General features: G+C 26.1%; 10 protein-coding genes and 1 long non-coding RNA gene across 17 annotated transcripts in view; 3 read left to right on the forward strand and 8 right to left on the reverse strand.

The window, feature by feature from the left end:
* Window positions 1–16,931: 16,931 nt before the first annotated feature.
* Window positions 16,932–20,146, reverse strand: LOC112591063 (translation machinery-associated protein 16). The gene is made up of 5 exons (XM_025334715.1): window positions 20,113–20,146; window positions 19,901–19,980; window positions 19,484–19,624; window positions 18,326–18,468; window positions 16,932–17,079 (listed from the first exon to the last, which is right to left on the reverse strand). The coding sequence occupies exons 1-5, from the start codon at window positions 20,113–20,115 to the stop codon at window positions 16,964–16,966; spliced, it is 483 nt and encodes a 160-aa protein (XP_025190500.1). The 5' UTR covers window positions 20,116–20,146; the 3' UTR covers window positions 16,932–16,963.
* A 14,399-nt stretch (window positions 20,147–34,545) lies between these two features.
* On the forward strand, window positions 34,546–48,367 carry LOC112591028 (serine protease nudel-like). 2 transcript variants are annotated; one of them, XM_025334655.1, is made up of 19 exons: window positions 34,546–34,676; window positions 34,741–34,899; window positions 35,124–37,238; window positions 37,346–37,549; window positions 37,660–37,823; window positions 38,626–38,759; window positions 38,838–39,230; window positions 39,347–39,630; window positions 39,704–39,979; window positions 40,089–40,605; window positions 41,077–41,369; window positions 41,477–41,651; window positions 43,018–43,251; window positions 43,328–43,685; window positions 44,204–44,369; window positions 44,744–44,923; window positions 45,790–46,045; window positions 46,184–46,291; window positions 47,975–48,260. In XM_025334655.1, the coding sequence occupies exons 2-19, from the start codon at window positions 34,749–34,751 to the stop codon at window positions 48,258–48,260; spliced, it is 6,294 nt and encodes a 2,097-aa protein (XP_025190440.1). In that variant the 5' UTR covers window positions 34,546–34,676; window positions 34,741–34,748. The 2 variants fall into 2 exon arrangements, with proteins under 2 accessions (XP_025190440.1, XP_025190441.1); XM_025334656.1 differs by lacking the exon at window positions 34,546–34,676 and having other exon boundaries at window positions 34,749–34,899; window positions 47,975–48,367.
* A 1,508-nt stretch (window positions 48,368–49,875) lies between these two features.
* Window positions 49,876–57,996, reverse strand: LOC112591039 (protein wings apart-like). 3 transcript variants are annotated; one of them, XM_025334687.1, is made up of 14 exons: window positions 57,621–57,996; window positions 57,336–57,467; window positions 56,453–56,663; window positions 55,106–56,358; window positions 52,862–52,989; window positions 52,676–52,796; window positions 52,142–52,606; window positions 51,844–52,066; window positions 51,645–51,757; window positions 51,469–51,568; window positions 51,219–51,401; window positions 50,350–50,438; window positions 50,191–50,292; window positions 49,876–50,097 (listed from the first exon to the last, which is right to left on the reverse strand). In XM_025334687.1, the coding sequence occupies exons 2-14, from the start codon at window positions 57,351–57,353 to the stop codon at window positions 49,993–49,995; spliced, it is 3,111 nt and encodes a 1,036-aa protein (XP_025190472.1). In that variant the 5' UTR covers window positions 57,354–57,467; window positions 57,621–57,996; the 3' UTR covers window positions 49,876–49,992. The 3 variants fall into 3 exon arrangements, with proteins under 3 accessions (XP_025190472.1, XP_025190470.1, XP_025190471.1); XM_025334685.1 differs by having other exon boundaries at window positions 49,993–50,097; window positions 56,438–56,663; XM_025334686.1 differs by lacking the exon at window positions 57,336–57,467 and having other exon boundaries at window positions 49,993–50,097; window positions 56,438–56,663.
* Window positions 57,997–61,682: 3,686 nt separating this feature from the next.
* On the reverse strand, window positions 61,683–64,051 carry LOC112591053 (SET domain-containing protein SmydA-8-like). The gene is made up of 7 exons (XM_025334706.1): window positions 63,688–64,051; window positions 63,207–63,634; window positions 62,868–63,122; window positions 62,644–62,797; window positions 62,368–62,520; window positions 62,139–62,307; window positions 61,683–62,069 (listed from the first exon to the last, which is right to left on the reverse strand). The coding sequence occupies exons 1-7, from the start codon at window positions 63,859–63,861 to the stop codon at window positions 61,798–61,800; spliced, it is 1,605 nt and encodes a 534-aa protein (XP_025190491.1). The 5' UTR covers window positions 63,862–64,051; the 3' UTR covers window positions 61,683–61,797.
* A 44-nt stretch (window positions 64,052–64,095) lies between these two features.
* LOC112591054 (thioredoxin domain-containing protein 15) lies at window positions 64,096–67,475 on the reverse strand. Its single transcript, XM_025334707.1, has 6 exons — window positions 67,250–67,475; window positions 67,041–67,186; window positions 66,714–66,974; window positions 65,951–66,153; window positions 65,730–65,860; window positions 64,096–64,390 (listed from the first exon to the last, which is right to left on the reverse strand). The coding sequence occupies exons 1-6, from the start codon at window positions 67,299–67,301 to the stop codon at window positions 64,167–64,169; spliced, it is 1,017 nt and encodes a 338-aa protein (XP_025190492.1). The 5' UTR covers window positions 67,302–67,475; the 3' UTR covers window positions 64,096–64,166.
* A 5,085-nt stretch (window positions 67,476–72,560) lies between these two features.
* LOC112591072 (serine/threonine-protein kinase N) lies at window positions 72,561–96,516 on the forward strand. Of its 3 annotated transcripts, none has more exons than XM_025334727.1 (19): window positions 72,561–73,130; window positions 78,515–78,941; window positions 81,607–81,719; window positions 81,793–81,988; window positions 83,659–83,813; window positions 88,745–89,004; window positions 89,065–89,210; window positions 89,274–89,361; window positions 89,666–89,831; window positions 91,402–91,624; window positions 91,686–91,948; window positions 92,037–92,207; window positions 94,794–94,994; window positions 95,080–95,259; window positions 95,329–95,480; window positions 95,546–95,765; window positions 95,839–95,946; window positions 96,021–96,161; window positions 96,226–96,516. In XM_025334727.1, the coding sequence occupies exons 1-19, from the start codon at window positions 73,113–73,115 to the stop codon at window positions 96,367–96,369; spliced, it is 3,372 nt and encodes a 1,123-aa protein (XP_025190512.1). In that variant the 5' UTR covers window positions 72,561–73,112; the 3' UTR covers window positions 96,370–96,516. The 3 variants fall into 3 exon arrangements, with proteins under 3 accessions (XP_025190512.1, XP_025190513.1, XP_025190514.1); XM_025334728.1 differs by having other exon boundaries at window positions 78,593–78,941; window positions 96,226–96,515; XM_025334729.1 differs by lacking the exon at window positions 92,037–92,207 and having other exon boundaries at window positions 72,562–73,130; window positions 96,226–96,515.
* Window positions 85,761–87,218, reverse strand: LOC112591073. The gene is made up of 2 exons (XM_025334731.1): window positions 86,729–87,218; window positions 85,761–86,660 (listed from the first exon to the last, which is right to left on the reverse strand). Exons 1-2 carry the CDS (start codon window positions 87,122–87,124, stop codon window positions 85,851–85,853), a joined length of 1,206 nt encoding a protein of 401 aa, XP_025190516.1. The 5' UTR covers window positions 87,125–87,218; the 3' UTR covers window positions 85,761–85,850.
* Window positions 96,517–99,401: 2,885 nt separating the features above from the next.
* On the reverse strand, window positions 99,402–102,660 carry LOC112591057. 2 transcript variants are annotated; one of them, XR_003114488.1, is made up of 3 exons: window positions 102,568–102,659; window positions 99,537–100,208; window positions 99,402–99,424 (listed from the first exon to the last, which is right to left on the reverse strand). It is a non-coding gene; the product is annotated as an uncharacterized LOC112591057 (long non-coding RNA). The 2 variants fall into 2 exon arrangements; XR_003114487.1 differs by lacking the exon at window positions 99,402–99,424 and having other exon boundaries at window positions 99,678–100,208; window positions 102,568–102,660.
* A 2,440-nt stretch (window positions 102,661–105,100) lies between these two features.
* Window positions 105,101–111,610, reverse strand: LOC112591040 (carboxypeptidase B-like). Its single transcript, XM_025334688.1, has 8 exons — window positions 110,904–111,610; window positions 108,836–109,092; window positions 108,655–108,763; window positions 108,085–108,246; window positions 107,514–107,718; window positions 107,263–107,449; window positions 106,074–106,257; window positions 105,101–105,400 (listed from the first exon to the last, which is right to left on the reverse strand). The coding sequence occupies exons 1-8, from the start codon at window positions 111,130–111,132 to the stop codon at window positions 105,195–105,197; spliced, it is 1,539 nt and encodes a 512-aa protein (XP_025190473.1). The 5' UTR covers window positions 111,133–111,610; the 3' UTR covers window positions 105,101–105,194.
* Window positions 111,611–121,880: 10,270 nt separating this feature from the next.
* LOC112591050 (MOXD1 homolog 1-like) overlaps window positions 121,881–144,179 on the reverse strand; it is a 23,782-nt gene continuing 1,483 nt past the window's right edge. The window contains exons 2-10 of the mRNA XM_025334701.1: window positions 136,541–136,696; window positions 129,699–129,875; window positions 129,525–129,608; window positions 127,772–128,057; window positions 126,190–126,470; window positions 125,588–125,713; window positions 124,273–124,457; window positions 123,638–123,965; window positions 121,881–122,470 (exon numbers count right to left, since the gene is read on the reverse strand). Coding sequence (XP_025190486.1) covers window positions 122,306–122,470; window positions 123,638–123,965; window positions 124,273–124,457; window positions 125,588–125,713; window positions 126,190–126,470; window positions 127,772–128,057; window positions 129,525–129,608; window positions 129,699–129,875; window positions 136,541–136,696 — 1,788 coding nt within the window. The 3' untranslated portion in view covers window positions 121,881–122,305. The remainder of the gene's footprint in view (window positions 122,471–123,637; window positions 123,966–124,272; window positions 124,458–125,587; window positions 125,714–126,189; window positions 126,471–127,771; window positions 128,058–129,524; window positions 129,609–129,698; window positions 129,876–136,540; window positions 136,697–144,179) is intronic.
* Window positions 135,586–136,251, forward strand: LOC112591051. The gene has a single exon (XM_025334702.1). It carries the CDS (start codon window positions 135,822–135,824, stop codon window positions 136,215–136,217), a length of 396 nt encoding a protein of 131 aa, XP_025190487.1. The 5' UTR covers window positions 135,586–135,821; the 3' UTR covers window positions 136,218–136,251.

Consider the following 144,179-nt stretch of genomic DNA (forward strand, 5'->3'; position numbering starts at 1 on the left):
ATTTGCGAATTATTATTATTTATATTTAATTATCAATCATACTTCAGTAATTTCCAATAAGTTTTATTAGTTATGTTTGTTTTCATAACTAATGTACATATTACATACGTAATAATGAAATTTATGCGTGGATTAATCTCAAGTTTCTTGTGATCCCAATATAATCATTTATAGTCATCAACAGCAAAATCTCTAACAAAACAAACAAAAAAATGCAAGTACAAACATACATAAAGCAATTCTAAAAACATAATCTAATTTTAAAAAACGTTATCTTAAACCTTAATCTGAATACAGATTGCAGAACTATTTCCATTTATGTCAGCCTATTTTCAGAGGGTTTAATGTTGAATTTGAATTCAATCTTTTCCAAACGCATGGGTTTTTATTTCACTTTAAACATTTTGATTTTTATATTAGCAGCAAACACAATATACAAAAACAATGAGTTCTTGAAACGATTTGTTTCTTAAACTGGTTCTTAAAAAATAATAAGGAAATATATAAAACCATCATATCATAATTTAAAGTTCTACTCTCAATATAAAGTATACATGAAGAAAATTGCAAAATATTATTTTAGATTATACAACTCTAAGTTTTATTTAAAGATACGTATTATAATTGTATTAAACATTTGTATTAAAATAATTTTTGAAGTTGATGAAAAAATATTTTGCATTCTAAATGATTAAGAGCCAAACATTACCAGAAAACGTACAGTCTCTTCATGGTACCTAAATATTCAACTAAACCCAGTATAATACCATAAATAAAATTTACGAGGTACTCTATTGTAAATCTAAACTAACTACAATGATATAACATATAAATAAGTTCAGTGTTTAGAAAATAATATCTTTATTATCAGTCGCTATATTTTATAAAAATAGTATTATTATTTATATTTATGGATAATAAATAAAAGTCTATTTTACTCCTATTTTATAGTTTATTAATTAATAGAAAAAATGAAGAATCTTAGGGTAGGTAAATAATTACAACTAAAACAATTTTTTAAGTTCGATATATCATTGTTTTAGAATTTCAATCATAATAATCATATTATATGATCTGTTCATAATAAAAAACATGACAATGACTTTCAAAAGAATTACACTATTGTTCATATTATTTTTCAAATATATCTAAATTTACTATGTTACTCACACATAATATATTATTCAAAAAAACTGTATTTAATAAATTTATTATATACTTTACATGCACAATGCTGTCTACATATATATACGCAAACACACATATTTACAAAGCAATAAGTTATTACAAAAGTAAATGTAAAAGAAAAAGTTACTTTTTTATACGGAATTTTATTATTACTATACTAATATACGTACTACATAATATGCACAACAGCAACGTTTGAATATTACTTAAAATTCAAATATTACATAAATGAATATTATATTTCAGTATTTCACTTTTAGATCAAATATTCATAATACATAGGCATAGATTCCATCGATTTTTTAACTATATAAAATATACCCCCTACAATTTTTTAATATCTATCAACTCCATTACCGCAAACAAAATAGTATAAAAACCAGCAGACCATTATACATTTTAAACTGTTTTAGATTCTTAGCGGAGCAATGAGCCGGTAATTTATAAGTGATATTAAAATAATGTATTAGTGTATACTGTTATTATTACTTTCATTTTTTTATTTTTTTTTATTTTTGACACCTTCTGGACCAGTTAAAATGTTACAATCACCAACTATATAAGTAAAAACTAGAAAATACCTAAACGTCCATTATAAATTATTCTTACAGCAATTAAAAATAACAAAATTTCTATTTTTTTAGACATTTAAAAATAAAGTTTCAACAAATTATTAAAAATTATTTTATACTTAAATATTTATTATATTTATATTTTTTATTATTTAGCTATGACTTTAAAATATGATAACTCCGAAAATTGTTTTTTTACGAAAAAAAAAATATTAGTGTAAAGCTACATTTATTTATTGCTATTATTTAAACTTTAACTAAAATATATATAAAAAGTAAAATTCAAACGATTTATCCTCAATAATATTTACTATATTGTTATATTTCAAAAAATATTCAATACACAACGAAATTTTCTAAATATTTAGATCAAGTCTAGCTGGTTATAAGTTGATTTCCAATAAGCCAAAAAGCTTAAACATTTAATACAAGATTTTAGATATGTCATAAGATTTTTTTCACAAAAATTTTTAAACATTGAAAATAAATACGCACATTTATTTTTCATTACTATTTTAAGCTAAAAAACCAAAAAAAAATTAAAATTTATTTTATAGTTAACATTTCGTAAAACATTTAATTGTAATAGTTAAAGTATTAAAATATAATTCAATATTCTTCATAAATCATAACTGTGTATTATCTATTTACAAATTTCTACTTAAACTTCAGTATTGACTTATAAGTTAATAACAATAAAATATTATATAATATTACATTAGTTTGGTATTACATAAAATATTTTTAAAAAAAATATTCCACCCTACCATTAGTTGCGTAAATGCTCATAGTAAAATTAATCAATTATTACTTTTTTTGTTTTGATTGAGGCTAACAAATCTTTACCACTCAAAAATAATTTTTGTTAGCATTTATTTATCATTGAATTCAAATTGAACACATCAATTGCAGTAACCTAAAAAATAACAAGGAATTTTATAGATAACCAACTATACAGAATACAGCAATGTGACTTTTCCAGTTTTTATTTTATTAAAATCTTACTTTTTTTAGTGTTATTAAAAATAAATTTGATATAAACTATTCAATGCTAACAAACTATTAACTTACGAAATAATATAATTATATCAGCATTTCGCATCAATATGATAAGAATATGAACTATATATTTTAAAAAATATAGTTAAATATAGTAAAAGAAGTGAGGAAGATATTATTTTTATTTATATAGTACAATTAGTTTAACTATTAGAGACAATATTCTACATTGGAATACGAAATAAAAAATGTATGCAGTTATTCAAAAAAGCAAAACTTAAATAATGATAAAAAATGATAAAAGTATTGTTTTTAAAAAGTATAAATAACGTAAAAAAATAATAAATGCATGTACTTGAATGAATCACCCCTGTACAGTGTACATTGTACATAGATAGATGAATAAAAATTTATTGATTTATTTCAATGTTCATCATTATTCTCATTTAGCAATGTTAGCGTATAATATTAATATATGAAGTACATTAAAAATATACCTTATTATGCATACACTCTACAAATTCACGAGGTTCTTATTAATTATCCAAAAATATTTTGATAATACTTACATGTAGTACGAGTATTTTATTCGAAAAGAATTTAATCAAAATTACGTCAACCAAAAATAACTATCTCATCTGAAAATAATTTATTTAAAAATATATCGACTAAATATTGTTTTGACTAATAGTATTTTAACTTATGAATATTTTTACAGAACTAGTTGGACTAGTCATCTACTTACTATTCAAACCCACAACGTGACATGTGCGCAAATACATATTTTAAATATATTATAGAGGTGTCGAATAAAATGCACCTATTTCTTATACACATGTATTCTTCATTCTTCTTATTATTTTGTGCAAAAAAAACGTAGTACCGTCGAAATTTATAAACGTTTATAGAAGAGCCACTAATATTTATGTGAAGATGTAGATAATAAATTATATATGTATATATATTTATAGTAAATTTACACTTATGTGTGCTCTAAAATATTTTTTTTTTTCATTCTCGCCATAGCCATAGGTATACGAAAGAAATTGTTTTCTTGTTGCGTTTTTGTGTAGTCCGATAAGACGATTTATAAGAACGACATAGGGAAGGAGAGAGCGCTATAATGCTGTTGAACCTGAAATGAAGGGAACTGACGATAGGGTGAGAATAATAGTAGTTTTGTGCGCACACGACCTACGCTACCGATATACTGCACATACGGCCTGCTGCGAGACAATGAGAAATGCGAAGTTCGAGAAAACGCCCGCATAAATCGTTTTTCTCTCTCTCTCATTTTCTCTTTCCTCTCGATTTTCTTATTTTCTGCACATAGAAAAACGTATTGTTGTATTAGAGAAATCGAATGTTTTATTACTGTTTTACACTATCAAAAAGGTTATGCCGTGCATTGTCGTTATTTCTATCATAAATATCAAAGATAATTTAAACGACACACTGCAGTAGTTATTATAAATATTCCTTATATCATAAGGACTGCCGATATTTCGTTTCATCTCAGTATCTAATAAAACCATTTTTGAATTTTTAACTTTCTAATACCTAATGAAAATAAGTTTAAAATGAATAAAAACAGACAACATACTTATATATACAGTCTGCCTATTTATCAATCATAATTTTATATTCAGTTAAACTAAAAAAATTAAATACTTTTAACACGACTACAAATAAACAATTTTTTAGAAGTAATTTAACAAACTAAGTTTTAGAACAAACAATGAAAACAAATTTAAGTTTTTATAACAAGTTTGTTTCGAACGATTTATTTAAATCAGTGCAGTTTCCCGCATAATATGTATACACCAATGCTTTTGCAAACAATACATGCGCGTATACATGTAAACTACAACAAAAATATTATTTTCAAAATCTTGAATAAGTAAAAATGGATACTTCTGGTGGTTTTTCAATGGTTTATATCAGAAGTATATTATGAAATTGGTCATGAAGTAATGTGATGCTTGGCCAACTCACAATCAATTTGGTGTCTGCAAAAAAAAAAGTTAAATACCTAAGAAAAAGAAAATTATTTTTGAGCAACATAACTATAGTATTTTACATATTTCAAAATATATTTGTTATATTATTGAAATCCTATCATTAAAATGTAAAAATATTTTTATTTTTATCTTTATTTTATTAAAAATTAATTCATGGAATCTAGGGTCATTGGACATAATATTAGATTAGAAATATTAATTAATGTTTATTATAGAAGTTTTTATCTTATAACTTTTTCAATTTATCTTAGATAAAAATAATGTTCTCTCTTGAATATTTAAAAATATAAATTACTTTAAGGTGAAATACATAAAATTAACATATCTAAAGAGAACGACACACTAGTATGTGTTATCTTCGTCTTAAGAAGTACAACATGGCAAATTTGTGTTCGAGAAAATCAGTTTTGTTTAGTTAGTTATTTATTATTTAAGTGACACCTTAAAATTAAAATCTTCTTACATTTATGTTGAATAATAGAAGTATTAAGAAAAAAATAAAAGAACATCTTAACCGATTTAAAAAAATACTTATAAGTTATAATTCATATTAGAAAACCCCGGCACTCATTAATTATTAAGATTATATTTATAAATTATAACCTATTAATTACAATTAGACCTATAAATTATAAGTGTTTATCAACCTACTGTCTGTATCATCTAAATAGCTATTAAAGTTTCAATCTTCGCATCCATTATAACAAAAAACTAGAAAAATGTATTTAAAAAATGTATTTCCCATAGTTCAACATTTTTGAACAACTGATTTATGAATTTGAAATTAAATTAGTTATGGGATTATTTATCAAACATGTTAAATTTAATTTAGTTTAGATGAAATTAACTTGCGTAGTAAACTGCCAGATAGTTAATTAAATTTGAAATTACAAATTAGTGTAAATTAAAAATTGCATTAAGTTGTAAAAGTTTGGTTAAGAAACTTTATTTTAAGACTATGCATGCAGTGGTTATGGATCATCAACAATAACATTACTTTTGATGACATAAAAAAATTAATAAATTTTATTTAAATATGAATACAATAATTGTAATTCTACAGATATTTTATTTTTCGCATGTAATAATATAACCACTAATCTACTTCTTGTGAGAAAATTGTTGATTCACAGCTAGAAAGTAAAGTATATAAAGTATTCAATTCAAAATAAAGTATATAATTCCATAAGCATTGTAAATGGAAAATAAATAATTAAACATCACTATAATAAATATATACTATACAAATTAATCATATTTTGCATATCATGCATAATTTATATTTCAATATTCAAACTAATATATTAAAAAACTCATATATTCTTTTGTAACGATTTTCTCGCAAGATATAGTTATTAATTGTCTTATTATCAAATATAATTTTGAAAGGCATTTCTTTTCGAATTTGACTCAAAACCGACCTTAAGACTTTAACTAATAAGTAGTAACATTTCACTCAAATCGTATCACTTTAAATATCAGTATATTTAGCTACTTTTAGTCAGTTTAATAATACTCTATAATAAACAAAATAACAATCTAAGAGTGTCATTGTAATAAATTAATTAATTAATAATGTTATACATACTATGGGTCTATGTGCAAGCCTTGCTTATAATTGTTTATTTATATTACGTACTTTAATATCTATACTTACAATAATATGTTACATATGTTATAATATTATTTAGTTAAAACTTTCTTGAATCTTAATAAACTTTAGGTGTGATAACTTTTGTCAAACTTTAATCAAAATAGGAGTTGCTAAAAATAAACAACGATGTAAATAATTATTTTTCAACTTAACATACCTAAAACATATTTTTCAACTACTCTCTTTATACGAATTTAAAATAATTATAATAAATTATTAGACTATTTAGATATTTGATTTGTGTACATTAATAAACAATAAGCATAATATATTCAAAAATAATTACTGATTTATAATCAGTGAATCCATCCTATATACATCACACCACGTCCTAACACTAATTAATTTAATAATAAAATATAAGTTTACGACCCATAAAAGGTCTATTAATTCTGGAGAAAAATGATTCTTCGTCTTATCTTGACCAAAAAAAAAAAAAATAAAAAAAAAAATGTTTAAATGAAAGAATCGTTTATATTTAATAGAGATTAATTAATTAAAATGTATAATTGAAGATCTTGAATAAAAATGTTTTTAAATAGCAAACAATTATAATTATATTTAACTTACAACTTCAATTACAACAATTTATATAATACAATACTATTAATAATTTATAATATTTTAATAAAAATATACAAAAGTACTATATAGTTTTAATATATCATACTGTGCCTAATGATTTATATACCATTTAATATAGACCCATCTCTATTTAATCTTGATTTATTTTTGTTACCCACATTACGGTTAATGAAAGAATAATAAAAGTTATGTCTTCAATGGTCATAAAAGAAAAAAAAATTGTCAATAATTATCGTCTTTACTTTGTTACCTTAATATTAGTAAGTAGCAAATAAAATCAACAATTATTTAAAATTCATTTAATAATTGTCTTTTAGGGTTAACCAATTTTACTAGTGATACAATCTATTTTTTTCAAAATTGAACCATATTTTTTCTATAGATTAAGTACTATAAATAGCTGTATTGTAACATATCGTAACATTACCTTTTATATTATTTTCTAATTGTCGAGTTATCATAGTATTTGTATAAGTAGCTATAAATAATACAAATTAAAAATGTTATAAATATTAAGTTTAATCATTTTTAAGGTCTATTAACCTTAAAATATATATTTTATTAATTTAAAAACAAGTATTATTTGAAAATATGTGTATTAATTACAAAATATAACGTTATGTAAGAATTTAAGATTGCATATGATATTAGAGTCATATTTAGTCTTAATGGATATGATTTTACTATGTAGCACAAATTATTATAAAGGCAAATATGAAATAGGTGCATACTATAAATCAGTGAATCATTATTGTGTACTAAAGATTTGCAAAATAGAAAAAAATAAATTTAAATTTAAAAAAAAAAATGTAGTGATTAGCTATTTACAAATATTTAATAAATTTGTTGTATGAATTATAATTTATTTATTGTCGGTTATTTTAATATTGCATGCCAGCAGCAAGCAAAGTCATTGGTCAAGTATGTAAAGCATTTCGATTAAAAAATATATATTATAATAATTATACGCATTTGAAACTGAATAGGAACGAAAGATAAATTTTGTTTACATAATATTTTAAATACAAGGTTAATATAATAAAGTAAATACATGTGTGTATGAGTATTAAATTAAATTTGTTTAGTTACTAAAAGTCTAAAAGCAAGGGTTTGTACCCAAATTATCCGAACCCTTTTACTCCTTATAAAACTTCTTAAAATTCGACCAACTGAATTATCTCGAGTAAATTTACATCAAAATTAACTAGAATATAAAAAAATGGTGAAAATCACTAAATATTCAATAAATTAATCTCGAAAAAATACAATGACACATCATTTAAATTGTGTATCTCTTGAATATAGTTCATGTTTCTAATTTGAGGCATAACCTAACCTAACCAATGAACAGGTATTAGGTAGGTATAATAAAATGTCTAAAGTGCGAGAATGATATTAAATGGGGAAACTAGATAGTATCGATGAAGACAAAAGTTATGAGATTCGAAATGCGGTTAAGTGGCAGGCGTCATAACTCTATTGAGTCATGATGCTATAGTACAAGGCTTGGAGAAAAGATGGCTGAATTGCACTCATTGCTTAAATTAGAATACCTAGTAGTCGATGTTTCTCGATTCAGAAAAAAGTAATGATCGAACTACATTCAGGTTCTTGAACGACTTTCAATCTAAATTTTCAAATGCTAATAAATACTGGTAAATGGCATTATAAATGATAAGGTGGTATAATTTATTAAAAATAAACGACGACAACTGATAATTAAAGGAAAGTATCGCCACTTTACTCACTCGCTATTGAAAATACCATAATTATTGACAGCGGTATAAGCATGGCCAAGACGATAATGAACCATAATACCACATAATACTATCTTGTACTATCTATATACTGTCTTAGTACAAAACGATTGCCACAGCAGTTTTATCCTCATCCATCTCCTCCGTTCGATTCTCGATCATCGTTTCGTGTTTGGGATTCTGAGCGAAGCGATTTTATAATGATATGTACCTATGGTTTTTATTATTTTATTTTTTTGTTTATAATAATATGACGACCGTCTCCATTCAAAATCATTTTTTATATGCAACGATTTATCATTGAACTCACATTTAATACTTCCATTAAAGTGACTTCCTCGATGACGGGTACACTGGACTCCGACTTAACAGCAAAGCGTTTGTCTACTATTTTAGTTTTTCACGCGGCTCGCAAGTTCGTATTTGTTAACGCATGTATTATGGCATGTGTTGGATTTGTGACTGCAAATGTCAACCTATTATCAATCGTTTTCACCGTACTAGAGTACGTATCAACATATCATCATAAATCATATCTTTTAATCACATCCAGCCCTACAACACTTATCTACCGCCATGTACCCTGAATAATACCAACAGGCGAGATAAAAATACGATGTAGGATGCACAAAATATCTTATATTATTCACATGATCCTTGTAAAAAAAGACAAGTTTTCTATTCTTTGACGACAATAAATTATTGCATATATATATATATATATATAACATTATATTAATAGGTATGCAGAATTAGTTTGGAAAATCTAGAGAAAACATTGATATAATAACCATACAACGCGCTGTTTGACTATTTTTTTTTTTTTTTTATAAAAGAATGTATTATTGTATTATGAAATATATCATAGATTCATTTTATGTGTATATTATAATGATGCATATGTCAGTTTTTCTCCAATGTTATAATTTAAACAAACAAGTGTGTCTACTTAACATGTTACTGCATCATTTAGTTAGTGGAGCATCCGACCCAAATATTCACAATACTCTGAAAATTGACGATAAAATATTATAATCTGGTATTATTATACTTTTTCTCTGTCTCACTGGCATGCACCCCAAATAACCCCAAAATGAATAGCATCAATAATTATTACCTAATAAATATTTTTATTTATCAAGTCATATGTGTTTCTACTTATACTCTCATATACATATTGTACTACATGATGCATTGATGCATATTATCTGTATTAGTATTTAGTATCATAAACTAAATACATAATCTGAAATATGATTTAGGTCACTTAAAATCATAACTCATAATGTCAAACCAAAAAATTTTCGAAATTGTATTTTGCTATTGTGTAGCCCATGCAATAAGATGTAATTCACTGGTAGTATGAAATATTATAATTTATTGTTATGTTCGCGAGTTCTGTTATAACAAGGGGAATGTTACAATACCGTTGCGTAATATTATTCGATCCAAACGAGTAACATTTATTCAAATAGTTTTTTTGTTGTTTTTTTTTTTTTTTTTTTTAATTAGCCGAATTGAATTCTACCTGATAGCAATATATCATTGTAAAGTTACATGTACAAGAGGTCACGTCATATTTTTAAAAATCTAAAATAACTACAATTCATCTAATATATGTATAAGAGTATAAGTACCGAATAAAACTTTCTCCGCCATAAGCGACGGTTAGTTTTATACATAAGAAAGAAAATTAATAATAAAAAAAATCATAACTTTTAGTTTCTGTGTAGTAAATGCGTCCCCCAAACGGAAACTCCGCGAAGCCGTCACCCTCGCCACGACCAAAATGTGGTAAGATTTTCGTAACCGAATAAATTTTAAATGTCCGCCTGAAATTCCATTTTTATTTAATTTTTTTATTTTCTCGTTGGATCACCGCCACCTAACTCGCTATGCCACACCAGTGTTCCCTTGAGAGGGTGACAATTTAATTAATAATTTATCGTTTACCGTTCATTTCGACGGCAGTTGGTGACAATAGCCTCGTACCCCGACACTGCACAGAGGTTAGCGCCCGGTACCTATGTAGGTTTAAACTGTTTAAAGTATATTCACTATTCAGTATACATATATATTATATATATATATATATATATAAAGTGCAGGCTCTCGTGCACGATATTGTTTTTTAATAAACGATCACGTGCGTACCTCACACTTCCGCCCATCTTCAGAATCGACTTTGCACGAGTACCAGATATGAAAATAGTATAAAATATTATATAATATTTCCCTTTTGCAATAATAATGAGGTGAATAAACGTATTCAATGGGGGTACTGGTAGTGATGGTAGTGGGGAAAGTTAAACGTTTACAAAACGAAAACGATCGGCGGCAAGAATGGTTGCGCGGCCGGATATTGGTCGTGGAAGTAGGTAGGTACCGCGTCGTGCCGATAATTAACTCAGTCCATACTAACTGCAAAGTAGAAAAGTGCTAGCGACACCTGCGGCACTATTGAAAATGCTGCTGTTGCAGATTTACGCGGTTAACACGCGTACCTACAACAAATCACGCTTCGGTGTGCTGGGCAGAGAGAACCGGGGGGTTGGTTAGGGGTGGGCGAGCGCGCCTGTTTATTAATTTCCCTTTCGTATATTTTCTTTTTCGACTATCTACCACCGTCGCTATACTGTTCCGCAATGGCCGGTTTCTTTGGTCACCGTCGCCACAATATATTATAATGATAATAAATTATTAATGCGTTTGTTAAAAGCCGATCGTAAATCACCGCACCGCACCGTGCAGCGACGGTCCCCGGACGAATAAAATACGTCGCGACGGACAACTGACGAGACACAAACATAGTAATAATAATAATGTTACAGACTCGCTGCGGTGTATTATCATAATATATTCTCATAGGTATACATGTATAATATATGTATTACTCTTGTATATGCGTATAATAACTAATAAGTCTGCAAGTCCACTAGCTGCTATTATACCCGCGATAACCCGCGCAATCGGTCAAAACCGCAGTGTGATTTATGAACTCGTTTAATGTTATTACAGCGAAGACCGTCGTCGCGCGCACTGTCCGAGATCACATCGTAAAACGTTATACCTGCGCGGTTGCTGCCTACGTATTATGTGTGTAATATAAATACGCGCGGCATATATATATATATTTATATATGTGTGTGTGTGTGTGTGTGTGTGTGTATAGCCGGTGTATTCATCTATCTACTAATGTTATATTATTATTATTTTATATTATTATTTTTATTATAATGTACAGTAAAACCTGTCTTGTACGAACCCTTGTTAGGGCGGAATCCTGTTCTGTGCGGAAATGTATTATGGACCCAGCAGATTTCTATGATTTAACACAGGATTAAACCCTTGATAAAACGGAACCTGTCTAATGAAAAACGGAAAGCTTTTTTTGATCCAGTAAATCATATATACCTTTAACAAACGGTAAAACATAATATCATAGAATAAACAAAAGTATACTTGATACCCACTTTTATTTTGTTATTAAACAATTCTTGAGGTCAGCAATATGAATACGTGTGCATAGATAACTACATTTTATCTTGAATCTATATCATCAGTGCTCATTATTGTCACACCGTACGTATAGTCGTAGTTTTCCTGTCTTTCGTATCGTCTTATACTTGTTCTCGCAATGTCTTCAAAGATTTGATGAAGTTTAAATGAAAAAATAAAAGTTATAGAAGAAATTTGTTAATTGTTAAAGAAAAAACTGGACAAAAACTTTACACGAATTTTAATCTGCTTACTTTATTTTATTATATTATTATTTAATTAATACCTACTAAATATTATGTTCTTCAAATTTTGGAATTGAAATTTATCATTATTTCGAAATATCTAATTTATAAATATCACGTAATTATTTACTAAAAATTAAAATTTATTGTAGCCTATGATATTTATTAATTTTCAGCATTTTAATTTGTATTATTGGTTGGAAAATGTTATAGCCTTAAATCTTAATCGTGCATAATATTGTAACTCTATAGTACGGAATTTTCCTTTTTATTCAGTTACATGGGAACCTGCTTAAAACGGAAATTTTTATTGATCCCGTGTAATTCCACACAGGACAGGTTTTACTGTATTAGTAATATATAAATGTATATAAAGCTGTAAGTGCATTTTTTGTGTTAAGTACCTAAACTCGGTAACTATCGGTTCAACATTGATAGGATTTTTTTTTTATGTGTCCCTTGTGATCACGCGAATGTCATAGGCATAAATTTAGTCTGACAAAGTTAGTAAATAATTATTCATTAATAATTAAAATAAACGTGTAAATTGTATACCTATAAGCGACGCGACATCCGGCGGGTTTCTAGCTACCTACAAGCTGTCCTTGTCTTTTTGTCCGTCAAATTATGTGTTTGATATATGCGTATACTCGTAGGTATCAATTGTTCCGAGAAATTTATCGTTAACGAGATTACAAAAAAATGGGCTTTAAAAATAATATAATAGAAACTAAAATGTTTACAGGCACTGATGTCGGTAACGTGCATTTATCCCGAGAATTCTCATGATTCCAACAGATCTGCCATTCAATTCAAACGTATACGGTACCCGGTAAAATTTTGTTTTGCGAATTTGCGATGACAATCAATAAAATACAAGAGCAATCTTTTAAATGCTTTGGCATACATTTACACAATAATTGTTTGGTTCATGGATATGTCGCCTTATCAAGGGTTGGTAAAAAAAAATGCACAGTCTTTTCAGTTATAATAGGTACTCACCAATAAGAAAACCACCAAGCAAACATAGTATACCCAGAAGTATTATCATAGCTTTTGTGAAAAAATTTTCTAAAAAAAAAATGTATTATTATTTTCCAAATACTAACTTCACGGGCGGAGGAAAATAAACTATAAAATAAATATTTAAAAGAATAGAACAAAAAACACAAATAAATGTTTAAAAAAATGAACTTAAATTTTAATTAAAAAATTAGTTAGATTAAATAGATATGGTACAACAATTTCTTTCATAACGGTAGACGGGCGAAACCCAGGTAATTCAGCTGGTTTGTATAATTAAATATACTATATACATACATATACGGCTTGTATATACCTATAGGTACCTAATACCCATATACCTATTTACACATAGGTAAGTGATCGGATACGTTCGGCCAGTGAGTCGGTGACGATCAGAATAGTCGAGACTCGTTGACGTGTATAGCAAACGCGACGTCTAAACCCTGCACATACAGTTATACAAACACGCTCAGTAAGTAGGGCATGTTTAGGTGTACCTACATCACAAACTGCATACGGCGGTGAAAAGTGTGCGGCGTGGATACCGCAGCAATGGTGCAAGACACTCCGTGCCACCGCCATGTCTTGGCCAAATTCTTGCTAAGGAGGTTTGTTATAAAAATCTACATATAGGTATTTATTTATACACACACACACACACATATATATATTATATATATCCTGCAGGCGTCTCCAACACGACGATCCCGCCGCTGCCGCACGCCGTAAAAATCGGTTGATTTCGAGTGTGTGTGCACAATATATATATGCCGTCATCATCATCATCGTCGTCGTCGTCGTCGTCGTCGTCGTTGTCGTGGGTAGACGGGTAAATGCATTGGGATAGATGGGTAGTTAAATTTTGTGTCACGTACACGCTCCCGAATGGTACGTGTCGACTAGTGTAGGTTTGTTGGGAGGAGGATAGAGTTGGAAAGAGAGCCGGCGTAGGTGAACGAAAAGGGGTCGGAGGGATTTCAACCGGGATGCGAGGGGGAGAAAAACGAGAAGGGAAATCGCGTACGTTTACCGAATTCTATAATAATAATAATGGCGTGTGTATATATATTTTTGTAATCCGACACGAGCGCAACGGACTAAAACAAAAACGATTTACTCCACGGGTGTACGACTCGCGGGGCACAGACTGTGCGACACAATATTTTAAAAAATATAGGTAAGCGCTTATATGTATATACAAAATGATTATAGTGATTACTATTATTATTGTTTCTGCGACAAAATTTTAATCTGCAATCGCGATCGAACAAAAATCGGATACAGGGAACGAAACGAAAATAGATTTACGCATCCGGAATCGGGGGATATTGCTTTGGATCCTGTTGGGCAAAAAATTTATATATTTTTTGAATGACATAATAATATAATACCAATAGATATGTATTATACGTGTACAAATGTATACAAAACTTTACAGCGCATCACTTATTATGCGTTGGGAGCCCGATGAGTTAAATGTATTTACCCAACTTCCGGTCAAAATGATTTAATAGCAAACATAGTATTAAACATATACTATTAAGTTTTATATTATAGTCCATACGTGATGTGTGATGTATATTTCGCATTATTATTTTTTTTTTTTTTTTTAATTACAACCATAGCAATAGGTTCTTGTTTGTTAACATTTTTTTTTACGAGTGAGAAGTTGATTTACATTCGATGCTCATCTCCTAAAAAATTCACGAGTTCAAAACAATTACACTTGAATTATTTTTAATTGTGGGTTCACGGTTACTAGTAATGTGAAAAATAGACATTAAGCAACTTTATATTTTTTTTTTTTTTAAAGAGAAAAATTAAATATTTTTTTAACACTACAAAAAAAAATATGATTATTTCAAATAAATTTTGATTTATTGAACAACCTTTAAATTTTAATCGATTTCAAAAATATCAAATCGAAATTTAATAAAAAAAAATAAAAAATACTAAGGAAATAATATGTATGACACAAGGAACTCAAATAATATACAAACAATATTCGTAAAGACGATTATTTATAAGGACTTAATCCAGATATGTTTTGACTCAACAATATGTGTTTTTTAAGAAAACTTTTCTTTTGTCTCTGTCATCTTCCTTTTAGTAAATAACAGCTTTTATTCTTATTTAATTAAAATAATAAAATAGTTTCTTACAATGAAAAGAAAGTAGGAAACATTTTTTTTATTCTTTAATAATGCTTTTGTTTCAACTACTAAAGTTTATACAAGAAATTACGATTTACTTTATTTCAATGTTTTTAAATATAGTCTCAAATAGTACAACCACCCTTATAAGCAAAGCTCGAAATCGAATTGAAGTGGTGTGCAGAGGGACGGAGTTTTTTTAATGGCATGTTCAAACTATTATTTTTTAATGGAATAGTAGACAGCATGATCTAATGTATATTAATCATATTAATTTTTCATCAAATATGGATTTAAATTGTTGTCAATAATACTGTAATTATAATTTTTTGAAAAATGTAATACATTTTATAATTTTTAATTTTTTTTTTACTGAGAAGTTTTAATTATTTATATAAAATTATTGTATTAAATGACAATTAATTGTAATATATAGGTGAAAATAAATTCATATAATTATTAACATTAATTAGGTGTATACAAAATATAAATGTAGAGATGATCAAGAAGTGTAGGCAAAACTGGTCTGTGTTTAATCATTTTGCATTTAGAATGCAGTTTTTACTTTTTAAACCATTGTATTAAGCTCTTCTAATTAATTTTTCCCAATTCGAACACTGCTTATAAGCTATAGTACCAAAACTAGTTCAATATTCAGTATTCATTTTTAGGGTATACAAATTAAAACAATAAAAATTATTCAAATATTTGTTTAAAAAATATTAAAAAAGTAATCAAAGAAAATTACTCCACCCCATCAAACCCACAAAATTTTTTAAAAAAATAGGGTGAAAAAGTTTCTACATTCTTCTTTTAGTTCTTATATTTTAAAATATTAGGTATTTATTTGTCATACTTGTTAAATAGTTAGGTGCCTATATTGATTATATATATTTTTAACACTATAAAAAAACAATTAACTTTTGTTAGTAGTTCATTGATACAAAATATGTCATTTCAAAGTAGAAAATAAAACAAAATAAAAACAGATGAAACTATACTGTATTTAATGTAAGAAACAACCCATGTGGCAACTGATTTTGATCGGTGACATCAGAAATAAAAATGTCCATAGCACTTAACTATATTTAATTCAAATCAAAGAAATAAACAAATACTAAGCTCAAGTGATCATTACATAATGTCACCTAAATTTTACCAAAAAGGAAAAATATTTTAGGAATAATAACAATGAACAACAATAGTAATATATAAAAATATATGGTAGTTACGTTTATAATTTAATATTTTTAACAATGATTTAGTTAAGTTTTATTTAAACAACGAAAACGAATTATTTTGATATTTGGTAAATACTTTATGTCGCCATCCCAGGTGCGCAAATACAGTAACTGACTGGCTTCAAGTATATTTGGCACTTCTAAGAAACAATTTAAACAAATTAAATAATTAGATAAATTAAAATATTATTATTACTATTATTATTATTAAAATTATGATTATACAAATATTTGATAATATACTAGTTTAGTAGCTAGACAATTTTTTCAAAACTAAAACATTTAAAAAAATATTTTAAATATTCATTATATCCATCAAATTATTGAAAAAGTTAATATCTTAAAATTAAAATTCACAATAAAATAATTATTTTAATAATTATTGATATACCTAAGAAAATTATTGTTTAAGATAAATACCTGGTTATTTATATTACCATAAGGATTATACTTGAACTAAATAATTTATACATTAATATTAAGGTTGATAGAGCCAACTATTTATTAAGAATCAAATGCTTATCCTGGGCAATAATATAATATATTATGTATTTATATATATTTTATAAAAATACATTAATTACATAAATACTAAAATAATTAATTACATTTTTCAAGGAATTTTGAAGATTAAATGAAGACTTAGACATTAAAATATGATTATATGTTCAACCTAATTATTAATCTTCAGGTGAAATTATAACTATTTAATTACTAAATATTTTTAAAAAGAGAAACAAATACAATCTCAGAAAAAAATTTGATTAGTCAATAAAATTAACTGAAACACATACAAGTTATTAAAAATATAACTGACTCATGAACTTAAAAATATATATTCTAAAAATAATTATAATTTTATTTGTTAAATATACAACCATTAAATCAATCCAAAATGAATGTCACACATCAAAAATGTTGTATATAATAAATAGATAAAAGTTCTGAAAATATTGGTGATTTTAAAGAGTTATTTTTATGCCATTATACATTTTCATACACATTTTATTAACTATACATAAAAGGTAAAGTTACCTATGATATAAAAAAAAATTACAGCCCCATCAGATAGCAGATATTTCTAGTAGTACAAGAAAACATTTATTTATAACATAAACTTGATATTGATAATAAAATCATAATATTCTTGTTCACTTAAATAAAGCATAAATTTGCAAATTTAGATTCTCATTAGTAGAATCCCATAGAAATATTTACTTTTTTATTTTGTTCCGTTATTATACTAATGATCACATTAAAAATATAATACAGTTTTTGCCACCAATATATTATTTTTCAATATTTATAATTCATTTATTTACTAATTTCAAGCATAAATACACATTCTATTCCAGAAAAAAAGATTCTAGTATTTTATATACTCACCAATGCCAGCTGTATTATATTCTTCTCTCTCTCGTTCTATTGTGTGTCTAATAACATCTTCTCGACTAGCAAATCGTCGATTGCCCTTATCTTTATGTCTTGCTTTAATTATACTGACTTCGTGGTCAAAACGACTAAGATATCTATAAAAAGAATTAAATTATTTAATATTGAAGTACTCATTAATAATAAAATATATTAATTTTTCTGTGTATAAATTAAAAATTCAAATTTTATTTTATATTTATTTTAAAAAGGGAGGAATAATAAACAATGATTACTAGTAACAATATTTTTTTTATAATTGTATAATTATTATCCAAAAATCAATCATTCATTTTTGTCAATATACATTGGAAATAGATTTTCAGAGCATTATTTATATTTACATTAATGCTATTACTTTAAGTATATACCATATTCATAAATTTTAAGAATATATTAAACAAATTTTTAAATTTAATAACCATTATTGAATAATTTTTAATATTATAAATTTGTGATTAATATTAATTACTATCCTGTAATATTTTTCTTGATTATAAATTAAAGTAATATATTATTATCAATAATTATTTAAATAAAAATCAAAATAGGTAAATACAATAGGACAGAAACCCAAAAATAATGGAAAAGTAAAATGTTAGCTATTAGAGCAGATTTTTTACTTCGCCATATCAAATTGAATAAAGTGGTCTATTCTAACACTAGTAGGTAAAATATTAACATATTTATTTTAAACTTTAAGTACATCAATAATTTCCTATTTATAAGACCATTGTTTTTTTTTAAATTTTAATAATAAATATTAAATTTTTTTTTAAATTGAATTAATTTGACCATTTTTTTGTGGTTATTCTTTATGTTTTATGAAACTGTTAAACAAATCAAAACACAGCATGTGTATAAACTAATATTCATATATTATTTTATTTTTAGGTAAACATTATTCTGATTTAAAATAAGGTAATATTATTGGTTAAATATTAAACATAGTTAAGTATGGTGATAAATAATTTATAAGAATTATTCATTTTTAACTGTATATTAACCGCTAACATAATTAAGCCATTTCAAAATATATGTACCTTAAATACTTTAAGACTAATTGCATTGCAAAAAATAAAATGCAAAATAGTATTAATAATAAATACATACTTCTCAATTAATAATGAGAGAGTATCCTGAGTGTATTGCTCAATTGTGTTATCAACATTATCTCTGAACCAAATTAATTTTTCACATAATATGCTTGGTTTTGCTAAGTTAATAAACTTCTTTTTATCCCGAAACGCTATCCTAAAACCACAATAAACATTTTAAAATTAAATATATATTTAAAAAAATTTTTTCTCAATAACCTATTAATAAAGTTATTCTTTAAATAATACTAGATAATGGATAAAAACACGTCTTTATAAGTTTTAAATTTTATGTAATACTATTATCAATGAATTATGTTATCACATATAATATAATAGAACATTACAATAGATGAAATTATTATTTATAAATTATAAGCATTATTCTAATATATAATTCGATTAACTATGAATTTAAAATGTTATATCTTACTTGTGTTTAGTTTTAATCAATTGCTTTGTTTTTCTACTGTTTGGGTGGTTGGCATTTAATACAGTGGTTTTTGGTTTACCCTAAAAAATACAATAATCAAGGTTTAATTAACTACACTTATAATAATAGTCAATACTAATAACATGAATTGCAAAGTACAGCATTATTGTGATGATATATTGTATCAAAATTCTATGTAAAATTTAATTTACCATGATTATTTGTAGAAATGTAAAATTGTTGTACTGTTTTAAACTTTATTAATAACAATATTAGATTAAAAATATGAATAATTCACTAAAAATTATTTTGACATTCACAATTATCTTAGTTGCAATTTACAATAACATAAGAATTTAAAATAAATGTTGTTTGTCTTGTACATCACACGTGATCTTACTTGTATCTGATAACGACCTTGTATTATCATGATAACGAGTGTCGAGTAAACCAGTATGATCACGAAAAAATAATAAAATGAGACGCTACAATAACAAAATAACCAAAAAGAACACTTTTTTGAGCACTCAAAACTGTTCAATTTGTTGGAACATCAGTGTATCCTTTAATTTATCAAAAATGTAAAATTATTTTGTTCAACAGGTATTGCAAATCTGTACCTACTCCATAAGAACCCGTGTTAAACTCAAAAAATGTCTTTTCTGGTTATTCTGTGCTACAACTACACTGACGGTAAAATCCATTTCGCTATAGCACAGTAGCATCGTGCTCATTAAAACAATGAATCGACTTATTGTCAAATTTAAAGTTAAGAAATAAGAATATTACCGAGTGAAATTCATAAGCTTTTTTTATATTTTTATTTGAAAATGAGTTATGATTGTTTTAAAAAGTATAAACAATTTAGATTTTCTTGCTATTTAATAATTATTATCTATTAATAATTGAAGATTTATGATTAACGATAAAAATAAACTTTTATTAGTTGGTAAACATCGAGGGCCCAATGATTGACATTCCCAACTTTCCTATAATTGCGCCTCGCCACCACAGAATTCACTGTAAATTATTTATATTAAAAAACCTACAACAGATTACAGGTTCTATCTGCCCATAGAACATAACAATATGTATCCCTCTCCCCCTTAAAAAAAAAATTCTTCTCATACCATCCACAACTTATAAGATAACTTGAGCAACTAAAATCTATAACCTAACTGAAGCCATGGACAGAAAATGGAAGGGACAAAAGCACTAAGGAGACAACCTCACCAAAAGTTTTAAATAGAGGACTTAGTCCCCTAACCTTTATAAATATAAAGTACTTAAGTACCTTAAAATACCAAATAATTTTTATGATTGTAAAATATAGCTTTAAATTAAAATGTGTTAAAAATAAATGTTGTACATACTGAAAATTCAATCGATGATTCTACAAATTTATTATCCGATAGCTTCCGGTTGATCTGCACAAGTCGTAGTCGTGCCGTTCCGATATCGATGAAAATACTTAATAGATTATAATTTATAAATATTATAAATAAATATAAATCAATTTAATCTATAACGTGTGTAGACGTGTAAAATGTGTATTTATTGGTCGTAAAGTTAAATATAAATATTGTGTCAATAACAACATTACATAAGTAGGTATTACAACTATTGCGTCAACAGAGCTGTGTGAAGTTGTCAAACCCGAGTAAATCTTATGTTTTCTCTAACAATAGGGTCCGACTTTAATGCTACTTAATCCATAATAACAAATAATTATTAATCTTTTCACGCACATTTTAATGGTAAATTTTATAAAACACGTCCGCAATTTAATAAATTTTTAAAAATTGTATTTTCGAATGTTCAAAACGATAAATATATATTTATTAAAATTAATAATTTTAACTAAAATAGGTAAGTATAAAAAAACCTTTAAAATGTAATATAATAAAAAAAAATCATTAATACATAAAACGCAATAGAAGAATAAAAAACAAAACATAGACATTTTTTTTAAAAGTATGCAACAATTATTCAAAATAATAAATGTACTAATATACTATGATTTATAGAATTTTTAGAAATTTTTAAAGATGTATATATACATACATTTTTGAACTTTGATCAGTAAATTATGTCAAACAAATTTTTGGAGGTCAACGAGAACTGCTTTCTTGTGTGAGCTCCTAAATAACTCTTTATAATTAGAAAGTAGGTATATAGATACACTAAACAAACTATTTAGACTAATTTTTTGATAATTTTTCCTAATACTTGAATAAATTCTAATAAAAGTTAATACTTTAAATGGTGTATAGATTCGATTTTCCTGTATTCGTGGAATATAAAACATTTTGAACAATATTTGATTTAAAAGTGTAAACAGAAAAATATATTAAATAATTTTTTAATTACTGTTAAATCAATACGTAGCTTTGTTTTGAATAAAAAAAAAAAAAAATGATTTTATACTAATAAATTATGTATGTATTATATTATATGATATTATACATTTTCACAAAAGTTTTTTAATAAACGTTGGTGGCCTTTTAACATATTTTTCAAATATAATTTATTTTTACGTAAGCATTTGTTTTTACTTTAACAGACTAGACATCACCGATGAATATAAATTGAATAAAAAACAAAACAATAAACTTATTTGTTTAATTTCGACCCTTATAAAGCAAATATATTTTAATAATGAAAAATTATAAAATATAGTTCCAAAGTTATAAAACCATTATAAATGCATGATTTAGTGCCTACATATAATTTATACGTAGATAAAATTAACGCACTTATACAACATAGAATTATAGATAAAAATTAATAATTATATATGATAGTGAATAGTGATAAAAAAAATTCAGTAAAAAATACTATATTATTGAAGAATTTAGTAATAACAGCCATCAAAATTTAACAGGTATTAAAATTACTCAAAATATATACTATACATATAATGAGCTTTTCAAGTTTGTAGTTCAGTTTTTTATAATATTAATATGACTATATATTAACTAATAAAGTATTTTGAAAATGTTGATTCCCCCAAATAAACACTAACAATAGCAAAAAATATTATTTTCAGTAAATACAGTAAAATGTAAAATTAATTTAATATATATTATTTACCATTGTTGGTGTCATTTTATGATAGTCAATACATTCCTTTATTTAAGCGTTCACTTACCAATATGACTGTCGTCGTCTTACATATTATATTGATTACATACGTTAATCATTCTATGATAATTGAGTCATCATAATTTGAGTCAAATATTAATTAACGTATACCTACTGTAGTATTATAGAGTATAAGTTACTACATTAGTTCCTCATCACATTATATGTACATAACTATACTGCTGCTTCATTGTAATTTGAAATATTATTTGTTAACAGAGAATAAATTGCAATATTACTCATAAATTGACAACTTCCTGCAATAATGTATTTAATATGTTTGAATATATGTAATAACTACCACTCGTCAGATTCAACATTCTGCGATACTATTAAAATAATAATTACATTTGCTTGAGATAAATTATTTCAAGTAGGTAGATATATGTATAGATATAGTAAGTATTGACATGATTGCATAAATAAATTTATACATACAGATAAATACCTATATAGGTAAATCTTACACTCTATAAACTAATATATTATTTTTAAATTTAATGTTTCTGTAGGCCATAGAATTTTGTGTTAATGTGATATTCATATGAATAAATTACACATGCTTTTGTAACACAGAAAATTCCGATAAAATTATGTAAAAATTATAATTAAATTATTATTTAAATTATTGTATAAATATATTACATTTTATATGATAAGTTAGATAAATGTTATGCATTGGTAATACTGGTAATGATGAATTGGATTGAGGTAGAAAGAAATACGATTATTTTATTTTTTACTGAGTACCTAGTACCTAATATAATATTAATAACAGGTGCACCTATCTATTACAATTAAAAATGTGATACGAAGCTGCGAAAGTTGGAGAAACACAGTTTATGATGCTGATATCCACCCTGCGAGATATAAAAACACTAATTTTAATATTATTTATTTGTAATAATAAATATTGTGTCTAGCTTTTAGCGAAAACGTCAACAAATATTTTGCTTGGCGAACAGGAACGTCGCGCAAATGTATGATTCATGTACACATTTTACACATTCATGGTCTGTTAACACGCCAACGTTATCGTATATATTATTTCGTATCGGAATGTGCTTTTTATCATTTCACGTGTCACAAAAACCGTGATGTTACCAACACGTTTCCATAAAAATTAAGCAAGATACGTGATTCCGTAGTCAGTACGTAGTACATACATAAAACAAATTATAAAGGTCCACTGTCCGACGGAGACCAAATAGGTCTAATAGAATATCCCGACCAGCTTGCTAAAAGCTATAGTCGTATAAATAACATGTAATATTTAGGGTCTTGATTTAAATGCCCTAAAATCTATCAACTAATGTTCTAAAAAATAACCAAAACTACCTTTCAAACACAATAATGCCCTTTAAAAATTGTTTAATAAGCTATGTAATCGTGCAAGTTAAAGAAAAACAATGGATTAACCTTTTAGTATTTTTAACACTTCTCTAAACTATCTAAACTAAAGTGAAATTAATACAAAAGCAAAATACTTTACTTAGACATACATAATAAATAAACTACAAGACCTACACTGGAAATAAATTCAATCGCAATTTATCTCCCCAGCCGACCAATTAGTTGTAATTTGTTTGAGTTCTGAGTGTAAGATACCACAGTATCCATCCAGTATAGTCACTGGGAATATATAAATACATTATCACATTTATATAGAAGGATAGAAATTTGATACGGATAAAAATATTTAAATACTATTAAACCAAATGTTATGAAAACAGAATTTCAGAATATACTATTTTTAATTTCCTAATTTATATTAAAAGCTAAAAAGTTTTTATATGGGTAATATATATATTCAAGTATATATTTGTATTAAAAATTAATTAAATTACATTAAAATGATAAAATAAAAATAAATGGTTTAAAAATAGAAAAACATCGATAAATGTAAAAAACAATTTTCATCCTTGAAGTACTTACCTGTTACACGAAACAAATAATATAATTGGAATGCATTGTTTTAGAGAAATATGTTAAATAAGTGTAGAAATACGACATACAAATACAATATATCCTATACATTTATGTAGAAAATTAAATTCTTGCCTAAATACATTAATTTAAAATTCCTTAACAACAATAATATTACTTGCAAATAACCTAGTTTGACGTTTAAATTTTTAAAGAAATGTTAAGGCCACAGTTTTTTAAATAATTAACTAATTAAAAATGAACATAAATAAATAACAATGTTGATTATGGTTTCTATTATTTTTTTAAAAATCACATTCATTATATTTTCTTATTCTGCATTGGCACGGATTATAAGTTATAATTTATAACGTATAAGTATTAAATAAAAAACAATTTTAATGCAGATTATTAACTAAGTAAAGTTCCTTTTTTCTATTAAACTTGCAACTGCAATTAGTTTTAAAAAAAGTAAAATAACTTTGAACCTTAAACTTAAATTTTGAAAATATCTACATATATTAATTTACCTTAAAAGTTAAAAAAAAAATAACTAACTTACTCGGCCTTGACAATTTTATTTTATTTTATACATAAATACGAGACAAGCACTATAAAAAAACAATGGAATAATTGTGAACAGTTAATTAACATACAAACAAATTAAAGTGAAAAAAGGGGATGTATTTGGTGTAATGCTATAGACGAATGATTAGAGAATTTTTAAAAAGTAACATAGGCGAGTATAGAACAAGGCATGTGAATGGGCACAGCAACAATTATAATAAAATTGTTAATACCCTCTAGTGCAGCGGTCGCTAACTTTTTGGACCTCACGGACCACTAAATCCACGACTCTAAATTCTACGGACCACTTATACTCATAAGTTTTAAATACCAAATTAAAAAAAAATTAAATTAACGCATATTTTATAAATTATCAATACATGGTTTTTTTATTTATAACAAAATTTAAGTTAGCTTAATTATTATTGATTACAATAAAAAAAAAAAATTAAAATAAAGACTGGGTTCGAATCATTAATGTTCTTCTAATGCATTGCGATAACGATATTAGGTTTATTAATTTTATAATATATAATAATAATGACAATATTATTACTTGTTTACTTTTATTTGTTGTAAGTAAATTAAACCTACAGACTACATACAACGACATTTTACAATAATTTTGTATATTATGATTATTATACACAACTTTACAAATAATTTTCAAATTTTTCTGTGGACCACTAAACTTTTACCGTGGACGACCGGTTGGCGACCTCTGCTCTAATGGCTTGCACCTCACCTTCAATTTTTATATAATATTTATCTACATTCAACATAACAATAACGTTACCTACTTAATATGAAACATAATTATGGTGGCATATAATTAATTAAATTAGTTTACTAAAAGAACCGTATACCTAAGAAAATCATTATAAAGTAGTAATATCGACATCATATTATTAAATGAAATCATCAAATCCAAATGTTTTAAACAATTTATAAATATTACATAATCGAACAATATTAATTATTGTATCCTTCTCAATTATATTGGTAACAATAATTTAAATTCTTGTTAAAGCTATATTTACTGTTATTGCGTTTGACATAAATAATTAAATAAATAAATTTTAAAAATAGTTCCTCAAGTTTCAAGTGATAATGAATTACATTTTTTTTTTTTTTTTTTTTAAATACCTTTTTAATTTTTAAATCCTTTAATTGTAATGTAAGTTTTATTTCAAAAACTACTTTAACAGTAGTTTTCTATTTATTTATCAAACATAAATTTACATATTATAGTTCAACTAATATACTTAATCTTATACAGTGCCAGCCCAAGACACGGGCGAACCGGGCGGTTGCCCGGGGTGCCTCCAGAATAGGGGTGCCAGATACACAATTGAAGGTGTTCAAAAACTTGTAGAAACTCATAATTTTTTTTTAAGTCGACGAAATAATGAACTAATATAAATATATTAATATAATCATATATATTACAATAATATTACCACACACCGTGACGACAATTTTGAGACACAATGGCTTATTTAATCATCGTCAGTCGTCACTACTGCCGTACCAATTTATCTAACGCCGACGGTTAGGTATGAATGTACGCGTTCGTCATGTAATATATCATGAAATGCATTTTCGTTATTATGGAAAAACTATTCAAAATTAAATTATTTGTATAATAATTTTAAACTTACCAAAACAATATACTAGATCGAGTTCAAAAATATTATGCTGGATTGCACTCAAGACATTAATCACGTTAAACAGTTTTCTTTGATTTAAAATTTTTTTGATATAGATAAGAAATTTACATTAAAGAAAATGTTATAATGTTTAAACTAATAAATGACTTGTCTGGTGAAGGAATTTTTGAGACTATATAATAATGTATAATTATTAACTAGAATTAAGTAACAGTAGATGTCAGGGATACAACAATGTGGCGAATATGTAGAGTAAAAATAAAGGCGTACAAGCAAGAATATTATGAGTCAATTTTCGAGCTTTTTTTATGCCATGTGGTTGTCATTTACTGAGCTTAGTAGTTGAAGATAGTGGTTTTTGCTCTATCGAATCAAAAAACTTCTTTGGAATTATTCAACGAATATACGTGTTGTTCTCTGCATCTGCGGGTCATTGGTATATTTTAAAAAAACACATCAAATCTTTATCCGTTTAGCCATAATGTAAGGCCTCGATGGGAATGTTGAATAGATTGTATTAATGCGGTTAAAAATGAAATCTCACAAATAATAGATGCACTGAAAGAATTAACTGAATTACTAACAGTGTGTTATAATAATATAATCATCTACAATAATAAATTGTCTAAAACAATAAAAATGTTATTTAAGCTACATTTTTAAGGGCGCTTTTAAAAACTTGCCCGGGGCGCAATAATAACTCGGGCTGGCACTATATATATATATAAATTTTAGTTTCCTATTTTTTAATATATACCTACATATTCAACAGATAAATTATTTAAACATGTCCTCTACATTTTTATATCTAGTTTTAAACTAGTTACAAATTAAAAAAAATATTATTTAGTATAACTATTTTTTGTATTTACTATTTACAACATATCTATTCTAAAAATTCTATTTCAAATTATTAAATGAAATATTTTTATAATTTAAGTTTTTATAATTTAAATTGTTTGTTGCGTTATATTTTTTAACTAAACTTCAAAGTTATGAAAATAATAATCTTGTTCTCTTTGATATTATATTTTACTACAATTTCTTTGAATTATTTATGAAACATACATATTTATAAAATTTTCTCTTAAATATTTATATATATATATATATATATATATATACATATTTACATATTTCATATGTGTGTACAATGCATTTTGTCACGTTAACATAATTTATAGTACCATGTTGAGAATACTTATTTTATTTTTATAACTTTATTAAAAAAAAAAAAAACATTTAATATTTAATAACTAGAATAGGCTTATATTATTTACGTGAGTCTAAATTAAATATAATATTCAGTATTCAACTTATAAAGTTCGTTTATATAATTATTTTAAAATTTTAACGAAAACTTAACATATAGATAGTTGAGATTTAGAACAGGAGTGGCACGTGGCACAGTGTATTCACTGAAATGTGATCCACAAAGGTCGCCTATTCTATTAAATGACACGCAGCCATCATTCCAAGAAGTAAACGATAGGTCCAATTTCATATATACTAGCACCCACTCTACGGAAAGCGCATAAATTCATAACTCATGCAGAAATTAGAGAAAGATAGCAATATTTTAAATCAACTAAAACTTATAAATATGACATAAATAACAAAAACAGTTCTAAAATTATATGTATTTTAATAAAATTATTCTTAAAAATTCAAAACATATTATGTATCGGAGAGATTAAGTTCAGAGCAATTTAAAAAAATACATGATAAATATAATTATTATTATTATTAAATAAAACACTAACAAAAATTTCGTAAGATATAAGAGTATAGCGTATTTAGTAGCTGGTATCCATTCACATTATTAATGTATTTACGTAGTTGTCAATGTCTCGATGATGACTAAACATTAAACTCATATTATTATTTATTGCTGTATAAGGAAAATAGTTAAGAATGCAATTTGATCGCACAAAATAAGTAATTAACAATTTTATTACAGTCATCAACAATTTAAAGAATGTTTTTCGGTATGACAAAAAATTACTTTAAAAATTACTATGATTAAACTAATAAAAATACTTTTATATTTGTTTAATGTTTATCCTACAAAGTTTAATTGCATATTTTTTCAATATTATTTATTTTTATCATAATTTAATAAATTAAATAAAACTAATAATAATATAATATACAAAAAAGGTAATGGTTAATGACAAAATTACCTAAAAATAAAAATTAATTCATTAAAGAATGAATCCAGTAAAATGTATAATTAACTAACAATCAATACGAAATTAACTATATTCTATAATCTATAGTCTATCTATATTATGCACGTTACTTAAAAAATATTGGATCACTTACATTTATCTTTGTATTTGGATTGAAATTTGGAAGTGTTCAAAAAGGCCTGTGTAGTGTATATTGTGCAGCGAATTAAGAAGTAGCTAAAGATAATTACGTACTGAAAACTTTAGTTCCTTAAAATTGTGTTGACCTTATTAAATGGATGCAATAAATAATAATTATTCTATTAAAGAATTAGAATTCTAATTTTCACTTAAATTCCTTATAAATTTCTCATTTTTAAATTCTGAGTGGATTGTACCTAACGATATCGGTTTACAATGATATGCTCAACATATTTAAATACTGTAGAAAATCAATCTTAAATACAATAAATAACAGAAAATTGTCTGTCACAGATAACGGTCACCCTTAGGCCTTAATACAATTGTTTATGACAATGACAAAATAAAGGCAAACCGTATCTTACTGTTACGTATTAAGAAATCAACATGTTAAATTATCATATCAACAATCAATTTTTCAAATATTTAGAGTAATCTTATTCTATTTATAAGCATTTTAAATGTTGGTGTTCTATCTATATCAATACTAATAAAAAAAATTGTTTTTATCAAAATGCTTAATTGATAATAAGATTTTTAATAATTTATTTTATTATAGAAATGTAAAATATCAAAAATACATAGTAACAATTTATTTTTAAGCATTTAAATTTTAAAATTCAAATTTTGAAGAAAATAAACATATCATAATAATAACATTACGTAAGTAAAAGTAATTAAAAAAATCTAAATTTAATTTTTCTTCTATAATTAAACTTAAATTTTAAAAATAAATATTTACAAATAATATAATAGGGACTTAAAATGTTTTGTTTTTTTTGGCAAAAATTAGTTCATCATACTACCAGCTAATAGACAGTAATATAAATAAATTATAAAATACTCTTAGACGTAGAGATTTTCTCTGTTCTGAATCGTTTTTCTTTATCGTGGTTTACATAGTTTCATGAATTCATATTACAGCGATAATAAAATTAATTACAGAATAAGCAATGATGGTATATATTTGAAAGTTGAAACTTATGTTACACAACACCGCGACTTCACCGCTTTTTTTATTTTTTTGATTCTTTGTTGATATTCGATGCAACAACGAATGTATTATTTTTACCTCATAAAAATATAGAAGTATGAGATATTAATATTATATTTGTATAAATAATAGAACAATAGTAAAATAACACTTTAACTTTTAATATATTATGTAAGCACTAAGCATCAATACATTAATTTAATTTATGTAGTTTTAGTAGATTTTATTTAAAGTTTATTGTCAAATCGGTGAACTGCATCGATGATGATAAAATAACAATTAACACTTGTCGTCAGTTTCTCTAGATTCCCAAGAAGGGGCTATTATATTTTACATATTTTTTAGCTCACAGTGAATCCAATCATAAATATTCCATAATAAGCTTTCTAAAACATGATTAATAAATGTACTTATTTAGTAAACAATTTCATAAAGATAAAATTAAAATTTGATTGATTAAATTGTTGTAACCAATTAAGATATTGTATTCTAAACTATTAATTTTTTAAATATATTATTTTTACTTTTTTTGTACAAAGTATTTATTAAATGATACATTTATACCAGTCACCTTTGGTGCAAATATTTGATTTCCAGCAAAATTTAAATTGCATTAAAGTGAAAAAATAAAAAGTACAAATTTCATATTTTTAAAACAAATATAAATAATGTTGTAATGTTTTGGTAATTATACTTAACACTCATAAAATTGAATAACTTAGTAGGATGGAGTGTGGACCTAACGATCCTCTAGCAGCACCATTGATGTATACTGTGTATTTAATATTTCTATCAAAATTGAAAATTTAATACCTAACTATGGCCTTGTATGTGTCACCATTACAAAACAATTTCTACTTCACAAACATTCATTTTAAAATAAACAAAACTAAAAATAAAGTAATAAAGCCATAAAGGTACGAATATTTTAATGCTCAAAATATGAATAACTGTTATTACTATTATTTTTTTTTTTTTGTTAGGTTAAGATATTAACATTTTAAAGAATAGTTGGAACAAAAAAAAAACCTAAAACAATAAATCATGCTTATGAAGTACGAAGAAAGTCTAAGTAGAATATTATATAGTTTATATTATAGAAACAATAATATATATTTAATTAAATCTAATAAATAATTTTATTTCTCAGTAGAATTTTATTTATTTAAATAAACCTGCTTGATACAACAGTAAATAACAAATATTTATAACTTCTAAGTTCACAGCTAGAAAATATTAGTTATTATTTAATAAAATTGTAAAAATATAGAACAATGTGCTAACTGTTTTACATTTTATATAGGTACATCATGGTTCCAATGTTTTTATATAAATGATAAATTATATTTCCGATTAATCAAATTCTTGTTATTTTTTCGAAGACTGTATTTACGTATAGTTATAACAATATTGTGATTAAAAAATTTTCTGAGATATAGTCCGGATAGAAAATATAAATTTTTTTAATTATTTATTTTATTATAAATTTTTTTTTTTGAAACATATATAACATTTTTTTGATATTTGAGTGATTTGTCTTGATTTAATTATTGCAAAATATGTAATCCTAAATTTATTAAGAAAGAAAGATAATTTTTCTGTATATAATATTAATATAATAGTATTTCTAAAATAATACCCATCACCCATGAGCTATGGCTATAACTCGAACATAAAAAAAAGAATATTCTTCATTGATAAAAATTACATTTTTATGTTCTTGTCAGGTATAAATATATTAATAAACGTTTAATATAAATTCCTAATACTTTTATAGATTGGAAAAAATTATAAATATTATTCAATATCAATTTATAACATAAAAATAAATGTTCACACAATCATAAGTAGTTCATTGAATTGACTAAGAAAATAAATTAATAAAATTTAAGAATTAAAAAAAATAATAAAATTATTAAAACTAAAGTATTTTTTTAGTTTTTTTTTTTTTTTTAATTTTCTTCTAGTATACTTGTATTGTTGCAAAAATAACTAATTTCAACATTTATTCTTGGATTGAGATAAGCACGTCACCCACTGTTAGAGCAAATTATCTAAATCAGCTATATGAGATAACTCAAATAATTTAAGAGCAAGCTTAAAAACCTATTAAACGATTTAAATTTAACTATTATTACTAAAATATATGCTTATACTACTCCGTATATTATTATGTTTTACAATATTTTAATAATAAATACAAATCTGTTAGTATTATCTGATGGAATGAAGCTAAATAAAAATGATTAATCGCTTAAATTTTGAAAATTTGATCTTTTTTCATTTCCGGACATTGAATGTAATTTTATAAATTGATTATTCATTGAAATTCTTTCAATGTTGCGTCTCGCGTCTATAAACTATTAGAAATATGATAATTAACTAATTATTTACATTAAATTATTTTATTTAGATAAATACCTATGTTTTTTTAAATATATAAATTAAAAAATATATTTTTAATTAAACTCACCTTCAATTGTAGAAAATATAATAAAACTATTTAAATTAATTAAATAAAAAATGCATTTATGTATTGTGTACATAATTTATTCATTTAGTTATTTTATTAAAAGTATTTTTATTGAAGATAAGTATAACATTATTCGTGTATATTGTTTATACTTATTTCAAATAGTAAAAAATTGAATAACAAATGTTTAAATGCTGATTATTACAATTTACCCAATGTGTGTCACTCATATAAATATATATAATATATATAATATACCTATCATGCACTACTTTTTGTACATATATAAGTAATAAATTAACATTAATAACAAGTTATTAAATAATATATTATGTACTACAGTAATAACCTATACATACATATAACGATGCATATTGCTGGCTTAGTGCGCACTCATAAAACATGTGTATGGCTTTAAGCTAAATTATGTTTTTTTAATTCTAGAATAAAAATTTATGAGGAACCTTAGATTACATTTTCAAGTTTTTTGATTTAAAAAAACGTATCAGCATAAGTCAAAATCAAAATTAAAAAATTAAAATTTTATATTATCTATAAATAACTTAAATAGAATCAAAGTATTTTTTTTTTCACGTCCAAGAATAGTTTACGTTAAATTATATTTACATTATTATTAGTTTATTTTACTTAATTCGATAAATAGGTTAAACCAGTTATTATACCCAGGTTAAAAGTTTAAAATCTCACAAGTATTCGACTCTATTTTTGTCTGTGTAGGTATGGATTTAATTTGTTGCTTTACGCAGATAAATTAACATTATACATTGTATATTTAGGATGCAAGTACATACAAATAAATTATTATTATAAACCAAAAAAAAAATCAAATGTACTATATTATAGTTATGATATTAATAAACTATATGTATTGATTGTATTGGTATCCACTAGTCACTACCACTACCCAGAGCTCAGAAGTATGTTAAACTTTTTTACACTATATATAATAATGTATATAAAACCATAAAAAATATGTTGTATGATGTGTTAGTTAATAAAACTAAAATATTTTTAAAATTTTAAAATTAAATTAATACCAAAATAATTGAATACAAATATTATATTATTGTTAGTAAGTATTGGAATATACTTACTTATTAACCAAAAAACAGTTTTTTTTTTTTTTTGGAGGAATTTCTTTAGCAATGTACTATAATATGCAAATTGTTATTATCCAGTTTTCAAAACACCCAACTACAGTAATCGTGCACAATTTATGCAATGCAAAGCATTTTAATACAAATCCAGGCGTCAATGAATGAAGCAATATTTCTATTAACATGATACCTATATGTATTGTTCTTTTTTTATGATTTTTTTTTTTTTTTATAATACGTTACTAACAAGTGTCGGTTCAGCACATAACTGCCCTCAGTCGTCTTTTATACGTATTCACTAAACAACTATCATCGTGAAATGTGCAAAGTTCTATAACAAATATATTTTAATTTCTTAATTTATTTTTTTATAAAATTATTTAAAATATATAATATGAGAAATTGATTTTATTAAATACATCTGATAGTTTATGGAGTACTGAAATGTTAATTTTTATGCGTTGTACTTGAAGAAAACCTACATCAACCACAGTCATTCAACAATATTACAGGTAAGAAATATAAAAAATGCAAATATTTTAGGTGTAATTTATTATAGTTCTTTCGTTCACATAGGTATAGGAATGTCCAGTACCAATTCTACTAAATTAAATTTGCTGTACAAAAAAAATATGCCATTTTGGAAAAGAAAATGCTTTATTTTATCAGTTTTAATTTCTACTGCTTTAATCGGTTTATCAATATTTTTCGTGGTAAACGATATTTTTAATCAAGGTACGTCCTATATTTACTTTAACATATTATTTATCAGTTGCATAAACAATCAATAACCATTTAATGAATCAATAGTGAACTTATAGTTCCTTAAACATAATTTAATGGCCCTTGGTAGTTGGTCCATTACGTTTTATTAAACCTTTTTATTAATTAATTTTTCATGCAACTTCACTAATATATAAAATTTTGACACATTATCAATGAGGATTTCAATATTTCAGGTAGGATTTTAAATACAAATATTAATTTAAATGACACATCACCATCACCACTCAACGTGAGTTCTAACAAAATACCCAATATAGGCCAACTAAAAATTAGACATTATCGGACGGTTTTAGATGATGTTCATGAACAAGAAATATCCGTCTCATGTGAATTAAATAATAGAATAATAAAACTTAAGAATGAAATAGAAAGACTTTACAATAGTTTAACTCGGTTAGATACTCAATTTAATAGAGAAAAACGGGGTCTGTATGAAACAACTACGATTGTTGATTGTGTACAAATGAAAGGAAAATTTAATAAAATCTACGAGGACTTAAATCGAATATCTAAAGCATTATCAATGATTGATAACAATGGAATATGCCGTTGTAAATGTCCACTAGACACTATCACGATGGTCGACACCACAACTGAAGTTACACGTTCAACAGAAATACCATTTGATAAAGTAACATTCGCGTCAGGAAATTTAAATGAACATACACCTAGTACAATTGAAAAAATAAAAGAATCAAAAAAAATTACAATTCCTAATAACAAACCTCAAAGTGTTACTAATCAGTTTAGAAGTATTTCTGATCACGAAATCATTACTACGACTTCAGCCGGAGAAAATGAATTTACTACTGCATTATTATCAACACTCGAAGATACCACTATTCAGAGAGACAACATTGGAACTGTCGATACAAAAGGAGACCTGTCACCGGAAATGTCCAATATGGTAACTAATTCTATAAAACTTAAGGATAATGATCAAATAACTATTGAACCACAAATATTATATCATACTGAAATTATAACCAACAATTATGTAAACTTACAAACACATATTACTTCTGATATGCCAACCAGTTCAACAGATATTATGGATTTAAACGAAACTGTTCAAACAACAGAGTTAAATAATGACAGATTATCTACTGCACAACAGAAAGAGTTGAATAGAGAAGTTATTTTAAAAATTACAACTGAAAATGAAAATATTTCTGAGTCAACTACAGAAATATTGGAATCAGAAAATAATCATAATAATACTTATATTACAGAAACAACTCCGGAATCGATATTTGAAAATGAAAATACTTCGAAGTTGACTATAAGTAGATCAGAACCTGATAACAATTATGATGTCGCTTATAATACAGAAACAACTTCGGAATCTACATCTGAAAATGAAAATATTTTAGGATCGACTACAGAAATATTAAAACTTGACAATAATTATAGTAAAACATATACTACAGAAACAACTTCAAAATCGACATATGAAAATGAAAACTTTTCAGTTTTGACTATAGAAATATCAGAACTTGACAACAGTTATAGCAAAACATATGTTACAGAAACAACTTCAGAATCGATATCAAAAATTGAAAATACTTTCGACTCAATTACAGAAACACCAAAACCTAACGATAATAATTATAATAATTATAATAACACTAATGTTACGGAAAGAACAGTTGACTTGATATTTGATAACGAAAAAATTACGGAAATGTCAACTTCCAATAAAAATGACGAAAATATAGTTGTAAAAGAAAGAACTTCATCAGAAGACCGTGAAAATCATGACGATAAACAAAAGAACGAACAAAATACTAATCATTCAACAATTATAGGTAACACTAACGTAGAAAACTTAAACCATTCAAATCTCAGCAACAAAGGCGACGACAAAAGTACTTTGCAGCAGCTTGAAGTGATACAGCAACAAGTACTACCGAAATCGTATCCAATATGCTTTTATCCAGTACCGTGTTCGCCAAATTTAGTGAATTACCAACAAAATAAACAAGATATGAATAAAAATACAATACAGTATTCGGCACAGTCGCTGAACACATATAAAAAAAAACCGCCTGTTGCCACGGTGATTCAAAACGATTATCCAGTTTTGTTAATTTGTCGAACGGACGTAGTTTGTTCGGTCGCCGATTTTGCGGGGCAATCTAACAGGTTGCACTGTATGTATTCTGTGAACGTAAACAAAAATAATGAATATACTTCGAACCAAACTATAAAAAACAACGATAACAGAACGAAAAACGCATCCGTGACGAGGGCCAAAAGCGCAAGAAACAATGACGACATTTTAACAGGTAATAAAATAAATATGATTCCACTTGACATCGTATAATATTGCGTAACGTAATATTATAATATTTTTAATATATTCAAATTAATCGAATTCGTTTTTGATTCGCAGGTAATCTCGAATGTCCGTCGAATACGTTTCCATGTGTAGACAATTCCGGATGTGTAGACACCGAAAACTGGTGCGACGGACGAATACATTGCAATGACGCGAGTGATGAAAGCCAATGTAATTGCAAACAGCGAATAGACAAAGATAAATTATGTGACGGATATTATGACTGCCCGAGCGGTGAAGACGAATTGGGTTGTTTCGGTATGGCACATAGCACTGATTCCTAACAACTAATATTGCTGTCGATAAATCATTTGTCCAAAAATATAAATATTGAATACACATAATATGTGTATATTTATTATGTTTAGGTTGCAATAACGAAACGTTTAGTTGTGGCGATTGGGATATTGTTTCACAGCGTTCCAGCTGTTTCGAAAGACAAAACCGTTGTGATTATATTAAAAATTGCCCTAACGGCCGCGATGAAGAAGAATGCACTTTACTATCTAGACATCTCGAAAATCCTAATCAAGTGAGTTTCGATAACAATTTTTTTTTTTTATTAGACTACGTAATATTATTTTGCAAAATTTTTGCAATTGTAATTTGTTTTATTTTTTCATATTAATATTTCTACCCCTGTCTTAATTAACTGTTATTTTAAAACTAACTATATCAGGATAAAAATTAGATGTAAAATATTTTATAATAATTCAATATTATAATAATTATAATATAAATATATAATTATTTATATTATAATAATTATTATGTGGCTTGGCGTGGCGCGTTGGCTGCTTCCAGTTGCGGAATGCCACTGGGAGTAAGTAACGGCCACAGCTACTAGCTCTCGGATGGGTGACCATTCGGGATCATAGTGGTTAAAAACCTTGCCACACATACACGTGTTTGCTATCAACCGTATCAATCGTAAAAAATACAACCTACCGAACCAACCTTACTTAAAAAAACCCAATGGCCTTAGTAGCCGCGGGTCAACTAAATAAAAAAAAAAAAAAAAATAATTATTATTATAGATATGAATTTAAAAAAAAAAATTGATTAATTTTTAATCAGTATGAAAGTAAGATATAAATATCATATAATTATAAAAAGATTTATAGTACCTACCTAAAATAATATGTTATTAGTTGTAAAAAATGTCTGATAATAGAAAAAATAATAAATAAATAAACAAAAATTATAGATATTTCAAATAATTTCTTATATTATATGTAAATTATTTACCTTAAAAACTGCCTAATAAAATTTAATATTATTAACAAAAATATACACATTTATATATTATTAACTTTGTTTTTTATACATATTAGATATTTTTCATCTCATACTCGTCCGGTTACCTGCACCATAACTGGAAAGGAAATTGGTACCCGATGTGTGGTAACGATAACATTGATACATGGGCGGAAAAAGCGTGTACGGTTGAATCTGGAGAAATGTCGAAGTAAACTACCTTTATGATACGCTGCTCTATTGTAATAGAATTCATATTTTAAACAAAAATCTTTGATTTTGTAACTAGGCCAAATAAAATACAGTTTATAAATGAGCTGACTACTTATGACGGTCCGTATATCAATATCGATAAAAATAATCAAATTATACTATCAAACGAATGCAAGCAGCAAGGGATCTTTGTCGAATGTGAACAAGAAATTTGTGGCATACGTTCTGATCTTAAATTCAACAAAAATATTGATCCTGATAGATTGAGAAGAAGCTCGTATTTAGAGTCATCGAATAACATCACCTCGCGCTTTACAAGGTCAAAAGATCCGAGAGTAGTTGGAGGCGTCGCCAGCAACCCTGGCGCATGGCCGTGGCTCATTGCACTTTACCAAGACGGCATATTTCATTGTGGTGGTGTCATATTAAATGATCAATGGGTGTTGACTGCTGCGCACTGCGTTAATCAGTAAGGACAAAACGTTATACCTACGCGATTATTATTATTGTATTATTATTTAAATTAATATCTTTCTTTTGATTATTCAAATTAATGTTATATAATTTGTTATAATTTGTATTTAGGTACAATAAACATTTTTATGAAGTACAAGCCGGAATTTTGCGAAGATTTTCGTTCTCACCAATGGAACAATCGAGAATAGTAACACACGCAATAATCCACACTCAATATAGTAGATCAACCATGGAAAACGATTTGGCCGTATTACGATTGGATCGCGGTCTAGAATTTAACCGTTGGGTTCGCCCAGTGTGTTTGCCTGATAATAAATTGAATTGGATTCCATTCCCGGGAACAATGTGTACAGCTGTTGGTTGGGGAGCTACGGTCGAACATGGACCAGATCGTAAGCGAAAAAAGCTAAAACACTAAAAGAATAATGTAAAACGGTTGACTGTAATTTCGATTTTTATTTTTAGCGGACAACATGCGAGAAGTAGAAGTGCCGATTTTAGCCGAGTGTACGCATAAATCTGATATAGAGGGTAAAGAAATTTGTGCCGGATATTTGAGTGGTGGTCACGATACTTGCCAAGGAGATAGTGGAGGTCCGCTACTTTGCAGAGAGCCCAACAATCTGAATAAATGGTATGTGGCTGGCATAGTTAGCCACGGTGAAGGATGCGCAAGACCTATGGAACCCGGAGTATACACTAGAGTCGCATTGTATATGGATTGGATTATTAAAGCTACTGGTAAGTTAAAAATAAATTAGATCGTGTTTAATTTTTGTATCATTTTTATAGATTTTTATTCAATACTCAATACTTACTTTTACCTGTTCAATTGATTATTTTGTTTCAGAAGAGTTCAATTTGCCACTAGACCGTCCATTACAATATTGTCCAGGAATTCGATGTAATACCGGAAAACAATGTATTCCAACAAAACGTCAATGTGATAAGTATGTGGATTGTATGAATGCGGAAGACGAACAAAATTGTGATTACACAGGTTCTCAGTATCATGTAAATTTGTATCGGTCAAGAAATACTGATCGTAGCAATTTGAAGTACAGTAAATTAAAAAGTGCTGGACAGCCATCGCGAGATTTTAATACGAATTTCACGGTCACCAATTCCAAACGAACACCAACAACGGTAGCATTTGTAGGAACGATCTCAACACCATTACCAAAATATGACGTCAACACTACTTCCCAGGACAGAGACCTCGTTAAAATCGAAAATAGAACCACCGATGCGGTTATCGAAGGAAAAATTAATAGTAATAATATAACGAGACTAAATGATACGGTTTTCAACGCCTTAAGACAACTTTTCGACAACCAGTTTACCGAAGAAACGTTCAGTTGTAAAAGGTAAAATATGAAAAACGAAACCAAAAATAATCGGTTCTTAAATTAAAAACTGTATCGCGACACAATATATGGAATCGGAAACACTAAAAAAAAAAAAATACATTATTAATTTATTCGTCAAAAATAATATTTAAAACAAAAAATATGTTATTACAGAAAACTCTTGATAAATGTTATTAACAATAATTATTTATGAAGATTTTAATTTTTTTTTTTTTTTTATTATTATTATTATCCAATAAATTGATCAAATAATGAATCATACGTAAAATATAAATTATAATCTATAAGTACCTAGTACCTACACAATAACGACGATCTGTAGAGACCGCAACGTTCAAAATTAAATCGAATACCAAAACTAGTTTTATCTGAAAGAAGCACCAAGCCTTGGGCATCAAGACAATACTCGAATACAATCATTGCGTGTATGATACCTATTAAAGTTGATTCAATGACGTATCTTTTCAGAATATCTCAAGTGGTGTTGTCCAACCACCGCTGCGACGGCACGGTGGACTGCGAGGACGGGACTGACGAAGAGTCCTGCGACTGCAAAACGAGACTGGCGAACATGTACAATTCGTCGGCTATCTGCGACGGGGTTGTAGACTGTCACGACGGTGCGGACGAGGCCGGTTGCGTTACGCCCAAGTGCAAAACTGACGAGACTACTTGCGGCTGGCCGATAAAATGCATCAAAAGAAAAGCGTGGTGCAATGGGCACGTCGACTGCATCGACGGCAGTGACGAGAAACACTGCGGTAACTATAATCGAGTTGGAAAAATGTCAAACGCCCCCAAATACCTGCGATTAATGTGACCGCTTACCATAATATTAGGTATTATTGTCTATCTGTTTTATTTTCAGTGGCGATCACGAACGGCACTACAGCCGTCACATCGGACGCAACCGGACGACCGACGTTACGACGATCTGGCATGGTGGCAGTGAACCGCAACGGTGTCTGGAGGGTGAGGTGCATGCACGATAATGATGTGGTTGCCAAGATCGCACACGAAACGTGTTTAAGCCTAGGCTACTCGTACGTACTATATATTATTGTGTTCACCGTTAAATCTTAAATATAACAAAACGGTTAGGCTGGGCTGGGAACCGAACCGAAAATAACCAAAATGATACTCATTGATAAAATTTAAATTTTATCAAAACCGTTATTTAATTATTTATAGATCAAACCCAATATATTGAGATTTTTTTTTTTTGTTTGTATACGAGTTTTCTTTAGTTTTAATAAATCCTAGGTACCTAACTACCTATTTTATTTAGCATAAAACCGGTCATTCCTCGTAAGTATTTTATTTAAGTATGTACTTAATATATATACCTACATAATACATATGTATACAAATTTAATTTTACATAATATACTACAGATATAATTTAAATTACAAGTGTAAATTGTTATATAAGTAGGTACTCGTATAAATTATTAATATTTTCATTTAAAATAAAAAGTAGGCATATGGGTTACTACTCTGCTAGTCACTGTAATGGGTGTGTTAAATTTAAATTCAATGATATATCATTTTATACGAAAAAAAATTCTGAATGGACACAGTCTGCCAGCCTATATCACTGAGTATATTTCTTATGATATAGTTTTTAATAAAGTTATAAAATTTAATTATTTTACTTTTATTATTATGTTAAGTTAATTAATTTTTTTTTTTTTATTGGGTAAATAATACCTTACTGTAAATACCGTAAAACAGTATGAATATAGTCATTCGTCGTAGCATACATAAATAAATAATATCTTAAAACTAATCTACATATTTTAAAAAAATATATAATATTCATAAAAATTCTATGTCCCCACAATTAAATACCTTAAAAAAAATAATATAAAATGTTGATATTTTTTTATTGAAAAATGAATAACTTATGAGTTACGAAAATTGAATTTTAATTATTTTTACTTATTCATCAATTATCAATTTATAATCGTCTCTATGAATAAAAAACTAAGAAAATTTAAAATTAATTGTTTATAAATTGCTCAAAAAAGACTTACCATATATATACACATACACAAAGAAAACCACATATCAATGTAAAGTCAATACATTAATCGCTTTACTCATAATATAAAAGAATGAGTAGTATAGTATTTCAATTTTAAATTCATTGAAATAGTTATTTCTGGTAATGAATTTACGAACCGTAATTGAAATCGATTATCTTGTTTTAAGTCAGAACCTATAAAATCACTACAAAGTTACAGTTCCATTTAAATGCGAATACAATAATAAAATAACCACGGTTCTGATGTAGGCCTAAAAAATAAATGTGTTGGTTTACTACGTACTTACCCAAAACATTTTTATTATTGCGTTGAACTCGATTTAGTTTTAATGCCCATTATTTGGTATTGTTGTTATCCTCAGGCATTCAGAATACTACGACAAGAAAATGTCGTGGAATAGTGCTCTACCCTTGAAAACGAACAAGTTGAAACTCACCGACATATGTCAAGGACTCTACGTGGTGTGTAGTGGCCGGAAGACGGTAGATGAGAAACGGTACTATTGGCACGTCGACATCTTAGTGGACGGTACGCTCGTTCAGTCCGGAGTGTTACTAAAGGACTCGTGGGTGCTTGTCAAAAGGACCGGTTTAAAGTGCGCACACGACAAACATCCGATAGACATCAGTTCCAAAATTACATCTTTTATTTTTGTTTTTTTTTTTTTCAAGATTACACAAGTCGTACGTAACGGCAGTGTTGGGTGGTAGCACGTACTCGATCATCCGGATCAAGTCACCATACGAACAGATCATAAGAGTCGATGGGATCAGAAAAGTTCCAGGCACAGATTTCGATTTGCTTCATTTGGCTAGTTCGGTAACTTTAAGCAGAGGTGTAACGCCGCTGGACGTGCTGCCCTTTCAACCGTCGCCCCAGCCGAACGGTACATGCTACGCGATCGGCTACATGAACGACCGGCGCAACAATAATAAAACTGAAGTTGCGTTCCTTCGTCCGGATACAGGACTATGCGACGACCCTAACACTTTATGCTTTACTGTGTCACAAATACCCCGATCGTGTTCAGTAAGTGTATACAACTTTCTATAAACCGTAATTGAGTTGTGAGACTGTGACTGTATGAGTACCTACGTAAATAAATAACATATTATACTGTAAAAGTGTAAAAGACAGAGGTATTGAGATCGCAAAAGGTTTTTAAGATACTTTAGTACCTTATTATTAGTTCTTATCTTTTTACTGTTAGAAAGAATACGATATATATATATAAATCAATAAATGAAGTAAAAAAGCTAAAATTACTGAATAGCAAAAAATATTTGATAAGTGCAAATTAAATTTGAATATTTTAATTACAAACCTAAATTCCCTTAGGATTTGTAGATTATTGTGTATACAAAAAGGTTAAATTAATTGATCAAATTACTACATATTATATTAGGTATTGTTATTTGTTATATAAAGGTATAGGTACACTGTAGATACCTACTGCGGCAAAATATATGCACATGTACATATTATTAAGGTCATTGAATGACGGATTTCCGTATTAACTAATCTATAAGTATTCTACGTGATTTCAGAATGGAAAAAATATATCTCACGTGACCGCGGTCATCTGTCAGTCAAATTTCGGTTTGTTTCTGGCCGCACCGTCAATTCAGTTCGACATGAACCTATGCGATCGTAACGCGCGAGTCCGGTTACCAATGGCTGAAGACCTAATGAACGAAATCGCCATCATTACTGGTAAATTATACAAAAAATTTAAATAGGATTTTTCAATTTACAAATGAATGAAACAGTACTATGCATATTATAAACCATAAAGGAATACATTTACTTAAGTATGCATAGTTATATATTTAGGGTGTAGCTGAGAGAATTCAGTAATTTTACAGTGAAATTAAACATTTATACTAAATAAATACGCCAAATCATCAATATAATATACACTTATGATCATAAATTATATTGGTAGATAATTTTAAATTTGTGACCTAATTAACACGAGACGAACTTAACTTGATACCCACCATTTTTGTCACACGGCATTTGAAAAACCCTATATGATATGATACATGCTCGTTATTGTTGTGTTATACATTTTTCATGTTCTGTAGATGAAAGCATAAAACCAACACCCATCCCCTTTTGTGGAGGAAAACGCTGTGAACTCGGCGATTGCGTTCCGTGGGAAAGAGTGTGTGACGGTGTGCCGGATTGTCGTGACGAACAAGACGAAACGATTAAAATGTGCGAAGAACGTTCTGAGAAATGCAAGACCAACGACACTCTATGCAGTAATTTATTATATTTTACATAGATTATAGTAATTATACAATATTTAATTAAGGATCCAATACAATGAGGTGATGGGAAAATGCACTTATTGAAATTTTCCTTACTTGATTTTGTCTTATTTTATTAATTTGGTAATCAATAATTAGTTAGTTAAGTAGCTTATCGTTTTATAATTCTATTAAAAATAAAATTCCATCATAATTAATATTATAATGTAATGACACCTGGCGTCTCACTGATGATTTTCAGTAATAACCACGTTACGCAAATCTACTACAGCTTACTTTTTTACTGCTTTTAAAGCAATATTATTAACATAAGAAATTTACTGTGAACATATAAAATAATAAACATTTTAAAAGATGCCAACAACATTTTTTTTATATTAATTAATAAAAAGTTACAAGTTTAATTTTAGTATTTGACAACTGTAAATGTTTAAAAACTAGATTTTTGACAGAAACAATAAGGAATAATACGGATATTGGGATATATATACAAATTAAAAGTAGGTAGGTAGGTAGGTATATTAAAAACTATTTCCATGAACACTTAGAATATTTTCGGAACGTTATACCACACGATTTTATTTCGACTCCCAGTTTAAAAAATGTGTGGTTTTTAGATTCTCAAGTACCTACTCAATGATTTATTACAGAAAAACTAACTAGTTTAGCGAAAAATATATTAATATTCAATTACTATACTGATAATTATTTATGTATAATTATTATGGCAGTTGCTAATGACACTTCTTAAACACAAAAATACCTACTAAATGTATATTGGTATACTTACCTAAATAAGAATACTTACACTGTATTGCAACAATTTACAATTTATAAAACACATATATTCCATATAGTATGCAACGTGGGCAGCTTTCGTTGCAACAACGACAAATGTGTGGAGAAAACTGCATTTTGCGATGGAATCGACAACTGTGGTGACGGAACCGATGAACCAAAGACATGCCAGAAAAACACGTGCGTGGACTATCTAAAGCTCACGGCCCCGGAAAGATTATGTGACGGACGTTGGGATTGTTTAGACAAGACGGACGAAGAGTTCGCGAACTGTCCCGGTTACTGTAATAGAACGAACGTTTATCATTGTCAAGCGTAAGTTTTACAAAACATAAAAGCATAAAATAAGCGTATTAGTGTACAAGTAACACGCTTTTACTTTTATGTATATAATTGTATACATAAATAATTTAACGAAAAATAATGTTTTATATGCATTTCGTCTGCCTGTAGATCGGACAAATGTATATCATCGGAACTAGTGTGCGACGGTGAAGAAGATTGTCCCGAATCCGACGACGAAGCAGAATGCATTGGATTAATCACTTCAGCTGGAAAAAGGTATGACACGCCCGTTATCGTTGCTATATATTCATTATTATCACGTCGTAAATTATTTAAAAAAATATATTACATTTCACCCTCGTTTTTATAACAACAAATCTTTGAAATCTCGTAAAAAACATTAAAAATATGACAAACTTTAAAAATTATAACTATGATATTATTAAAAGATAATTTATACGAAATATAAAACCTGGTGCAGACTAGTATACGAACGGTCTACATTGAATAAAAGCCGTAAAGTAAATTATGTCTCCGTCTAAACTCAGCTTAATATATTATAATACAATTTTTAACAGACTACGTAGTGGATATAATCAAATTCTATACATTTTTAACTCAATACGATTAACTCCGATTCTTCCAGTTAACATCTAACTTAGTTGTCTTAACCTGTATCACCATATAATGAAATGTATACAGGTTAAAACGGATTTTTATTTTGGAAATTTATGACTTTTCAACTTCTACGAAAGTTGTGTAAATTTGTGCCATTAGTGTAGTAATATTTAATAAAAAAAAAAAATAAAAATGATTATTTCACTTTAGGGGCATTTACGCCTTACAGTCCCGCCATGGTTTTTTATGATTAAACAAAACTAGTCACTGGATATTTAGATAAAATGAAGTCTATCGTCTTTATGAAAAGTGCACAACTCAATAAAATAATTGTTAACGTAAATTCATGAAAAATATTTATAGAAGTACTTTTCAAAATACAGCTTTGCACTAAAAAATGAAATAAAAACCCTCATTACCTAAATATTTCAAACTATGCCTCCACTATTTAACTTGATTTAAACACTGATATTTGCATACAACAAACATTTCATACAGACGTGGTAGAGATGTTTAAAAATTAATAATAATTATTATAACAATATGTAATACATTTAAAGATGATAATAATGTGTTAGGTACCTATTTGCTGGAAAAATCAGAATCGTCTAATTTTTTTTTTTTTTTAATTCGCTTAATATAGAATTTTGATTTGCTAACTTCAAAAATACCTAGATTTGTTATAATTTACTTATTATTTAATAACTACCTGTGCTTGTTTAGAGACGATCAGACAAAGTAGATAGACTGCTTGAACTTGGCCCGCACCTTCTTAAAAAAAACACTACAGCTCCGAAAAAAATGGTTTGCCAACTTCTGCAATAAATTTGCTAATATTTACTAAATTTTGGTATTGGTTTTTTGAGTATCGTATTAAGTTGGTGGGTTAAGTTCATGGACGTATAATTCCTATACTTATTACTTACCAAACTATGCTGCAGGAACATGTATCTGTTTTTTCTTTAATCTGGGGGGTCAAGTACCACTGTAAATACGTCACTACTTTTGCTGCCATATCATTAACATACCTACGTCTACTCGTATAGGTAGGTACTTCCCTATCGCAGTAAATACTAAATACTAGTTAATGTTAAATTATTATACGTTAGCCACTACCCACCCTGTGCCTGTCACGCCTCTAAATTGATACAAAAACACGGAACCTGCCACCTGCAGCTACAATTAACGTGGAAGTGTTGGTCTTTCGACGCATTCACTAATTGTTTATAGTTCACATTGTGTTGTTATCGTACGTGATACACCTACGACAGCCACTGCAGTGATACCTATAAATGACTATATTCCAATATATGTTTAATTTTACGTGTTTTGTATGTGCAGAAACGAAGGCGTGTTAGCGGTAAGGTCGTACGGGCACTGGCACGAGCAGTGCATAACTGAAGACTACACAAATGTCGATTACCATTCGCTGTGCAGAGGACTGGGATTCAGGCATGCGGTGGGCATAAAAAAGGCCGACGGCACCGGTGTGGACTTCGAGAACTTCATGATCGTTCAGTTGAACGCAGTCACGGACGTCACCATCCGGTCAGCGACCAAAAACATCTTACAGCGGCGGACGGACCACGCGTGCACCGCCACGTACGTGGTGTGTTCTAGCAGCTAATTGGACGTGATCACGACGTTACAGCTCAGCTGCGACGATAATTAATATACATTATATTTTAATATTAATGCATTGTTATATTATAATCTAAGATTTATATATATATTATACATATTATTTATATGGTGCCTATTAATGTAGGAATTCTAAATTTATAGATCTAACATCATACATTTATTTATTTAAGAAACATCATGAAATTAAATACTATAGATGTTTGAAACTTAGAACAAAACGTTGCACAAGAGTGCTGAACGCAAACACGTTTATTAAGTACCTATAATATATTATGGACATAGCGTGTTATCTAATCAAAATAATAAATAAAACATGTTTTATTCAAATGTGAAACAAATTTTTTACAATTTTCTCAATACTATGCTGCTCGGCATAGCTTTACTCTACTGGTTTTAATGTTGATAAAGGTACATAAAAATATAATATATTAAGCAATAGACTGTGACTTTCCCACGTTATTAGTATATAGATTTATCAGCATAGTTAATAGTTATATCCTACGATCTGTACCGATAATAGTAAGAAATATGAAACACAACATTTAAATATGGGAAAAATAGAAAGAAAAGTAGATTATTATTAATTTATTTTTAGTTTAACTTTTGAATTCTGTTTAATTTACTGGATTAACTCAATATAAATATGAATGTAAATATTTAAATGTGTAAAAAACAATGAATTTATATTTTAAATGTTGGAAATTTGCGTGTAGGTTTGTGGAATTGCCATCCGGCCAGTTTCAGAAGAATAAGACATTTGACAACCGGTGGTATCAAGTAGGACAATTCAAAATAATACATATTACTTGGATACCTATGATAATTATATTAAAATATATTTTTAAAAGTTAACATTAAAATTATGTTTATAAAATGTAAAATCTATAAATAACCAATAGTTCAATAAAATTATTTGATTTTAAGGTTTGTATAATATTTTAAAATCTAAAAGATTATCAAGATTTAAATTCTTCAGTAGAATAACACACATAATTTGATGATTACAAATAATCACATTTTTAGTTTTAAGCAGAGCTTAAATAAAACATATTTCATATATCTTTTAATGAATAAATTCTATTTATTATAATATTTTGATTTTTCAAAATGTTAAGACTTAGTATACTTAACCAGTGACTGAATACAAAATATTAAAAATCTCAGTTTTAATCGTTTCAATGGGTTTAATATATTAATTTATAACAAATTAGAAAAGACTATTTATTTAGTAAATACCAATTTTTATAATATTAAACATAAAATTATTAAATAATAATTACAATAAAATAAACAATAAGATCATGAAAATACATGATTTATTGTTTTATATTATGAATTTAATAATAAATTTAAAAAGGCATTATTTTATCCTATGGTATTATAACACTAAACTCATGAACCAAACATAAAAATTAATTAAGAACACAACTTATAAAATGTACTTAGATTTAACAGACGGATTAAATTTGTTTTCATTGAGACAATTTAAAATTATAAAACACAAAAATGTCGCGACATAAAAGAAGTCGTGAAGAATAGGAAAAGGATTGTATTACTCTGTTATTATTTCAACAAAGACATAATACTTTACAGTCAAATAAATTACAAAATCAATACATTTATATGCAAATAAAAGGATAAATATCATAAGTAAAAATATTAAAACATCAAATTATACTATTCTTGGTCCTAGAGAGCATAACCAATATACATAGTTATGCTGAAGTGCCAGGTAGACCAGAAGCTTCGGCTTGTAGTTTTTCACATTTTGTCAAATGTTTTATAATCATTTCAACAGATTTTATTCCTCTGGTGCCAGGCTAAATTATAATAACATAATAGATCAATAAACTGGATTGTATTTTAAGTATATTTAAACATGAATTTAGTATGAATTGTAGTTTTAAACTTACAGCAGCAGTAAGTTTCATGAAATTTAAATATTTATCCAAAACTGCCAACATTGCTGTAAATCGACCATCTGGTAACTGTTTACCAACAAATTCTAGATATTCCTATAAAAAAATTTACATTGTTATTTTATTATAATACTTAAAAGTTTAATTAATTACCTTATCATCCATTGTAATATAACCAAGTAAAATTGCAATATATGATGCTATCATTGTGTGTTGCATATTTTGGCCTGCTTTTTCAACGACTATAAATTAAATAAGTAATTTAAAAATTATAATTCTCTATATTATCATCAAAAGATTACTTAAAGTTCTTATTAATTAATAACCTTAACTTAACATAATCTTAAAATACAAAAGAATCAATGAACACTGTATAAATAGTTTCACTAATATAAGTCACTCGATTTAAACAAGTATTATAGTAATTATGAAGTTTTGATATATGCTTTGAACTTAAATAATAAAATATAACATTTTATTATGTATGAATCAACTAAAATATAATGTATAGGTCAATTTATTTTGATACATAAATTATTCAATACATTAATCTCATGAATAAATCTAAAAATCAATATTTTTATTTAAATATCACTACTAAAAACATGTCATGAAAAAGTTAGAAAAATTAGATTGTACAAGCTTTCTTACCTACTGAAATATTTAAGGTACTTACATTGAAACTATACTAGAATCATTCGAAAAATACAAGATAATTCATTGAAGTACCTACAACCATTATTTCAAAAAGTATTGACTTAATTAAACATATATTTTTTTCTTTAATTTGATGTCATTGCAAAATAATATTCTTAAAAAAAAAAAAGTTTTATTTTTACAATTTTTTTAAAAAAATTATTATTTATTTAAATAACAAAAGACATTACTTTAAATAGGAAAACTTAAAGAATATTTTTATACTAGATACATAACAATCAAATTTCTGCCAAATAAATTCATTAAATACAAGTTATATATATATTGCTCAGATAACTTGGACAAATAATTTATATTATACTTACGTAATGCAATTGTCTCCTCAATATATTGAGTATGTGCTTTTAATGGAGCGTCTTTAGCTGGTTTTTCTGTCTGTTTGTTTTCACCATCCAATATTTCATCAGTCTTTTTTTCCTCAGTCTTTGCCAATTCTTCTTGTTGGAAGAACATTTTCACTAGTGCTTCAATTGCAAATGATTTCTTTGCTATAAACATAATTTCAACGTGTTAAAATATGTGTTACAATAGATTATTTTCAATGATTTAACTTACAGTCATGAAGAATATCACTAGTATCAGGAGCTTTAGCTTCTGCTATAAGTTTTCTATTCTCTACATTGATCTCAACCAGATTAATCAATAATGTTAAGGTCTAAAAAAAAAATCATATTCAAAAATTCATAATGAAATTACAATTGAATTATAATTTACTATGTTTTTATAATTACCAAAAACATTATGTCAAACTTTTCATCATGAGGAACATATTCTGGGACTTTGAGAAAAATATGTAAAGTTGTATCAATAACTCCATCTTTTTGTCCAATTTTTGAGCCATGGGCTAATAAGTAATATAATATTAATATACAAAAATTTTTTTGAAACTTACAAAAATATATACTTTATATTATTTATATTAACACTTACTTATTTGATTAGAGTCATGTGACAAATTTATAAGCACTTTCAAATTGGCTGTAAGACACTCTCTTAATACTGCACCTATTGAGTCTTTGTCATTTTCATCATAACTTGGATATAATGGTATCTCATAATCACACACTTTAAACATTCTAATTAATGTATCAATCAAAATTCCATTTTCAAAATCTAATAAATACACATTATTTTCTTCATTTTGAATTGTTACCTAAATTATGAAATAAAATAATAAATAAACAATTTATAGAATAAAAATTACTTATCTATAATTAACTTGACTTACATTTTCAAGTATCCTCAAACAACGGTCCACTTTTTTAATACGATCGATTAATGTTGGGGACCACACATTAGTCATTGAGTCAACATGATCACAACATTGTACAACTGTACGTACAATGTGATCGAGACCTCCAAGTTGTCGCATTTCTTCTTTAAACCACTCACCAGCTCGAGCACTTGTAAGACTTAATAGTGTTTCCATAGCCAACTGTCCTACAGTGATATTATCTGTATTTAAATATTTAGCAGCTCCTTGAGATTTAATTTCTGAACATAACTGTATAACTCGTTCACGTGTTTTTTGTAATTGATGATCAGTTAAGCCACAATCATCAAGGGCTTGATCATGACTTGTATCATTTTCCAATAAGTTTAACATAAGTTCAAGACAATCACGGTCTAAATCCATATTCAGACGATCTTGACTTAGAACAAACATAACTGTAGCTGTACACATTCCTAAGCTCTAGAAAATAATAACACATATAGTTACTTGAAATTATTAAACTAAATAAGTAATATTAAGTATAAATACTTGATCTTTGGTAGCATCTTGCAATGCACGAAATATTTTAGCAACTGTTCCATGTGCTTTAACATGCATCCTAAAAGCTGGGGTCATACATTTAGTAGCCAATGTTATTGCAGACAGACATCTAGAATTATAAATCAAATCATTTAATGAAAACAATTTAATAATTATTACTAATTATTAGTATACCTAGTTCCAATTGGGTTGTTTGGTTGTAAAGCATCTAAAATATACTCAACATCATCATTAAACTCTTGAAATTCCCCAGACTCTTGAATCTGATGAGCTTTTTTAACATTTCTCACCACAGTATAAAACTAGAAAAAATAATGTAATTTAATGCTTTAAAATAAACATATAAATTTCATATTTTAGATAGTACAATAAAATTAATTTATTTTTTTTTAATTTTATCAACATACTAATATAATCTTAGATTCATATACAAATGCTAACAATTTTATTAAAAACATTAAAGATTAGTTTATTAAAAATCCAAGTTAATAAATTCAGATTTAAATATATGCCTGCATTAGTAATTTAAAATTTAAATTCTAATAAATTTTATTAAGTATTTAGTCCTTACCTTAGATTATAAGTTTAAATGAAATTATTATGTAAATAATTTAGCAAATATTATTAAAATATATATTTTTTTAAATGTATGTCATATAATTAATATTTATATTAAGAGCATAGTATATTTACAATTAACTAGTAGTTATTATATTATTTTTTGGAGTCAAGTAAATGATTCTCAAATTCAATCTTAGAAAAATAAATTAATGGATAGTAATTTATTTTTAAAATTCCTAGGTTTATTAATAACGAATATGTTTAATATGAAATTAATTTATTACTATTAAAATATAATTTTGTATTATTATCCTTTTATACATATATAAATATATTATTAATCTCTCTCATAGGTATACAACACACGTTTTAAGACAAATGTAAATATAAATGTATCTATTTTCTATTAGCATTTTGATATAAAAAGCTCTATTTCAATTGAATCAAGAATAATACTTTAAAATTTATATTAATAATTTCAAAAATGTAAATACACTAATTTGTTTATGAAACATACAGTACTGGTTTATTATCTCCCCGCTATCCATTCTAATAAATACTTCTAGAAACTGGGTTTCGGCAGTTGTATTATAAATTTTTTAAATTAAGTTTTGAAATGATAACAAACAATACTTGAATAATGATAAACAAAAATATACTATGATGCTTAATCAGTATATCAATTTGAATTTTAAACAACCCATATTATGAAAGAAACACATATGGTAGGTATCTAATAGTAATATTATATTTTTTCCATCAAATTATTAGATTATTTAAATGAAGTATTAATTATTAAGGATAGTGAGGAGATAACAAACCTGAGTGGCAGGGCTATAAAGTTTTCAATCACCTTGGGCGGGGCTATAACAAATCAGTACCAAATATTTCATACAATTCAATGTATAATTAATTAAAATATATACAATATATAAATTATATTGTAGTTTTAATATCTTTAAAGTTATCACATAACTAAAGTAAAACTCCCTATCAAAAACTACATTTATAAGAGGGTTAAAATCCATTTTATAGCTATTATTTTATTTTAACTGTATATTATGTATTTTATATGCTAACTAAATGAATTATGTATATCTATAGAATTTACTAAATATTAAAACGTAGAATGCATAATATAATTGAAGTTGGATCAATATTTAAAGTATGCTTTTTTGTGCCACATAGAACATATAAAAAAAAGTGTACTGAATAAATAAAATAATAAATAACTTAAGAGTAATTAAAAAAATTAACTCATAATTTTAACTACGCTTTTAACTTTTTAGTATAATTTTTATTAATTATTATAGTATTATAATTCAACTTTAAGTATGCATTTTATTTGGTAAATATTGATGAGTAATATTTACCAATTATTTTTGGTAACTAAAAATTGTGTAATATTTTAAATTAAATGTATCAACAAAATTATTTTTAATGATTTCAATGTAGTTGATTTACATAATTTTAAATCATCAAAAATTATACTTTTCTAAGTTTTTACTTTAATGAACTATGACAAACATTTTTAATTTCACATGGATAGTTCTGAGCACTAAATACTTTAGTGAATTAAAATTCAATGCGTGAATGTAGCTTAAGTTTTAACTAATAAGCTACTTATTTAAAATTTGATTTCTTTGTATCAATATATTATGCTTCAGAATATGAAATTAAAAATGTATGTTGTCATTCAAAAATGTAAAAACTTAAAGTAATACTTATGATAAATAATAGTAAAATATAGTTCTATAATCACATTATTTAAAACAAAATATGCTGCATAATATTAAGTTAATGAAAAAATAAGTGTGTTCTATATATTAAAAAAATCATATTATATAAAAACCTTACCCCTTTTTCTTTTTTGTCACATTTAACACTTGTAACTGAATCAAAATCATCATCAAATACATCGGTTGATTTTGTGATTCTTAGTAAAGGTTTTTGTTCAAAACTATTACTAGGACTTGTATTTGGAATTGATTCTTCTTTTTTTTCTTCGTCAATCTTTTTTTCTTTATCAACCCATGAATGTTTATAAAGAAACATACCTTTCTTATTTCTTTCATTTCTAGATTTAAAAATACTTTTCTTTGCTGGTATAAATGTTTCTGGTGGGTCTACTACCATTTTTTCAATAATGTCTTCATCATCAACCTTGGTTGGTTCAGTTTCTATAAAAACTCCTCGATGTTTTGAAGAAGGAATTTCTGATTGGACCTTAACATCTTCTTCTTTTTCCTCTACTTTCTTGCTAGGAGGTTCCTTATCAGGGTTAAAGTGTACTTCAAGCTGTTTGAGTAAATCATCAGTTGCATCAGGTTTCTCCTCTTCATTATCTACTGGAATATCCATTTTAGGACTAGATACAGAATCATCACTACCCTCTAATACAGCCAACAACTTATTGCGGTCATTTTCTAATTGTTCTATTTTTGATTTATCAAAATCCATATTATTTGTTTCTTTCTCATTTATTTCATATTTCAATTCATCATCATGCTGATTAATAACAGTATGTTTAGATATATTAATTTTTAAAGTGGGAACTGTAAATTTAGCCCTATCTTGACGTCTTTTCTTAGGAATATCAATAATTGTTGGAGATTCTTCAGTTTCTGGCTCAGTATATGTAGTTTGAGGGTTTCGTCTTCGAAGACTTCTTGTAGTTATGGTAGGAGTAATTTGGTCATTACTTTCTGGGACTTCAATGGCTTGTAAAGGTTTTTGAATAGAATTAGGCTCATTCACTAATTGTGATTTACCCTTAAATATACGAAGAACAATAGGAGGTTTGCTTGGGTCTTTGGTGGGTGTCAATGATGTAAATGACAATTCTTTTGTTTCTGGTATTCGGTCTTCTTTTTCAGGAGAAGATTCTGGAGTTTTTTGAATAATAGTTCTAGTTTTTTTAGTCACTTCTGATCCACCATATTTTCTCTCAGATCTATTAGAATCAGCATTACGGCTTTTAAAAAACTTTTTAGGTCTTGTAGCAGTCACAGTAGGTTCTGGTACAGCAATTTTAGGTGCAGGACTAGCTTCTTGATGTTGCCTTTTCTTTCCTACACTAAATCGAGATCCTGATGTTTCTTCAGTTTTTCCTAAAAAAATAAATAAATACTATTTTATTTGAAATGCTTATTATTGTTATTTATAAGAATAATAAATTAATAGCATTACCTGTATTTGTATTACCTGTGACAAAATTAGTACTTCTAATTGAAGTAAAGGAAGTAACACCCCATTTGCCAACAGTACCTGAAGATTTAGCCGCCGTGGGCCTATTAGTGTTTTCACACAGTAACTTATCAAAATTTATGGCTGTTTGAACAACACTATTTGGATTATTGGAGTACTTTGCGCGGCCATATGACTTCATGTAAGATCTAGGACCTTTTGTAGCACTCTAATACAAAAATTAATAATAAACTAGATATGATTAAAATCAAAAATAAGCAAGTATATTATATAAATAATAAAGATAATAGGAACATTAGAAACAGATAAATTTCTGATATTAAAAATGTTTTATATTGATTTAGGTAGTTTGAAACCAAAATTTATATAAAACCTGAAATACATTGCATATGTGCATATTATTATACATAATATATGGAAAATTAGTTAGGTATGATGACATTTTTATTTATTGAAGTTAATTGAAGACTGAAATACAGTTACTAAGTAGTAAAGTTATAAGCATAAATGCATAATGTACTTAAAATAGGTTAATCTTTAATTAAATCAAAGTTTAAATAACATGTAAAGTAATCTTTTTAATATTGTTCTGATAAAAATTAAGTTCTGGTGTAATATAGTATGAATCATCAGACTATTAAAATATAATTCCAATAAATATACAATATATTTGTCACCAGATCACTTACATTAAAAAAGTATAATAGATAAACTTAATTATTAATAACTAAATACAAATAAATGATAAAAAATATTAAACATATATACATATATATAATATTATTGACATTTTTAAACTAGGTATACTTTGTACATAAGTGCAATCTTTAAGTATAGATAATATAAAATTCAAGCATTACTTAAAAATATTGAAAAATACCGTTTCTATCGGTCCCATTGAGAAGATGTAAAATTGTTATGATAATTTTTGTAAAAACCCAATAGCACCCATCACTATAGATGACCAATTTCGATTAATTTTTGAATTAAATTTGTTTGATAATGAAATATTCTGGAACAGTACAAAACCAGTCACTTGACCGCCTGACAGTTAATATTTAAGGGATATACTTTAATAGTATTGATATATTATAACAACTGAAAGGTATTTAAGAAAATAGTTTATAAATCATAATATTTTGTTATGCAATAATAATCATTATACCTGCATGTTAAGCGTCGTAGGCGTAATCAACTACTGAAATACTGAATGCATCTGACCAACTTCAACCGTTTTTTATTTCAACGCACGGGGACCAACGACATCATAATATATGAAATTGGCATCAGTCGCATTTCACAGGACTTGGAGAATTTCAACCAAACAACGGAACTAGAAAATTAACATCGAAACTTCAAAAAGATAAGTGTACTAAGATACTGTACGTCTGCACAGGTATAGACTCAACGGAGTGGGTGATCTTGTATGTATTAAATAATAATAAAAAAAATATGTATATTGTAAACAAAACACACTCATACGCACGTACGCATTTACACACTAACGAACGCTACAAATACACATACGGCACACAGGACACAAGCGATGGACGGCATGAAAATAAAAAAAAAAATTACAAAATACAACAATGCGCACGCGCAATGGTTTAGAGTCGATAGTAGTATCGATTAATTTCATGTTCCATGGACCTATGTGATCTTTCCATGATTTTTTTTTTTTTAATAAAATCTGCATTTAAAAAAATATATTTTGTAGTAAAGGTATTTTAATTTTTAAGTTCTCAGAGTTGGAGACCTTGTTAATTTTTTGAACGCTGACTTAATCATATTATAGATTTGTAATTTGTATATTTTTTATCATGTATTTCTTAATTTTTGTGTTATTTGTTAACTTAGTCTGTAAACTAATATAGCTAAAAAAAAAAAAAAAATACCGTGATGAATTCAGATTGTATAATTTAATAAATATTTAATCTTAAATTTATACTAGATATCTGTATTACCCATCGTTATCCTGAATTAAATGATACAAAGATGATCGTTCATCTGAACTCTGAAGCGAATATTAATAAGTTAGATACTTTATTTTCTTATACGTAGGTACCTAACTTAATGCAAACAAAAATAAACGAATATATCGTTATGATTTTAATATTATTTATAACGAATAAGCCATCTTATAAAAATTAATTCAATCTATTAACTAAATCAGTGTTTCCCAACCGGTGCACCGCGGCCCACTGGTGTGCCGTGAGGCCTCTATAAGCGTACCTTAAAATTTCACCGTAAAATTTCAATAATTGATTAAAATATTTTTAAAACAATTTGGCAGGCGACAAGAAGGTGTGCTTGTTAACCATTAGACCACGAAGGAAGCTCATAAAATCATAAATCATAATAAAAGGAAAACAGTCCCAAATATCTCATAAAGTTTGGGTTTTTTATAAAATTATAATGTAGATTATTTTTCCATTTCAATAAATGAAATATTTATGATAATAAAATTGTAGTAATATTTTTTTTCCTGTCCTAAATAAACACACCATTTAAAATTGTTTACTAGTAATATACTGATATACAACTACTTTAGTATTAATAATTAATGTGAAGAAAGTCTATACTATAAAAAAAATATGTATACATTGTATACATATGACATACCATATTATATATGAGATAAAGTCAGTGACAAGTGTGCCGCGGCTGAATATGGGTTGAGATTAGTGTACAGCGGGGGAAAAAGGTTAGGAAACGCTGATCTAAATTTCCCTGAATAGTTGAATCATTAAAATTTAAAATCAGTCAGGTGTTTTTTTAATCTATAATAATAAATTGTGATAAGCCTCAACCTTATAATTTAGCTTTTTTACAAATATAATAGCTGTAATCTTTGGCTTTTATTCTAATTAGAACCTATTAATAGATACTTATATAGTTATTCTGCACAACCAACATCCTAAATATTGTGATGTGTGCAAAATTTGATGTCAATTATTCAAAAACTATTGATTTACAACTTGCAAATAAATATAACTTGACTAACAGTAACTACTTATCTTTATTAGTCGACTACTATATTATTATGAAATTTATGAATGATCTATTAATCATTATTTTTTTACTTCAGTTGAAATATTTTCAATTTTTTTTGTTATAATCAATCTAGTAATTTTTAGTATAAAATCCTCAATTATGTACACTTTAACTCTTATATAATATATAGTAGTTATATTTACCTAAAAATACCTACCTATAAAAAAAAAGCTACATATTTATATATGTTACTCAATTTCACATTTATATAAAATAACTATTAATTTAAATTATCCAAACTATGATAGGTATTAGGTACTATATCGAAAGGCGAAAATGCCGAAAATTATGTACAAACATAATAACTATTATCTATTATCTGTAGTCTGTAATCAATAGCAATTCTAAATGTAAACAAATTTTTGTTTTGTTTTTCGTGAGATGAAACAAAATCTGCATGCAATCTATCCCATAGTGACCTGTATGAATTGTAAATTTTAATACAAAGCTACAAATCATCCCGAATCCAAGCAAATAGCAATCTTATGATATAACTGTTAGGTACCTATTGAAAACGATCCAGTGGGTTTTAAATCTATAACGGACAAATAAATACTTATATTTTTTTACGTATTATAGTTATTAGTGTTATTGCATAGAAATAGATAGGTATATGTAAAATAATAATTAATAACTAATATAAATGTCGGGTATTGGATATCTATACAAGAATTATTATAGGTAATAATTTATTTTTGTTATTTAAAAATATCTATCGTAGAAATAATAGTGGAAAATTGAGTTCTAAGATCAAGGGTTTATCAGCAAGACAGCGACTTCGTTAGTCATCGTTATGGTAACGAATTGACTCTTGTGTAGTATTTACTAATATTTGAATCGATTAATTATTATATATTTTAAGAACTCTTTATTTGGAATAGAGATATTTAGGGATACCTATTTAATGGTTTTAATTGGGGAGGGAGGATTATCCCTATATTTCTTAATGAGATACGGGAAAATAAAGTTGGTTCAAAGAGTGTTGAAATTAAACTAAAGAGAGTCGAAAGATATTTTATAAATTTAGCTTTAAGAACCAGAGGCTATTAATAATAGGTACCTACTTGATTGAAAAACTAATTGTTGATAAGGTAACATGATTATGCTTCTTTGAAAGCGACCATATCTTGGGTCTCGGTATAAAACATTTTCTGTGACCATTACTATTATTTTGAGATTGAGATGAAAGCTTCATTAGTCCATTCACAAATCAAAATAGTTTAGTTGCAACGTTGCAAGGTTAGGAAGTTGCTTGTAATAAATGCATCGTGGCTCTATTTTTATGATTCAATTTCAATGTAATGTCCACTTTCACCGCTGTGACTACATGTTGGCTGACAGTGGTCAATAGAAAAATTTCGATGTATACTGTATAGGTAGCTATTAGTTATATTGCTGGAGGGGAGATATTATATGCTAGGCGGTACCTTATAAAGTCATAAAGCATATGCATATGAATATATGATAAATAGACAATAATATCAAATTGTAGTATGAACTTTTCGTAGTTAAAATTTAAGTTTTCTATGTGCGTAAGAGGTAATGTTTCTGTTGCTTATAGAAATTCTAATATATTAATTACATTTCAAAGCAATTAAAACGATTTTATTTTAAGCTAGACGTATTTTTATTTTTTTTTATTTAACATAGGTTAATAGATGTTATATAAGTAGGTACATGGATGTTTTCACAGAGGAAGTAGGTTTAACCATAAAATATCAAATTATAGTGTATTTATACTTATATTCATTTCTTAAATATGAATAGAAGATAATTATCTATAAAAAAATTGTTTAAAACATCTTCAACCTTTTCATTGAAAATGTCTTAGCTCACCTCTAATCAGGCATGCATGAACTAATAACTATACCAAGTGATTAGTACACATTATTTATTTAAAATTCTTATAATTTTTAGTTTGTAGTTCAGTTCAGTAGTTTAAAAGCACAATGTTTAAAATTATACTTACTATGTTATACATGATTATTAGATACCTAATTGCTGAAATAATTAAACAAATACAATTACTACAGTTGAACTATTTTTATTTTTTATTTGGTAATCAATATAATTAGTTAAAGATGAATTATAAAATATAACAATAAATTATTATACATGTTTATCATATTATGTAAGTAATAATATGTTATAACTTATAACACTTTTACCTAAAAACTAGTAGGTAATAATACTTAACTACAATTGTTAATTGACTTTGTTACTAGAATCTATTTATAGTTCTTTATAAATATAAGATAATCATATAATTAATTTTAAATTTTATACTATTAATCAGTAATGCTACTAGATTTGTAAGTTTGCAGTAACTTAAAACCTGAAGATCCTTCTGGTTCATTTTTAAGAATATCTAATGCTTTAGATAATAATACTTTAGCTTCATCGTGCATTCCTTTACTTTCAGCTTTATTTTCTGATATTCTTGTAGCTGATTCTAACAAGGCCAAATGAAGTTCATATAATATCACTGAAGTATAAATGTTCAATCTTGTATACAGTGGATCAATGATATTAAGTACAAAAAACATATTTCTGCATAGTTCTACAAAATTATATTAATAACATTAATATATTAAATATTGAAATAATAATTTTCTTTTAGTGTCCATACCGGATTTTCTTTTCAATAAATCATCAGTTAACATTGAATGTTTGTAACCCATTGAATGACCATACAGCTGTATCAATGTATGTTTTACATTAAAACATAAATAGTGATTTGAATGAACACGTTTTTCTAATTTTGAAAGAGCATTTTCTAGGGAATTTATACTTGGGTTCTAAAATAATATAATAATATAATTTTTGTTCTTACTAACAATTAACTCAATATTATATACTTGAAGAACTTTATCAACAATGTGATTTAATTCTATTAAGATTGCATCAATTTTATCTGATGAAACAGTTGTCGGACACCTATCACACTCCCATTTACTATTATCATCTAAAGGATGTATTGGAGTGAGATTTCCTTTACAAAAATCTTTTGCCTATAAAATACTCAAATTTATTAATCATTGTATTAACCCTTAAACATAATATAATATATTTACTATATATTTGAAGTTATATATATTTATTAAACCATATTGAAAGTAAGACATAGAACTTACATTACATACAATAGTACTAAGATGAGTACCCAGTTCTGTAGCATCGGCACATCTTTTACATTTACACTCAAAATATTTTGTTGACATAAGGTGAGCTCTTCTTTCTCGGGTTCCCCATAAAGCATTTGTGTACATAGTATTTATATGTTCACCTCTATTATTAATTAATATTCATAAATATTTCACTATTTTAGTTATTTAATTTTTAATTTAAATGTTTTTACTTGACAATTTTACGAGCAGCATAAACATAAATACGTCCATTTTTATCAAATGATATGCTAGTATTTGGTAAACAGTTGTGTTCTAATTTGCTTACTGTAGGATATATACCAGTTAACTCCAATCCAGCAACTTGAACATCTAAAGAATTTACATCTAAAATACCACATATTTTGTGTATAAGATCGGACGAAGCTTCAAATTCTTCTCCACTTAAATAATTATTTCTTAAATAATTATACACTGAATTAATCTCCCTAAAATAATATCAATATTTAATTAATGTTATTATGAAAGTTATAATTTTTGAAAACTTAGTACTTAATTTCTATAATACTTACTCATAAATTTCTGATTCTGGTCCTCTATATTCCATATGACTCGTTAATTCCATTAGACGATTCCATTTGTTTTTATCTGTGATTTGCAATAATAGACACTTTAAAGGAGTTAAAGCATCATACATATAATCATTATTTTTGGCGATTTTTTCAGCTCCTTTTACTAATACTTTACATTCATCTTCATGAATGTTTGGGTTAATTGAAGGCATACATCCTGTACCACAAATAGGCCACAAACATTTTTCACACAAAGATTCAACAGTAGAACTTGATCTTTTTAAATTTTGTAAACATTTAATGCATATTGGTTCTGAAGTTGGAAACTTAGGACCTATAACTAATGGTTCTTCTTGAATTATAATTTCAGATTGATTAATAGTACGTTTGGCAATCAGATGACGACCTAATATAGAATCTATTTGTAACTAAAAAAATAAATAATAACTATTGTGTTTAAATAATAATGATTTTTAATTACCTCATAAGATACACATTCATTTTTATGTTGTTTCCAATGAGCTTTTTGGTGTTTCTTTGAACAATACACAACCAATGTGCATGCTGCACATTTACTAGTAGCATTAACACCACAAATTGCACAATGACTATTAATTTCTAAATCTTTAGAATTAATTTGATCACACTTCGCCATGTTAGATGTTAACACTTAATACTATTTTATATGAAATGTGTAACAAATGTAATATCCCCTACCCAGCATTAAAGTACTATTATCTATTTTTGAAAATACTATAAATATCCTGATATCAAATGGTTCCCAAACTAGATAAATGACACTTAAAAATAAAAATTGATGTAATAAATAGTACCATTTAATTTTAAATAACTTAAAATTATTTACATACATATTATTATTACTAAAAAATAAAAATAACGAGAAATTAATTAAAAAAATAATAAAACAATAACACAGTAAAAAAAAATATTTACATTAACTTAATCTGTATGTTCATGTTGTGCTTCAGCTTCACGCCATATATTCTTTATGTCTTCAACAAATGTACTCCAAAATTGCATAGTCCTAACATAAACTAGCATCCAGAATATAATTACAAACCATGCTAACCAGAGAGAATAATCATAATCACGGTTCCCAAATCCAGGAACAGGTTTTACAAAGTCTGTCACAGAAATTTCCACTTTTTCATTTGGAGTGAGATCTATACAAAAAATAATCAAAACATATTTTAAAACAATTTTTTTAAGATAAAAATATAAAAAATACAACAAAATAAAATCATCAATTATATAAGTAATATATAAATATTTTATACGTGATACACATTTTAATTAAAATATTAAGTTGTATATTATGCATTTGTGTTAATAGTTTAAAAATTAAAATTTTTTTTTTCAATATAATTTGTGAAATATTATTATTATTAACATTAGAATAAATTATTTAGATGCATATTTTTAATAATAGCTTATAGATAATACATTAAACAAAAATAAACTATTCAGCTATACATAATTTTTGACTCACAGAACTTCATATGTTTAAAACCTATAGGTAAGTAATATATATATAAATAGTTTAAGTTAACTTAACCAAATTTAACAAAATTATATTAAAACTATTTCAAAAAAAAAAATTAAACTGAGTACCTAACTAAGTAGCTGAATACGTTAATATTAATACAATCATTAAAAATTATAAAAGAAAATATCTTTTAAGCTCAAAATAACATACAAAACCAAAACTATTTTTATTCTAAAATAAGATAATTTTAACAAAACTAAAAAATTTTGAAAATATAATATAGATTAATTAGATCATAATTTGACTTATAAATTTAATAATTGTATACACTATTAATACAATATTTATCATAATATAGATTATAGGATGAATAATAAAAAAATTATGATTGCCTACAATACTATAATTAAATATTATTAGCCATTATCCTTAATGTCTATTAAACTAGTATACCTTTTACAGTTCAAATTTGAATTTTCCTACTTCATAGTTATAATTTGATTATATTTTTATCATGTTTTTAAATTATATACATCAGTGTTCTAACACTTGACTTTTCTCCTTTATTTTCTTGTTATTTGATACCTATTTGAACCATAATTTTTGAAAAAATATGCTTTTGATTTAAATAATAATTGAGAATCATAGTAAAAATAGTATATTATTAGAGCCCCTATGTTATTTTAAAGTTTTAGAACAAAATGTGGATGATTAGATTATGTATTAATCAGAAACCATTTATTATTTTTCTTTTTTTAATATATGTATTAACTTTTAGATTTTTAATTTATCAAACCTTATAATCAAAATAATTTAAAAAAAATTAATTTAAAAAACAAAAACATTTTAGGATAATTTATTCTACTTATTAGAGCCTTTTTTTCCTAATTCTGTTTAAAGATATTAAATATTTATCATTTAACATAAACTTTTATAAAATATTTTATTTATTATTAATTATTATATTAACAAAAACTAAATATTTAAAAATAATAAATAAAAATTTTCATGCATACCTGTATGTCTAATAACAAACTTAGTAAACTCATAAAGTGAATAATCAGAACCATTGTACTTAGCAATAGGTTTTCCATTATGGAATAAAACTAATGATGGCACTCCAGTTATACCATACATTGTGTTAAATCTAAAATGAAAGAAAAAAATGTGTAAAAATTAACATTTGATATTTGATTTAAATAATATTAAATACTAATATTTTTATTAAATTATATACCTTTGTTCAGATATAGCATTAAAAGCTACCATTTTAATTTGAGGAAATATTCTTGGAAGTACATTGAAGTGAGGTGCAGCTAGAGTGCTGAATTGACATGATCTAGCATAAAATAACACTAATGAACAAACACCAGATTCACGACGACTATTTACTTCAGGATCAGATTTTAAGATATATCCAAGTCGTGATGAATTAACAACCTAAAGAAAAACTAAATAATTTATTCTGCCATTTTTAAATATATTAATGAATATTTAAAAAATTATTTACCCACATTTTTTATACTTAAATTATTATTATTGACTTAGTAACTAAGTTATATCTAATAGGTAATTTCTAATCAAAACATTAAATAACACTTTTACAGTTGTAATTTTAAAAATAGATAGTAAAAATAAGGATAATCTCTTAAAAAATAAAAAAAGTAGACATGATCATAATGCACCCTTAGAAAAATAAAGATACATGATTTTTCTTTTCTTTTCTAGTAAAAATATTCAATAATATCTAAAAAAAAAAATTGAATTTGAATTGAATGTTTAAATTCTAATTTAGATTTTGAATATTTTTAATTTGTAAAGGCATTTTTTTCTAAGAAAAATTTTAAGTAGACAAATAATATATTAAGAATTCCTATCCCCTCACCCGAAAAAAAAAATAAATACAATTTTTGCTACATGTATTTATGAAATATTTACCAACAATATTTTATGATGTTTGTGTATATTTTAATAATAGTATTAAATTTACAAAATATTACCTCAACTGAAATTTCTGTTTGATTTAAAGGTACGACTGTAGTACAATTTACAATCCTTGAATTATTAGCTGTTGTAACATTGGCTAATGGTTCATTAATGGATGGTTGACTGGTATTTGTATTGTCAGTAACAATTTCAGCATATATAACTGATGATAAAAACGTACTTAATTTAAATTCTTTTCCACCATTACTAGCAGTGCTTGTAGTTAAATATGCTTGCATAGTTGGCAAGTAATTATGTTCTTGTTCCATTTTTTTCTAAATAATTTATTTGTAAAATTAAATGATAGTTTTTATTTTAAATCTTGAAAATAAAAATCTTACCTGAAAGCTTTTTATAGCATTACTTATAGTTAGGATATCGGTAAAATCAGTTACTTGTGGTACAGTTGTAAAATTTTTTGGAGAATCTGGTTGTTCCAACGGTCCAAATTTACTATCATCAATATGTACATTTTCTTCCAATTCAGCTTTAAAATAATTTTAAATATTTATTAAACATAACATGATTACATCAAATAATTTTATCTTACCAAATATCAGTCCACAACCGGTTAAAAATAACACAATACATGGAAAGTACATTGTTTTAGCTTTTTAAAATAATATGACACACACAATGAGCTATGAACATGAACTAAAATTAAAGTTATTGAAAAATATTATTATTTTTTTAGAATTACATCAGTTGACTAACTAAAATAACCAATCAGCTCGAAAATTAAATTGTATAATTTAATAATTTAAAACATTATTATTAATGTTTAATTTTATAATAAACATATGGAGTATAATTTAATATTATGAAACTACTGTACTATTGTAGTTTACTGTTTTATTCGGTTATTAATTATTCCTGTTTCTTGAAATCTATTTATCATTTTGCTTGATAAGTGATAAGTGTTTCATCATAAACACAGATGTCTATAGGAACTTGTATAATATTTGTGATTAGAAACTACGACTGTAGTTAATAAAATACAAAAAATCTATGAACTTTATTGCCAAATTAGTTAATACTAAGTAGTAACCACTTTTTAGTTTTTAGACATCGATAAGTGTATTCTCATTTTTCACCAAATGCATTATAGATCATAGATAATAATATAATAAATTAAAAATGTCTTTCATCATTATCCAAATGAAAAAAAAAAAAAACGTAACAAATTATTATGACTGGCTGGACGCAAAATAATTTTTCTCATAGATGGAGTTATTTCGTATACCATCATCGATTAATACCACGATAAAAGATATACCAAAAATCATGGTTACTGCCTGTCTTCTTACAAGTTAAACATATTTTGTGGGAGTCTTTTTTATACTATTAATTATTATTTAATATTTATTTTTAATAATAACTTATTATATTAATATTTAAAATTAATTTTGAAGTTTTGTTAGTGAATAATTTTTCTCAAGTTATTCATATGGTGTAAAATATACATATAATTTTGTAACATAAGTACTTATTGTTTTAATATAACAGATTGTAAATATTTAAAAAAAAAAAAAAAAAGATGAATTAATTTAATTTTTTATAATTTAAGCATGAGTAATATACAATGATTTATTTGGTTAGAAATCTATTTTTGTATGCCCTATTGTTTACATACCTAATTAATGTTTAGTACATTTCTTTAAATATATCGCTATATTTAATAAACTTACTTTAAATTTTAAAGTTAAAAATACTATATTTTACTTATTATATACAATTATAAGAAAAGGCATATCTCTAAAAGCTTAAAAGCTATTGTAGAAGACGAGTTCACACACTGACACGTAATCGTGTTTATTGTATTCCTTACATGTATTATAATTTATAATCATCGAATTATTAAATTCTATACTTTCAAGTTTCAACTTATTTATTTGTTCACTACCAAGTATCAAATAATTGTTTTTATTACACTATTACCTTGTAGTCGTATTCTCGTCAAGTCTGATTGACTATAAAATCAGGCTTAATATTTTTTTATAAAGTTTCTTTTTTAATCAATATGAATACTATGAATGGAAAACCGAAACAGTATGAATTTAAATAGTGCTGAGTTTTACAAATGAGCTAAAGTAAAATATATAAAAAAAAAAAAACGAACTAATTATTCCAAAAGACACCTAAAATTCAAAATTACAAAAAAAGTGTAAAACTATCATAAAATAATTATACATTTATATTTTAAAAAAATAATAAAACAATTGTATAAATTAGTATACGTAAATAATAAAAAATAATTAAATAATAATATATTGTACCTATTATTTAATTAATAATGAAAAATATAAAGCCGCGATTCATACCTACACCATATTTATACTAAGCTTTTTAAAACTAGTTGTAATAAACCTAATTTATAATATTCAAGATGACCATTTTATTTCAAACACTTTTTCCTTATTGTCTATTTTATACAAAGAATGGAACAACTATTACAACATAAATTGACACATTTGCAATAACTTATATTCTATCCTACTTCTTAGAATGACTTTTTATAAAACAAATATTATAGGAATTTTAATGGTATTATTATTTACATAATTAATTTTTGTATGATGGTTACAAAGGTTGTATAGGGTGAATATTAAAATTTATCCCTAGACGAAAATTCGGCATTAACCATATTTTATTGTAAACACTAAATAAGTTATTACATACAGTGACAAACAACAATGATAATTGATAAGTATTTAAATAATTCTAAAGTTTCTATAATATTTATAATAACTATAAATGCATAGTTGTAATTTTGTATCTGTGGCTCCAAAGGCATTAATTGGGCATAGTGAGACTTATCTTTCATTCCAAAAAAAACTTTTGAGGCGACCCCTCCTGAATTTTTTCCAACTTATACATTAAGTAAATTAACATAATTTATATTAGGTAAATAATATTTTTAGTCCCCCCTCCCAAGAACATTTTATTTATCCATATTTACGTCAATGATAAAAAGGTTCTGTCAACAAATGCCCACGTTGGATATTGAAGTGTAGGCAGTTTAGTCACTACAAAATGTTGATTCTCTGTCATGTTATAATATATCTACTACACTCATTAATAAACTTTAAATTCTTTCAGCAGATATAGCAATATATATTATTTATTAATATATATATAATTAACCAATAGCGTCACTAGAATTTTTTTAATGGAGGTATTTGTTAGTTTCGTATATAATTGTGGGGATTCCCCCAAATTATTTTCTATGGTTATTTGTCCAAAGGGAGTGACTAGACATTAAACATCCCCATTGGTTGAGCCATTGTAATTAGATAACTACCTATTTAGCTATAAAGGAAGGTAGCTAAAAAAATGTCAAAAATTTTTAAATTTAAAAATCATTTCATCATACAAGAAATACTACTTGTATTTAAAATTATACTATATTAAAAGTCAAATAAAATATTAAATATTAATTGGTACATCATAAAACTAAAACCAAAATATTTGTCATCTTCTTCTAACTCAAGAAACTATACATGTCATAATGTTCATTGTTATTATTTTAGAGATTTTTAAAATCATTAAATCATTTATCATAAAATTATGTGAGCAATTATTACAACTTGTCACTCTTGACTCATTATTATAGGTAACGTACCAATAAGTTTCCTTGGTATGCTTTATTATTATATAACATAACAAGTGTTCGGTAGGTAGTGTTAATACACATCATATGCGGAAATAGTAGTGTATAAACAACAATAATAATACAAACATTTTTATAAATATATTAATATAATGAACTTTATCACTCGTACTTTGGGCACGCCATTGCTGCGCTATGTTTAACGTGAATGCGGGCGAACGGGCGAAAAACAAATAATATGAAATAATAGCTTGTATTTCGTCGTGTCGCCCGCGTTAGAACAGCACGAATAGAATAGCAATAATTGCCCGCTTGCCTTGGACACGACGTAAAGGCTTGTCGCCTTTGTCATTAAACATCTTGTTATTTGAGTTATACATTATTAATAAATTTGAAAATGTTTTTATTTATCGAATTAAAATAGGTAATCATTAAAATTACGCCTATCGTGGTCTCATATAAAACTAGAACAAAAACTGAACAGTTGTGTATTTACTATTTATGTAATATTATGTTAAATTATTATATAGCCGCATAGGCGTAATTTGGGGAGAAGGGGTTAGAGAGGGGCAATAGTATCATTTTACCCTCCTTTAAAAGTTATAATTCTATTTCTATTTTATCATAGAAAAATAAGACAGCATATAATACATTGTATAAGAATGGATAATAGATTATTTTATCGTTTTGAGTGCGTTATATTAAGAGAGATAGACAAGGTATCATTGATCAAATAATTGACAAATTTGAAGAAGGTGCATCCATTCGTGGTCGTCGACTTGTGAGTTGTGTTAAAATAAATTAGTATGTAATACATATAATTTTTAATAATTTTGTTGAGTTTTATATCTTTTAAACAGCTTTAAAATGTAAAAAAAAAAATGTTGAGTTACTAAGTATTATTTATTTATTTAATAATGTATTTTTAGTTTTACTACTGCCTGCCCCCTCCCCTCCTAAATTGATTCCAAGTTACGCCACTGATTATAGGTATCTAGATACGATATCGATAATTAATTAATTATGAATCAAAATTAAAATAATCATCGAGTAACGAATAAAACGGTACTACACCACTGTTACGACTAAGTAAATACATTTACCATAATATTAACACGTTTTTTATACAATAAAATTTACTTAGTCACGGCCATCGAGTACCTAGGTACTGGAGATCCGCCGACAACGGTTAATTGATTGTCTATAGTGATATTTAATATTAATATTTGACCATGTATTTTATATGGACGACTAGGTACGTGACAGTAACGCAGAATAAGACACTTATGTCTAATGTATCGTGTACATAATATGTAATAAATTTAATAACTTTTTTAATTTATTATTATTATATGTATTTACCATATTGTGTTACAGTGTTAACAATTTATTCGGTTTTTTAATTATTGTTAATACAAAATAAAAATATCTACTAAATTTACTGTCTTAGGGCTGTTATCGAGCTTGGGTATTATGATCGTTGTGTATACAATTAAATAAATAAAAATATAGTTTTACATTTTGTATAACACGTAGGTATATAGACATGTTGTATTACGTAATTTGATAGTACCTATGTAAAATCTGATCACAGGACGAATAATTTAATTACTTATTAGTTATCTACGTAGGTAATTACTATAAATTATAGTAGTGAGTATTGACTTAATCCTTATAAAAACGTAGTAGAGTTGTGTATCCAGTGGCCAGTACTCGCACACAGAATGGATTCAAACATTTAAATTTAATCTAATTACGTGGTACTATACACTAATGTCTAATACCTATATTTCTGCAATGGTAACTGTTGGTTTTTTTTTTTTAATAAAATGCAGACAGATTATAGTACATTAGAACAGCATTAACGCGTCGTACAGCCGTGCTATAGTTATAGTATAATACCCATCATAAACCTGCCATGGCAGCAGTACAACATGTCAACACGTACAAACTACAAAGGACTAAGGAGTCAAAGGACGTAGATTATAGACAGCAGCTTATAGCTTATAAAGTCATAAGTTTTAACTGTCATTACTGTTATTAGTATGTTGTCTCTGTGCCAACCCGTGATCGTACACTCGTAAGTCGTAATGATAATACCATAATATTATTATAATCATTAGTATTGTGTGCGTGCCGAGGACTATTGAAGCCGAGCGATGTGGCGACACTGGGACCCACCGCGATTGCGCATCAGCACCGCTCTCGCTCCGACTAAGCGGCGGCAAGCGCCTAGCCCGAGCGAGTACGGACCGCGGGCCGCGTCGACGCCGACGGAGAGTCGTGTCGAGTGGAGCGTTTGCGCGTAGTGCGTACCGAGTAGTGAGTACTGATACGGATTACTGAGTAGTCGTCGGGTCCGACTCATTAATCAAATTCCAACGGTCCTCGAGTTTCGTGTGTGCCCTACGCGCGTGCGTGCGTATGTTATTATTGTTTTCCCCTCCAGTCACCGCCAGTGCCACGGGAAGGAAAAATAAAAATGGTGTTCGTGTGTCGTCGGATTGCGCGCAACTAGAGGAGCCGTAGCCGCAAAACGATATGATTTTCCGCGTTCCTCCGCCACCGCCGGTAGTCGTTTTTGTTTGCCCGTCGCCGTAGTTCCGTCGCCGTCGCGCGGTTCCGTGTCTGTGTGTGATTGTGCGCGAGCGTCGAGCTTTTACGTTCGTTCTCCCAACCGGTTGGCGGCTGGTGTGTGGTGTGATGGTCGCTCGTTGTCGCCCGAACGCGCCGTCGTCGTCGCCGTCGCCGTAGGAGTAGCAGCTGTCCGTGTTTGTCGGCGTTCGTCAGGTCGGCGGTTGAAATGGCCGAGTACTATCAGGTAAGTTCATTCACCTGTGGCCCGACACCCCGCACCGCGCCGTCGATGCGCGCTCAAACAGTGTGAATTCTGCCCCTCGGACGTCGGTCCGATGGTGTTTTTCGTCCTGTCCGCGCGACGCCGGCCGAACGTAAACGTAACTCGTGCCGTCCGTCGCTCGGTGACCACCAAAATCACCCTTACGACCGACGTCATCACCCGAGTGGCGTTCCTTTTGGCTTTGGACGCGCGCAATATATTTATTTACTCTGGCACGCTGCGTTTCGTCCCCCCAAGGTTGTGCGGCGAGAAGCGGGTATTTTTGAGCCCGAGTTTTCCGCCCGCACCTGTGGCGGCGACACGACGACGCACTAGCGCTCGCATGGTTTTGTAAATAATAATACTATAAATTATTGTTTACTCGTCTATGGCTGTTGCCTGTAGTTTTTGTTATCGTTGTCTTACGTCTAGGCGTACCTACCCCGCATTCGATTTATATCGATAGTATCTTCTCTTTTAGCATGAAATTGTTCTCGCTACTATGCCCATAGTATTGGGTTAGCGTATTATGATAGTTGTGTCTGAAATTATTCTGTCATCAATATATAATATTCCTCTATTATGATCAATTTTTATTGATTTCAGTATATTTCTCGTGTAACATTATTGTGGCTAAAGACGTTATTTCTAAATTTGAATCTGGGAGCAAACATTTTAAAGCCTCCTCCCCTTATCTAGTCAAATATCCGAAATATCTTAAGTGTTAGCTCGTTTTCTGAAACTATATCATACACTTTTTAAAATTATTTCTCATTCTACTAAATACATTGTGTTATGAAGACTAAAAATCAAAGAAAATGATATAGTAATGGGTACATAACATCTTATTTTGAGTAAAATTGCTATAGAATTTACCATTTGATAATGTGTTTCTATTATTTGCTATTTGTAAAATATGCATAAGCACTTCAAAGTTTTTATTAGACGCTAAATTCGCAGTTAGTAATTGTAAGTAGGTAATACTCCATATATTTAAACACTGAATTGGTAACATATTATTCATACTCGTTGTTACAGGCTTATAAAATTAAAAATAAATTAAACTGTTTTATATCATTAAAATAAATTTAAAATAGTATATTAGGAAAAATATATTTAAAACACCTTAGCATCTAGATTTTGGTGCACATCATAGCAATCTGGGCGATTAGATTATTATAATATACTGCATGTAATGGGTCATGAAGATTTTTTTCATTGCATTGGTGTGCGTTCAGCGTTATAATTTGTTAAGTTCCATATAGGTACTAGTGGATCAAAGTAATTAGAGTTATGCATATAAATGTGTATCCAATATTTTGGTGATTTCACTTTTTTACTTGTAAACATTTAAGTACATACCTACTTATATTTTTAGTAAAAAAAAATTGATTAATTAGTACCTATCTTATATTTAAAAACATATTAAAATATATCAGATTTACCTAGGCAGACATTTGTGAAGAACTAAAATCAAATTTGCCTGTATCTAGTTAATCTATGACAAAAGTACTTGATCCTAGAACTAACACAGTACCTATAATAAACTGATATTATATTCAATAACCCTATATTGTTATAATATTGTTTAAAAATATTCTTTAAAAAGCAAAGAAATTTATAATTAATAAGTTAAGTCACTAAATGTCATTGAATTTAACATGTTTGAAATAAATACTGATATATTTAAACTTTGAATCATTTTTCTTTGAAAATTACATAATTCTTCCCTCGATTTGTGTATGATATGTACACAATATGTATTTCGAAGGATACCTATTTATATATATTCACACTAGGCATATTATTTTGAATAATTAAATAATGCTCACAGAGATTTAACAGACATCCACTTGTCCTCCATGTGGCTACTAGTGTTTCAAGTGTTTCATGTATTATGTCTTAAACATTTAAATTTTTATATTTTTTTACAATAAAATATTTCATAATTATGTTCTTATCAAAATATTATTGCATAGTAGGTACTTGATTTATTTACATTTGGGCTGTCAAAAGCTAATATATGATATGTTGATATATATCTACCTGTTTAATCTGAAAACTGTTATTAAGTTGTAAATCAATTTATTGAATTGCTCAACTATTGAGGTATCTCTTGCTAACTGTAACAACATATAAATTAAAATTATAGTTTTTAGTAAGTGTATAGATAGGTAAGCTGAAGTTTATGTTAAAATTTTAGTGCAGATATTAGAATGATGTCAGACTTAATCTAACCTAAATTTTTGTTTTTACCTATGTACTTGATTAGATTAAGTTGATTCATATTGGTTTTTAGGAAAGTACTATACTGTATATAGTAGGATATATCTATAGATTACAACTCTTGAGCAAAATAAGTAGGTTCTTTCCTAAATTTGAAAAAAAACGAACAGTAGAACAGTAAGTTTTTCTTTTCAACAATTTTAAAAGAAAGATAACTGAAATTGATATTTTTAAGAGATATTTTGAACTTTTGGTTTAGATTTAGACATTTGATGTTATTAAATAGCATTATTTTATGCCTATCCTAGGCTACTAGATCTTGTGGTTTATTTTAGAATAACCATTTAAAGTGATAGTATAAAAAAGTTTAAATCAATTTCAATAAGATAATAGAATGTGTTCATAATTCATACTCACTTGATGACAATTGACACTGGAATCATTCAATCATGTAATGATCTTATAATATTAGAATGAAACATTCATTGATATTAATTAATTTATTTTCAGTTTAAGTAGGTACCTATATATTTTATATACTTTATATTTAACATTAATAATTATAGAAACATAAATTTTTTTTAGCTGGGTTTCATAAATAATTTTAATTTTTCTAGTTAAAATTTTTTGGTTTTAAGCTCCACATTTATGTTACCTAGCTATAGCCTTATGTTTATATTTAAGGTAGTGTTATAAGTAAATACTACTTGGTCGGTAATTAAACAAAACAATCATGAAAGGTTCAACTTTTTGCCCATTAATTTAAAGTGTTAAATGCCTATAGTTTATAATAGTGAATTATTGGTATATATATTTAATTATAAATAAATTATTACTGTCAAAAAAAAAAAAAAAAAACTCAAAATAATGTATAAATTTTGCATGACTAATAAACTTTAATTAAATGTAGTGGTAAACTTTAAGCATACCTAATATTTTCTAGTTATCTACTTGTTAAATTAAATTAAATTAAAATAAGCAGATACTTTAACACTATGACAATAAATGTAATATGTCAAAGGTACTTTTTAATATTTTGGTAGAAAAAAAGTACCTATTATGAATTTATTGTGATTCATTCAGGTTTATTTTAAAATCCAAAAATTTTATATATTTATTATTAATATTTAAAAAAATATGAATAAAAAGTTTGAGTTAACAATTTAAATTAAATGTTTGGTATTTATTATAAGCTTTTATGAAATAGATTTCTATAACTAATTGACAATTTGAAGGTAGGTAGTTATCCATAATAATTTATAATGATGTATGAATGATTAATTACTTTCTGATAAGGTATAAGTTTTTTTTTAATATCTTGGCCATGTGTATGTACAGAGTACTTCTGTAGTTAACATACATATTATTTTATTTACATATTTTTAAATTTTAGTTTACAGTATAAACTTATTTTGTTTTTTATTTTATAATTATTTAATTTATTAAGTTGTTTACTGCTTTAAATAGGTACTGTAAGTAACTTAAAAAAAATAATAGGTTCTAGTATTTCTGAAATAATAGATTTATCAGTTACTACTTGTCATATTAATTAAAAATAACTAATAGAAAATAATACCTTTACTATGTAAAGAAATAATATTACAAAATATTAAATGTATAAATTTGATCCCAAAGTTGACAAACATAATGGTTTATTGCTAATTGTAATAGCCAATTATTATATAACTGTATAACTGTATGACATGATATGTAGCATGATACTTTGTTTAATTATACTATTTTATTTTAATTATACCAATACAAGACTATACAAATAAATTATTTCATTTCATAAACATGAAATTATTAAATATTTATCAGTATTAATCTACTTAATTGTCATTGTATCATTCCCTTAAACAAGTAATAACTACAGTATCTATGACTTATTATGAAACATTATTTTAGTAGAGAATAGGCAAATAATGAAAATTGGTTTTTAAAAACTAATGGTTTGGTAAAAATAGAAAATTTGTCAAAAAACTTTTAATAGTATGTTATAATTTTTACACAAAATGATATATCTAGTCCAATCCTATTTGTATCTATCTATTTAAGTGGGTATTAATGTATAAACTATAATACTCACCTAATTATTTTCTTATTGATATACAATTATGTATATTGTATTATTGCAATGTCTTCTGCTTAATTTAATCACTTTGTAATTTAATAGATTGAAAAGAGGACACAAACCAAATCATATATTTCTGTTGTTAATTGATTTTTAATTGATTTTGCTAGTTAATTGGTGAAAAGATCATAGACTAAAGTTAATTATTTCGTATTAAAAAATATATGTAAAAGTTATAAAACTAAATTGTTTTTATTGTTTATTATGAAAATATTATAGTTGTAGATAGAGTCTTAAGTATTTAATCTTTTCTTAAATAATTTGAGTATTTTATTTATATTTTTTATATTAATTAATATAATATTGAAGATTTGGATAATTTTTAATTAAGTATAATACTTAAATATGAAAAATAAAAATGAATTCAGAGAGTTAATAGTTAAATATTTTAAATTGTTATCTAAAAATAAAATGTTCAATGTCATTAAGAACATATGTAGCCATGTAGGTATCTACATGACCTTAATAATCTATAAAGTCATATTTTTATTTTCAATTTGATAAATCACTGTATTTAAAAAATAATTTATACCTATTTCTCTAACATTAGAGAAAAGTCATCCTCTTTTAAGTATCATTCAGAATAATTTTACATAATTAATAAATTTTATTTCAAATATTCTAGTAGTTTTTTTTTAAAAATGTATCTTTCTGCATAATCAATTAGGATAATAATTCCTAGTAATTTAATATCTAAATTTTATAGATAATGTTAACATTTAATTAAAATAATTTTATCAAATATATCATTGTGATGTATTATCATTTATCACATTTTGCCAACTTTTATTTTCATTAAAAATTTAGATACCTATTTTATTGGAAAGATGACATTTTGTTGTAGAATTGCTATAAATTAATGACTTAAAAATTGAATGGAAGTTAATATTCTACAATTCACATTATTTTTAACTACATTAAAACTATTAATTTATATTAATATATAATTTAATTTATAAATTATTTTTAAAACTGAAATTATAATAAATAATTTGTATTGTTTTAGGGTGAATATATATACAATCCTGTTTTATATGAATTGGGTTTTAAGTATGGTTTGGTAACAACAAATACTGATGGTACAGGACACGATCCATCTGCCATTGATGCATTAACTCCTGCACGATTAGATGAGCTGAAGGAAACTATTAGGCGTGAGATTCGACGAGAGCTTAAAATCAAAGAAGGAGCTGAAAAGTTGCGTGAAGTTGTGACAGATCGAAAGTCATTATCAGATGTTACGGATATTGTTAAAAAATCCAATACTAAGCTTGCGGAACTGCAGGCAGAACTGCAAGAACTTGAATCCCATATCATTCTCAGCCATGGAGCAACAGGACAACAATCATGTTCTGGTGCTTCAAATAATATGTTTTCTTCTGGAGTTCACAAGACATCTGGAGTCAATGGATCGGCAGATCGACCTATTTCAAGTAATTAAAAACCTAAAATATGTATATTTATCAACAATTTTTTAAAATTAAAATCCAAGTCATAAACAAATTACTCTTCAAAGTTTATTTTTATACTATAAATTGAAAATAAAAAATTCGATAAAACCAATGGGTATTAGATTGATCATCTTTTTGAATAGGATTATGTAATTGTACATAATCATTTTCAATTTTTACACATTGTTTCATTACATAATTTATCGTACTACAAAATTTCAAATTTAATGTTAAATTTTTAAATATTATCTGAAAAAAATTTTTTATTAAAATTAACAAAAAAGTTCAGTATTTTAATTTAAATTCAATTTTATTACACAGTTATATTGTGCAAAAATGATTTTAAATATGACTAGTTTATAAAAATACTAGATATATAATAGTCAAATGTTTGGAAATTTTTTTTGATTTTTGTTGGTAGTTTTTTCTAAAATTATTCTTTGTGTCTAAAGTGTAATAATATAATAAGTAATATCTAATAAATAAATCTAATCATTAATAGAAATAGAGTTGTCGTGATCAACAAGTTCTTAAATATCTTTTAATCAACAAATTAGTAGATACTTTTTAAATTTAAATAAAATTTTGTTGATGTTTAAAGTTGTATGAATAATTATTTAAAAATCATAAAATGCATGATACAATTATGGTTGGTAAATAGTAGGTATTGTTATTAAAATAATGAGATAACTAGTTTTTTATTAATAGATAATAAAAAAAATCATACTAAAATATAACCTCATTACACATAGATATTTTATAGTGCTTTTAAATTTATTTTTATAATGAATTTTCAAACAAATAAGAGAACTACAAATTACAAGCATATAAAAAATGTATACACTTTTTTAAGCTACTACTTGTATTAAAGTTTTTAATTTAAATATTAATATTTAATATGTATGGTAAAATTTGTGAATGTTGGTGAAACAATACTTAATATAGTTATTTCAACTCTCATTAGAAGAAAAATAATAATAAAAACTAAAAGTAAATACATAAGTATTGTTCTGATAATATTGATAAAATTAAACCTATGATACAGAGTGTTATGTCATTTAATACTTTTATATTTACATATATAATATATGAAATTAAATAAAAGATATTATGTTAACAAATCCAGTAATTAAATTATTCTTAGTATTTAATATTCTAACAGATAAGTTAGTATAGCAATTTATGATTATGCTTAATATAAGTTAGTACTATTATATTAATATTTAATTTTGTGTTTTAACTACAATTACACATTGTTAAATATTTTTATATTTAAAAAATAATAAGAAGTTATTGATAAGCAATTTGTAAAGAAGTTTATTAATATTGAATACATTAAATTCCTTGTATGTAAAGTCAATAATTATAGAACTAGGCAATTTAAAATTATACATACTAGATTTAATAATTTCATGATTATTCTCACTTGGCTTAACTAAATTTCATAACTCATAAATTGTTTTCTGCAACTTAATCTAATATGAAATTACTGATTGTTTAAATAATATAATAAATGTATAAATTTTAGCTGATATTTTTTTAAATGTAACATAGCTTAAAATTTTAAATTTAGTATAATTCACCAAATATTTATCTGTTATTTTTGTCTAATTAGGCAAGTCATGACATATTTATATTTTTATTTAATACTTTTACATTGGTCAAAAACTAATTACCTATTGTTATTTTGTTGAACTTTAACGAACAAAGTTACATAAGTAGTTTATGAGAAAATAAAATCTACATCATTATAAATAATAGTAATATTTTACATTGTTGTAAGATCTTGGTTTTTTCTTACCAATTTTTATTTATGTAAACGGGTGATTCATATGCTTTGTTATGTACTTGAATATAATTTTTGTATGTTTCAAAATTATTTTAGTGTTTAAATTATGAAATGAAAAAAGAAGCATTCAGTTATATTAATTTTACACATAAGTTAACTCTATTAAATTAATTATTACTAAAGTAAACGGTAATTTGTTTTTTTAGTGGTACTCTACCTCTATTTGAAAACAATGTATATAAATTTTAAATAATAGACAAGGCACAATAAGGTATAAACAAATGTAGAGCAGAAGTGATCTCAGATCATAAAACTATTTTAGATAAATTTGTTTTATAGTTAGTTGTGTTCTGAGAATTTAGAAAAGTTATTGTTAATATTTTAATGCATCATTAAAATAACACATTCATTCACCTAATTATCTAGTTTCAACTGTATTCAAAATAAAAATTAATGGTATCCTTCAAAAAGAAACATTTTTCCAGTTTATTTATGATCACTAGTATCAATTTTAAATACTCAAATAATAATATAACTAATGTTCTCCATTAATTAAATACCATATATTTATTTAGTGTTAATAGTTGATTTTAGTTCAAATAAAATAAAAAACAGTTAGGTATGAAGTACAAAATGTAAGAAAAATATGTTATGAAGGTAATAATTTCCATTGAAAATTCTTTTAAAAATACTCGTTATTAGTTTATAACATGTACTCCATATTTTGTTGAGTTTTACATATGAAAAACATGTATTCAAATTATGTGTAATGAGTATACGAGTTACTAGTAAATACTTGACTGTGTTGTTTTTGTTATTATTAAAATTATGAAAAATATTTAATAATTATATTTTTAGGTTCTATGCCTATACAATTTGTTGGTCAATCGCCTAACCAAGTTCAAGAATCTAATTTTGTGAGTGACCTCAGATTAGTACAATTAGAAAAGCAACTTAATATAGAACTAAAGGTAAATTATTTAAGCCAATCATTTAATTAAATTACTTGTGCAATTAAGTATTGGATTTTGTATTTTTTTTCAGGTCAAACAAGGAGCTGAAAATATGATTCAAAGTCTAAGTAATGGTCATTCACGAGATAAAAAGTTATTAGCTGATGCCCAACAAATGTTATCAGACTCTAAATTAAAAATTGAATACTTAAGAATGGCTATTTTGAAAGGAAAGCAGACTAAACAACAAAAAGAAGAAATGAAATTCAATAGTGAAAACAAACATGGTTAGAAAAATTATAATTATCATAAGAATGGTGTATATTTTTAAGGGAATTGTGTAGGTCTTTATAAATAACTCATGAAAATATATTCTTTTAAATAAATCAAAATTATTTATTATTTGGAAAAAGAAAATCTTAAAACTGATTAAAAATGACATTTAATTGTGATGTACTAGAAAATAGTTTTTTCAAATTTTAAAATAAAATATATGAATGCAATGAGACTACATTAAAAAAAAGTTATTTTCGTCTATTGTTCTTGACAATTTCAATAATGTTCTTTTATACGTTATTTAAACTTACTGATTTTTGAGTTATTATGATTATAAAATAATAAGTTTAAACTCAATCATCTAAAAGAAATTTAAAGAGTATTTTGCTTTGTAAAATAGTTTTTATTTATTTAATAATAGTTAGAATTCTGTTGAAGACTTCGTTCTAGAATGTCACTTTTGAAAAATCTAGAAACTCGTTTTGTTTTATAGTAGATATAAATTAATCATTCTATTTTCATGTAAAAAAAAAAAAAAACATATATTAAATTGGTCTATATTTTTAAGGATATTTTATTGCATATTAATATTGCTATTAGTAAATTATTTATTTTATTGGTTACGAACTAAGTTGAACTAATTTTTGCCAAAAACAAATCATATATGTTTTAATGTTATTTCATATAGTTATGTAACTGTTAATAACTATTTTAAGTTAATACTAACAAACCCATATGAATAGGTTTGTGTTATAAAAATAGTTTAAAATTTATCTAAATATTTAAGAAAAATGCTTTATACAAAATAAATAATAATATATATGGTTGCAAAAAGTTTAATCCTTACAAATAATATTTTTGACCTCAACAAAATAACTAAAATCATTATTTCCATTTAAATATCTAAATTCTGCATTTATATTTTTTATGAAAATTTTAGGGTTCTGTTAGAACTTCTTACATGCAACTTTACATTAATTTTTCAATTCTTTTGTATTAAAATTCTTAATTTTAATAATAGTTGAATTAACCCAAAAAATTATTTAAATTTTTTTTTAATTTTGATGTAAATGTTATCAAAATTTGAACTTCAGTCAATTATATAAAATTTATGTGATAGCTTACTTTTAATAAAATTTTTAAAAATTAAAATTTTGATAAATTTTACATTCAATTTTTAAACATTTGATGTTAAAATAAAAAAAAAATTATAATTTTTAAATTTCATAATGAATTCTGTAAAAAATTGTTTTTAAATGATTTTAAAGAATTTTGTATATATATTTTTTTTATTTTAATCATTGTAATATTATCTTAGTAGGAACCTAATAAATTTTTAAGATTTTTATTTACAAATAAAAGTGTTATCATAAGATAATTAAAAATTTTATGAATCAATAACTAGCACAAAAAGAGTTAAAACATTTTGTTTATTATGTTAGTATGATAAAAATTTCAATCCTATAGGTATTCATTTTTGTATAAATTACTTGAAATACATGATTTTAATTCTGCTTAGCCTCAAATTTTTAATTTTCCCTTTTATTTTAAAAAGTTCTAGGACTCTTACTTTTGAAGTCCCTCCCACCCCCTCCCAAAAAACCCACTAAATTAGTGTATGCATTGATGACTGTATTTAATGTTCAATTTAAAGATTTTTTTTATTGTATTTAAATTTTAGAGAAGTCTGAGTCACATTTAGAAACACCATTAGAAGAACGTATAACAGAGTTACGGCATCGATTAAGAATTGAAGCGGCAGTAGTAGAAGGTGCCAAAAATGTTATTAGAACATTACAAAGTTCCAAAATTGCAGAAAAAAAACCTCTTCAAGAAGTAAGCATTTTAAAATTATATATAAAAAAAAAATTAAATAATTTATAGTTTATATTTTTATAACTGATAAATAACTTAACATATACATACATACATGTAATAATTACTGTTTAAAAATATTTAAATGATATAAAGGCTAAATTTATCTACTTAATAGGACGCCTCACCTATGTATATTACCAATGTACAACATAGCACAATGTTTAGTATTTCAAATTTTGTATAGTAATCTTTAATAGTCTAGTGCAGTGGTTCTCAACCTTTTTATGTTCTCAGCGTATTTTTTTTAATTATACAGTTTGATGGAATACTACAGCAATAATAAAAAGTTAACAAAAAAGGCATTTTTATTTTAATTATTAATATATTATATAATTAAAAATTAATACCTAATAACACTGCATATGTACCATGGTTACGGTACACCTGCAATCAGTTCGCAACACACAAGTATATTGCAGAATACCGAGTGAGAAACACTGGTCTAGTGAATTGACCTGTTATTAAATTTTAAGGTAAGTAAATTATCTATGTTTTCTCTTGGGTTTTTTTACAATATTTTAATTGTTAAGCAAGAATCTTTGAATTGTAATATTTTATATCTTATAGTAATTTGTTTTAAAATTTAAATATTGAATAAAACCCATAAGAAAACATAGATAGTTTACTTACCTTAAAGTTTGATTCACTTTAACATCAAGTTTAATTACTCAAAATTGGAACTGCTGAATGCAAATTTCTTATGTGTATATTTGTTCTAAGATAAAGATACTTATCCAGGTGTAGCGTCTTCTTATCATTTTTTTTTGGGATAAATCATTATGATGATTATTATTATAATTTGTATTGAGTTTATTGTCAGAATTTAAGTTAACTTCAATTATATTTAACTTATAACTACTGATATAATTCTTTATTATGTGTATAGTTACTTAGTAATTCTAAAATTTGTTATTGACTATAACTCTATTAAACAATAAATTAAAATCATTCAAATAAGTAGTACTATTAAGAGTAGTCATTTTATTTTTGAATTAATATTATGAATTCATCATCCTAACATGACTGAAGAATTAAAATTAATTATTAAATGTGTTTAATTATCCATATAATTTAATAGCATTTATAATGATTATGATGTATTGCACATATGATATTGAGTGTATTTGCATAACAAATAAACACTAATAATATTAATAATAATAATTTTAAAAAAAAAAAACAGAAAAATGATTATTTCTACTTAATTTTTAATTGTTCTATGACCAACACAATATTATATTATAAGAGTATAGAATTTCCTTTAAATATTTTGTATAAATTATTAATATATTTTATTTGAGATAAATAATTGCGTTAACAAAACAAATAAATAAATGATATTAGTAATTTTATTTTTTTATGACTTGTCAATGAATCATAATTTTTTGTATAAAGTGATCCATTGATTGTCAAACAAGATATGGTTGGTATTATTTATTAATACATCAACTATACATAGTAAGATCAAATTTATAAATAAATTTATTAAATTAAACATATACATTTAAGATTTATTTTATTTTATAACATTTAGTTATTTATTAATATTTATAAAAATATTAATAACTGTTAATAATATTTAAATGCAAAAAATATATTAATCTCTATTTTAAATACATATATATTATGATTTTTAACTTTTGTTGCTACTTTATTAGTATCATCAATGATTATTATTTAGTATTTTTTTAATGATTAAAAGCATATTTTTTTATAATAATTTCAAATAATTATTCATAAAGTATATCTAGATATATATAAATATATTTTCTGGATTAAAATTTTTGGCTGTAAAAAAGAAATTAAAATATAACCTTGGTTATTTTTCAGATTAATATGTAATTATTTCTATTTATTTGGATTGAATCCAATATTTTTACATTTTTTTTTTCTTGTTATCTTAAAATTAAATAAATTACATCATGCAAAATATTTTATAAAATAGTACAATTTATATAGTGTTTGAATTACATGATATGTCTTTATATTAATAAATTACAGACATTTTCTAAACAATGTTAATATCTCTGATTGATCAGTTTCACTACCAATAGAATATGATCTATGCCTGATATTATAGTACCTACGACAGTTAAAACATGAACAATCTGGGTTCTTGGAAGGTCCAACATGATGATCTTGTTTTACCGGTGATCGCATAGGCCCAAACTTTGATGCCATTTTAGCAACTTGAGTCATAACAAATGTAGAATTTGATGGCTGTCTATACATGGGTGATTGTGAACAGTCACTAAAGCTGCCCATGTCGTCATTTATATTTTTTACTTTAGACCATGGGCGTCTTGCTATAGTTTGATTTTTCTGAGAACCAATGCTATTGAAACTCCATGCAGTCTCAGAGCATTCATCATCTGAACTACTGCTTGTTATGTCCTCATAATTTTTTGATTTGTATTTTCGTTGTAAATTTTCGGATTCAAAACTACTATTTTCTAAGGTAGTTGAATCCATAAATGAAGATAAACCACAACTAGATGACTCATAAAAAGAAGAATCTGATATTGTATTTATAGAACTTATTGCTGATGAACAAGGACTTCTTTGTAACATACTTTGATTTGACATTGTTGATTGACTTCGAGCTTTATGATATTTTTTTGATATTTTTTTGCATTTAATTTTGACATCTGATAAATTAAGTAATGTGTCTGTAGATTTAGATGTTAAAGTATTATCTGAATCTGAAGATTCTGTGCAATAAACATCAATATGCACAGTTCTGGCATGACGTTTTTTATGTTTATCTAATTCATATTTACGATTTTTTATAAAAACGGTATTTTCCTTAAACAAAAAAAAACAAAAAAAACTAATTAGTAATGTTTATTATTATTAGTAAACAACTAAAATACCTTTGTTAAGACAATTGAAGTAGAAGGAGAAGTTTGACAGGACACATCCATAGTTTCTAGATGTTTTTTTGGTGGTACATTGGTGCAAAAATGTGCTGTATAACTTTGTGCTCTTCTAGTTGACATAGGGCTTCTTATACCACAACATACTTCACATTGAGGTATTGTATTTAAAGGACAATCACATGTTGATCCACGAGATGAACTGCCTAGACCAGAATCTGCCCTTTGAGGTGGCTGAGCGGTAAACACAATATTACCTCGTTGAAATCCATAAAATGGTTGTTGAGACAATGGTAGATTTTTATTGGGTTGTTGTGTTAATTTTAAATGTGCGTGTATAGACCAATCATGCATTAAACCAGGATTATTATCATTGTTCATATTTTTCTCCATTTTATAAATCACTATTAAATTTGTTACTTATGAATATCATTAGTGTACATCCATCCGAAAACTAAGTTGTAGTAAATGCTGGCCACTTGGATGAGTCAAAAGTATCCTAATTCTCAGCTGAGAACTGTAGTTTTGGCATTGCATCAAACATACTGTTCAAAGCATGCTATTGTTGTTAAAGAGAGGGAACTAGTATTTCTTTCCAAAGGTCATAAAAATGACAAATTCACCCACATACTGCATTCCATAACTAGAACACAATTTAAAATAAGTTAAAAATATTAATTGTTCTATATCTGATAGTAATTATCTATCTATGTATTGATATAAAATTTATTTGATAATTAAAATAAAAACAAATAATGTGTGGGTCTTCTAAAACTCTAAATGTTATAAAATATCTTTAAGAATGTTTCATATTGTTGTGTAAATTGGTGAAAATTAATTAAAAAGATATATTTAATTACATGTTATGTATTAAAATTAAAATAAAATAAATATATGGTATTCATAATCAAAATTATATAAATGATCTTAGTAGTAGTGTATCCAGAAAAGTAATGGCTTTAAGCCAACTGAAGTGTGCTAAAAAGATGCAGTTTCTATTTCCAGAAAGTGTAATGTAACACAACTTGACAAAACATTTTTTTTTTTTTTGTACTTTATAAATATTATGATTTAATTAATTAGTTCAGTACTTCACTATCAAGGTTTAATATCATATTACATTGTATTATGTATACATAAATAGCGTTTACTTTATTCAGAGTTTAATTTGGATAGTAAACAAATTATTAATGCACCTATGCATTAATATTTTTTGGCTATGTTTATTGTTTATATATTTTGCTAAATTATTTTAACAAAACATATAACTATTTATTCTAACTATGTGTTTGACTGATCCGTCTATTGCAAGTTTCGGAGATAGGAGATTTGTCGTTTGACATAAGGAACCCATGAGTTATCCTGGTGTGTCCAATTCTTAGGTGATTTATGGTTGTTTCGTCTTTTCGGTTTAGGTTAGGGTTTTCCCATCTGAATATTGTGCTCTTGATCTAGTTTAATTTAGTGGTTTGGCTTTTCCATATGATTTGCTATTTTTTTTTTTTAATATTGGTTTTTGTGGTGTTTAAAATATTAAAAGTTATTGTTATAAAAAATGTTTTATATTACAATGAATAATATGTATTTATAAAATATATACTTCAATACATGAACGTTTTATGGTATATATTACAATTAAATTTTTTGTGTATATAGTTAAAAAAAAGTTAATTCAAGAAAGAAAATTTTATCTTTTTAAATATAAAATGTTTGCTATATACTAATCAGTAGTTATCCAAATTCATAAATTAAATAACTGCAAAGAAGTATAAAAAAATAAAAAAATTTTAATTGTGTTCCACTCAGAGTTGTTATTTAAGATGGTAATGATGCAATGACATTTTATTATTACATTCCATCTTAATAAACATTAAAAATATCTATATTTGTACTTTTTTATTATTAGGTTTTAATTTTATTAAGAAGATCATATTTTTATGAATTAATAAACTATTGTTAAAATTTTATTTTAATGATTTATTTTATAAAAACGTTATTTTTTTTTTTTATTAGGCACAAGCCAATCTTTCAGAATCTAGTTGTAAATTGGATCTTTTACGGCAATCGCTTGAACGCCGTCGTCAAGAGCTTCCGCCTAATTCAACAACAGCTATCCAATTAGTACGAGAATTACAAAATGCTCAAGCTGCTAGTCCAACTCCAAATCATGCGTATGTTAGTTTACAGCCATTCCTAAAAGCAGAAAGAAATGTGATACCAGAAAAAGCTACTGTTTCTAGGTGTGCTGCGGTTACTGGTAAACTTGAAGTTAGGTTAGTATCTTAATTAACTTTAAAAATGGTAACATATTACTTTATTAAAAATGGTTATAGGTTAATGGGATGTCAGGATTTGCTTGAAGAAGTTCCAGGTAGATCAAGACGAGAAAAAGACAATCCTGGAGATTTGAGATCTTTTGTAAAAGGGGTGACGGGGCGTAGTTCTAGTAAATCATACAATATTAAAGACGAAATTAGTAGTAAGTAATAAAATAAATATTTATATTTAATTTAGTAATTAATAAACTTTTTTACATTTGTAGATGAAATCATGGCTGTTATTAAACTAGATAATCAAACAGTTGGTCAAACTAGCTGGAGACCATGTTCTCAACAAGCATGGGACCAAAGGTAATTTAGTTATTTTATATTGAGTAATTTTTATAATTTAATATATATTAAGATTGGTAAAAAAAAACTTTTTAAATGTATATTTTTAAATATTAATTCAATAAGTAGTTCATTTACATATTTTTATATTTTTATTAAAAGTAGTTAAAATCTTGAAACATTGAAAATAGTTTTATTTTATTACTATTTACTACTGATTATAAAAATTACAATCTAAAGATCACACAATGAGTTGCTTATTGTATGCATTTAAGTTATAATCTTCAACAATAAATTAAATTAAATTGTTTTTAATTGGTAATAGATTTTCTATTGACTTGGATAAATCTCGAGAGCTAGAAATTGGTATTTATTGGAGAGATTGGCGATCATTGTGTGCCATTAAATTTCTTCGATTAGAAGAATTTATTGATGATATTCGACATGGTATGGCTTTGCAATTGGAACCACAAGGACTTCTTTTTGCCGAGGTAATTTGAATGAATACATAGTTATTACTTATTATAATTTACTATTTAGTAATACTTGGTATGTTATAGTATAGATTAATATATAAGTAATTTACATACCTTTTGTTTTATTTATTAACAGTTATCGTTTTATTTTATTTCATAAATATGTTGAATGGTAGTGCAGTAGTATTAAGTTGTTTTAATATAATGGTATGTGGAAGTTAGCACTTAAAGTGATAAGTTATTTTTATAACAAAATACAATATTAATTTGAACACATTTTTCATTTTCTTCAATAATAGATTGTTTATTTTATAATTTGCCATTTTTCATTGTCAAAACTATAATAATTTTTAGTTTGATCTAGAATTTGAATTTTTGACTATGACTATTATGTTATATATCATTGAAGTTAATATGATCAATGTAAAAAAAAAGTAATCAAACAATTATTACCAATTATTTATTGTTATAGTTGTTATAGTAATGTTTTTGATTTAATTATGTACGTATATTTTTTTCTTAACATATAATATGTTATTTGTTATATATTTTGTTATTAACTTTTAATTTTATTTTTCAAACATATGACATATTTTGTCTTATACTAACCACTATAATCTTACTTATAAATAAATGGAATTTTTTTCATATAAATTATTAAAAAAAAAAATTCTATAATTTTTTTTTGCGCTTGGAAGTTAAAGGAGTTGCATATATTTCTATTTGTTTTTGATTTATAGAAGATTATTCTAATAATCCATTCTGTACTATAAATTTAAAATTCATAATTCACTATAACGATTTATTATGTTTTTTTTTTCTTACCAGATTTCTGCCAAATTTCATTAATATACTTATTTTTAATAAAACATTATATTTTTAAACTAATATACTATTATGTGACTAATAAATTTTAAATTATAATTTTTTTTTGCATATTTTATCAATTTTAATTTCTATAATTTCATGCCTTAGTGAATGTTATATAAATATATTATTTTGGGAACAATTATTGATAAGTTGAATGGTCTGCCAATTTTTCTGATAACAACTATACCTTTTAAATATAGCCACACCTGTAATTATTACATATTTATCTATATTGCCAAATCATACATCTAAATACGATATCTAAAGTCAAAACTGATAAATTGTATTTAATAATTGATTTATGGAACACAAAACATATGACAATATGATAACAATTTGTACCTGTTTATTTAATATTTAGCAGCTATGTTGTGTATTTTATTTTGCATATATCTAAGTCAATCTATCTATTCTATACATTTATTCTTTGGTTTTCAAAAATAACTAAAAAAATCCAAAATATCCAATGAGAGAACATAAATAATGTATTTACAGTTTGACTATAAGTCAATTCAAGTCGATATTTAAGCTAACACAAGATTAGAAACTGCTAAACGTACGTTTTAGTATTTTAATTATTAACACTAAGACAGACACAACATATATGAGCTTGATATCCTATTAATATACTTTTATGTTATATATAAATTCAATTGCCATATCTCATTAATAGTTATACTGATATCCAAAATTTAACAATTTATTTATATTTTAGATTAAATTTTTAAATCCTATGATATCACGTCAACCTCGTTTACGAAGACAACGTAAAATATTTAAGCAGCAAGCTAAAAACTTCCCTAGAGCTAATCAAATGAACATCAATATAGCTGCTTGGAGTCGACTTCTTAAAAGATCATCACCTTCAATTCAAAATTCACCATTAGTTCCTGTACAGCAACACTCAAGATCGCATTCACATTCAGATAGCTCCACAGGTTTATAAACATGTAATAGTTTTTGTTGTATAACTTATTTCAATGTGATAACATGATTTAGATGGAGGTGATACAAGACTTGAAGAAAAATGTACTCCTGGTGAAACACCTGAACCAATTAACACTTGTGGATTGGCTGCTGCTCGGCCATTAGGTTTAGGGGTTGCAGTTCTACCACCACTGCCTCCCACTATCACTGAACAGCGAAATATATCTACGGGATCTCCCACATTCCTACCGTCAACAGTTATAGCTGCAAATAAGAGGATACCAGCAGTACCTACTGTACCACCTCCAAGGCCACCACGACAATTAGATCAAGAGGTAAGTGTTACATTCTTGCTTAAAATGTTAGCTATGAAGCTTTTTGAACATCAATGCACCAGGGGGGTAACTTGTATGATATGTATAGCTGCAGAATGCGTTGAAGGAATTTGACTTTTTACATGACGACGAGCAACAGACATTACCACCAGTTCATAGGAGACATGTAATGACAATGTCTGTGAGCATAGAAAGTGTTGGAAGTTCAACTTTGGGAACACCGCAGCCGTCTCCTCTTATAGAGTTTCCCCAGGACGAGGTACATACTCTTCCTACACCACTGTGCTAGGCTTATCTAACACGCGTGCGCCTAACTGGTATATCATCCATTTCTTACTGATCTTGTGCATGATTGATTTGGAGTATATTTTTTATCTTTTTTTATTATTAAATTAAATGATAACATATATTTTTTAAATTTGCTTTTATTTAGCTAAAAATTAGTTTAAAGATGACTTGATTGTGTACAAAGTATAACATAACTTTTAGTGAGGAATAACCTTAAATTATAATTTATTAATTGCTTTAATCTTCTTAAAGTTAGTAAAATAAGTTGAGTCTCAAATACATTTTTGGGATGTTTAATTAGTTGCTGAAAAAAATGAATATTTTTAAAACTACTAAAATACTTAAATAATATTACTTATTACAATATATTAGTAGATAATAAGTAATTGTTTTTCCAAAAATATATTTAACTATTGATTAAAAATGTTTAACTGGAGTTTTGCTTAACATTTAAATTGCAAATTCCAAAAGTTGCATGTTGAGAGTATAGTTTTAGCGATATATGAACTTAATTCATTGAATTTTGTGAGTCGAAAAGAAATTTATGTATGAGCTACTTTACAGTGACATATAAGAGTTTTAAAAGAAGTTTTAATATTCTTCAAGTCTCAAGGAATTTATTGATATAAATATTATTTAAATTGATCTAGTTGTCATTAAAATAAAACGTTAGTAATTTGTGTTTGTTACGATAACATATTTTTATTAGTTTGCATAAAATTACTTTTCCTATACATTTTTTGAAAGGGTGTACATCAAAAATTATCATTTTTATTTGATTAATAATATACAGTTTTTGCTTTCTTCAACTATGATTATAAATTTAATTTAATGAATTATTATTTTTTTTTTTTCATATCTTGAAAATATTTGAACAATTTTAAAAATATCTATCTATACATTCATTTTGTGAAATGTTATTTATATTTGTGTCATTAGTACATTATTTACTATATGAATACTTTTCTTGAAGTGGATGTTGCATACTTTTTTTTTTAATTTTTGAATTATCAAAGTAGTCCAGTTATTATTTTATTTTATTTTATTTTAATATATTTAACAGTTATCATTTCACATTTATGTATATTATATCGGTTTATTTAAATTTAAATTTAATATTATTATTGTTGTAAATATTATTTTTGAAATAAGGAAATAAAATAGTAATAATTATTAATTATTATTATGCTATTTTAATATGTACTGTAGCACAAGTTCTGAAATGCTGAACAATACATTAATACTTAGATATAAAATATAAATATATTAAGGTGTTTTAGATTCAGATTATGCTGAATAATTAGTTAGATTAATATAATTTATTTATTTAGTGTTAGATTTTAGTATAGAATATAATTTAACACCATAATTAATCATTAATATCATGTATTTTTTATTTTTTTTTTTTTTGAATCGGGTATTATTTTATGATTATCTTTTATATTCTGCACTTAGAAATATATACAGTAGGTTCACATTAAGAGGTGCCATGAAATATTTCAGTTTGATGACCTTGTTTTGAAATGGAATTTTCGGGGAATGAAAAGGTGTACCAAAATACACAATTCTAGATAAATTTCAATTTTTTGATCTTGTCGATACACGCATCTGTAATACAACTTACTCTTTTTTAATAAAAACAAAAATAACAAAAATAATATAATTTTTTTTTCTACAAATTTGCTATTTTTCTATAAAAAGTTTTTTTATAATTACAAAATAGGCAAAGTTTTAGAATGATGGATTTTAAATTTACAAATAATCTGTTTTTAACAAAATTTTAATTTAATTCAATTTTATATTATTTGAAAATTTGCTAATTTTAGGGAATTTTTAAAACGTTTTGAATCATTTTTAGAACATTAAGGTGGAAACTTAGAACAATTCATTAGATAAAACTGTGATTGTAAATAATTAAACCTTGATTTCATTTTTATAATTTCCATTACCATCAATTTGCTATCCTATTTTAGAAAAATGGCAAAAATGAGTAAGTTACAATAAAAAAAAAAAATGTTAATTTTGTATTACCTTTCTATCTACAGATATTTAACAATATCGGAAATATTATTTCAATTTTTAAGTAATATTAAGTTGAATTTAGTTAAAATTTTGTTTAAAACAGATTTTTCATAAATTTAAATTCCAACATATTATAACTGCCAATTTTTTAGTTATAAAAAACTTTTTATACAAAAATTGTTTTTAAAAAATAAATATTTTAAGCAAATTTGTAGAAAAAAAATGGTATTACTATTTAATAAAAAGCAAGTTGTAATGAACATCATGCGCTTACTGACTGGGTCAAAAAATTGAAATTTATCTGAAATTGTGTTTTTTAGTACTCCCTTTCATTCTCTGAAAACTCTATTTTAATACTTGGTCATTCAACTGAAATATTTCGTGGTACCTCTTAGCGTAAACACACTGAATATTTAAAAAAAAAAAACTATTTGTATAATATGATTATGCTTGGTTCAAAAAATTTAACCTAAAATAAATTATATTTTATGTATTGATCAATTTATTAATTATAATTTATTTTTGATTTTTGTAGTCGCCATTATTTAGTCAACCTGTTTCTCGTGTACTCGATTACAGAGAGAATGAATCAAAATCATATCATCATACAACATCTAATAATATACAATCAGCAGAATCTAATAAAACTACACTATCTAGTGCTTTTAAATTTTCTCAAATGTCGATGGACGATTTTAGATTGTTGAGTGTATTGGGCAGAGGCCACTTTGGAAAGGTAAATTTTACTTTTATAAATATATAAGTAATAACTGTATATTTTTATTTAGATTTAATTAGTAATCAAACTTCCCAATCTTTAGGTAATTTTGTGTCAACATAAAAAGTCTAGTGAATATTTTGCCATAAAAGCATTGAAAAAAGGAGATATAATTGCCCGTGATGAAGTTGAGTCTCTATTGTCCGAAAAAAGAATATTTGAAGTTGCAAATGATATTCGACATCCATTCCTAGTAAATTTATTCGCTTGTTTCCAAACCGATGTAAGACTACCAAAATATTTTTTTGTTTTATATAATATTAATTTTCTGTAAATCTTATTATTATCATAGGCTCATGTTTGTTTTGTAATGGAGTATGCTGCCGGTGGTGATTTGATGATGCATATACATGCTGATGTATTTGCAGAACCAAGGGCTGTATTTTATGCTGCTTGTGTTGTTTTAGGATTACAGTATTTACATGAAAACAGTATAATTTATCGGTTAGTATTATGAAATGTTAATTATTTTTAAAACATTATTAATGTGATGATTTTTCATATTTTAGTGATTTGAAATTGGATAACTTGTTGTTGGATACTGATGGTTATGTAAAAATCGCCGATTTTGGACTATGCAAAGAAGGCATGGGATATGGTGATCGGACTGGGACATTTTGTGGAACACCTGAGTTTTTAGCTCCAGAAGTTCTTACTGAAACATCATATACACGTAGTGTTGATTGGTGGGGCCTTGGAGTTCTTATATTTGAAATGCTTGTTGGCGAGGTAATTATTAATTTTATTTTAGTATAATATCAATTGTATTATCCTTACAATTATGTTTTTCTTCCATGCTTAGTCGCCATTCCCAGGTGATGATGAAGAAGAAGTATTTGATTCTATAGTGAACGATGAAGTTCGGTATCCCAGGTTCTTGTCATTGGAAGCAATTGCAATTATGCGAAGAGTATGTTATTTAATTTGTATATTGTAAAGCTAATGGGAATTAACAAAATTAATTCTATCTATTTTTTGATCTAGCTTTTGCGCAAAAATCCAGAACGAAGATTAGGATCAAGTGAAAGAGATGCAGAAGATGTGAAAAAACAGGCATTTTTCCGACAAGTTGGTTGGGATGATTTGTTACAAAGAAAAGTTAAGCCACCATTTGTACCTACAGTTGTAAGTATCTTTCACTGTTTAATTGCCTACTGATTTGCATATCTAACTAAAAATTTTTTTCTAGAATTCTGTCGAAGATGTAAGTAATTTTGATGAAGAATTTACTTCTGAAAAACCGCAACTAACACCACCCAAAGATCCAAGACTGTTAAATGATGATGAACAACAGCTATTTAAAGATTTTACATACACAGCTGACTGGTTTTAACAGGGTTATATATATATATATATATATATATATATATATATAAAAATGATTTTTCATGTTTAATTTATGTTTGTATTATAATCGATCAAATTGTAATAGCTAAAGCTAGCTAATCATGTAGTTTAGATGCAATTTCAATTATTTTTATTACTATTAATATTTATTAGGTATTTGTCCGTTTTTTTCTTTTGCGGACATTTTTCCAAAATTATTGTGATTTATATTTTAAGTTGGAAAACTTGACTTAACAAAACTGCTCAGATTAAATTTCTTTCACAAATAGTTACCACACAAATATTTTAAATAGAAAAGTCTTAACATTGATTCATTGAAGAAATTCTCTCAGTATTGAATAGAAAAAAACCATTTGATGACTAATTTTTAACTATCACTATTTAGAATGTAAAGATATTTAATTATGTTGTAAAATTTTAAAACTGTTTTTTTATAAATTTAGTGTTAAAGTTTATGTATAAATAACTTTATAATTTTGTGTAAAAATGCATTCAATGTGCGTGTAAGCATAAAGAAAAAAGTAACTTTTATATATTTATCACGTTTTATTAGAAATGTGAAATGATTATTGTTGGCATGTTTTTAATAAATAGCAAACTATAAAAACTTATTTTATTGGCTAGCTGAAAATCGCTATATATTATTGTTTATTATGCCACACATTTGCCTTGTATTAAAAATTATTGTTTTATTTAGCTCAATTTATTATTGACAATAATATGCTCACTTAGTGTCTTATGATTAGTGTATTATTTTTGTTGTTTAAAAAGTTGATTTAAAATTGTTAAGGCTTTAAATATTTCAATATTATATTTTAAAAAGAAAATTTTCTATATGTAATAGATAAAATTTAAATATTATTATGAATATGTATATTAATATATTATATTGATTATCATTTTTTATTATAAGTTTTAGTTTACATACATTATTTTAACTCTTCTATGCTTCTTACTATATGGGTATATTCTTTAATTTGCTCAATGAAAAAATATTGTTTTACTACAGCTAAAAAAACTTATATTTCATACTTAAATGAACATACGAGTAATTTGTAATCGAATGTGTGGTTGCCTGCTAAGTTGTATAAAATTATTGTTTTACTGATACTTGTTAAGTTGTAACTATTTTAACCTACACCCAAGCTGTAAGAATATAAGAGTTTTCTTGTTTTATATCACTTATTTTACCTTCCTATTATAAATATAAAGAAATAATTTAGTTTTAGCTGTAGATAACTGCAAACTTAATTATCTTGACATAAAATTACTTAGTTAGGATTTTATGTTAATCAATATTAAATGTTTGAATACTTAAGGACATTATAATTTACCATTAAAAACGGTTTGATGATTTTAATTATTATTTTATTAATTCCATAATGTGTTTCAAGTAGTGTATGATAAATCAGGGTAGTTGATCAGATATTTGGTATATATTTTGTTAATAAGAGTCATATCTGACAAAATTTATATTCTACTTGCATTTTCTTTCCTTAACTTAAAAAGTAAAAAGTTCAGATGGCTCACTTGAAATATATTCAACAGCTTTTCTTTTTAGACTATTGTTATATTTTTGGCAGATTCGTTGTAATCACGAATTTCGTGCATGTTATTATGTAAACCGTGCTACAAACCGGTGCAGCTGGGCCGAATGTAGTGCGTGGATACTATAAACGCGGTTATAAGTTAGGCAAGGATGGGCGAGAACATTCAGATTTTCGTCGAGCCGTGGCACCTTTCTTTCGCGAGACAGACTGTAGTTTGACTCAATGATAAAATAAAAATTCGAGGTCCGTGGACATAATTACTCTCGAACCAGATGAACATTACCAATTTATTATTGTGGTATTTGTATTGCAGCGTACAGTATAATACGAAAGCGATATACTCATCTACCACAATAAATTACACCTTTAAATTTGTTATGATAATAAAATACTACCGTTAGCGATCATTAACCAACTCGTCCTCTTCCGAAATCGATCCACACGTCAATCGATTGCGTCTTTAGGCTTTGGTCCTCCTCCTCATAATGGAATATTGTACCGTGTACAAAATAAATAATAATATACGGTACAGAGCGGCACGTTGTATAGGCAATACAAACGCATACAATAATATAAAATAAATATTGATTATACCATTATAGTTATTATTGAGCTGTGGATCATACGCAAAGATTCGATTAAATATTTTGGCAGTTCAACATACCGATCCGTCTTCGTATGCAATGATTTAGCATTGAATTCAACTACGATGCGTCCATTTAAACAGTGACCTACTCAATGACTACGAGGTGTACTCGAAACCTACTATTACGTTCTAGTGTTCTCTAAAACTATAGTAAAGCGGATTCGCCGATTTTTTTTTTATCTATTTTTCATAGTAATAATTGATCCAGCACGGCGCTACCGTGACAAATTAAATGTTTGTCGATTTACTCCTTGAACTCCGTTAAACGTAAACTGCACAGATTTTTTAAACGGTTATTTGTGCTGTTTTGACGAATACAAAATACAAGTCAAAAATAATTGTATTTTAACATAATAATTTGTTTAATTTCTGTAATTTATTAATCACAAAAAAAAAAAAAAAAAAAAAAAAAAAAAAAATGACATTTTTCGTGATTCAACTATGATCAACTTGTATGTGTTGAAAAGTAAAGACTATTTAATACAAAGTATCCTACGACACTACGGATCTTATTGAATATATTTACGAAAATTTTATGTGAGCATTGGTCGAAAACTTAAGATCTACAGTAGAGTAATTTATTTTAGGTTTTAAATTTTATCATAATACATTTTAGATATTATATTTATTACCTATTAATTATAGTTGATCCTGGATGGCTTTGCCTGTGGCAAATTAAATAATGCCACTTGCCAGTTCATTTATTCTGATATAATTTCATTAAATGTGTAAGCTTCATATATTTTTAACACATTAATTCAGGCGATTTTGACCAATTATAAATTATAGATCTAAAAATAAATCCAATTTACATTATAAATTATTTTTTGCAAACTATAGCAACTCTGAAAAACAAAAAAAATCGTTTTTATGAGCCAGCCAACAAATCCCTAGAATATAAAATTTAAAAATAATATTGGCTTCTAGGTGCACATTTTTGGGTATGTATGTACCTACCAAATTTCAGAACCATAATTGTGATGAACTTTGCTGTAGATTGTTAATACATACACACATACATAAACATTGTCTCTTATTAATTCAGATATTATTGACCCGTTAGCCGTTAGGTAAACCTTTAAAAATAACAAATAGTTCGATATAAACATCATAAAATGTGTATTTTTTTCGTGATTTGTTAAAACATGTATGAAAATAGAAAACTTTATAGTCGGTGTACAATAATATTTAAAATAATATTTGATGCGTTATGCTTATTATCGTATAATTGCCTTAATGTAGCAGTTAGTATTGTCACTGAAAGTTTAACGGTAATTTAAAGAGTTACGGTGCCATCATGAATAGAATGAATACAGGCGTATTTGCATTCATCGAACGACTCTCCACAATCTGATGTCATAGTATCCGGAACGAAAAAGGATTTTAAGAATTCAAAGCTGTTAATCACATAGCAACCTATAGCCACACTTCCGCAACCGCTGTAGCATATGATGGAAAGTCCTATTTTGGCTGGGGTGACGGATGTCGTCATTAGTAGCACGACAAAGAGAGATGTAAAAATGTTGTTCCGCGCCGACATTATGATTCGATATTAAATATTAATATGTTTATAACAATATAATATCGTATTATTGCAATGTATGCCTTTGCACCGTCTTATTACTGTATCTGAAAATCAAATAACAAAACAAAATTACCTTATATATCTAATATTTACATTATATTATTACACAGGTGATTCACAAAGAATACTAATCCTTATTTTCCTCCAGAAATACATTTATTCAAAGTCTGATTTTTGAAAATTTTAGATATATACCTACTTAAAGCTCTTATTTTCAAGTCCTTATATTTTTTTTTATTATTTAAAAACTGTTCTGCTGTCTTTTAGTTTTTTAATAACAACCTTCTATTACACTGCAAATTATTGAAATAAGATGTCTCTGAAAAATAGGTGTATTAGGTTTAAAATTTAAACGAGTATAATTTTTGAGTTCTTTAATTGTGTGTTACAATGATAATAGATCTCATGATAATAGGTTTGAAAAATATGAGTGCTTTAGTGATGACTAATATCGACTAATTATTTTAATAATTTGTATAAATAATCCACGTGTAGTTAATACTAGATTTAATATTAGGTCTATTAGGTATTTTAAATTTTTGTTCAGCCATTGTTAAATAATATTATCCTTAATATAGACATTTAATAAGGAATTAAAAAATATTTTTTTTCGAATTTTAAATTTGGTAGGTACATCAATATTTTCAAAAAAATCATCTATCTCATTTGAAAAACAGAAGTTTGTATAATCCCAGAACACTCTTAAGACTTAAGAGTAAAAAAAATGACAACAATTTGAATATATGGCCTTAGAGTATATTTAACAACTTAAAAATCAGAATTTGATTAAATGCATTATATTAAAGGAAAAAAATGGGGTAACTATGCTTGGTACTGAGTTTACCTATTATTTATGACATAAATTATTGTTACTACAAATTACTGGTATTGATTGTATTATTAATTTTAATATTATTTTAATTACTATAATTATATAATTTCGATGGTCGCGTGGGGGTTATCGTACACTAGCTATATTTAATAAATATAATTCATTATAATGTCATACATTTCATGATTTTTATGGAATTTATTGTTGTTTCAAATCTCTACTAGATGATCACGCGCAACGATGCCCGAGATAAATTAAATAATGTAGGTAGATTTACTCTATCTTAAACTCCCTCAAATGAAAACCACACATGTTCTTAACAATCATTTGAGTGATTTCGATCAAATATAAGATACAGATCTAAAATTATATACAACCATAATGACTATTACAAGTGTGTGTGTGATAAGTTTAAAAAAAAATTTCAACAAAAACATAACGTTTTCCATTTTTAAAGCTATTAACTATATTTAGTTGTTTAGTTTTTATGGTTACACAATAAAGTAGATAAAACAGTGTGTTGTTAAACTAATGATATATCTTAATAGGCATATGATGTTATTTATCATAGTTATTAAAAATAATGTTACTTGTTTAAATGGCATGATGACATATTATAATCACACATACGGCACAATAGTTGCATAAATCACACAAATTATGTTTGAATAACATGCGATATACGAATAATATTGTAGTAATTTGTTTGACGTTTTTATTCTTTAGCTGATAGATTTTTTTTCTGCCACTCGTGATATGAATGACAGCACCATAATTGGTGAAACTTTGGTATAATATTTAGGGATGCTAACAGTTTTATACAAATTTTAACCATGGTCGTTTAAAAAAAAAAAAAAAAAAATGAAATATTAATAAAATAAATATTATTAATTTAATTCAACTGGTTATTTAAGCTATACGGATATTAAAAATATTAATTAATATTTATAATGTGATTCAAGAGTCAATCGAATTAAAAAGAAGGTATTATAATATATTATTAAATTTCGAGTGCAATTAAAATTCACAATACTGATACAATGTTTCTTTTGCTTGGTTAGCTCAGTTAAAAAATGTAAGTGTTGTGGAAACAAATTAAGTTGTTTTTGAATTCAGAACTTTATTTAGTATTAAAATATAATGTGTAAATAATATTAATAATTCATTTATTGAAATTCGCAAAACTAAGTTAAAATTTTTAGATAATTACACACTTATACAGTATAAATTATGAAACATTTGAATTCTCTTTCGAATTCGTATCAAGACTTTTTTTTTAAGTTTATACGGAAGTCCACATAAGTCAATAATATGCATTTATACATAATATTACGTGACTTATTATTTTAGTCAATAATCAATATTTTGTTGCTGATACCTACTACTCGTATTATGCATACTATATCTACCAACATACATTACTAAAATTATTATACGATGTATCACGATATGGCTATTATTAAATAAATTTATAACTTTAATTTGTTTAACAAAGGACACATTTAAAATAAATTAAGAATGGAGACGGAAATTATATATTTTTTTTGTAGGAAATACATTTTATTACTCACTTATATTTGATGAAGTTTTGATTTTATTTTGAGGACGGTAACGTCTAGTGAATGAGCAACTGATCGAAATGCTTTGAATCAATAGTTATTATTTTATGTCATGGCTTTTTTTTATAATTTTTTTAATTACTTAATAATATGATTTACTTAGTCACTTATCCCGCAGTAGGAGACTGACACAATAATTGTAATCTGATGTCCATTATCCATGTTTTAATTAAAAAATAATAAGTTATAGTTTATAACGCCATTAAGTTCAGAGCTATGTTTTAATTTATATCTGACATTTAGTGTCTGTATAAAGTTATACAGATTCTATATCATATAGAAATATATAAAAATAACACATCATTATAGGTCCTATTTATGTATATTATTTAATATGTATAATGGAGTAGAAACTAGAAACACATTAAATGTTATATCTTGTTGATACTGTACACCCATTAAGTGACTTAGTGTTATAGTTCTAAGAATAATCAACTTATGTGAAATGTAGATTGTTTAAGAACTTAACTTGTTTGGAAAAACCATGCTAAATGATATCTATGGCAGAATAATGACTGTGGCTACAAAAAAATGATACACCATATGAACAATATTATAGTTTGTAGTAATCACAATAGAGTTCAGCTGATATTGCCATCCTTCATGGCTATACGGTACATACGCAGAACCCATACATAAAAATACCATTAAAATGTTTATTATTAAAAATATCATATTATTGAAAACTCATTTTACTTTATAATGATTGTTTAATATTATTATATAATAATACAATAATTAGCTATCAAGCATTCGATATTTTTTAGTAGGTTAAATGTCAAGTCTTGGATATTTTCAGTTCCATATTAAGCCAACATAAAGAATTTTCGGTTATTTCATTTTTCCCTTAAGCGTAATACTATTTTACTTATTTAAAATGTTAATAGTCGATTTACAGCCAAGTATTTTATAACAGTATCGAGACTTTAAAACTTTATTATCATTAACGTACACAAGTATGGATTTTAGTGATAAATAAAAACAAGTTTTCATTTTCGTTTGCTTTATTTATCGACACACCGGTATATAATAAAATTGGTCTGTCGAATACACCGAGTACTACACATAATAGATAGGGTAATATTATGATTGTACGTATTAGATAAAATATTCATATTATGTACACTATTATTAGTGTTTTGTTCTTATTTTTGTTATATTCATTATTATTAGTATAATTTTTTTTTTTCAAGTAATGAAGGCGACTACTTGTTAACCAAATAAAATAAATATATGTTACACATTTTAAATTGAAATGACCGAAAATTGACATTTTACACAATTGTGGTCTATAACAACGCTAACACATCGGTACAATATGAATAATATTGTAAAAATAAATAATAATATATATAATAATATAATATATATTATAATTGTAATAATATACTTTAAGCGCAATTCATAAACTCCCATTAAAGCGTACTAATATTCTTATGAAAAATATTAAATATACCAGCGCGATTACTCGAAAACAACTATAAATAATATTTATATACCTACTTAACGAAGAAGCGCACCTTAGTCTGTTGCACTATTTTATAGACACGTGTTAGAATAATTCATTACGTTAATCCAAGTATGAATTTATTATATCATAAATACCTATATCTAATCTTTTAAAAATACAATAAAATTATAATATCACATAATATATGTATTGGTATAATATAGTTTGTATATTATAACATACCTATTTCATTCAAATAATTGTTCATTATAAATAGTTGTCAACATAAAGTTATTTATATATTTTTGATTGTGTGATATGATCAGTTAAAATGTATTATGACATTTTGGGCGATCCAGAGTAAATTACCTACCTAGCTACTTTAAGATTCAATTTTTCAGAATTTTTTTACTTAAATGTATAAAATGGTTGTGTCCAGTGGCGTATTTTCAATTTTTTTGTTGGGGGGGGGGTCTTAATATTAAATATAAGTTTATAACATTATAATAAAATACATACGAGTTATGATTTAATAATGATATTATTTATATTATACTAAATTTCACTATTATTATGAAAATAAATGACAATTAATAGTTAAACCCAAGTTATTTTAAAAAATATTGTAATACAAACATTAAAAACACATAATATAAATTAATATTATTTTTTTCTGGGGGGGGGGGGGGGGGTCGAGACTCGGGAACCCCCCGTAAATACGCCACTGGTTGTGTCATTAGGGGGTTTTACACTTCTCAATTATTATTATACACGACTACCTATACATCTTTAATCTGTTTTCACTTGAGAATCGGTTATTGTTACAGGTTTTAGGTAGGTACCTATTATAAAATATTAATTAATAATTATCCAACAACCTAACCTTATCTAGATTCTAGACCATTTGTTTGTAAATTATAATTACAAAATATAAATAATGGTTAGCCTGTCAGTTCTTATTTTTTAACTAAGAACAAATTTATACCTATACAGTAAAAATTGAGTGAAATAATTTTAAATTTTTAACATTTTTATTTGACCAGTTTATTTCAATTGATATTAAATATTTGAATTCAATCGAAAGTCGTTTCATTGTCAAATTTCATGTCAAGACAAAAGATGTAATGTATCATCCTATTAATTTAGACTTCTCCTTCATGCTGTTAATTTTCAATATTGATTTTGCTATGGATTTAATGCCTGTAAATATTTCTTTTCCTGTTGTTACAATCTTCTCAGCTGGCAATAGAAAACCGTACAATCCTTTATCTGGAAGTTCTATCGTATAGCTGTATTTTATACCGGCTTTCCCTTTGGCCCAGTCATCCGAACATCCTAGAACAATTAATAATATATAATTAGTTGTTTAATATACATTTACTTACACGTTATAAAATATAAATATATGACAAATGAATTGGTTAACTACTTTTATTCATTATGTTAAGATTGATTTTCATAAAAATACTGCATAATTATTAAAGTCATAGTGCTTATAAACATTAGAAATGTGTGTTTATGTATAATGTATACATTATTTAAATAATTTATTGTTAGGTATTTATAAAGTATTTTTTTCTCTACTAATATCAGTTATCAGTTAATTATTTTCTTTTACTAATACATATTTTTCATGTATTTTTTTTTTATTCAAGACATGAGTATAAAATATTAAGATAACTATTATAAACAAATTGATTTACCAATCATACTCGTTCCTATTTTTCCTTTAATACTGATTTAATTTAATCATAACTTTTGTGGCATTTTTAAATATACCTACTTAAAACTTATTATTTCACAGTTTTGAGATTTTTTTGTACTATTTAAGAAGTATTTTGTAGCGTTATAGCTTTTGTTTTTTACTTGAGATTTTTTTTCTCTTACAGTAAATTATTCAGTGGATACTTTTTTTTTGAAAATTAGTTTTTGAATAACTCCATTATTGAAGGAACAAAGGTGGTGAGCACTGAGCATGTTGGTGAATCACTCTGTATATATTATATACCTGATACGGTGTAAAGCAGTGATGGAGTAGTGCCGAGTTGATACTGTGAACCGTGTACTTTTTGAATTGCTTCAGTTGCTTGTCTCGCTAAATACATCATATCATCATAATCATCCGAAAGTTTTTTTGTGTGACTCCAAGGCATTAGCCACATTTGTGAGTAAGAATGTAGCGTTAAATAAACCTGCAATTATTTTTTATTAAGAAATAATTATCTTGAATAATGCTGACATTATGCACACGTTTATAATTTATTCTTGAAATCAATCAAATTTATTTCAACATGCCAATTACTTTGATTTTTAATTATTTTATTAATTTAAAAAATATCTATATTCTTTCAATTTCTAAGACATCGAGTAAAGATATTAAATTATTTAATTTTCTTTTTAAGCTTAAAATAATGTATTGTAAATATGTAATATTGTAACAATGTATTTTATAAATATAATTGTTTGTTAATACTTTACATTATAATATTCATATTGTATATGTATTTGTTTAAGGTATGATAATATCGCTAAATAATTATTTTCATAAGAGGATAATATGACACCCATATGTGCTATTTCCATCTTATAAAAACATAGGTACAACAATGCAAATTTTCATTCAGTAGAACCAATTTTGTGTTGTTAATTTAAATATAAGATTGAATTGACCTATGACTAAATTAAAAGAAAAGAACATTATTTGTGATATTTTGTTGGGTTTTTATGATATTCTAATTTTTAAGCGAGTTATAAGAATTTTTATATTTTATTACTATGTCTATTCATAAATCATAACTTTCTTAAAAAATAAAATATCGTAAGAAACCTAAACGAATCACATATAATGTTCTTAATTTTAAGTTTAATCTTAAATCAATTAACTCTAATATTAAAGGTAATGACAGAAAATAGTTATTACTGAATATAAATTTGCTACGTTGCCTATGTTGTACGTTTGTAAGGAATAGACAACATATGAGAGTGTATGGAATTTTCATAAGTGTACAACCTATAACTATTCATAATTTAATAATATTAAAGTAAAACAAATTTTAAAACTTCTTTTATAAGAGAATAATAAAATTAATAATTCAGCATTTAACAATCAAGAATAACTAAATTAGAACACATTTATTTTGTGGTTTTAAATTCAAAAAGTAGAATCTTGTGAAACATATTACATTTTATTTAATTACTTGTATTCTATCCCTGTGGTCTAATATAAAATCAGATACTGCTCTAGTTTCTGGTTCCGAAAAAGCATGTGATCCGGCAAAAGTGTCAGAACACGGGTCTTGACTAGCGCCAACTCCTCCCCAGTGCCAATCCCAGTTTCTGTTTAAATCAACACCTTCACAACCATATGACGTATCCCATAGAGTTCTAAAAAAATTTTATTCTTAAATTTTATCCTGAAAAACTGTGAATTTTATTATTAGGTATTTACCTTCCCGATTTGATAGTTGCAGTCCTCCTAGATTTTCTCCATAGACGATCTACGGTATGACTATACTCGTAGCCATCTGCGTTTATCATTGGTAGTATATACCAATCGATCTCAGAAACCAGTGTTCTATAAGATTTATTTTCTACTAATTGCCTTAAAATGAATAGTGCTACAGCTGGTGATATCCATTCTCTTGCGTGAATTCCTATCACCGAAAATTATTTAATCAAAATATAAATCATCAAAGATAAAAGATGAAACTAATAGCCAAAGTTTTAGATTTTCATTTAATTTTAGAAATATATTAATAGAAGATACCCCCTACTCTAAATGATTGTTTATGGAAAAATATTATGTTTTAATTTTGTTTGAATGTTATAATTTTAATTTAAAAATGATTCAGCAATATAACTTAAAAGAATCAGAAACGATTGAAAACTATTATTACACGTGTATATTCTTAAATAAAAAATGTTGAGGTAACATGATAGAATCTGTTCGAAATATGATCATAAATAACTTAAAAATTTATAATAAAAATATTATATACATTTCCTTTAATACATTTTACCTGCATCAATCCATATAGCCGGTTTGACAACATTTTCCCTAGTTTGTCCACTTGATATTTTCACTACTTTTAGTGGTCGGCCTTCTACAGTTTTTCCGATAGGCAACAATTCCACTAAATGAGGATAGTTTTCCGATAGATACATTAAGTAGTCGAGAATATCTGAAAATATTCAAAAGTTATCCAATATTCATCATTAATATTATTCAGTATAGCTCTTTGATATTAAATATGTTAAGTTCAAAATAGCTTTATTTATTATTGATAACTGATAAGTACCAATAATTATAGGAATAACAAATTTTAAAAATTACTATAAAATATGCGAAAAATTATTTTTAGTTTGTATTATATGAATATTTATTGGTACATAATTAATGTAAAATATAAAATAAATTAATGATGTTGACTAAATCACGTTACTGTAAAAATATTACAAAACAGTAATATCTGCATTATTAAAGTATAAATATAAAATAACACATTTTGCTATGTAGATTGTTCATTCTTATATATCTATATGACTATATTATATAATTAAGTTTTTAATTTTTTCGGTATTCATATTACCTTGATAACGATGATATCTATTAAAAGTCATTACATGTCCTTTTGTTGCTTTTAACTCTGATTGTTGATTAACAGATGGCATTTTAGGATTTTGTTTATTAATGCTTCTCTATAATCATCAAAAAATATATCAAACCATAAAAATCGTTTTTTTTATTGAGTGTTTAAACTTTATTCATACTTCTAAGTCGGAACTGAGTACAACGAAGTTGATTTCTCTTTCTGTTAAAAATCTTTTTACGTCTCTAGCTACACTAGGTGGTAATACGAGATCTGCCGTTTTATTCAACTGTATAGGCATCCAGACTTGCACACCTGGTTCTTCGGACATTCCTTCTAAGTCAAGTACTTCGTCCTCGTCAGACGGTAAAACTCTAATGATTTGAAATTTTTTGTACGAAACTTTACTGGTTGTTTGTTTTTTGCTTGATGCACCACCTGTGAAATAACAAAAATTATATAAATCATACAATTACATTGAATGAATTAATATTTTAAATCGTGGATATTGGAATGAGTATTTGTATTTATTTATAAACACAAATATTTTGAATATAATAATTGTATAGTATATTGTTAGGGACATACAAAGAAAAAATGTCTCCTGATTTAATGTAATTCCATTAAAGTTGATATTTATTGATTAAACCAATCAATTCTTAATATTAAACATTATCATCTCTCAGCCAATTTTATACATAAGTTCTTGGAATTGCGAAAAAATGTCAAAATGGATGAAGTTTAAACCACAACATTACTGGTTGGTCCTTGTAATTAAATAAACAACGAACACTAATGATATTTCAAATTTAAATAGATACTATATAGATATTTACGTATTATATTTATGAACGCATATTATGTCGTTATGATTATAATTTATAACCATATCATTACGTATTTTTAAATATTAAAAAGTTAAGTAAAAATTTTGTTTTAAAAAATCTTATTTGAATCATAAAAATGATAACTTTCGTTATTTGTGCTTATAAGTTATAAGAACATATTACTATTTTTCATACTAATAAGTAATAGTTTAAATATATAGGTATTTTAATTCTTAATTTATCATTAATCTATTGAAGACCATCAAAAATATGCATATCGAATTAATGGGTCAATAAAAGAATTCAGTATTGAGTTCAATTGTTACTCATAAAAAATAACAATATAGCGCTTAAACTTCGAAACGAATTTGAAGTGCTAATTTCATAAAATTAAATAAGTAAACAATAAGTATATGCTAATATCAAAAGTACCTACGCAATAAATTATAATATAATAGAGTATATTCCACTTTTAAAACAGCATTCATAAATGTTTTAAATGTATTTGACCATATTTAATTTCTATCAAAAAATATTTTGTAAGTTATATAGCACACACATAAGACAAGAATTATGAATACCACGAATGTGTCGTTTGTGTATTAAAAAATATTGAGGAAGTAGCGTTTAAAAATACGTATTACGATTTCATTATGCTTACAATTATTTTTGTTGGAGAAGGATTAAGTTTTATTTGTGATAATGTTATAATTTATAAAATATTAACAGTGTTACTGATATGTATTACTATTTCAAATAATAGATAAACCCGAGAAAATGGAGTGATGAAATCACTGTATTGCACATAAATTGAGTATTTTATTGCTCGTCTATATAGAGCATACGTACAATTGTCACGTGCGTAGTTAATCAGTATGGTTATTCATCTTAACGGGCACATGATCTACGAGTAGTTACATAAGTAACCATCCATCTATCCACCAACAGAACCTATTAAGAAATAGGCAATATAGGGAATTCAAACCAAAAATATTTATTTATTTTTTAAATAACCATTCATTGTTTACTCGATTATTATCATAAAATATATAAATTTTTATTTTTTTTTTTTGGTCTACTGAGTTATGTGTCATAACAAAAAGCAAAGAAGCTAGCAATCATGACACCCAAATAAACTAAAGTATATTGATCAAGTTGAATAAACGAAAAATAATGTCGGTAGGGAGTTAATATTTATTTTTTATTTTTTTTTATAAATATTAAAATTTAAATCATTTTTTTTTTTTAATTTTTAAATCAACAACTGATGCATTTAACTGTGTACCAATGACAAATGGAAAGCTTTTAGCCGTGTATAGTTACGTGTCCACGAGCCTATGGCCGTATAACAGCCCCATAACCATCTCCGCGGTATAGCCTACTCCCGCCGCCACCTACAACCTCGCGGTTGCCCGAACTTACCGGTGATGGGTGCTATGACCATGTCGAAAATGTATTCCAGGTAACCGGCCACGGTGTTGTATAGTTGGATGGCTCTGAACGGGAATACGCTGTCGCCGTCGTCGTCTTCGGCCGTGTCGGCGGCGGATGCGGCCGCGGTGGCCGGAGCGTTGGCCGTCGGCGAGGCGGCCGCCGCGACAACGACGATGACGGCCGCTACTGCGAGCCATTGCAGCGGCGGCAACTTCATTTCGTCGCCGTTAAAATTGGTTATATGATATCGAATAAGCGACCGGCGAGATGGTTTACGCGTTCTATCGACAGCAAGAAAAAAAAAAAAAAAAAATCAAAAAAAAATCGTTATTTTGAACGCGTTATTGCTGCGTATCGGAAATCGTTATTTTTAAATCGCACAAATCGGTTGACGACTATTATCGGTTATTATTATAACGATAATACGGATCACGATATGGGATAGTCGGATATTTTTCGGGTCCGGGTGCGATGAAAACAAGTCGGTCGCGATTGCGGCCTACAAACAGTGTAGTGTATGACGAATAGGTATGACTAGTCGACGCCGCCGTCCAAATCTGCCGCATCGACTTCCGACGTCGTCATAGTACTATACCACGATATTATTATCGTAGTACCTTATTCCTGTATATTATTATAAAGGTGGACAAAAATCGTCGAACCTGCCGGGGAACGCGTAGTGTGAGGTGCGTCGCGTGCTGAGCGTCGATGTGAACTGACCGCACAACCGGCCGGCACCGGAGGCTTCGGCAACGGTGGTAGTTATTACGACGGACGTGTCACTCTCGTTTCATCGCGTACCTACACACAATATATATATATATATATATATATATTATTGTAATTGTTATGCCTAAACAGTTAAAATATCGATATTACAATATTACATATTATTCGTACAGTCGTATTTAACTTTCTTTATCGACGGAGACATCGTCACAAGTAGCAATGTACCTACTCTTAGGACGGATAAAATAATAGGTGTATTCGTGCAATACACGCAGGTAGGTATGTAATATAATATAGTTAAACGTGCCCCAATCATAGCAGTGATATGATATTAACATAAATACAGTACGCCGAGGCGATAATTTCGGGATCGATAATCTCGTCAACAACCATCTGTGGAACCGCGGGTGGTACCGTTTTCTCCTAAAAGTGAGATACATTTTCCTCCACTGTTAGATAGGTACTTTCAATTTTTCTCCAAATATTTAAATTGTGGTTCCTAAACGAGCTTGCTTGTTGGGGCCAATTATACATTTATAATTTATGTAACAAAAAAATAATGAAATATTCGTTTTTTAAATATTAAAATTTGGAATTTATTTCTGGGTATAATATGCATGCAATTACGACACAAGTTATTTCATTTTTATACTAAGTAAATACAATATTAATAACATGTAGGTATATGTATTTAATTAAAAAATTAATGAAAGTGTTTAACTTGTAATTTAATTTTAAGTTATTTAAGTTTTAAATTATTAAAAACATTTATATTTTGCCATATTTCATCATAATCATGGCTTTAGAATTTATTTTATATTTTATATTTAATTATACATAAAAAGGTATAGAAAAATATTCTTAGCCAGAAAATTAATGAGTGGGTGAAAATTTCTTGTTTTGACAATGAAGGGAAATGGATAGTGAGGATAGTGGAGGAAAATGGAACTAAAACCTCATTGGTAACTTATTTGAAATTTTTTAAATAATTTGATACTTATGAGGTTATTACTAGGTAATTTTAGGTTTTAAGATATTAACGATATTTAATACTGCAGCAGTAGGAATTTGATGTGCATCTTCACGATACTTTTTATTATCTGTATATATCGATGGCTTACTGGTTTAGTGTACATATTTCATAAGTCATCTTTAAAAAAATAAACTTTAATTAAATAAACTGTGTTTATTTGAAATTTAAAATATATCCATACATTCTATGAATATCTGCTTCGAGTACATAATAGGGACAATATTCCCTAATTCATGATTGACATAGTTTAATGTTTGTTTTATTTTATTAGAAAATATAATAATAATATTGATATTGTTCTTAGAAAAACTTATATTAGTAATATATTTAATAGCATAAATATTATTTGTCTGTTGTTAAGTGTTGTCAATTGCATATAATTATATTTTTTTTTTTTACTATGATTTTTACAAGGTACATGTATACCTATATAACCATTTTTTTAGTCACGTGTAATTATATTTCTATCTATAATTTACCATTTATTAGTTATTTAACTAATTAATATAGCTATAGATAAATATATTTTATAAATTACTTATTTTTTAGTAAATATATGCAGTAAAAATAAATTAGATATTTTTATAGAAATTATTTATAATAAAACTATAAAAAACTATATACATATTACCTATATTATAATTTATAACATTATAGTATAATATAGTGGATAATTTATTTTTCGTTACAGTATTATTGTTAAGTATTTATTTATAGCTTCAACACTGTTATGGCCTATATTTCTTTAGTGTGTTTTTCTATTTGAATTAAATAATAATACAAAGCAAATAAACTAACTAAAATGTTTTTTTACATGATTTTTAATAATTATATGGAAATCTTACGAAAATAAATACTAAAAACCTTTATAGGTACAGTATCTTTAATATATTATTAAAAGTGTCAACGTTTAATAGAAAAATAATCAAAATAGTTATGTTAAAATTTAAAGCGTGGATTTTTTTATCTAAACATTATAACGATTTTGATAACAAAAATTAATTGGCATTTAGAAAATTTAGTTATACACTAAAATAATTATTACATTTATTGAACTATCTATATGGCTACATATTAGTAAGTACCTAGTAACTAATAACTATACATATAATAATAATAATAATAATAATAACTAATTAGTAATTACTTTAAATAAATGTATAATTTTATCATAATACCTATATTAAAAATGTATTATAACATCATATTAGAAATGTTAATTCATGTAATCATGTGTTATATTCTAAGTGAAGCAATAATTGTATTGATTTTACAGTAATGTACTTTGTTTGTGTCACACGTTTTAAAGTAAAAAAAATGTTTCGATCTTAAACTTAAAAGGTGGTTGTTGATAAAAAATTAGATCTAATTGGCTATTAAGCTAATAATTAAAATTGTCATTTATTTAAGTACATACTATATTTAGTATAATCGAGAATTTTTACGCTAAACCAATTTTAGAAAAAAATTACGAAATGGTTAAATATTGTAATTTAAAAATGAATAACTATTGAGACTATAGATTTTATCGCAAAATATTCACTTTAAAATTTATTGGATATGTTAAGAATTTTAAAAAATTTTGGATCATTTTGTGGTATTTATAGATTTTTTAAATGTTCTACTTTTTTAGTTTTTTTTCGATTTATGTTTGATAAAACTACCTACATGTACATTTTAATATACAATTCATTATAAGTTTATACTCAAATTAAAAAAAATATCGAAAATAGATTTTTTTTATTTTCAAAATGTTTAGATTAATTTTAAGCTATTGCCTATATTTATTTATTTATACCACGACCCTATATTTAGTATGTCACAGTATTGACTTAAAAATAATAAACAATAATATTAGTATATGATACAAATATATATTATTATAATAATTTATAATTTAATAAATACAATGTTGTTTCCTTAAATAATTTAACATAACGTGTCATTAACTGTAAAATTAATTATTAAATAATATAATATAATATTTTTTGTAACAATGGACTGATAGACCACTATCTCTGCCTAGTCATTTTACGTATATAATGGTTTATCATTAAATTAAAATTTAACACTACCATTATTGTGACCTACCTACTCATTCTGAGTTCAAACTGAGTTTCCCGATTTATAAAAAAAATATTCGTTGGTAGGTACTTGAATATCAACTGTATAATTTTTAATATAATGTAACAACTTGACCCAGTTAAAATTAGTTATTGCCTTTTAGTTTTTAATCATAACATTTATAAGATAGGTACCTTATTCATTAAACGGCGTATACGTTTTATATGTTCATAATATTTTAAAATTAAAATAAACGCAGTTTAATTTTTAACAGACCACTGCGTCTTGTATTATACCTATAAACCTGTAACCTCAATTCGTTTCTTGCAAATGACTTATTGTATGGGTATTATTATATTATAATATAATTACACCATAACTCATGTATAAAATTCACAAGACAATTATATTAAATAGGTAGGTACTGGAAAGTCAATGATTGTTTAATAGTTTGATGTGTATACAATGTGCATATATTTATTAATTTGTTAATCAACGGTTCTTCAATATTATAAACTGTGCTTAGTGTCCTTATTATTAGCATCGACATCGACCCGATAATATATCTAGAGTTCACGAATACAAATCGATTATAATGAGTAATGACCATGTCGTATTTACATTGTATTAAACAGTTACCTACGAGAGATTTTAATTCTTCCTGCTGCAGAGCACATCGGTCGTCACTCCGCACTCGTAATGGTTAATTGAAAGCCGGACGTAAACAAAACCTATTGTAAAAAGTAGTAAAACTATCAATATAGCACTATGTAGGTATATACAATGGTATATTAAATATATCGGTCATTCCAACAATTAAAATCAGGCAACCATAAGAATATGTTATTTGTCAATTAAATGTATTAAAACGTATTTTTGAAACCATTTTATGGACTTGGGGCTTAAACTTAAAAATATTATTATTTTGATTTATCACGATAAAATCAATAAAAAAAAAAAATATTCTATTCCATATGCACAGCATTAATTTATTTCATTATATCTTAATATCTTATTATTTAAATAAACGTTAATACATATCTATAAAAATATAGTTATTTTTAAAGTGAGTATCTATGGTCTTTTAATCCCAAATATTTCCAGATCATTAAAACTGCCTTGCGTCATATTATTATCATGTTAAATTACATATTATGTTATTGTTAAGGACTCAACATTCTACAATATTTCTGATAAAACAGAAGTGGAATTATAATATTTGTAAAGCTTACAAAATTACCTGTGTAAAAATATTTATCAATTAAAAAATGTAAAAAAAAAAAATATATGCTTGATTCTTATTAAAATAATTGTTTAATTTGTTGAAAAATGATTATTGTGTTATAGGTACTTAGTCATAAGTTAATATTTCATTTTAATAATGACGATTTAATATACCTATTATAATGTTATTTTATTTGATTAAAAATATTATAAAACGTAGTTATTTTAGTTTTCGACCATTAATACCAAACGGGTTTCAAAGACATTCATTTTCATTGTTAGAAAATGTTTGAAAATATTTCATTAGACCAAAAGTAGTTATTTTTAAAAGTACCTACCTGTAATTTATTTATTTGTCGGGTTACTCATATTTTTTATAAACTTTATTGTGTGTACAACACATATTATACATTAAAGTAATAAATTATTATTATTTATTTTTATTTTCATCTTTCCTTGCATACTGTGCTTTCTACAAATATATTTTTGCTGAATAATATGAGTGTAATTTAAATTATTAGATATTAAAGCCATAGCATTAGATTAAGTGCTATATTGATATGTATGTATGATAATTAATTATTGTTATAAGCATGTGTGTAAGAATGTACGATGTATTTCGTATAAACCATAGAAATCTAAATTATTTTTATGTAGGTGAAGAAAAACTTACAATTGGAACTTTAAGTTACTTATTTATAACAAACTAACATCAACGTTTTTTCGATTTTAAAATTACTTGTAAAATTTGTACAAAAAATATATAATGTATAAACGGGTTATCTAAATTACTGCTAGGGTAGTAATTTAACCTAACCTATATTATTATATTATATATATCTTTATAATTAAAACGTTAAGCAAATAGGTAAGTATAAGCAACATTTGAATTGAATAGACAATTTTTGAGTGCAATACAATTATTCTTAAGTATTTACTAAAATTATTAATAAACATTAATTATAACGAGATACACTTTTAACTATATAATTACTATATAACTATTTTTCTTATCGTAAATAGCAATATAATGATATAATTATTAAAAAAATAAAAGAAATAAAGTCTTAACATTCTAAACTTTTTAAAAACTGTTTAAATTATCCGTTAAACTATTTTTACATTTCTTGTGTTTTGTAGTTAGATTGCTATGTTATTTTTTGTGTAGGTTCTATACTAGTATAATACAAATACCAATAAACATAGTGGTTTTATTATATTTTAGAAATTAGGTCATAGTGTTTATTTTTATATTATTTTAGATATTACGTACCTGAAGATCACTGATGGGTTCAATGTATTAGAACTCTCTCGGAAGAAAGGATTTTAATTTGTCATATAAAATATGCATGTTGATACAAGGCACCAGTGGTATGTAGCAGTTGCAGTGCATACCAGCTACACTGTAAGGTACACCAAATCATAAACAATATGAAGACGAGTTTTCCAATCTTAAACCAGACTAATTTAGTTGTATAACTGGTCCAAAAATCTAAAGTACTTATCTACCTAGGAGATAAATTAATATATAAATCACGTACATCATCATTTTAGTTTTAATATTTTACTATCAATCATTGAGTATTTAAAGAATAATTTGATTATATTTCACTTTGAACATTAATCCTGCATAAAAATGGTTATTTTAATAAGAACTTATAAGTATTTCAGAAAATATAAAATATATTCTGCATCAAATGCGGAACCAGGAGTTAAATAATTTAATAATTATATTATAACTGTGGAGTAGTGTATACTATATTAATATATTATAGCACAGTAATAGTATTATCTAAGTAGCTTTGTGTTAGGCGCTAAGATTGTTCCGAATAATGGGTAATTTCTTATTGTATTGAACCCTTTTAAAATGTTTAAATTATTAGATAAGAAATGTATTGACTTAAGATAATTTTAAATTTAGATTCAATATAAAAATATAACATGATGCATATTAATTTTAAAATTTAATTTGGTTTAATTGAAACATAAATACGGCAAACACGTTAAATATTGCGAACAATTGAAAAAATAATAGTTTATAATATTATATAAGCCTTAATCATATTAAAAAATAAAATAAAATAATGGATATTTGAATAGCTATAATAAATATAATTGATATTCATATATCTTTTTAATGTTAAAGTCAGGGTTATTGAAATAGTTGCATTATATACTATTACATTAATATTTGTGTTGAAACAAATCTAGTTTAGATAGTATCTAAAGGTGGGAATTTACTAGTTAAAAAGTTAAAACTGAGCTAAAACATTTATTAATTTTTAAATTTTTAATTTAAATTGTTTATTAACTTAAAAACTTAGTTATTTTAAATAATTGCTGAAATAAATTGTTAAGTGGTTTTAATGCTGTTTTACATCAATAACTGTGAACAAGGTTACAAATATTAATATTCTAATACTTTAATAATAGTAATAAGTTATACTATAATTTTTGTTTTGCTTTTTGATAAAATGATATTATTATATATAAATAGTCACATTATATAACTTGTTAGTTGTTTGCCAGTTGTTAAAATTACTGTCAGTTTCATTAAAAATATAGGTACCTACTCAACAGTGAAATGTAAACTATTATTCGATTCATAGTCATAAATAAAAATTTAATAAATATTCACCATAAATTGATAGTAGTTTACTTTTACCTTTATAATTATGAAACTGTTCAATCATTTATCGTATGATTTACTAACTCAATTTTTCTTTTTTATAAATAATAAAACTAAGTATATTTGTTTATGAAAATCATTATAAATAATTTAAATACTATATTTTGTTTGTTATAGGTATTTCTAAAACATGTTCAAAAAATTAGAACAAAATACTTTTATCTATTTTATTCATTTGATTATTAAGTTAATTATATTGCTTGTTTTTATTTATTTTGAAAAAACCTTCTTAAAATAATATTTTAAATTAAACAGTTCACTTTTTAAATAATTTAAGCGTGTAATGATTATAATCATTAATAATTATTAATTTATAAATATTATATTATTTTCAATAAGGCATTTTTTAAATGCTTAGGAGAAATGGATGATGTAATTAATACCTGATAAAAATTAAAAATAATTAGTATTGTTATTGAATTTTATTGTTATTTGAGTTAAAAAGTCATCAAAAAAATGTATTCATATGTTTCTTCAACAATTATTGATGAGTATAGTAATTATGTTTTGTTAATTATATATTTGATAAATTAGCATTTATATCATCGAATACTAAAAAAAAATACTTTGAAAATTTCAGACATAAATGCATAATTATTTCTAATAATATAAGACTATAAGAAATAAGTATAATAGCAACTTTATACTCAAACCCACACACATACAAATAATATTATTATTTATTATTGTATATTTTACTAAAATAAGGCAATAAATAAAAAGATTAAAAATACTTTCTCATAAAATATCGGGTATTTTTCTTTGTGATTTGGTTTTTGGTTTTAGAAATATATTCTTTATTTTTTCTTTTTTTATAGTTACTCTGAGTTGCGAGTTTCTCAAATAAGAATAACCGTACAATAACTACATATAAAATGTAATGTGCTTATGTCCTAAAGCAATGTATTGAGAATATGTCGAAGCGTCAGTGCAACATACGCAAACTATAGATGAAAATTTATTTATCTCTGTTTTTTTTTCAAGTTAATTAATCATTTTTTCAATAATAATGTAGAATGTTTCTCCACGAAATTTATTTCCACCACTTAACTTAGTGAATTGTTCACTTTTTTCAACAAAGAATAATTTTTTTCGAGTTGTATCAAGATTATACTCGGACATCTTTGACATTAATTTAGCTTTAGTTTCACACACTTGAAAATTATTTCGAGTTTTTTGTAATAGATTAATAAGTGATGTATAAATTTGAGAAACTTTATCATCACTTAATTCTGCAATTAGTTCAAGTGGTATTAAATAACTATCATTGTGTACAGAACCAAAACACGAATGATGTTTTCGAAAAGGGAGACTGCGAGAAGCTAATGATTTAATAGTTTCAACTTCCCTTTTCAACACATTTCTCTAAAGTTCAATTTCATTATCTAATTGCTTAATAAATGTATAATCAATACGTTCTAAGATATTACATCTATATTTTAAACTTTACTAATAATAATATTTCTGTGCTCTTTACTACTTTAATGAAAATTAAAATGGTCAATTGTATTTTTCTAATCATTAAATTCTTCAGAAACAAGTTGAGTTTCTAAAGATGTTTGAAATATATGACTAGATCCTCTAAAAACTACTCCTAAACTTGGACAATAAACAATCAAGTAGGAAATATTGTTTCTTCATTATTTAAACGCCTATTTAACATACTATTGGTCAAATATCTTGTTTTGTCATCGTATACACGTTTGGAGTTCAAAAAATCATTAATATTTTGTTCGAAGCTATTTATTGAGACATATTCATGAAATTCATCGTTAATAACCCATTTTGCTGGATCTGTCTCCAAATCAATTGTATTTATTATCACATTATATAATAATAATAATATACTAGCAAATATAGGTATATACAGTAAAAATAAGATAAAAAATAATATACAACACTTTCTGTAAGCTAACTTTTATTGGAAAAGCTGAGCTTAATTTATAAAGTTAGGTATAACTTATTACAACCTACATGTTGTATTTTATTATGTCAAATGTATGTATGAAATATATAACAAAAATAAAAGATAATAAATTAAAAATAATTTGAATAAATATAAATATTAGTTAACTCATTTGACTCATAACTAACTTCAGATTAAACAACGTCAACTTCAACAGATACCTACGTTAATTTATTGGTGTTTCACTGATACTAATTTGAGCATCCGTTTTCTATCCATAGTGTTATTATTACTACTGCTACTACTCCAAGAAGTATAAGAAGCTTTACTTTCGAAAAAAAAACAATCAATTTGTGTGTTTGATTTAAACAATTTTGCAGATAATTATTTTTTTAATTTGGCGATTTTTTTGTATTGGTCCCCACTAAACTGTTTTTTGCTAATAATCACAAAAAAATTAAGAATAGTAAAAATAGTAAATAAATAATACTAAGATAATTAATATAAAAATACTAAAACGATTTATACACACCAGACACGGCAACGCGAACAATGCGACTAAATTCAGAATTGTTTTTGCTAAATGAGATTAAATTAATTAAAATCGATGATAACAATTTCTTTGAAATTCGACGCCGTAAATATTCCCTAATTCCTATAAACGGCGATGAGATATTATAACAATAGTTATCATGTAAAATATTGCTTATTATAATATACATAACATATTTTAAAATAACACAACATTTAAAAACGAAAATGATTAATAAATATGCATAATAGTAAAACGTATAAGTATAACCTTAAAAAATTTGCCACCTCTCAAAATGTTCAGCTGTAGGCACGTGTCTTGTAGGCTATAGTTTCTTCTCAAAAATACACCACTGTGTGTAGTATTTAGTCTAGAAGTACTTAACATATTATAAAACTATAATACAATTTGGCATATCCTATGATTTCATTTTTAAAGTTATACATAATAATATATTAATCTTACATATTACGTTCCTTTATATCTTATAAGTAGGTGTCGTGATTATTAAAATGTGTATAAAAAGAATTTCCTAATGTATAGCTCTACAGCAGTAAAAATTGTTAAGGCCAAATAATCTGTGTTTCTTAAATTGCGTTAATCTGAATGAATTAGTCAGGATTAATGTTTTTTTTTATAAAGTGATTAAAGAAAAATATTTATAAACTGTTATAGATATTATTTATGATACAATAAGCAATAGATTAGATATATTAAGTTAAGTAAACTATAACGCATGGTTTACATATTTGAAGAAAAGATCTATTTAAATTTAATAACATATTATGATTCAAACTCTTATAATTTATTTTATTTTTAATTTCAAACTATTTTGGTTATTTTTCTGGAGAAGTAGCATGGACTATGTTGGTATGTACCTATAGAGAAGAAAGAGACAGAGAATTCTGTATTTTTAAATGGGTCAATTGTTGGATTATTAACGTTGTATAATATATTACAATAGTACGACGCATTGTAGTCATAAGTTTGTCAATTGAACGGATTAGGAATTGTGGAAATCATTGACGCGATAAATAAATACTAATATATTATTTACAAAATTCAAAATGATACGTTTATGTATAAAAAAAAAAAATTATAAAATATAAACAAAAAAGTGACTTTGGTAAAATTTACTTAAATCTACGACCACAACGTGTATGAGAGGTTCGTGATATAGGTAGGTATATAATAATAATTATTATTTTTGTTCCTAATATACAAAAATCAGTGCGATACTTAATAAAATAAATATGAAGGAACTTTGTACTGCCAAGGCAGAGTTTTTGAATTTATTCGATAACGGTATGCATGCAACATTTGAGGTCTTTGGCTCAGTGTACGCCGTGAAGTTTGGAAACAAGTACGTATTCATCATCTGAAAATAATTAAAATAATAAATTAATGCCATAATAGATGACTTACGTCATAATACTTTTAATTATTTTACAAAGATAAATTTTTTAAATTTATCTCTGAACAGTTTTGTTCTAGTTTTCATAAAAAGTTTTAAGTTACCTATCTACGTCCTATCAAGATTTTATACATACATAAATATTAAATTTTACGTATCTAGATCATTACTAATTCACTAGATAAATAAAATAAACCTACTTTGAAAATAAAAAAGTAAATTTTCAAAATTTCTCAATGGTTTATCTGAGTTTATATTTTATACTTATTTATATGTATTTCCTGTAAAGCCGGCTTTAGATACGACCGATAAATGCGACGGCATAGGATGCCAAACCAGAAAGACACGTGAAAGATGTCAAAATTAAAATTTAATTAGAAGAAGGGATGTCAAAACAATTCATGCATTGGCGCTGAATGAGTTAAATTCAATCCTGATTTCACATTAACGATTGCATGAAAAATAAATAATTATTTTGATACAACCCTTATTATTTATTATTAAAGATAAGATCATAAAAATAAGAAATATTGTAATTCTAATGTCATAGTGCATCGTAATGCGTTATAAATTTATAATATTATATGATGGAGTAGTAACACTTTATTTATAATAAAATTCGTGTACCATGGCTAAATATCAACATAATATAATGTATGCATTATACATTTGATAAAAGTTGGACATTTAAGTATTCGGTGGTCTACAGAAGATAATATTAATTTTTGTCTGTTATTACCAGCACTTGAAAAAGATTTATAAGATGATACAAAAGTTTAAAAGTTTATGTGCATATCTGCATACCTTAAGATTTAAATGTCATTGATTAAGATATATCTAAAAAGAGTACCTTAAAATGTATTATTTTTAAAGAAAATATATTCACCTCCTCCCACATTTAAACAATGGCTAACATAATATATATATATATATATATATATATATATATTATGCTGAATGTCCTACAACAGCATAAGTTTAGGTTTTCCATATTAGCCAAACTCGAAAGAAAAAATAACATCTATATTATGTAGGTACTTAGCCAAGGTTATTTATTTATTTTTTTGTTGAAAGGCATAAATTGTAAATTTAACAGCACACTACAAAAGTAGTTGTCTAAACGAAACCTACCAAGGCTAACGTGTCGTTGTGCAGTCGACAGAACGTCATGTGTTTGCCATTGATCAATCGTCTTTCGATATTTTTGGTCAACAAGCTGTCTTCCCATGGCAAGTTATCTAAATGCTGTTGGAACGTTTTGTTCTGGAATTCGACGGGTTCCATGATTTCTAAATCTCTAAACAAATTTTGTTCTTTGCTGTCGTCGATTGTGAACGATGGTGGTTTCATCAGGTATGCAATGTGCTCCTGGTTGAGTTCATTCAACATTTTCACATTATTTAATGTTGGTGTCGTCGTTGTCGTGGTTGTCGTAGTCTGAGAAGGTGGATTTTTAGTTCTGTAAAAATAATAATAAAGTAACTTGACATCGTATTATATTGTTATTTATAGTAAATATGAAATTATGATACAAAATATAGTGACTGAACACTCCTAATTTTCTCAAAACTAATTTCAAGCAAAAAATTATAATTTTATTTACTATAATTCTCCATCCATCTAAGTATACCGCTGATGGAAAACAAATAAATAAATGTATAATAACGTTGGTTTATGTTATTATGCAAATGTCTTCAATCACAATAATGAACAACAATAAACACAAAATATTATAAAATTATGTATGGTAATTGAATCCCACTTACGTGCTGTCAGCTAGTTTTAAGAAGATTTTCTCAACACCCTCCATGTTGTAGTCCAAGAACTGTTGAACGCCGAATGTTTCGAAAAAGAACGGTACCGGCGTCATACTAAAACAGCTCGCCAGTGGCGTACGCGGGTAGTAAGTGACAAATGCTATGCACATCTCTTGTTTGGTCGAATAACCACCCTGTAAAACCGTTAACATAAAATTAAAATTAGGTTCTATATTTCGAACACGGAACAACGAGTATTTTCCACCACTCTAATACTGCATAATATTACAAATTATAAGCAGCAATGTAAGTATTTCAGTAGAAATCCATTATAGTGACGACATCAATATGGCTTATACACGTTGAATTGGATGTTACCTATTATTTGTAAATAGTTTAACGATATTTATAAAGTGACATACGATATACAGATCAGTATATATAGTCTCATAAACAATAATATACTAGCTACCTATGTTATCGCAAAATATGTTAACATTAATTGTGTGTACCTACCTATGTTATTACTGATTTGTAAATTGTATAAAAATATTTAGTTATTGGGTAAAGTTATTCTAAAATATAATATTTAAATGATAAATTAGAAAAAAAAATATTTTTTTAAATGCATTAGTCGTATTAAAATTATAATACTGTAAATACTAGATATTGAATTGTTAAGATTTAAAGTCGAAATGTCGAATAATTTTCCAATAGCCGAGTCCACTTAATAGTTTATAGTTTATACCATTATGAAAACGTCAATAACGAACTTTTAATGTCATTATTGACATCTGATTTTTATATCTCAGGTGTAACAATCGGGTGAAATTGACACATTTGGAATAAACTGTGGTGAGGAAAAAGTATTCAGTGGAGGTGTAATTTAGCACAATCAGAAAATTTGTTTCGAAAAATTTTAGTAGGTATTTCAAAAAAAAGAAGATTCTGATCAAGATATTAGAATTAAATGTGTAGATATAATATTTACTATTCTGATTTATTTTTTAATCTAACTGATAAAACATTTAATACTAAAGTATCATAAACGTACACATTCAAAGAACTACATGTACTTAATTTTCGTATATTTGTGATAAGGCGCTGATTAAAGTGACTAATTGTGTTGATTAGGTTAGGTTTCTTGGTTGTCACTACATTAAAAATTAAAATTGTATTTATATATACACTGCAGTTATTGTAAGCTATAGTATTGCCGAAAAATAATGTAGTATACACGGTATGTCATTGCAATAAAAAATAACCATTAAGCCATAAATATATTGAATACCTAATAAATAAAAGTTAAACATATTATACATACGTGCGTTAACTGCGGACGATCGACTGTATTATAGACGCACTCTGTGATTAGTTCATCACCGGGATACACAGTCACTTCATTAGACAGTTCTCTCGCCTGTTGGTAATCGTAGTCGTAACGATCGTCCTTTATATAAAATAATGTAAAGTTATTAATTTAGTTACAATATATAAATATATATATATTATACATTAACATATTATAATGAACACACACAAACGAAAATTAACAACTACGACAATATTGGCTTATAAAATCTACATAATATGAGGTAGGACGGTAGACGATAACATCGTATGTAGGAAAATTATTTTTATTAATTACTCACAAAAAAGTTATATTACGTATTGAAATGTCAAATGAAAAGAATAATCATTAAATTAATGTATTTAACAATAATCAATAAAGATAAATAGTTTAAGACAATTATTTATTTTTATATAAGTGATTGTAAGTGATAATTATTATAAATTATAATAATATATTGTCTGGTTCGAATCCTGATTTTATATACTTGATAGTATATATATTTTATAATATCGATTCCTAATACACTAATATTAGTAATATTATTTTAATTATTCATAATATTCATAAAATACCTGTGCGATGGTAGCCATTTCCTGGTCGTGCCGAACGTGCCGGAGTTTGAGCTGCCTGGAAGCCAGGTGGGCGTGTAATAGGACGGACGTGATTTTTATGCCTCTTTCCGGGAATATGACGTTTGTGCAGTCTTTGTCACAAAGACTAGCTGTCTTGTAAGCAAATTGCTTAGGTGGTACGATGTGCATCGGCGACACTGCCATGCCTACGGCCATAATGCCCGCGTCGTTGGGGCGCAAATCTTCGGTGTAGTACACCCTAACGCCCGAGTTGTCCATTACTAAAATAGTATATTATAATATAACCACGGCAATAATAGATTATTATGTAAATACATGCGAGTAAAATATGAACACTATCATAGTTCACGAATACTAAAAGCAGAGTCTTATAAAACGCGATGATGATCGTATTAACAATTTAACAGTAATAGTTGGTACATAACTTTTTGTTTCCACATAAATCTTAATTCTTATTAAAGACTAACACCTATCAGACTATACTATTATATTTCATTATTTATGTTTAGCTTTTCATAGTTTTCCAAAACTATTGATTGTTTTCGAGGACAATTTCTACTTTTAAAAACCTTAATACTCGCAATGTATTTTTTTGTGTTCAGTTTAGAAATAACAAAAAAATTTTACTGGAAAAAATTGTATGTGTTCAATATTTACACTAATACAATATACGCATGTAAGACGCTTAGCAGAAAAAATCATCTATACTCAGTAAACTGTCTGAAATTACACATAATAAATAATAGACGATATTAATGAAAGACAATTTATGTGTGTTGTGTGTGTGAGTGTGTAAGCCATTTAACTATCCAAGTCTATCGCACTTATAGTTCTGAAATTTAATGGTACATAAGTAATTCTATACCCAAAAATGTGCACTCCGAAGCCAATTTTTAAATTTTACGTTTTTAAAGAAGTAGCTCGCAAAAAAAAAAATATAAGATTACCTACCATTAATTACAGAAAATAAAATATTTATTACAATTGAGTATAATATAATTTTATTCTTGGTCAAAATCACACAAACGAATGAGTTGAAATATGTGCGGTTTATACTTAATAGAATTTAGGTAGAGTAGACAATAAACACACAAGCATTATTTGAATTGTTATGACTTATAAGTAACGCCGTCCAGGAAGATAAGCTTTAATTAATAAATATAATATCTATTTTATAAAACCAAGTCTAAAACAAATAACCTTTATGACAATCAAAAGTTTTCGACCGAATTTTTAAAAATGTTCGTCAACAGATTCAACGAAATCCATAACGTTATAGGCTATTTTGTATCACTCAAAATTTAATTTTCAACATTTACTTAAATTTTTAATTTTATTGATTCCAGAAAAACTATCATTATGATCGGATACAGTTATTTTCAGATCTGTATTTTATATTTTATTAAAACAGTCCAAATAACTGTTAATGATCCATAAATTTACATTTAACCGATAGTTTAAGAAGTAAATCAACGAGCATTTCATTTTTATCACGGGAAATGCCGTTGCGGTTTGACTGGTTTAATAATATACTTTTATCATATTATTATTGTCATTATACCTTTTTTCAGCGTGGGATTATCGTAGTGCACTTCCAACATGTAGTACATTTCACGACCACCAATCGGCACGCCAATGTGATCCGGCAAAAACTGTCCGTCTGAGCCCATTGCCCATGTGACCACCGGCGATACGCACTTGTTCCAGTCTTCTGGCATACCCTGGCCGTAACACTGGGCGCCTTTTAACGTCACATACTTTTCCATTATGTTCGAACCACCGTAGCACTCATAAACGATCATATGGTGGACAAGACGTCGTGTGTCGTCGTTCAGCAAAGGCACAAACTATAGAAGTGACCAAAAGTCGTATCTCAAAACATTTATATATATATATATTATATATAACTACGTCCTGTCAAATAATTTTTATAAATATGTTTTGTAGCCGATATACATATTTTAATTCAGTGTTGGGTATAGTACGGTAACAAAAGTTTAAGAAACAGTGTTATGTGATTTATTTAGAATTTATTCTAAGTGTAGATAACTAAAAAGTGAACCCGGCTCTGTCTGAAGTTCGATAAAAAATTAGAAAAGTATCATATAGGTCAGGGGCGGCCAAACAGTCGATCGCGATCGACCGGTCGATCACAAACGATTTTAAAGTCGATCGTGCTAGAATTTATTTTTAGGCTGCGCTCACGAAAATTAATTATGGTGGTATAGTAACTTAATAATAATAAAAATTTTTTTATCGAAGTCGATCCTCAAAGGTGAAGTATATTTTTAGTAGATCGCGGCCGAAAAAAGTTTGACCGCCCCTGATATAGGTAACTACTGTTTTTTTTACTTTAATTTTAAAATAACCTTGATTATTTTTAAAAGTAATTCGATACTTATTTGATCATATAATATTATACATAGGAGCATCTTAGTTGCGTCCCTTAAAAAAGGTTTAGTTACACCAATTGCTTCCCACTATATTGTATATATTGTATAAGTTGTATAGTTTATTTTTCGTTTTTAGGGGTTCTTCGTGGTTTATTTATAAACGGATTCTAGAATCTAATATTATGTTATGAGATATTATAATACTTTATATTGTAAATAATGATTAACATAAATCGATTTTGTTTTAAAGTGAAACATTTTAAAAATGTTTAATGAAATCAGAATAAGAAATTAAATTATGAAATAATAAGGTAGGAATTTATAAAAAGTTTAACTATAAAATAAAGGATGAACCTAATTTTTGATTTACTTATAATTATATTATATATTATTAATTAATTTATTTCCAATGTTTTATGTTATATTATTAACCATACCGTTATATTTATGTGCAATTTATTACCAAATTACCTTTCTATTGATTTAGGCTATATAGTGAAGTGGTAGACAGTTGTTTTGTAAGGAATAGGGCATAGACAAATATTTGATTGAATTTTAGAATGGGGGAGACTTAAATCTTATTTTGCATTGTTGCAAAATATGTACCTATTTAATACTTTGAAAAACGTTCAATAACTATTTTTTTTGGGGAGGGGGGAATTTGTTTTAAATCAATAATTACATAAGCATTACATTATCTATAACAAGTTAGAGTATAAATAGTTAAGGATCTTCTTATTCATGTAACTTTACATACATTTGTAAGAAAATATTATGTTATACTACATAACATAAAGTGAAATTTAAATTATTATTTTTGTAATATACAAAATAGTATTCATCTTAAATATAAACGTATTTAGTTTAGTATATATTTCATTCGTTTTTTAAAAGGTGTGAATATTTGTGTTAAAAACTTACCCCAACAATATGATTTTTCTTAAAGATCGGAGCTTTGAAAATTTTGCACCAGTACAAAGTGTCAACGTCGTCTTTAATACGTAACTAAAATTAAAAATAAATAAATACATCTCATTAAATCTCATTTGTTATATAATATTAAATTTAATTATATTATTATGTATATTTGATTACGTTATCCATGGTGATGTCCCATTTTTTGTAGTCATCCGTGTTTGGTTTGAATTTTGGGCCTCTTGGATGGAAACTTTGAGTGCCCTTCCATGAGCTACCCAATTTCAATGCATCAGTGTATTGTCTATCGATCGGATCTCGATCACTCATTGTCCAAAACATACGCATCGTGTCGTTCTACAAACATACACACATTTCTATTAATATTTTTTCCCATTATATTCGCGTTTAACTAATTTATTATAATTATGCAGTTTTTATATCCATTAGAAATAGGTAAGATTTTAATAAATAATTAGTTCTTTAATCAATAATTATGTAAATAATTAGCCTAATAATTAATTTATTAGCATAAAAAATATATATTTATGTACATTATATATTTATATATGTACATTATAGTTTATAAAAAATTATTCGTATACGAGTACTTGTATCCATTATACCAACATTATAATTTATATTATGAAAGTTAGATATATATCTATTATTGTTGATTATTGTTCATTTAATGGGAAATGATTTTAAAGATTAATTTAACTTATAAGATAGTTGGGATTGAATTAAAGTAGTAAAAGTGTCTAAAAAATAAAATAAATTAAATTTTTTTTTTTATTCAATGCATTCATATAAATTGTTTTTAAAATTTACATTTAAGATATAAACATTTATATAAAACTCAATGGACAAAACGTGAAGTATTCGAAAATTCAAGTATATTAGTATACAATGTACCAGTACCTATTATATATTTGTTTAGATATTTGCATTTCGATAAGTACTTACACGTGAACAAAATTACAGGGTATCCCTGATTGTTATCTCGGTAAAATTATTTTTTCCATATAGTTTACATAGATTTGTCATAGATAGACGTTAGTGATTTAAACTAAAAAAACTTAAATATAAAAATTCCCACGATTCTTTGGAATTCATTAGATGAAATAAATAATATATATATGTTCTTTTGTGCATATTAATGTAAGTCTAGACTATACAGAATGGTAGGTATTATTATTATTATTTTAAACAGTTGTTTTTTAATTGAATAATTAGTTTATAAATTATAAATAAAAAAATAATTTTAGTTTGAAAACAAAACAATTTGTACAGGTGTAATATTGGTTAAACTAGGTAGCTAATGTTTAGTAAACTACAGGAATATAACTACGCGTGTTAACATATAATAAATTTTCTAATGCAATTAACTTAATTAACAAAAAAAAAGTTCAAGATGCTCAGAAATTAATGATTTTACTATGGAGAATTGAATAATATGCAATGTAATAATAGCTATGTTAAATATTATTTCATATTTTTTCTCAGGTTTTTAAATTAAAACGAAAATTCGCATTTTACTGTGTATTGTCGAATCGTCCGGTCGCAGGAGTTGAGAGTGTAAACCGTATTATTTCTATGCCCATAATCGGCATGTTTAGTATAATATATGTGGGTAAGTGGTTACTATATATTATGTTAGAAGATACTTATTTTAATAGGACGGTATGATGTTAAAATTGTATCGTAAACGATTGTGATTAGTATATCTTAATTTTAACATCTCAGATGTACACAAATTATTATTACATTTATTTAAAAAAAAAAAAAACATACGTTTAATACAATTCAGTAATTTATAAATTCTGCATGGATAATTTAAGTGTTCAGTGACTAGCGTTAATAAAAGTCAAATTTAACATTAAAAATGTATCTATTTGTTAATAGATGGTTACGGCTTATGTTATTTTGTAAAAATAATTTAACCTGAAATACATAATATTAAATATTAAGTTTACATATTTATGGATAAATATTTTTAAGTATATGGTCGCGTAATATATCTTTATTACTATAATGTTATAATTTAGCAAGACGTTTATGATATAATATTTTATACTAATTTTATTCACAATGATATCAAACACGAGCCACACTATATTGTATACACTTACATTACTTCATAATAAATGTCATTATGATTGTGACGTTATTACTTAGACCAAACTCTTCTGATATAGATCGAAGGCCGTCGACCGCATCAACTGTTTTATAAAGACGTATTGGTCCGAAACGAATGATATTATTATAAATAATATTACTGACTAGGTATATTATATTAAATCATATGATGACTCTTCGTGGTGCATTCATATCACGTTCGCGCGACGACCGTTGCCAAGAAAACGTACGTATCACGTCATCATAATGTCGACGTTTGCATATAATACGGTTTGTGCGTTATAGCATTACTTATAGTTTTATTACTAGGAGAAGGGAATAAAATATAAGTTATTTTCATTTTTCATTCAACGTCTTCACCACTAGGTACTCCGTAAACATGGTCGAAGAAATGATACTCTTCTTCTCCGCTACCGTCTCCGTCATCATCGGGTTTGTTCAGCCGGATTGCAATTTTGGTGATTGTCATCGACAAGAAATGTGCGTAGACAGACCTTGGGACGAGTTACGGGGAGGACGCAACGACGATCGAGTGAGAATCGTAGACGCGCCTTTGGGTTCAGACATAGCATTCCTGTGTAGCTATTGCGGCGAAAGAGATAAAGGCCAGGCCCGGTTTTGGTATATTTCGCACAGGTTAATATTATAATATTATAGCGAAATAAGTGCAATAGCTTAGCTTCAGATATATACATAATAAATGTATAACGAGGCCTTGTTGTAGTCGCCTGAGCGTATGTGTAAGTCTACAGAGTCTACTAAACAACACGTCAACAAAAAGGCTCAAAGATAAAAAATCAAGAAAGTTTTGACTCAATAACTATTTTTGAGAAAAATATTTTCTAGAAATCGTTGAATTAAAAAAAAAAAAAATTTGTTTAAGAATATAATTAAAATGGATTATTTATTAACTATAAGAATTGGTCATATAATACTTATTCCAATGTAAGCTATAATATTCGGAAACATAATCGAGAGCCATAAATAAATTTATAGCAGAAATATATTTTGAGTAAGAATGTATATTATATTTTGAGAGAGCAGTTAACATATGTTATCAATTGTCATTGCGTTTTTGAACCCCTCTCCTCGGTTATAAATCTAAAAGAACTCTTCGATTTTAATAGTTTCTTGTATTGTATATGATAATGTTTACATTTTTTACTAAATTACCTTTTGGATATATCAATTATAATAATAAAATATCTAGAAAACATCTATTCATCTCAAGTAATTGTAAACTATATAATAGTTGTATAATTGTTTTGATGGTGGTTGTTTTCGTCTACGGCCTCTAAAACTGCGGTAATAGAATGTTGAATTCAAACGGCACAGCAGCCGGTCGTAAGGAAGTGGTGCTAGGTATGTCGGATCCGATCGAGTCAAATCGAGTGTACATGATGCTCGATCATCGTCTGGTAATCCGGAACTTGACCTCATCCGATACCGGTCGGTACTCGTGTTCGGGTCTCGGAGCTGACGAACGCGTCGAGTTTGCTCTCGATCTACTACCGGCGAACACAGAGGGACGGCTCGGTGTCGACGTCAAAGCGGTAACAGCCAATTCGATGGCAGAATGGACGCAGTACGAGTCGCGGTACTTGGCGCCTGTCGCAAAGGCTTTTCCGCGGGTTTGGAAAATGGGTGTGGACTGGGATGCGTGGGGACCGTGTGACGGATGTGCGGGCAAGCGGTACCGAAGGGCTGCTTGTCGGGTCTATTTTGACAATGGTATTCGCATGGCTTGTAGGTAATATTATATGTATGTTAGAAGTATAAGATGTTATCACGGGCTCAAAAAATGTTAATCGATCGTCTGTATCATCTCGTATTAACACTGTATATTCGAACAATTGCAGCAGACATAAAATAAAAAATTTAATCTATACAAAATGGATTTAAAAAAATCAGAGTCTATTTAAAATAAAATATCTTCAAAATAATAAAAATATACTCCTATCTAAATAAAAAAAAATATATAAATAATTATTATGTTTGAAAAAAAAAATTCACAAAAATAAAATGTTTCGAAAGACCCTGTAATATTATATACAGCCGGTGAAAAGCTCGTATATTATGGACTATAGACGTATTCATTACATTATAATAAATAATAATAATGACTTTTTGTGTTCAGGTTGAACGCAAATCAAACAATAATAGATCATATTATAATGTTTCTGTTTACCATTGTTATTATATCGAACCGGTTTGGAGCTTTTAGGTCGATCGGACTACCCGCTGCGGTGATGGCGGTTTCGCCTGGTCTAGCAGCCAGACTATCCACGTTGCCCGACTTTTTGCTGTCCGAGACATGTTACTCCTACTGTCAGCTTTTGAACAAGCGCCGACTTCCCAAGTACAGGAACACGTTTGTACTGGAGGAAGGGTCTAGTTTGACATTAGTGTGCGCCGAAGCGACTGCCGATAAAAAGGTAAGTGTATATTCTTTCGATTTCGAGAGCTGATGACAAACCATAAATATTATAGTCGGGTTGATGTGATATAGTGTGTAAGGTGGTGTTGTATATAGCGGTAGGGCTGGCGGCGTTTTCAGCAAATCATTATCGTACAGAGTTACGGTCTTGTATAGATTTTATACCGATGAATTTACTGAATTCGCTAAACTATGCGATCAGCGAGTCTTTAAAGATAATAATATACCCAATTATTTTTATCCTACACCATAATAAAATATTATTTTAATCAGTACGCGCTGTCAGTGAATACTGACACATTTATATATATATATATATTATATATATACACGTTTAAGATGTAACATTGAAGTCTTGCGAAATTAAAGAATCATATAAAAAAAAAATACTTGTTATTCAGTCAAACGGCAGATGCACTGTAAATTCAACCACAGCCAAACTGTATAATATTAAACAATAACCGCCACGTCGAGTGTGTTATAGTGCTAATCAAAATTCATTTAGCCACATTCCAGTATAACGAATACCGCGGAAAATCGCTCGAAGAGCGCGTGCATTCTTCGCATTATTATTATTATTATCATATTTTTTTTTTTTATAGGTATTTGAGATATTTGTCGAAGCCATTATTGTACACATTTCGTTTGTCGTTAAATCACAAAAGTCTAATGATACGAAATAAAACATTTAACCATAATAATTATATTGGGACAACGATTTCCCTGAATTATCTGATCTTTTGATGCGTAATTATTATTTCATTTGATACTGATAAATAAACACCATAGTATTGCGAACTGAAAAATGGAAATTCGAAATTATCGTAATATGTTATATTTTATGCGGAAATGTAGGCAAGACTACATATATACTGAACAGTCCAACTCGTGAACGAGTATCATACAATCACCATGTGCAAATGTGGTATTGTAATTAACGATACTTAAAGTTAATGTATAATTTTGTTATTAATTATTATTACTACATTTATATCACAATCTTCAATATTTATTTTAATTTGATTAATAATTTTTTCTTCTTTTTTTCGCGTGACAGTCCAACTTCGAATTTTTTTTTACGCATTAATCATGGAAATAGATCTTAAAAAGTATTTTACCTAATTCAAAAAATAGTATTATTTGTTTTGTCTAATACGTTATATTATGTCATCCTTTATTTCAATAATTGTTTCATACCGTTAATAATGAGTAATGACATTTCCGAAGCCATGTTTTTCAATTGTTGGTTATCGAAATTATTTTTTAGGGCGTTATATTTATCATTAACAAGAAGTTTATACAAGCACAACTTTTAAAGCGTGTATGAAAAACCACGATAAACGTATTAAATAACACCTCAATCGTAATTATTTCTTATGTGTTAGACATTACGATATGAGGATACTCGTATTACATTTATAGCATATAAATTGTAAAATTCGTGTTTTTAAAATCATTAAAAATCACACAATTTTGTATAACATCGGAATAGCTCGATACCACGTGACTGTGACTTCAACGGATTATATTTAAAGAAAAACTTTTTGATTTTGGTGAGATTTAAGTTTTGAATTTCCTGCAAAATAAATTCCAAAATAGATTTACGAGTAGCATCGGCCGTTCATTTAACATATTGCAATTGCTGTATTACATCATTGTCCACTAATTCTTTAATTTTGATCATTTTTTTCCCCTAATTAATTAGTTATTTTAACACACATCTCTCTATGGGTCAGGTGACATGGAGGAAAGATGGACTTCTATTGACTGAAACCGAGTCTACTGCCGATGATACGTCTGGGGCGTTGCTGGACACGTTCGGGACGTTATATTTGGTCAGACTCACAAGTGACGACTCTGGTAATTACACATGTTTTATAGACGGTAATCGAACGCAAGAAGTGCTGTTAGCCGTCCGCAAGTCATCGTTGCTCTCGTCAAAAGCCTACGCCCGACACTTATACTATTTGTACTATATATTTGCGATGTATTTTGTCGTTTTCGGTGCTCGGATTTACTACGCTTTTCTTAACCGTCGACATTTTTTGAAGATCACCGATAACGATGTACTAAAACCCGAAATTCCCATCGTTTATCTGGGAAGAAAAATTCGGATCCGTTGATATTCCATTCGTAAAGCTTAAGAAATATAATATATTAATACTATACAATTCTTTTAAATGTATTTTTATTAAAAAATATATTATTACGGGAAATCGCTGATTTTATTCAATAAAACTATTTAACAAATAACAAGATACAAGCCTATCTCGACAAATTTTTATTATTTGTCTCATTATTAAGTAATTTGTCTTTTTATTACTGTTATTCAAAGTTATTTTTACATAATACAACCGGTTTTTATAGTCTTATACACCCTCAACGGACATAAATTATTGTTTGATTTGAATGATATCTTAGAAAATACAGGTTTACGGATACATACCCCAAACACCACATCGTCGTGTGCGTCACAGGTGTCCCAAGCCCTTCGGAAGACGACGGATATATGAGAGCCATTTTGGAAGGAAGCCAGTAGTTCGTAGTCCTGGCTGACATCCTTTTCCGGTGTTAGACCTGTTTCAGTTTTGCCATGCATATCCTGTGTAACAAAAAATAAAATAAAATAATAACACACGGTTTCATTTATATTGCGTGACGCATTTAAAAAGAGTTATATGTATTACATTTTCTTTTTAGTGTAATATTAACTATGATGAAATGAATACTTTTATTTTTAAACAATTCATTATGGTTATACAAAATGCGTTATTATTTACAACATTTATTTTTTTATTTTTAAGTAACAATAACAATTACTTGCTTATAAATTACGTTTGTGAGTCGAACTATTAAATATAAGTAGATACGTAGCTTAAGATAATCTAAGATGCACGAAAACAAAAAATTACCTACATCAAGTTTATTTCAAAAATGTTTTTACTAATATGATGCAGTATTAATATTATTACATAGCTATCTGAAAAAATATCTATAAATATACCTACATTCTTTTGTCAATAGTATAAAATATAACTTACATTGTAATGCATGCTTTAACTTGAAAACATAAAATTGGAGAATCTTATATCCCACGCAAGCTACTGAACGATACGGTATTATTATTTATTTGATACCAAATTAAATATATATTATTATATAATTTATAATTATACCTTAGTATAAGGACGATTTCAAGATAGTAACTATGAACAAGTGTTTATAATTTATGTATGGCAAACATATGCTATTTAATGTTCATTATTATACTTAATGATATAGGATGATACACCACAAGACAAGCAATATAATTAGAACAAAACCGGAATTTAAATATTTTGCTATTTTTATAGCTTAAATCTAAAAAAACATATGGATAACAATAAACATAAGTGTATTTACTTGACGTTTGTCTGTTTTCTTAACGAAAAATGAAAACTATCGTTTTATATAGTAAAGTGGTATATAAATGCATTACTTTACTATAGTTAACTTTATTTATTATAATTTATAAATTACAATAATTAACAAACATTGAGTTTAGTAATTTAATGTTTTTTTTTTTTTTATATATATGTATATAGGTAATTGATTACTTATTATTAGTTTTTATTCAATCTTCATTTTTAGTAAATATGTCAATGTATTTAACTTATAGTTAGATTTTATTTTTGAATATTATAGTTTATATAAATTTACAGATTATGTTACATTTTTCAACATTTTAGTATATAGTAAAAGTGATTTATTATTGTCGTATGTGTTATGGTTATAAAGATCCTTGTCGATTTTTTTCAACAAAATATTTAGGTATATGATACATAGTGTTTTCATTTAATACAATCATTTACATGAATAATTCATTTACCAATTTATAAATACAGATATAAATAAAAATTGTATATTTGACTTATTCAATAAATTTTAAATTATTAACTATATATTAGAATATATAGTTTTTTCACTATAAAATTTATGTAGTATTTAACTATTTGTAAAGTAATCTTGAAAGATTTCTGTTTTAAAATTAAAAGATAAGTATTATTATCAAGAATAATTAACAAAGCTGAATAGCTAAGCTCGGCCAACCATTAATATACAAATTATGTTATATACCTACCTAATGTTAAGTAATAGTAATAATAATAATAAAAAAACAACAACACCGAATTCATTCAAAACAATAATAAAATTATAAAATTTTTCTCACGAGAAAAAGACCCCAGGTATTGTAACGCGGTCAACAAATCTCGTGGGAACTGTTGGGTTTGGGATATACGAAAACCAGTTACATTGAAAGGGATCAATGAATGTTTAGGTACATTGTCATGCGTTACAGCGATGGTATTGAGAGAATTCTCGTGTATAGATATACTTTTTAATCAGATAAAGTTCAAGTTAACATTATCATAAAAACGACAAGATTAACAAATTTATTTTAACTCCATAAAAATATTTTTATTTTTTTAAGTTTCTAGAGTTCAAAGAATTGTAAATAGTTTTTTATGTGTTACATATTATTATTTTTTTAATTCACATTTATAATATATTAACATTTAGTTATAGTAAATAGGTTTCTTAACATATTGAACAAATTTAGTGAAACATGTTAGTATTTGAAATTCTTATAATAATAATATAGTCTTTGCGTAAATTCTTTGATTGTATTTTATATACTTTACTATACAGTAATATCAGAGAAACATCGAAAATTAACGAAGCTAATAACACGTTTCAAGAAAATGGGTTTTGACAGAAAAAAAAATATATTCGAAAAATTACCGGACGTGATTACTCCTAGCACCTGCATTGGTGATGTGATGTTCCACGAGACTGGCGCGTGCCCTTTTTAAAACCGCCATTAATACACCATGACCGAAGAACAAGTGGTTATTTTTTTCACAACAATCGGAATAATAATAACAATAAAATCTAATATCCTCCGAGCCAGTGGAAACTTTATATGATGGACAGTGTTTATAATATAGTCGTATTCACCCTATATACGTAATACCTCTACAGCGTAAGGTAAGTAGGTTGGGCTGTAGATATCACGTTCATGTCCGGATGCACAACAATTGTATAAGCACCTACAACTAAAATAGTATTATTTATTAACAATAGCCGTGGAAAGTGACATCGTCTAATGCACGTGATTACGTTTAAATTAAAATATTGTCGTTTTATTCGTCAAACAGCAATATTTTACAATATTTTTTTATTTTTTTTTTATTTTTTTTTATTTTGCAATATTTTTTTTACCGAGCAATATCATAAAGTAGTTGTGGATGGGTTATCGAAATAATCAATAGTGTACTTATAATTTTAATATGATATTATATTATTTTGGAAAACAACAAGATGCACGTTCACTCTATAGCGATTTAGAGTTTAATGTTTAAATATACAATAATATGTGTTTTTAATAATTTGGAATCCCAGAATCGTTTTAATTACACGCCTAGTATCTAAATAATATATTACATATTATACAGAGTAGGTATTTTGAAAGTTCAAAGCAGATTATTATTATTATTTTTTCCTGTAATATTATGATATTATTATCATGTTTTCCTACAGTATATATTATTATATCGTGCGAACTCCTCGTTGTTATCTGAAGGCGAGTCGGTGACGCTAGGACAATTAAATGAGTCTCACGATGAAAACGTTTTATGATCGAGCAGGTGCTGAACAGTGTTGGGCGGGGGCTGTTTGAAAGAATGTCTCGTGGTATGCGGGAAAACCATGATATCGCATGCAACTGCTGGGAGGTTGTGTTGTGCTGTATATGTTTTTAATACTATACTTAACGTGTCTTAAAAATAAAACCTACGTGCATAATAGACAAGAGAAATAACTAAATAATTAAAATAATATAATTCTCATTGTTGATAATTTAATAACTAATAAGTACCAAATTATTGTTATGATCGATTAAAATCTACTTAACATTAATTGTTATATATATAAAAGGATTGTAAGAATATATTTATTTGTATTTTGTACTGAACATAGTATTATATCATTGGAAACCTTCATAGCTTATAAGTTATAGTGTGTATTTTATATGAATTAAATTTTTTGTTGAAATAGTATAACATATTAATGATTAAAATTAATATTTTATATATGACATACAGTTTAGAAATATTAAAATGTTGAACTCGAGAATTATTGAAGTATATTATTATATTTTGTATATTTAATAGGTTACCTAGCTTTATACAAATTAATATTATAGCAGAAAATATATAGATGTTTTATGATTATGCTGTTCTAAAATGAAAAAAACACACAAATTTCGTTTAATTAAGCAATTGATAAATTATAGTGAAAATAATTGTTTTTATAATTGAAAAATACATTTTTTTATAGTATTTTATAAAAAATTAAACCAACTGTCAAAGTATAGGACTTACGTAATAATATTTAAACGTTATAACTTGTAATCCTTAGCTATGGCTAATACTGTGTGTATCCTTTTTCAAATACAATTAGAACTTGTTAGATTTGTATATAAAATTATACTATTTATATTATACGTTCGGATAAACTAAATATTAGTGTTATCCTCTCGTTTTTATAAAATATATTTTTAAAGTTTGAATATAATATTTTTCTCTCTCAAAAAAAAAAAAAAAATTAAGGTCTTAAGACGTCCATATCGTTTGCACGCCTTCAAATCCGTTGTAACATGTTTATCATTATTAAACAGCGCACGTTCATGGGAGCGTCATAATATTATTATAATATATTGGCAACTCGAGTTTAATTCACCACAATAATATGCGCACAAGCTACAAGTGTATACTGTATATTATAAAAAAAAAAACATTATAATTTTATATTAAAAATAATTTTAAACCTTTGTATTCCCAATGGCCAAATATACTTACAATATATTAATATATATTGCCATATTACTCATATTAGTAATGACAGTAATTATGAGTAATATTTTGCCGGATTTTATAATGATAATTACAATATGATGTACTTATATTATAATTATTTATATAATGGTACCATAATATTAAAAAAATAATATAAATTTAATAATAATGTTAAATCTATCTATTTTTATTTAAATAATGACACTTGTAAGGAGTTCAAATAAAAAAAAAAAATTATTATTCTGCAGTATTACTAGTTTTTTTTTTTTTTTTTTGATGAATTGAAAATTAAAAATATAGTTATATAGTCAATTCTCACGTTACTGCTTTAAATAGGTACCCAATTACCAATCATTTATACAACGTGAGATTGATAATTAATACTATTATCGTTAATTTCTAGTTTTTATCTTGTAATATGCGCATAGGAATGGGTAGTAATTGAATTACGTTTATTCTTTTTCCATAACAAAAGTCAAGCTAAAAAAATACCAAGAAAAAAGAAGTTGGAAAAAATTATTTTTCTTCGAATATTCTAATGTTTAGAAGACATTATAACCGAAATATTAGGTTTTTTTAAATAGGGAGAAGGGGTTTGTATTCTAACGGTCTGCAATAATAACAATATAAAAATACATATAAAATATAAATATATAATGCGGCTCCAAGCGAGCGTGGTCTAGTTGTAAAAAACTACCGACTTTTAAAGTACAGATACCTACTTAATAAAAATGATTGTCATGCCAATAACTATTGCTTTAAGACACATTTAATAAATTGTGTAATTTTTGAGTGTACAACGTGTTCCAATAGAAGCACGTTTTAGACGTATTATATTATACGAAGAACTCCCGTGCATTCCATCAGGTCCATAACGATATATATGTAATGCGATTTAAAATTCTATGGGAATATACAGAACATTAAAATTCATCGTATATAAACATTTATCTAGAGTATCTAGTAGTTTTACTATACCTACTTTAAATTTTGTTTGTTATTTTGTTTAAAAAATAAGTGCAATACGTACATTTTAGTTTATACTGTTCAGTGTTCAAAACTGTTGAGATTTTTTAAAACGTTATTTATTTTAATATGAATACTTAATTTTTATTTGTATTACCTATAACCTATTTATCTAAAAATATTATAACTTAAAATTTCTCAATAGCCTCAAATAGTATAGGTAATCTATAATTAATGTATTTAAAATTTAGTATAATTTATAGTACGTATATGTAATTATGTAAGTAGCTAAGTAGGTACTTAGCAAATATAATATACTAAATTATTAATGTCTTTGATTTTCGTTTTTAATCTGGCATAACTAATTAGTCAATAAAGTTTTTTATTTAAAAAAAAAAAAAAAAAAAACATTTACATCCAAATCTAATATTATTTATATATGTCGCATTGTCGCATCCACATAGTGAAACCGCTCATTTTATTAAATGGATTTCCAGATTGTGAAATTCGTTCAGATCGTGAATTTTGACGAAAATACACTATATGGACATCCATTTCATAAAATGGATAATACCTACATTGTATTATTATTATAAAATAATTATTTTTGTTATTTATCAATAAATTATATTATGTTTTATTTTTATGTATTTTTCATACACCATATTATTACATATATTATATTTTAATTTATTTTTTATAAACAAAATAAAAAATATAATAAAATATAATACAATATTATTATAATATGCTCGTGCATATTAATTATATATTATATTTTATAAATGGCAGTGTTACTTATAAATTATAATTATGAAATAATATCCTTATTATTTATTTTTTCACGACAATTGATTTTGACATAGACTATTACATTTACATAGCATGCTATTTTGTCGTTTATAAAATATAATATACAATTATAATACAATAATATTATACTGTATTATTTGATTATATTTTTTTTATACATTATACTATTGTATATAATATGAATTTTCTCAAACATTCAATCGATTACATTAATATTATACACGAATACACCTTTAAGTGTACATATTTACCGTTTATTGGTACACCGTCGAGAACACGATAACACCTCGGACAAAATTCGCATAATTTAATTGTACATTTTTATACTTCATAGTACTCTTTGTCACTATATACTAGAAACAATACTTCGTTTGTGGATGGAGAGTATCATGAGTGTATGTTATACAGGTAGCTTTTATATACAGTTTAGCGATACCCTACAGAAGTACTCGTTGATAACGACATTACTGTTATTCAAAATCATAAAAGTATTACGTTTCATAAAATATAATAGTATACGGGTGCTTTAAATATCGGATTAACGAGCCTAATAACAAAGGTTTGCGTTAACACGATGTGTGCGAATCAGTACTTCCGGTGTTGTTTCGACGCCTATAGCAGATCAAAATACCACACAATGATTGGCATTCGGTATCATCCTTCTAAAATCACACGTCATTAGCACCTGTAGCGGTTGAAAGTGAAATAACTTAAAAAATAATCCTCCTAGGAACTTAGAAATTGCAATTATAATTATAGCACTATAAATAGTGTACTCGGATACACGTGGCTGTACGAATATTTATTTATTATTTATAAGATTTAAATATCCAAGTGGCAGTTGTACTTACTAGTTGGATATTATCAGTACAAATACGTTCAAAGCATCGACTCAAAATAACGGTCTTTCTCTATGCATGTTATAGTGCTCAACATTAAATACGTGGGAATTAGTGACATCGACGTTTTCACTGAAAACTTTTTACCTCAACATTATTATTGTCAACAATTTTGATGTGACACCTAGCATATGTTATTATTGTCAAAGAATCATTATAAACCTTATTTCTCACGAGTACGGCTGATTAATTACGACGGTTATCAAAAGTTATAACTTATAAATGAAATGAGAATGTTACGTGTTGCGATCGTTTATCCAGCCGACGACAGTTGGTAAATTATAGTGAAAAAGCGAAAATATCACACGGTGATTGACAATGGTATATGTTAATATTAGCCATTAGGATAATAATTTAATATTTTAATTTCGGAGAAGTAAAAGCTGCAAAAGTGACATATCGATAATTTTTCGAATGTTTAGAAAATTTTATTTTAGTTTTAAATATGGAAATTATATTATTAATAATAATATGTTATTATATGTATTCCTACGATGTGTATAACAGTAGC

This window comes from Melanaphis sacchari, unplaced genomic scaffold, assembly GCF_002803265.2.
Source record: "Melanaphis sacchari strain LSU unplaced genomic scaffold, SCAv2.0 Contig128_pilon_pilon, whole genome shotgun sequence".
NCBI classification, from domain to species: Eukaryota; Metazoa; Arthropoda; class Insecta; order Hemiptera; family Aphididae; genus Melanaphis; species Melanaphis sacchari.

Bases quoted from the DNA above. Each gene is read 5' to 3' on its own strand.
- LOC112591063 (XM_025334715.1), bottom strand. The intron at 19,625-19,900 runs GTAAGATATAAC...TTGTGGTTTTAG, and splicing joins TTGATTAAAACTAAACACAA to GATAGCGTTTCGGGATAAAA. The intron at 17,080-18,325 runs GTGAGTATATAA...ATTGTTTCTTAG, and splicing joins ATATAATACAGCTGGCATTG to AAGTGCCAAATATACTTGAA.
- LOC112591040 (XM_025334688.1), bottom strand. From the start codon at position 111,132: ATGAAGTTGCCGCCGCTGCAATGGCTCGCAGTAGCGGCCGTCATCGTC. The intron at 108,764-108,835 runs GTATGAATAAAG...TGATGATTATAG, and splicing joins TACTCAGTTCCGACTTAGAA to AGAAGCATTAATAAACAAAA. The intron at 105,401-106,073 runs GTATATAATATA...TAATTGTTCTAG, and splicing joins ACTGCTTTACACCGTATCAG to GATGTTCGGATGACTGGGCC.
- LOC112591051 (XM_025334702.1), top strand. From the start codon at position 135,822: ATGGGTCAGGTGACATGGAGGAAAGATGGACTTCTATTGACTGAAACC.
- LOC112591053 (XM_025334706.1), bottom strand. From the start codon at position 63,861: ATGGCGAAGTGTGATCAAATTAATTCTAAAGATTTAGAAATTAATAGT. The intron at 63,123-63,206 runs GTAAGTATTATA...ATATTATTTTAG, and splicing joins CCAGAATCAGAAATTTATGA to GGAGATTAATTCAGTGTATA. The intron at 62,521-62,643 runs GTAAGTTCTATG...AGTATTTTATAG, and splicing joins TTAGTACTATTGTATGTAAT to GCAAAAGATTTTTGTAAAGG.
- LOC112591039 (XM_025334685.1), bottom strand. The intron at 51,569-51,644 runs GTAATTATAAAA...TTTTTTTTTTAG, and splicing joins AGTTTGACATAATGTTTTTG to ACCTTAACATTATTGATTAA. The intron at 50,098-50,190 runs GTAAGTTTAAAA...ATTATAATTTAG, and splicing joins TCATGAAACTTACTGCTGCT to CCTGGCACCAGAGGAATAAA.
- LOC112591073 (XM_025334731.1), bottom strand. From the start codon at position 87,124: ATGGAGAAAAATATGAACAATGATAATAATCCTGGTTTAATGCATGAT. The intron at 86,661-86,728 runs GTATTTTAGTTG...TTTTTGTTTAAG, and splicing joins CTTCAATTGTCTTAACAAAG to GAAAATACCGTTTTTATAAA.
- LOC112591072 (XM_025334727.1), top strand. The intron at 83,814-88,744 runs GTAAGCATTTTA...TTTTTTTATTAG, and splicing joins AAAAAAAACCTCTTCAAGAA to GCACAAGCCAATCTTTCAGA. The intron at 91,949-92,036 runs GTAAGTGTTACA...TGATATGTATAG, and splicing joins CACGACAATTAGATCAAGAG to CTGCAGAATGCGTTGAAGGA.
- LOC112591028 (XM_025334655.1), top strand. From the start codon at position 34,749: ATGTCCAGTACCAATTCTACTAAATTAAATTTGCTGTACAAAAAAAAT. The intron at 37,550-37,659 runs GTATGGCACATA...TATTATGTTTAG, and splicing joins AGACGAATTGGGTTGTTTCG to GTTGCAATAACGAAACGTTT. The intron at 44,370-44,743 runs GTAAATTATACA...CATGTTCTGTAG, and splicing joins CGAAATCGCCATCATTACTG to ATGAAAGCATAAAACCAACA.
- LOC112591054 (XM_025334707.1), bottom strand. From the start codon at position 67,301: ATGTACTTTCCATGTATTGTGTTATTTTTAACCGGTTGTGGACTGATA. The intron at 66,975-67,040 runs GTAAGATTTTTA...TAAATTATTTAG, and splicing joins ATGCTATAAAAAGCTTTCAG to AAAAAAATGGAACAAGAACA. The intron at 64,391-65,729 runs GTATGCATGAAA...TTTTTTGTATAG, and splicing joins GTTTGTTATTAGACATACAG to ATCTCACTCCAAATGAAAAA.